A 141987-nucleotide genomic window follows, 5' to 3' on the forward strand; every position below is an offset into this window, starting at 1 on the left:
ATTCCCATGAGTCTTACTAGTTTCTCCATTGTTTTCCCTGGATTTTTAGAAAATAAAACATCAAGTTTTTACCAGTAGTGACAACTTTATTTTTCCCCTTAAATATTTATATATTTTTTCTTGTTAAACTGTATTTTTAAGCCCTCCAGTATATTGTTGAGTAGTGGAAGACACAAAAGGCCTCCTTGTCTTCTTTTCTGACATTAGTAGAAATTTTTCTGATGTTTCACCATTAAATACATTTTTTTCTAACTCTAGTTTTCTAAGAGATTTTATAAGGAATAGAATTTAAATTTCATCAAATGTCTTTTCAGTATCTATCTACTTCCATCTGTTAATAAATAACTTTCTGAATATTGAAGCATCCTTGCAGTCCTGGAATAAACCCTACTATACTGTGACATATTATTTTTCTACATTGCTGTATTTAAAATGCTAATGTTTTTTTTAAAAATTTTTTCATCCATTTACAAATGGGGTGGACATCAATTTCCCTTTATGTGTGTGTGCTCTCTGTGCCAGTTCTTAGGTGACTGTCTCTCAGCTCCAAGCATCCCTCTACACTTTGATTTATGATGCTGGGGCTGGAACCCCTCCAGTCACATCTTCCCTTTTGCCAGCTGGCTTCTCCTTACTCTCTGGCTAACAAAGGAGACCACATGGCTAGAGGAGGAAGAAGGGATTTGCTCCTTCCTGACAGCTTGCTGAGATCTTCCTGTCTGCTTCCTGTTCCTGTGTATGGTATCCTGGCAACGCTTTTTCACCCAGGCAGCAGCAGCTCCTTTCCATAGCAACGGCGGCATCCAGTTTGTGGTTTTTCCAGCAGTTGGAGAACCAGCCTCAGCCTGCTCCGTACTTACCCTCACCCTCCCAGACACCAGCCACTCCTCAGAGATCTGTTTCAGTTCATGGGAAGGACCCTCTTCCAAACTTCTATATTTTAATGAATTCAACTTCTTCGCTTTATTTCTTCATGCCCTGGGGTAGAAGCTTCTTTCTGCAGCTACTCCTATTGTAACTCCTTAGAGCTCTCTTTTGGGGTATCTGGGTAACAACTTTATACCTAGTTAATCAATTATTTCCATTATTTCATCATTTTTCAATAACTGGCAAGGTTTCTGTCTCCTGACAGGACCTTCGCTGGTTTACTGTTTTTGTCTGGCTTTGGTAAGAGGGTCTAACAGCCCCTTCAACTGAGTTAGAAAGCTTTCCATATTTTTTCTTCTTTTCCTTGAAGTTCAATAAAACTCTCCTATAGATACTTCTGGGCCTGGTGCCTTTTAATACATATACTTTGAAATTAATTTTCAATTTATTTTATAAATATATGTCTATTCAATTTTTCTGTATCTTCTTGAGTCAATTTTGATACTCTATATTTTCAAAGAAAGTCATCCATTTCAACTTTATTTTCAAATTTCTTCCTATTAAGTTGTTCACAGTAGTCTCTTTATATTTTATTATCACTCATATTCTAATTTTCCTGGTTATAGAATTTTTAGATTAAAAATCAAATTCTTTCAGGCCTCTGAAAATCTGGCCCACTGTCTTTTAGCATTCTGTTACTTTTGTAGAGAAAGCTTTCCTTTCCCTCTTCCTTTTTCTCCTTTTGTAGAAGTTTTCTAATTATTATTTTAAAAAATTCTTTTAGAGTTAAGAATTTTTACAGGGTAGATTTTGTAGCATTCACTCTGCTCTGGGCCCTTTCAATGTAAGAGCAAGTATCTATCTAGTTCTAGGATTTTTTCTTATTGTTTTAATAATCTTTGATAATTTCCTCTCTGTGTCTGGAAATCTTGTCAGATATTGGACTAACTTCCACATCCACCCAATGATGGAGTAACGGGGGCTGAATTTATGCTCTTGCCTTAAACAACTAAAAACCTGGACTAATTATATTAAACAGTGGTGTTTAGTTATTAGATAATCAGATTTGGGACTATTATCCCTGAGAAAAGTGAAACAAATGAGGTGGACCTCATGATAGCCCAGCTGATCTGCTGGAAGGCCATGTCCAGGCCACGGTGGAGGAAGGATACAGTCAAACAAACAACTTTGCAATCCTGCTGAGTTGAAGAGAAAGAAGTCAGAGCTTGGGAAGGTATCATTGCTCCACTATTAGAATGACAAAAATTAAACATTATGACCACACTTACTGTTGATAAGACTATGGGGAGACAGGCAGCCACATACATGCTGATGGGAATGCAAACTGGTATAACTTCAGGAAGGAAATTTGGCAATATGTTACAGAACTGTATATGTATTTAACTTTTGAACCAGCAATCCCACATTCAGAAATCTACCTTGAAGATACATACACCCTTAACAATAAAAAAATATGCAGACATATATTCATATGGTTATTCATTGCATCATTGTTTACAAGTGTAAAATAATCAACAACCTAAATACTCAAATATATGAGACTGGTTGGCTAAACTATTATGCATCTACACAACGGAGTATTATGCTACTGCAAAAAAAGAATCAAAATACAGAAAATCTCTATGAGCTGATAGCGAGTAGTCTCCAGGATATATTGCCAATCAAAAAAAAGCAAAGTTCAAGAGTGTATACAGTATGCTATCCTTCCTGAAAGAAAGAAGGATATATAAGAAAATATAATTGTACATGTTTCTGCTCATTTGTGCAAAAGAAATGCAAGAAAGATAAACCAGAAACCAATGAGATTATTATATGCAAGTATTGGTGGAAACGAAGGAAAAAGAAAGGAATGAGGGAGTCGGGAGAAGGCGAGCAGTGACACTTCTTTGAATATGTCATTTGGGTAGCTTTGGCTCTTAGAATCATGGTAATATTTCATATGTCGAAACATAATCAGCCAACATCGATTAGGATGAGTATATGCATGGGGTGGGGAAGGGGGGAACCAAAATGGAATACCAACAGTAACGAATGAACCTAGCTGAATGACAGGTAAATAATACAGCCATACTTGCTGCACCCCTGCAAAACCAAATCGAAGTCCAAACCATACAGCAAGAACTCACTGTTCAAGTCTATGGCTGCCTTAGAGCGAGATGCCTAGCTTTGTTCTCATGCTTTTCCTTGCCTGCCCATCTGGAGCCCTCCAATTGTTTTACTGGGTTGCAGTCATTTGTCATTATCCTAAGTGACATCTTTGGTTAGCAGCTGGAGAAGCTGTCAGTTTAGGAAAACATATAATTTCTAGATTTGATTCTTAGTTTTAGAAATATCTTCTCTTGGGCCAAGGACAGTGCCCTGCCAAACAGGGGGCAGAGAATGACAAGAGAATGTCACAGAGTGGGTGGAAAAGGAAATCATTCTTTTGTGAAATACAGTGCACTATATTGGATGAAAAGATTTCATCCACATAGTTTCTTCTACATAACTTCCAAATGCTCTTCATGCTCATTAACACAAATTAATTATAGTTAGCCTTTTCAGTTTAATCAAAATTGGAGAAGTAGGCACTGGTTTTAAAAGCCTGAGTGCTTAAATGACTCGCTGTTGGGGACCTTAAACTCTCAGCTTATCACCATGATGTGTTAAATATAATGTTGAGAAATAATCATTGTATCAGGAAGTAATTTTTCATCTTTAAAAATATTGACCTGCTGATTTCATGTTTAGTGATGTCTCATGAGGAAATCATCAAAGACACATGCAAACATTTATGTACAAAGATACAGCATCACTTTTCAAAGCACAAAAATGGGAAGTACTTACATGTCTACAATAGAGAAACAGCTAAAGGCATTATGTTACAGCTATACTGTGGTATACAATGCATCTATTAAAAATGTTTACCAAAACCAGTTAATGATATAGAGAAATACTCAGAATATTAGAAAATAATACTACAGTGAAGTCTGCCTATATTATGCTGCCTGCTTACAGAAAAATGTTGAGTAGCTATAGCTTAGAGGCATTTTATTTTTATTTTTTAAAATAATTTGTTTGTTTATTTCATTTTTTTATTTTTAGGGGAAAGGAGAAAGAGAGGGAGAGAAACATCACTGTGTGGTTGCCTCTCACTCGCACCCCCAACTGGGGACCTGACATACAACCTAGTAATGTGCCCTGACTGGGAATCGAACCAGTGACACTTGGCTCACAGGCCGACGAGCTTAGAGGCATTTAAATTTTGTTAAGTTTGTTTTTAAAGCAGGATAAACTTGTATTATGTACAACTAAAGCAATATATGTGTGTGTGTATATACATATATTGCCATATATGTGCATTTATATATTTGTGTGCATATTTATACAACACACACAGGAAAAAGCCTAGAACAATTAACAAGGAAGATTTAAAAAATGACTAGATGGAAACATACCAAAATGTTAACAATGCAATAAAATGAATAATCGTTGTTTTCTTATTTACATTTTAGGTATTTTGCAAATATTCTGCATTAAACATGAGTTACTTTTACTAATTCTACTTTCCTTATTGGTCAAGTCAATAATCTTGAAGCCATGTTGACCATACTTGTCTGAAATCCTGTATCCAATCCATCGGCAAACCTATCAACTCTAACTTCACAAAAGTCCAGAATCTATTCACTTCCTTACTACCTCCTCTTATTATAGTACAAGTCCTTATCAGTTGCTTGGATATCTGCCACAGCTTTTGTTCTTGTTCTTTCTGTTTCCATACTTGCCCTTCCATACCCACCCTAGTCTCTAGAAGGACCAGAAGGAGAGGTTAAAGAGAAAATTATGGGGAATAAAACAGAGCCCCATTTAGAGAGCAACCAACTAAAGTCTAAACAGGAGCATTTCCAGTGGGGAACTGAAGGAAATGATACATTTCAAGGACTCCCAAAGTTCGACATTCACATGAAATTGTGTTCCTGTTCATCTCCCATTATCCAGACAAAACACACAAAGAAGATCTTTTATATGCAGTAACCTTGAGTTCATGGTGCTTTGGGTTGTTTGTGGTAAAGCCATTCAGATCTAGCTCAGAGAAGGGAGACAAGATGACAAAGCAGAGAACAGGAAAGAAACTGGAGTAAGCAGTGACCAATGGGAATGCTCAGTAAGCTTAGGTTGGGATGCTAAATTTCCCACAGTACTTGTGATGAAGGCTTGAGCCATTTTATTCCCACATGAAGAGAAAGGGGGACCCCAAAAGTCTTGGGAATATAAGGACATGCACTCAGGTATATGGGTTGGACAGATGCCATTTCCGCATTGTTTTCTAATTGGCTTCATGTGAATATCTCATGAACAGAGGAACAAAATAGGTATAAGAAAACAGTCATAAAATGAGTGAATTAGTGAATTAGGAAGGAAGAAGGGAGGGAGAAAAAATGACTGACTGACTGAATGAATGAACTGGCAGATAACAATAAGAATGGCTAGTGCCTCTGAAGCATTTACATACCAAGTAATGTTTTAAGTGTTTTCATCTATTAACTCATTGACTTGAGATTAGAATTAAATTCTCTGGCTTTATGTACCTTGTATACTTTCATTATCATCTGCACCAGTGACCAGATTTATGGTGCCAAGAAGCTCTCTAATGAGATTAATAAAAGAAGAAAATGTTCTTAATTAAAAATAGGATGCTCATCAAGGGCATTCTTATATAAGTTGTCCAGGTGCTGTTGGCTTATGAAAATACGTATGAGCACCAGAGGCTAGAAACTCTGAGGGGATGTCCTCAATATTTCATTGACAGGCTGACTCAAAGGAAGATAATTATCCTGTTATTTTAGGCTTCCTCAAAAGCCGCTTGTCTTGGCAGCTGTCTTAGTTCACTAATAATAAACATAAAATAAAAATAATAAACTAAAAATAAAACTATATAGATTTATATTTTTTCCTCCAAAGGTCTTTGAGTTCATTCTCTTTCATTTAGTCATTTGATAAGAATTTATTGAGCACCTATTATGTGCCAGGCACCACTCAGAGTGCCTGGAATACAGTGGTAATTCAAAGTCACGGCTCCACAGATGTCACGCAACATCACAATGGAGACAGCAAAATTGTAACCCCCATTTTATAGAACAAGAAGTCGGGGTTCACAAAGCTTAGTGGCTCTGGTTAATGTCAGAGAGATAAGGGCACTAGACACTGCTTTTTGATATTAGAATTTAAAACACTATACCTTGTATAGAGTAATTGTTCTGATGAAATAGTTTTTAGCATTTTGGTTTCTCCTCACACTGTCAAGCACTTTGCCATGTGTCACACACACATTGTGAAGCCTCTTGAACCCCCTGTTCCCTCTGTGGCAGCTGCTTAGAGGGTTCGATGGGGAGATCCCTGGTAGAAAAGTTATGGGCATTGATTTCCCTCTTTCTCTCAAGATCCTCAGCAAATCTTATTCAGAACCTAATAACTTCCCTCGACCTCCACTGCTACCTTCAGTGTGATCTAAACCAGCATCATCTCTTGAATAGATTACTCAACTAAATTTCTGCCTGGTATTGCCATTGTTCACCCCTTCACTTTCCACAACACAACAGCCAGAGGGATCCTTTTAATAGTTGGATTTTGGCACTCCTCTGCCCCAAACCCTAAGTCTCCTCCATTTCACTAAGAGTAAAAGCCAAACAATGTCTTTACAATGACCTAGATGGCCCTGCAGGATCTGGCCCCCGTTTTACCAGACCTCATCTCCTCCATTCTCCTCTTTCACTTTCACCATTCTAATTACCTTGATCTTCTCCCACATCTCAAACCCATAGGGTATGTTTCTACCTCAGGGCCTTTGCACTAGCTCATCTCTCTGCCTCAAAAACTTCATCCCAGGTATCTTCATCTTTAACTTCTTCAAGTCTTTGCTCAAGTATCACCTTTTTAGTGAAGGCCCTGACTACTCTATTTGAACTTGGCATACTCCCAGATACTTCCAGTTCCCCTTACCTCGCTCTATTTATTTTTCTCATCACACTTAAAGCCTTCTAGAAAACTATATAAATTGTTTCTATAGTATGTTGTCTTTCTTCCCCTACAAGGGCAGAAATATCTCTTCTTTTATTTGCTTATATATTCCCAAAAGCTAGAATACCTGGTCTACTGTAGGCACCTGGAAAATATATATTATCATTATTATTTGTGAATGTCAAGGGGTAGAAACTATGAGACCTTTAGAGAAAGAGAGTTTCTTGCCAAGAGACACCAGACTTCAGAGGAAGAGACCAAAGAATTTCATAGTCCAAGATAACTAGATCTTAATCTTTTCTCTGACATTTACTTGAGACCTTTGTAAGTTACTCAGCCTCTGTGAGTCTCAAATCTGTTGAATGTAAGAATGGGAAAAATAATACTTAGCTCACAAAGTTGCAGCACTGATAAAGTGCTGAAATATATAGAAAGGTACGGTACCATCAGAGGACAATTAGTACTAACTCTCAAATTAGTTTTCTTTTAGTTTCACCAGGGAGAAAGAGAGGAAGAAAAACATCATTAATGTGTCAATATGTGGTTGCCTCTTGCATGCCCTCAGCTGGGGACCTGGTCCACAACCCAGGCATGTGCCCTGACTGGGAATCAAATCAGCACCCTTTGGTTCATAGGCTGGCACTCAATCCACTGAGCCACACCAGCCAGGGCTAGTTTTGCCAAATTATTATTGAACTATATGGCCCTGGACACATGATTTCCCCTTTTGGAGGCTCAGTTCACACAGCTATCTCATGAAGGGTTTGTTGAGATGTTCTCTCGCATAGAAGCCCATGACCCCCATGACTTGGAGCATTCCAGGGGGACCGACGGGAACCCTGGGCCTCACAAGACATTGCTTCACCCTTTCCAATGGTGGGTTAGCTAATCTGCCGCAGTGCTGTTCATTACTGAGCTCTTTAAAAGTCAACAGATAATAACAGGAGATAAATAAAACCTTTGTCACTTACTGCTGCCTCAGTTTTATACAAGTTCTGCCAAAATGAGTTGCAACGGGAACCTTTGAACAGAAGCAGTCAAATGGTATGTGCTGATAAACGTTTGTTTAGAATGCAGCTCTTTCTTTTCCCGGAATTTTGCAGTAATTAACCACCAGCACTAAACAAGACCCTTTCAGACAGCTGTTCTGAGTAGTCATTCCCAAACTTCGTCCCACTACATAGGCCCCCATTTTTCCCCTCACAACCTCTCCCACATAAACCCAGATTTCCAAAGTTTTTTTCCACCAAACAAACTGCATGCACTAAGTGATAATTCTGTATTTTTTACATTATTGAACTAATGAGTAGAGTCCAAGACTTAGGCTCATTAGAATGTGCAATCAGTGTGAGCGGACATACTCTCACACTGCCTGCGATCCTTCCAGCCAGAAACAGAGAAACCTGATGTTTTAGATGCTAACCTGAGCAGCCTAATTTGAATTATATTAATTTATTCATTCAACACGTATTTAATGAACCACTTCTTATCTGCCAGATATGGCGCTAGGTACTAGAGATACAGTGGTGGACCAAACACAAAAATTCCTACCTTTGTGAGGTTTGCATGCTAATGAATATAAACAAAGCAAGATAAGTAAAATATATAGACGGAGGAAGTTCTAAGGGAAACAGAAAGCAGGAAGTAAGGGGGAATGTGTGAAACACAGCAGGGACCCAGGGGTGTTTTTTTTTTCAAGAGGGAGGGCAGAGAAGGTCAGACTGAAAAGGGGATATCTGAGCAAAGATCTGGAAAAGGTGATAGAGTGATCCCCTGGGACATTTGGGAGAAAAGGGAGCAAACGAGGGAAAGATAGGCTCTGAGGAAGAAGCATGGCCTTTTTTTTAAGGATCAGCTGGAAGGTCATGGCAGCTGAGACAGAGAATCAAACCAGGGGACACAGTTAGGAGGACAGATGGAAGGGAGTCTTGGAGTTGGAGCTCAGGACCGGCTTTCATTGTTAGTGAGAAGGTAGCCATTGAAGGGTTTTGAAGAAAGGAATTGCATGAGCTTCCATTTTAATGGCATCATTCTAAAAGTTCTGTGAGCCAATCGCATTTTGCCAGTGATATCCTTGAAACATTGAAAACGGCTCATGAAAGTAGTAAAAGTCATCTCAAAAACTCAGGACTTAAGCATTATTTATAACAGCCAGAACGTAGAAACATCCCAAATGTCTATCAACTGATGAACATATAAACAAGATGTGGCATTTCCATACAATGGAATCTATTCAGCCATAAAAAGAGATGAAGTGCTGACAGATACTACATCATGGAAGAACCCTGAAAACATTATGCTAAATGAAAGAAACCAGTTACAAAAGGTCATATCTTATATGATCTCATTTATATGAAATGTTCACAATAGGCCAGTTCCCATAGAGACAGAAAGTTGCTTAGTGGTTTCCAAGAGATGGGGAGGGGGAAATGAGGAGTAACTATTAATGGGTACAGGGTTCTTTTGGGGGTGATAAAAATGTTCCAGATTAGATAGTGATTTTGGTTGGACAGCCTTGTAAATATACTAGACTTATAGTCGTGAGTACGCAAAACAGAGAATTTATTCTCATATTATTAGGTCGGCAGCCGTCCGTCTCGAGAGACGATGGTGTAGCTTCTTAAGAGTCTATCTGCACCGCCGAGAATGGCTGTGCAGTCCGACTCGGGAGTGACACGGTATCTGTCTCCTCCCGTGTTGAATCGACATCTTGCGATGACGCTGGAGTGTCCTCTCCAGTGAAGCTGAAGCTACAGAGCCTGGGCAGGGTGATATGGAGGGTCTGCTGTTGCCCATGCAGCAGACCCCCCCTCTCTTCGCAGCTGAAGGGTCCAAGGGAAAGACGGAGTCAATACAGCTTGGCTTCAGGTGCGCCGCAGGAGTTGCCGGTGTTGACTACAACGTCAAACCGCCTTAGGGACTCCGGCTCCGGATTTTCTGTCGGGGTTTACTCCCTTAGCCTTTCCCCTGAAGAGGTATGCCGCAAGGCAGCGGAGGTTTTTTGGAGTCAGAGTTTTCCTTCTCTGTTCTCATATTATTACTTATCAATTATTGTATTACTTCGTTGCATTACAACTGTAAACCTACTCTTGCCCCACCCTGTACTAAAAACCACTGAACTGTATACTTTAAAAGAGTGTATTTTATGGTATGTGACTTCTATCTCAATTTAAAAAACAGAAGACTTAGGCTTTTAGAAACTAGTGCCAGGAAAATGACTTTTTCCGTCTGCTATTTGCCTTGTCTCTCTCCTGCCCTCAGGTAACAAACACACTGCACTGAGTGATGTTAATTCTGTGAAATAGATCAGTATCAGTGCTCACCCAGATCATAAGATACCACCTCCATCACCCCTATACCCCACATGAGAATCTAAACTGGATTCCTTGAGGCATTTCCCATATCAGAGACAATATTTTCTGGAGAAAAAAAATATCTATCCTTTTAAAGTTATTTACTTATTCATTTTTAATCCTCACCCAAGGATAAGCTTATTGATTACAGAGAGATGGGAAGGGAGGGAGAGAGAAAGGGAAAGAAACATCAATGTGAGAGAGAAACATCAAGAGGTAAGAGATCTGTTGCCTCTCATACGAACCCCACCCAGGGACCAGACCCTCCACCTAGGTATGTGCCCTGACTGGGAATTGAACCCACAACCTTTTGGTTTATGAGACATTGCTCCTACAAACTGAGCCACACCAACAAGAGCAAAAGATCCATCCTTTAACTATGATTTTATGTTGCTTCTGTCTTAAAAAAAGAATTTGGATGCTAAAATGTTAAAAGATGTTGGTTTATGTGGAAAATGAAATAAAATATTTCATATCAGAACTAGCTTGGAAAATTCAGGAGGGATGGTCAATATACCAACTGCTTATTAAATCAAGTTTACAAGCCAATTCCTAGCATTACTCGTTCTGTAGCACTCACTTCTTTTTCACCTTGCTCATTCTATGTCCACTCTGACAGGTAAAGGCCATCTCAGAAATTCTGGTCTCTTCTTTCCTCCACTTCTCTGTAAGACCCAGCCTGGTTCCAGCGCTTACATGAAGTTGTCTGGAGTGCAGTCTGGGCACAACTCCACACCCTCTGGGTGGTTTTAAAGTATAGTTGAGTGGGCATATTTTCCTCCTCGTACACATAAGAATAAATAAGAAGCCCAGCTGTCATAGAACTTATATTGCAGTGGAAAAATAAGCAATAAGCATATTTTTAATTGAGGTAATTTCAGAGATAAAATAGATAAAGCAAATATAGCAATAAGAGCAGCTAAGAAAGTGGGAGCATCAACTTTAATTTTTTTTTTTTTTTATCCTCACCCGAGGACACTTTTTTTTTTTTCCATTGCTTTTAGAGAGCGAGGAAGGGAGAGAGAGAAACATTGATATAAAAGAAACCAACTGGTTGCCTTCCGTATGTTCCTGGACCTGGACCTGGGATTGTACCTGCAACCCAGGTATGCAGCCTGGCCAGGAATTGGACCCTCAAACTTTGGGTTATGGGATGATGCTCCAACCAACTGAGCCACACTGGCCAGGGTAGAGGAGGCAACTTTAAACATTCTGAGGGTTCTCACTTACATGTGAAATCTAAAAGAGTCAAACTCACTGAAGCAAAGAGTAAAATGATGACTACCAAAGGCTAGTGGGAGGAGGGGGGAATAAGCAGGTGTTGACCAGAGGTGCAAAGTTTCAGTTATGCAAGATAAGTAAGTTCTGGAGATCTACTATATAGCATACTGTTTATAGTTAACAATACTGTGTTTTATAGTTAAAATTTGTAAGACATAAAGATCTTATGTTTAGTGTTCTTATCACACAATAATAATACTAATAATAGATTCCAGGGCTATGTTGGACTACTAGGACCTCAAATGCTTCTCTTCAAAAGGAAATCTTATCCTCAAGTATATTATAACTGTGTAAAACCACAAACACTAGACAAAAAAGACCTGAAAGTCATTTGACCCTTTTCCACATTTCTGCTTAGAATGAGAAAAATTCTCATAAAAATCAAGATGGAATTTTAGACCAGAACTCATTTTAAAATGTGTTTCTAAAGAAGAGTACAAAAGAAGTATCTGTGAACTCTAAACTGGAGTTTCAAGTCTACATTATATTGAAATAATCAAGAAAGCATTAAATCATTCTTCTTTATTTTTTTTTTAAACTGGGAAAGATTGAAAGATGATCTTTGAACACAATCTCTAAAACAACTTGAAAACAACCAGCATTCCTAACACATAAAAAACTATTCTGTGAACAAATTTTGTAATTAGTAAAAGCCAAGATGCTTGCTCTTGCTGTGCATAATTATTTGATCTGCAGAGAAATGAGATTCATTTGGTTATATAAATAGCATTATTTTGAAATGGTTCTTTAAGTGATAATATCTAACCAGTCTTTATGGCTATTTATTCACAGTACCTCATAGTATTTTCCATTAAGTTCTCAAGGATGTTAACATTATCTTCCCAGGGTGTTACTCATCATGTTTTATTACATATGACGGTTAGATGGTATATGACTTGGAAGGAAACTATGAACGTACTTTCAAAATGAGTTTATCTATATAATTCTAATATCTTGTAGTCACTACTAGTAATAGTGGGAAAGGTGACAAAGAAATAAATTGGAGAAGTCCATGCCTACCTGATCATGGTGCCACTCCAAGCTGAGGTCCCCCAGTCAGTCTATTACAGTACTGAAGAAGAAAGGCGGGTGGAAAGGACAAGAAGAAAAGAGAAGAATCCGAATGAAGGAAAGAGACAGGGACAATACAGCAGAGAAAAACAAAGGAAGTTAGATGAGTAAGAAAGAGGGGAGATGAGAAAGCCGGACACCTGAGCCGGCGAATAGGCTCCCACAGGGGGCATCTCGGGCAGGGACTACAGAGCTACCACATAATTATTAGGTTCCTTCCACTTGGCACACAGGTCTGCAGCTCATTCTGGGGAACCTTAGCCTCTTTCAGAGCATGGACAACTTTGAGCATATGACAGAAACAACAGAGATACACCTCCATCTCTACGTAAAAGTCAACACATACCCTTACCGTTTACTTCATATTTTCCGAGGTGTTACATGGCCTCCAAACTGAGGCGTCTCATGGTCTCAACTCAAGGTACTTGGGTAGCTACTCCCACCCAGCACTGTCCAGAATAGCAGCGGTTTCACCCAGCTTCAGGATCTGACGATAACCGCCCCTCCTTCCCTGTGACAGCCTCTCCACAGGAAACTCATGGCAAGTTAAAACTTCACCCACAAAAAGCTCAGCCTCCTCTCCCAGTTTAGATGATGGAAGTCAGTTCTGCTCTGCTCCAGGCCCTGGCTAAAAGGTGCTTCCATCTGCCCCCACTGATGAAGGCTGAGGAGGAATGGGAAGCAGACCTACCTGGCAGCAGCAACTCTCAAACAAGTCTGCCACGCTTCTACAAATGCCACCATACTAATGTTAGGCCGAAAGGGTCCAATGTCTCTCCAGTTAGCCGTATGTCTCCTTATCTTACTTACCTCAAGCTTGATTTCAGAATCCAGACATTATGAGTGGATATGTATGCGTGGAGTGATAAAGTTAACTCGTATATCAGGACCCACAAAATGTTGGCTGGCCCAGTGGCCCGGCCCGGCCCACATCGTAAATCTAAACACAAGTCAGCCCGTACTTACTGGAAACACCTGTCAAGGAAATCTAACGTCAAGCGCAAACCAACCACTCAGCCTTATGCAGGTACCTTACCCTTGATAACAGGACCTACTTGCCTCATGAGGAAATCCTGACCTCCTAGCCAATCATGTCCTGTTTCCGAGTTGCCTCTCCTAATATTCTGTAAACTGGGCCTTGCCCAAAACCCGTCAGGAAGAGTGTGCCACTGCTAGTGAGACTCTGTCCCCACCATCCATGGTTTTCCTTTAAATAACTAAAGTGTTTTGGTTGTGTCATTTGACAGGAGACACAGAGACAGAGGAGAGAAGAGAAATAAGAGAGAGAGATACTAGTACCTTGTGCTGTTCCTGTGTGTGACGTATATTAGACCTTTGAACAACACAGGTCTGAATTGTGCAGGTCCACCTTCACACGGGTTTGTTTTTTTTTTCCCAGGAAAGCCGGCTCTTTCTAACCACGGTTTCACATCCACAGATTCAACAAAGAGCGGATTGAAGACAGTATTTTCACATTCCCAGCCATGGATTCCCAACCCAGATGGAAAATACTGTTTTGATCTGTGGTTGGTTGAACCTGAGGATGCAAAGGGCCGAATGTAGTTAAGTTTTGGAGAATCAGAAGTTATACTTCCATTGTGTGTGTGGTCAGCACCCTAATCAATGCATTGTTCAGAGGCCAACTCTACTTCAAATGTAATTTTAAAGAAATGCATTTCAAAGCCACCTTGAAATTGTTTCTCAGGCACACATGTTTTTGCATTATACATTTAACTAACTACTTATTGAATGATAAATACTACAGAAATGGAAAGTCAGGTTAATTTTCCCATTTTCAAGATAAGAATGCTTATAGCAGCCTTATATGTAGTATACTGAGGGAAAGAAGTAGAATTCAAAAGAGAAAATTCTGTATAATTTCATTTATGTAAAGCTTGAAAATAGGCAAACTTAATAAAAATAAGAGAAATAAGAATGGTGGTTACTCTAGGAAGTGGCATGCAGGTGTATGTATACATTGTTTAAAAAAAAATCAATTAATCTGTAAACCTAAGATTTGTGCTTTTTATTGTTTGTAAATTATATCTCAGTAATTCTTTTAAAATGATGTTCTTAAAGAATAAAGACATAGGAATTCATTATATAAGGTTAAGTGCAAGAAACAAGATAGAAAACTAAATATTGCAGTATTATCCCAAATTTCTCAAAAATACTTATGTGCAGAAAAAAGACTGAAGGTATCAGGGTAATTTTTATTCCGTTCATTATATTTTTCTAAAATTTAAAATTTCTACAAGGAGTATATATTACATTTCTTTTTAGAAAAAAAAATTTAAGTTTGCCATAACTTCCCTTTCTTCCTCATTTCCATTGCTTCGGTCCTAGCCTCTGCAACTGACTCCCCAGACTCAAGATTCTTCCTATCTAGCTCAGCCCACTTCTATGGATATTTATTCCTTTTTCTAAAAATAGCATTATATTTGTGTGTCATGCATGCAATATTTTTTCTTCTTTTAGATTAAGGTTTATTCTACTCCTGCATCCTCTGGTTTCCAACAAGCATCTTCCTTCCTGTCTATGTTGAAAAATTTCTAAACTCTAGGCAATCCTTGGCTGTTTATTATTGACATGTAAGAGCAAGACAATTAAAAGCCTACCTAAAACCCTAATTCAAAAGAACTTATGCACCCCTATGTTCATAGCAGCACTGTTTACAATAGCTACATTCTGGAAACAACCTAAGTGCCCATCTGTAGATGAGTGGATCAAAAAACTGTGGTACATTTACACAGTGGAATACTATGCAGCAGAAAGAAAGAAGGAACTCCTGCCATTTGCGACAACATGGATGGAACTAGAGAGAATTATGCTTAGTGAAATAAGCCAGGCAAAGAAAGCAAAATACCATATGATATCACCTAATACAGAAAACTAAAGAACAACACAAACAAATGAACTAAATAGGACAAGGAGCAGAATAGCAGTCAATAGGGGGGAGGGGAGAGGGAGAGAAGGGGGATAAGTAAGGGAAGGGATTAGTCAAGGAATGGGTATAAATGACTCATGGACACGGACAACGGGGAGGGGTATGACTGTGGGAGAAGAGGTGGGTGGGATGAGGGAGAGCAATGGGGAAAAAATGGGACAACTGTAACTGAAAAACCAAAAAATAAGAGGGAAAAAATTAAAAAAATAAAAATTAAAAAGAAAAAGCCTACCTTATACTGAATACATGCCACTCAGAGTTCTGTCATCACCCCTACATGGAAAACTACTCTTGTGAAAATCACCAGTGACCTCCATGCTGCTAAATTCAAGGTCCATTCTCAGTTCCCATCTTGCTTGACCTAGCGGCCTCTTTGACACAACCGATCATGCCCTAACCCTAAACCTAACCCTCCTCCAAGCCATTCATTCTTCACTTGGCCACAGGCTGCCGTTCTGCCTAGGTTCCTTCCTCAGCCTCACCCTCTTCCTACCCCACCCGCTCCGCTCTTCTATCTCTTTTGCTGATTCCTTCCTGATCTATGTTGGAATGCCCCCAGGGCTCAGTCACATTCAAACCTTGATCATCTCATCTGGTCTCATGACTTTAACTACCATCTATATGATGTGATAACTCACAAACGCTCCAGCTCTGCCCTGATCCCAGACTGTATTTCCACTGCCCACCTGATATTGTCACTTAACTATCAACAGGCTAGAAAAACTTGGAAATCAAACATGTTTAAAATTCCTGATTTTTTCCCCCACCAATCCTGATCCTCCCCAGTCTCTGCCACTCAGTAAATGTTCCATCTTTCTTCAGAACAGGTTCAGGGCCTGAGCACTTCAGGAGACTCAGTGTTCTTTCAACACGCCAAGTGTGCTCCCACTTCAGGGTCTTTGTATTATTGTTACACTGTCCTATTCCCGGAACCCTTTGCCCTAATGTGCTCCTGACTTGCTCCCTCACTGCCTTCAGTTCTCTGGTCAAAGTTCACTTTATCCCTAAACACTCAGCACAGCACACCAGCCCCAACATTTTCTTTTTTTAATGTTTATTTATTTATTTATTTTTAGACAGAGGGGAAAGGAGAAAGAGAGGGAGAGAAACATCACTGTGTGGTTGCCTCTCACTCACACCCCCAATTGGGTGCAACCTAGTCATGTGCCCTGACTGGGAATTCAACCAGCGACACTTGGCTCACAGGCCAATGCTCAATCCACTGAGTCACAGCAGCCAGGGCCTGCCCCCACAATTTCTATCCCTCTTACCCTGTTTTATGTTTGTTCGTAGCACTTATTAGCCTCTGACACATTATGTACTGGATTTTCTCAACCTGCTGATTTTTTGTGTCTGCCCTCTGGAATGTAAGCTCCATAAGAGCAGAGACTTATTTCATTCACTTATGTTCTATTCCTAGTGCCTGGACCATTATAGGTGCTCAATCATTGAGGGTTTCATTATAGTTGTTAAATGATTGTAAAATGAATAAATGAAAGGATAGATGAATAAATGATGGAATTTCTATTCCCGTGAGCACGGCTTTGTGAGAGGCCTGCGCAAGAAGCAACCGGGTAGGGATCCACTTACTTTGATGGGAAAACCCCCAAATGTCGATGGCCGTAAGCCTTTCTCCTAATGAGTTACCACCCCTCACCCCCTGAATCTTTGAATCTCTGGCCAAGGGAATATGAGCCTGACTGCCAGTATTTTGGAAGATCAGCCCAGAAGGCAGGTGAAAGTTTTCAGTGTTGAGTATACAAACTTTTAAATTCCCTCTCTTTAGTGGGGTTTGTTCATGCATTCACTTATTTGTTCATTTTATAAATATTTACCAAGTGACTATTAAATTCCAGGCACTGTTCTAGGTACTTGAGATACATCAATGATCAAAGTAGCCTAAAATCTCTAACTTTTGGAGGTTATATTCAGCATTCCCAGGTGTTTTTGAATCCAGAGATCCTGTCCAGAAAATAAACCTTCTGTTTTCCACAAGGTATGGGGAGGGGCATTGCCCTGGCTGGTTTAGCTCAGTGGATTGAGCGTCGGCCTGCGAGCTAAGTGTCGCTGGTTCGATCTTCCAGTCAGGGCACATCAGAGAAGGAAAACTCTGACTCCAAAAAACCTCCGCTGCCTTGCGGCATACCTCTTCAGGGGAAAGGCTAAGGGAGTAAACCCCAACAGAAAATCCGGAGCTGGAGTCCCTAAGGCGGTTTGACGTTGTAGTCAACACCGGCAACTCCTGCGGCGCACCTGAACCCAAGCTGTATCGACTCCGTCTTTCCCTTGGACCCTTCAGCTGCGAAGAGAGGGGGGGTCTGCTGCATGGGCAACAGCAGACCCTCCATAATACCCTGCCCAGGCTCTGTAGCTTCAGCGTCATCGCAAGATGTCGATTCAACACGGGAGGAGACAGATACCGTGTCACTCCCAAGTCGGACTGCACAGCCATTCTCGGCGGTGCAGAAAGACTCTTAAGAAGCTACACCATCGTCTCTCGAGACAGACGGCTGCTGCCGCCGCCGACGACGATGGGGAGGGGCAGTTTCTTAATTGAGCTGCAGGGGGAGAGACCCTGGGGTTATAACTGCTCCTTATGTGCACTTTCAGCAGGGTTGTTACATCTGACAACTCTCTTTCAGCCAGTCCTTATGTTTTCAGCTCCCTTCCTCTATCCTCAGTCTACCCTGTCACTCTGTCCTCCAGAGGCACCTGGCACTGGTGCCTTCAATTCTGTAGCTTCTCCAGGTGCATAACGCAAAACAGTTCCCTTCTTTTCTCACTCGGTTCTGCTGAAGTCAGTTCAGATTGATGTATCCCCATTTAGCTTTCTAAAGGTGATTTGCTATTTTTTCTTTGTCCTAGAAAGTGGATGTGTTCCTATATTCCTTTATTATAACTTTAGAAAGTAGGTATAACTACCTACATCTGATCTGCCATGCTTAACCAGCAATCTGAATGTCATCTCCAGCATGATCTTCCTTAAACACCACATCAGATTTTGAAGACTGTATTCATTGAACACCCATTCTGAGCAGGGCATGTACAGAGCATCTAGACAGAACTTGCATTTCCATACCTGCGGTGCTGGGAAAAAATAAATCCTGTGGCACCTCCCTTTCTTCATGGAGGTGCCAAGAGAATTCAATGAGCTCAGGTCTGGGATACAGTAATGCATGAAACCTAAATAGAAGTTCGGCTTTCCTGGCTCTTCTAATTGGTCCATAAAGTTATTAACTCATTTGAATCAGATCAGATGCTTTTCTATTCTAATGGATTGGTATCTTTGTGATTTCTCCTGGGAAAAATCACAAAGCTCCCTCCCATACAAGATTTGCTCCCTACAACCTAGTTCAGATGTCTCAACATGCCACAGAGCAGTCACATCACTTATAACAATCGGAGTTGGAGGCTATTTCAACATGTCAAGTGAGAGCTCATAAGACCCTGAACCTAGGCTAGAGTAGAGTGGCAGATGTAAGTAGTGCTGACTCGGTAATTCACATGCTCCCCATTAATCCCTAACCACCTCTGAAGTTAGGTTGGGCCTATAAGGCTAGTATAGCAGAAATGACAGTGTCATTTCCAAGTGAGGCAGTGAAAAGCCAGAGTGCCTCTTTTCCCCTCCCCCATTCAGGGTGACATGAAAGGTTATATGTTCCAAATGGTGAACTACAAGATGGGGAGTGGAGAAAAAAATTAATCCTGGATCCTTGAGTGATTGTCTGGAGCAACCCTCCAGTCCACCCAATCCAGCCAATACTCAACTAATAACCCAAAAGAGAAACAAACATTTGCTGTAGTAAGATTTGGGGTTTAATTTATGACCACACTACCTCTGAGGAAATAAGTCAGTTTGAGAGAACTTGTGAAGATAAAATTAGAAGGACTTGACCATCCACTAATGGCAGACTAGGTAATTCAGACCAACATTCACACTAGACAATACATATCTTTTTAATGATGCTCAAAAGTGTTGGAGAGCCAGTATAGTAGTAAAAATGTACATGGCTACCATCTGGCCATCTGGGAGAAGATAAAAATCCAGAGAAGTGAGCTTGACATTTGAGGCTAATTTTCTCCAGGGAGTATGTTAATAATAACAAAGCAAGTGTCTGAGCAGTTTAATGGCCTGGTATGGATACAAAAGTTGTATGCTAGTAGAAACACAGTGGTGTGGGCTGGGACCGTGAAGTGCTGCACTCAGATATATCACATTTGGACATTTCAGACTATTGACCTACATAAGAAAGGTTTTTATAAAAAGATAGAAACAGAATCAATCACATGGTCTCCAGATGGTGGCCCTAATCAGACTTTAAAATAATTAGTTTGCTATGTTTCAGGGAAAGAAATACAGGATTAAAGATGTCAACAGAGAACTAGAAATATTTTTGAAAAGACATAGCAGAATTGAAAAAGAACCAATAACAGTTCTAAAACTGAAAATACAGTAACTAAAATTAAGTACAATGGATTAATTTTTACCAGATTAGAATTTGCTGAAGAGGAAAAAAAGAACTCAAAATCAAATCAGAAGAAGATATTCAGAATGACACAGAAAGAGGAAAAAGGCTGGAAAATACAAAAGCAATAGCGTTTTACACATCATCTAGCATTTAACTGGATTCCTGAAAAGAACATAGAGAGAATGGAGCAAAAGTAATATTGTGAGAGATCGTGGCTAAACGGTTTCCAAAACTGATATAAAACATTGAGCCAAAGATTGAATTACATGGACTTGGCAGGGAAGAGAGAGAGTTACTTTTTTAAAAAAGTCAAAGATGACTTCAAGATTTCTAACTCCAGCCAAAGGGTGATGCAATTTACTGAGATAGAAAAAACAGAAACGGAAGAACAGGTTTATTGAGATCGGAAGGAGGCAGTGTGAAATAGATATAGCAGGTTTCAAGTTTTACCTGTTGAGTTTAACATCCAGGCAGGGATAACAAATGTGCCTTTAGTTCTTGAGTAATTATTCTTTTTCTTGTCATGTTCAGAAGTCTTCAAAACTTTTATTCTTTAAAAAGAACTTGTGAAACATTTCTTGTCTCAAGAATCTAGCACCCTCAGGCCTCCTTCCCTCCTGCTAGAATCCATGGTTTGCCTCCAAGGGCCAATCTGTTGTATAAATGGATATTTGCAGCAAAATGTACAATGACTTGCAGACTACATCTGCCTGGTGCTCAATTATAATTATCTGTCCAAAGCATCCTCCACATACCCATTGTGACAAAATAACGTGCTTTTCAGTTTTTAACACCATGATCCAGGGCTCCATTTTTTTGATACTATAAGAGTCAATTTACAGGTACCCTAAACGTTTTGATTTATCAAAATGTAAAATTTATGCATGTGACACTGACTTCAAATGATAGAGCAAATACAAGTTGGTGTCACAATCGATAGTATTACCTTAAGGATTATCATGAGATTTTTTAATAATTTTTTACTTTATTCACAGAATAAAATAATAAAACACCAGCTACCATAAATTTCCCTCTCTTTTTTTTTCTTTTTTTTGAATTAGAGAACAGCACAACTTTCATAATAAATTCTGTGGCTCATGGATGAAAATAACATAACATGCCCTCTTTTCAACTGAAAGTTCCCTGAAGGTTAAAAGATGAAGAGGAGGATGGCTAATGCTTATTCAGCACTTTCTGCATGCCAGAAACTATTCTAAGGGACTTATGTGAATTCATTCATTAAAGAGATTTATAGATAGATGATAACCTAAGTTATATACCAGTGCTATAAGGAATATTATTTAATGGAGAATAAGGCGATTCTTTTTTAACTCAAAATTATTCTCTTTATAAAATATACTACAACTCTGCTGGTACAATTGGGGACCAGAAATATATGTGGGAGAATTAGGAAAAAAAAAAAACACTTTATAATAATAAACTACATGTAAGTGTATAATTTTTCCACCATATTATATTTTTATTCTGAAAGTAGAAACAAAATTTTCAAAAACAATGAAGAGGAAAATAATTTTATTTTCAAACAACCCTTTACATGCCAACATTAAATTTTTAAATATCATTAAATTTTAAAATATATTTAAAGAGTATCCATATTATTGCCTTATGCAATCAAATATGAATTGTTCCACACTAAATCTAGTTGTCCCAGATGTTTTCATTCTAGTGTTTCCCTATGTAACTACTGCCATATTATTGTTTTCCCTGAATATCATTCCAAATAGTCATTAAGAATACATCAATTATAATTGTGTATAACTTCATCAAACATCCTAATATCACCAGCAGAAATGGCTAATGACATACATTTTTTAAAACAGAAGACTTTTTCAAGAGAATTTTACCTAATAAAATAAATGCATGAGCTGACTTTTAAATATTAAATGTCTTAATGATTTATAAGTAATTTGGGACATTACTTAACAACATTCTTGATATTATAAAAGGTTGAAATCGAATAGCCAAGACTTTACTTCTTCTTGGCCATACTGACCAGAGATTGCTGGAAATATAATCTCTTGCATAGCTTTTTCCTTTTTCTTTCTTTTTAAAAACCTATTTGAATCTCTCCTATAGTCTGTGACCCTTATTATTAAAAAACAAACAAACTAGGAATTCACAGAATCTTTTGACTTTTTGGATCATATAGGAACCTAAGGGTCTTTGAATCCAGTCCCTCAGACAACACGTGAATGTTCTGCCACATCACCCAAAGGTTTCCCACTCCCTGCACCTGCCAAAATACGGAGTTATGCACAAGACAACCCACTGAAATTTGGTCTTCTTTATTAAAAATGTCATTCCTACCCTAAGGTGAAAGCTTCTTCCTCAAAACTGCTTCCTGTTTGGGACCCCACCAATCTCAGCACTGGCCTTGGCAGAGCGACCTTGGGCCAGTCAATCTCCCGATGCCCTAGTATCCTTACTTGTGGTGTGGGGATAAGAAATGCATGTCATTGTGGGTGTGAAGATGAAGTGAGAATGTTGATAAAGCCCTGTCACAACACAGGGCTTCCATGAACAGTAGCCTTTATTAGGAACAGGAATCCCTCCTCTGTGTGGCTGCTCTCGGAAATGTAGTGGCAGCTACTGTTTTCTTTTCTCCTTTTTGTCAGCTTAAAGCAAGCTCCATACATGTGAGTGTCATCACAAGATCATTTTCTCTTTTCTCTATTGCTGATTAAATCTTCTCTCCCCCTTCCCCCACCCCCAGGGTCCCCGTATTTAACCCTCTGGCAAGCTGGGGTATGGGGAAGGAAATAGGTACGGATACTTTCTGGTTGTAAGGTGAGGAGAGGACAGAAGTGTCCCTCAGACATTAGTACGTGTCAGAGAAGCTTCCCTCTTCATTCTGGTAAGATGCCAGATCTTCCTCCTCAAGGGTCACTCCTTGCTGTCCTCGCCATTCCCTCTCCTGGATGTCCCAATTCTGGGTGGTGGCTCCATAGGACATCTTCTTTTTGGGACTTGCAAAACTCTCGTGGTTGAGTTCTGTCTCCTCGGCTAGTTCATCTTGGTCAATGATTCCACACTTCTCCTCAGAGAGGTTCTCAGGGTCAGCCCACTCCTGCTTCTCCCCAGAAGCAAAGACCCCATAGAAGATCACACCACTGTAGTGCACCAGCGCAGCTATGAGGAACACATTCTGCCATTCCTCACGGGTCTAAACAAGGAAACATAGCACAGATGAATATTGAATATTGTAACCGAGAGAGAGAGAGAGAGAGAGAGAGAGAGAGAGAGCGGAACAGTGCATTCTGGGACGAAAGTACCAGTTCACCCCAAAGGCAGTGTTATGCTTCTTGGGAAAACATGGGTCAGAAGCATGCCGAGGACCCAGACTTTGAGTGTTTAAAAGATAAAAGTTAAGGCTACAATAAAAATGTACTTTATTAATCTTCACCCAAAGATATTTTTTATTATTGATTTCAGAGAGAGAGGAAAGGAGAAAGAAAGAAATGTCAGTGTGAGAGAGAAACATTCATCAGTTGCTTTGCAAATGCATCCCAAACAAGGATTGAACGCGCAACCTTCTGTGCACGGGATGACGCTCCAAGCAACAGAGCAACCCGGCCAGGACTGAAAGTGCATTTTTTAATTCATAAAAATACTTTACAAAATAAACATATACAACACATGCAGCACCATTTCACAGCTCTCTAAATATACAAATGAGGTTTCCATTCACCTGGTAGGTTAAATGAAGCCTGCTTTAGGAGCCCACCATTTTAAACATCACAGGTCTCTTTCTTGCTTACTGTTGGCTACGCAAATATTTGAGTCATGAAAATACTGACTTCACTGTCAATAGCTTACTACTTATAATTATATTTTCTGTATATAATACAGCATCAAAAGTAATAGGTATCTGTGTCTAACATTAGGGGAAGATAGTGTCTGAGATTTAATCGTCATGTTACAAATCTTATTACCTCAAGAACAGAAAGGGAAAATGTGGATCCTCTGCCTATAAAAATCCCCAAATCCCATCTTTCTAGTCTATTAAAAAAATAAGAAAAATTGCCTCACACGTTCTTCTCCAAGAAGCTGGAAGGAATCTCTGAAGTCATATTTGTAACAAGCAACCTAACTTTAAAAAAATGTTTGGGTAAAAACTCCATAGTATATAAAAAATAAAAAATGCTTATTCGCAGAAAGCATCCTGAAACTGTTTCAATGAGAGATTAAGAAACCACGTGTCCTGTGCTTGAACTCTGGATGGATCTGAGATCCTCCTCCACCAACCACCCTGGTCTAAATACAGAAAGGCTCAGTCATGACCAGTGTCATACCCTTGTGGGTTCTTAGGAAATGTCATTAATGTCTTGTTTATTTTCTTCATAATAAGGAAGTATAACAGCACTAATATTTTTATGCTGGAACATGTTAAGCAATAGATGAAAATTAGCTATAAATTTTAAACACTTAGAATTAGAAAAAATTTTGAGTAATTTCTTCAGCCTGAGTTGATTGTCTCTGTTTCTTCCTGTCTCTAAACAGTCTTTATGGTGTTTGTCCCCACCACACACACACCTTTTATTTGTCAGGAAAGAAAACATGTAACTAATATTAATCAGTCCTGTTGCCATCAATACACAATAAATTAAAGAAGAAGGACAAGAAGAGGGAGAAAAAAGGATAGGAAGGAAGGAAGGAAGGAAGGAAGGAAGGAAGGAAGGAAGGAAGGAAGGAAGGAAGGAAGGAAGGAAAGGAAAGAAAGGAAAGAAAAACAAAAAAAGTTGAAATAACTCAGGCCAAGGACATACACTTTTACGGGCCGGAGTAAGGCTTTGAAATCTCAAATCTGTGCAGTATTTCAGTCCTCAGACACTCAATAGCCCAAAAGGAGATCATTACCTTATGCTTGGTCATTGCACCAACAATGAGGGGACAGACCATTCCAGAGAGGGTTCCCACTCCATTTGAGATGCCCATGAGGATGCTGGCATAACGGGGGGCAATGTCCAGGTGGTTGACATTAAAACCTACAGTGAAGCCCAAACCTCAAAATCAGAGTCAAGACCAGAATTCCAAATACACTTTAGAAAATATTTAGCTTTCCCCCAACTCTCATCAATCTATGTGGTTTCTTCTAGCATGTGACTACTGTGGACCTCTACAATGAGGGCTGGGTTGACGATGGCCAGACTATGCTGCACATAGCAGAAAAATGTGCTGTGATTGATTAGCAATGTCTGCCATGGAAAATTAGGGCACCTATCCCTTGTAGGGTCCGAGCTCCAAAATAACGGTGTTGTGAGCAATACCAAAAAAGCGGAAAGCCTGGGTTACATTTATTCAGAGTAAACAATGACATTCAGATGATTAGACTCAAACCTTGCCTTATAACATGCTCCCTCCCAGGCCTCCACTTACTCCCAAAAGGCCACCCTAGGTAAGTCTGCCTTGGACAAATGGAAAGGGTACTTTTGAAATAACACAATTGTGAAGACATTGGCAGAATCCTCTGTAATTTACAAAACACTCCCATGTATATACTTGATTTGGAGTCCATAAATTTGGACTTCAATCTTATTTCTACCACTTACATCATTTTTAGGCCTTTGTTTCCCCATCTCTAATATGGGATAATATTACTACTTCAGGCATAAAGATGCTGTACAATGAGACACAGGGGGAGTATGTATGTATGCGAGAGCCCATGGCAAATAACTAAGCTCTACTAACTACCACTACTACCAAAAACTATCACTAACTACCACTATCACCACCATTACCAGTACTACTCCCACTATAACATTGTTGCTAGGCACCTCCCACCTACTGAGGTTTTCTGTCAAAAGATAGTGCTGCAGGGAGGATACAATAATACCTCACTATTCACCTGTTTATCAGGAGAAAAGAATGAGTGGAAAGCATGGGGAGCATGAGACGTGAAGGCAGGGGAAGGGCCAGGCTGTGCATGGGGAGGCTTCAGGCCCTGAGGACCAGCTCTACCAGTATTGCCCAGGGGTGCATTTTAGACTGAGAGAGACCTGCCCCTGGCAGCTTCATTGACATGCAAACCTGGACAAAGGATTTAAACTTTCTGAACCCACTGGCACAATCATACTTATAAAAATAGTGTACAGATCAAGTTAAATAATGCATGTTCATTACACGGTACATACAGGTGAAAACCAGCACGTGTGGTTTTTTCGGTGGTTATCCATCTGTCTTGTTTACCGCTAGCTTCCCTGAACTGGCAAAGTGCCAGCACATAGTAAGCACTCAATAAATCATTGTTTAATTGACTACCAACTTGAGCTATGAAATTACAGTAGGGGGTTGTAACTTCTATTTCTTCATATTTTTGTCTTTCTTTGTTTTGCTTTTTAATTCTCTCTTCTGTGCAAAGAACCTGAAAATAGGATTAAAAAATTTTTTTTTCTAATCTGGCACATTGGCTGGTTGTTTTTGCCTACCTCCATTCAGGAAAAGTTTTGAGAAAACCATTTTATGCAATAAACATGCCATCTCTTTCATAACAAAGTGGCAGACAATCATAATATAAAACAGCTGCAAAATTAATTAAACTTACTGTTAATTTCAATATGATAAACACGTTATTAGAAAAGAACCCAGACACTGGTGGAAAAAAAATAGGACAACTGTAATTGAAAAACCAAAAAATAAAAATATATTAAGAAAAGAAAAGAAAAGAACCCAGAGAAAAGAAGCAATTAATATGATTGTTGAGTATTATGTTCTGATACAACACAAATCCCCGGGCACGTGCATTCAGCTAAAGATAATGTGGGAAAAGCCATTTGGGTTTCTAGCTGCACAATCCTGGTGTTTGGGGGAAGGGGAGGAAATCACTGAGAAACTGAGATATTGACAGATTTTTTTTTGTAGCAGATACAAAAAAAATTTTTTTTATATACAAGCTGGGAGAGTCTGCCTTCTCTATATAGGACATTTCTCAAAACAGGCACCACCCATCCCTTATAGCTTTCAATGTCACCAGCCCCAACTCTCTTGCCGATAATCTGTTCCTAAATTGTGCCAGTCTTCCTTGGCATCCCTATTAACTCCTTATGAAGTTGGCAAATAGCATATCCTGAGGAACTGCTGTCCCCATGGTCATTGTCCCTCCCAGTGTATCACTGTCGGGTCAGACAAACCTATATTCCAGTCCCAGCCACTTAACTTACCTGGGCCAGCTATGTCACCTGTCCAAGCCTCAGGGTCGTCACTGGCTAAGTGGACATAACAATACCCTTCTTGCTGGGTTGCTACAGGGATTGAATGAGACCATGTCCCAAAAAAATGGCTAGCTTGGAGTAAATGCTTAAAAAATGACGACAGTTGCTGTGATTTGGAGTATTGAGTTTCGCTCCTTCTGACTGTGGCTTAATTGGCAATCTGGGAACAGTGTGAACCTAAACATTTCAATTATCTCTGGGAACAGGCTGTGAACCTCTCCTGCATCACAGAGCTATGGGGAAGGTATTCTTCAACATTCTACTGGAAACCAGTCATGATTGCTCTGTTCTTGCTATTCAAAGTGTGGACCACGGAGCAGCAGCAGCAGCAGCTTTGCTGAGAAGCTTATCACAGATGCAGAATCTGAGGCCCCACCCCAGACATGCTGAATCAGAATCTGCATTTTGCAAGACCCTAGGGTGACTTGTGTGTACACTGAAGTGTGAGAAGGGCTGGGTCATAGTGAATAATAACTGAACAATAATAGTGAGTACATATTAATTTCGTTATGCCTCTCACACTGGGCTAAGGGCTCCAATGCTTTATGTCTACCAGAATCTAGACTTTATAAGGACAGAATCTTTGATTTTTTTTCAATGCAATATCCCCAGTGCCAGGAGTAGCACCTGACTCATGGGATGTGTAAGCGAATGCATGAATTATCTCAGTCCATTGAGATTTCCCAACAACCCTATGAGGTTGCCTTTAGATCTCTCCAATCTCTAATAGAAGAAATTAAGGCTTGAGAATTTAATAACTTAGCAATTTTTTTCTTTCATAAATAGTAAGTAGTAATTACAGAGAGGTCTTAAACCCAGGTCTGTATACCTCTAAACCCAAGTTCTTAGCTGCAAGCTACTTTGAAAGCAGACATTTTTTCCTAATTTAACCATTCACTAGATATACTTATTTTTATAAGATCAACCCCTATTTCAGGGTAGTTTAAACCAGAGGTTCCATAGTTTTCTGTTCTGGAATGTTAGTGCTCTTATTTTTCTGGCAGCCTGGAATGATGGGAAGGGTACGGGCCTGGAGCCAGCCAGAACTGCCCTTTAATTCTTCCTTTGCCTGGAGCTGTGTGACAACAGCAGAGTATCCGATTGTCCTGAGTTTCAGGTACCTCGTGAGTGAAAGAGTGATATTACTATTTGCTTCCTGTTGTCATAAGATAGATGCAGTTTATGTCACTGTTCTGTAAGTGATCATTTCTAGTATTACAGTATGTTTTATAGGTAGAAGAACAACTGAATTTTACTGCTTCACCCAGTTTTACACGGGAGCTTCTAAAGTCTGTAAAGCACGGCACCATTACGGCCTCTCACATGCAGCAGAGCGCATTCTGCTCTTGTAAATGGGGACACTGGTACCCCTAGGGTAGCTGTGAGGTTTGCAGAGGTTAATACACATGCAGGGCTTTGAACAGTCCAACACAGAGTGTGTTTGATCATGATTAGCTCTTGCCATCACCATTACTATTCTCGCTACCGAGCCTAACCTGTTCAGAAAGTCACTTCCCCTCCCTGCGCCTGCATTTCCCTGGTTGGAAAATGAAGACCATGGAGTAGACAAATTCTAGAGAAGCTTTCCAGTTTTGAAAATTTCTGATTCCATAACTAGATGTCAACTGAGCTAATATTAGCAATATGAAAGTGCCACTTCAGCCAGGACACAGGCTTGGGCCTCTGCCTATCCCTCAAGGTTGGGGGTCACCGGCACTTTGTGTCTTTCTCCAAAATGGAGAAATTAGGGGCAATTCCATCTTCACTGGGCTCAGAGAACTTACAAAATCATCTCCACTAGATGGAATTCTCTAGCCAGTGACCCCACTCCTTAGGAATAGCCTGCCTACTCCGGGAGGATGATCCAGTATATTTTTTCTTTTTTCCTCCTAAGACTTGCTGGATCTGTAGAAAAAAAAAAAAAAGGAAACCTAGAGGATACTTTACCTGAAATAGCAAAACCACTGAATCCTACAGCAAGCACCAGAAAGGAGATAGCCACCCCTTTGGTATGGGAAAAACCAACCACCAGGAGTAAGGTTGCCTCCATGCCAAAACCTGCAAATGGAAACAGTGAGGGAAAAAAATGTCATGTCATGTCACTCAGCCCAAGTTCATGCATTTTTTAAATAAGAATCTATTAATATTTCCATGAGCCTAATTTTCAGTACACACATTCTGGCATAGTGCTTACAATATTATTCCCTGTGATTCTTGACTACGTGGCCTTATTACTATCACCCAGGTGTTCTGCGAGCCTCTGACATTATCCTGTGCACCTTGAACACCAGGTGGTCCACTAGATTCCAGTAAAGCCCTGGGGTGAGGGGGTTTATTATCATTTGTTTCATGGGTCGTTACCCCTGCCGTTTCTAACACGAAAACTCTCCTTTATATTGTGAATGTGTCCCCTTCGTTTATGTTACGGCCTCTCACACACACAAAAAAAAAAATGACACACTAACATTGATTGCTGAAAGTGACCAGAAAGTTATCGTGAATATCTGAAGCAAAAAGCATAAAGCAACATTCTTCCCTTTCAGAAGTTCACCAAGCTCTCAGGCCTCCGTCTAAAAGCTATGACATATTTGTACAGAAAACGCAGCAGGATAAAAGTACTTTCTGTTCCTTTCATTCGGAATAAGTGACTCCAGCACCACCAAACAGGATGAGGACATTCTAAAGATGCTCCTCTCGCAAACAAAAACAAAACACACACACACACACACACACTCAGCCAAGAGCAGACAGAATGGCCATGTAAGTACCATTTCCAGGTAGAAAGTGCCCTAGCAAATGGAAGACAAGGACGCGTCATTCTGAAGACTGTCTGCCGACTCCAGACATCTCCACATGACTGTACTGTAGGTACTTCAAAGACAACTTGCCCAAACCAAGTCTCTGTTCTCTTATTTGTTCCTCATAAACAAAGTGAACCACCACTACCATGCTCTTTCTTCTTCTCTAAATTAATCTTCTGTCCATCTGTGTTTAGAACCCAAACTTCAGAGTCAGATGGGCTTGGGTTCAGATTCCACCTCAAAATCACTCATTGGGTGACTTTGGACAAGTCACTTCACCTCGAAGATTCCTCATCTCCCAAAATAGAGCTAATAACACAACCTTACAGGGCACTCAAAGATTAAATGAAGTTGGGTATTTAAGGTATTGCGTGCAGTTCCTGGTACATGGGCACAGCTCAACAAATGCTAACCAGAACTCCAACACAGAAACTTCAAACTCTTCCTCTTTCTTAGTGTTTTCACAAGAATCTGGGGGTTCAGCCTCAGAAATATGTCAGAACCAACCTTGCTCTCTCTGCCTCTGCCACAATCCTAGCCCTGGGCCCCCTTACCTCTCACCTGGAACACGTCAATAGTCTCGTTATTGGTCTTCCCAGGTCTTCTTCCTCTGTTCCATTTTCCACATCACTATCTTTCTAAACCACAGATCTAATTCACTGTCCCTTGACTTAAAACTTCTGTCAAGAGCTCCCTATTATTAGTATAATGTTATATAACAAGTCCCTCCTGTGGTTCTTGTTCCCTCTTCTGCCAGCCCTCCCATCCCTGCTCCCCACCTGGCCCACAGAAAGGCCCCCACTGCAGTCACACAGAACTACGAGCTATTTCCTACCCGCAACGCTGTTTAACACCCAGTGTATATTTCCACGGGCTGTTCCTTCACCTGGGGTACTCCTCTCCCGCCACTTATTTCTCTTTTTCTGGAGAAAGCTTACCCTTGAAAGTCCAGTTCAAATATTACCTCCTCTAGGAAGCTTTTCTGACAACCCTGCACTCCCCACCAGTGAAGCTGACATCTCTTTTTTCTGACTTATCTTATAGGACTTTTCAGCATTGCCGTCATTTGTCATTTGTGTTTCTGCCTCTCCCACAAAACTGTGACATTTTCCAGGGAAGGTACTGTGCATACAGTATAGAGCCTGGCTAAGATGTAGTGAACACTCAATAAATGAACTAATACAAAAGAACAAAAAGAAGAATCGAGGCAATTAAGTTGAAATAGAAGCACTCTTTGTAAAGCTTGGTAAGTCACCTACCTTTCTGAGTTCATTTCCTCAAAATTATCATAGAAACAGAGCAAGCATCAATATTTATTTCTGATGGTCCTCTACAAAGGATCAATAAAATCATGGGCCAGAGATGTTTTTTAAATATGGGCTTGATATCATTGCTCCCAAATCATTGCTACTCATTTTGTTTCAGAAACTTAATTTATACATAGGGCAAAACTGCTAACTATACATGTGTTAGAAATGGCCTATCTTAAATAACAAGGCATGTGGATGAAACTTCTTTTATCTCAATGTTCTTAACAAAGGTTGCACCAGAAAGTTAACAAAGACCTTGTGTGAAGAATAAAACTTGCAAGTGATACATTTATTCATCTATAAGAAAAACAAAAAAAGATCTTTGCTAAATAGTAGATTTCCAGAGAAAGAAAAATCATTTAAGAACCTAAATGGTCCCTGTCTATAGTGAAAATGCTAGAAATAGGATGTATGTGTCAGGAGCTGAAGGGTAAAATTTGAACTTCAGGAGCAATAAAGAGATTCTTGAAAGTGAACCTGTTTAGAGTTGACAAGAGAAAAAAATAAGATTTAGATGGCTGACAAATTTTTTCATTTTATATTAGAACAACCTGAAGTCATACAGTCCACTGATTAGCCAGACTCTAATTTTTTACCTTAGTCACACTTAACATGACTACAGTGGGAGGTTCGAGGATGTGACAAGTGTCTTTGAGGATCTTGGAAATGCACCCTGACTCAAACTAGAATAGAGCATCATGTCTGAAAGTGATCTGTTTGCTTTAAATGATTCTGGCAGCAAATATTTCTTGCCCACAGAAAGAGAAGGTGACCAACTCCAAGCATATGTGATCTTTCTCAGATGAAAAATGTCCTCTATATTTCTTCTTAGAAAATATGAAACCAACTAAAATTCTCTAGATGATCACACTAGTGCTTCCTCATACTCATATCAATCTGGTTTATTCAGCAATGGCACAAAACTCTGTCTTCATGTAGTTATCTCTAGTCTCCCATCTCTGAATTTAAGCAAAAAAGGACAGCCATGTTTTGGGTTTTTTTTTAATTTTCTATGTAGAGCTCACTGTATCCGTTATGTCAAAATATAAAATGACATGAAAAGACATGTGAAGACTTTTTTGTTTGTGTGTGTGTGTGTGTGTGTGTGGTTTTTTGTTTGTTTGTTTTTTTAAGATTAAATTGGGGCTGGTGAGATTCCACATATGCCTTCTAGTTTCTGATAAGAAGGAAAAGGAGAAGGAGGATTGGGGGAGGGGCAGGGGGAAGAGGTTTACTCTCAGTGAGCACTTTGGTAGTACTTAACTTTGAGAGTTCTCACCCACAGCAGCAAACACGGACATTTCTGTTCATGGAGAAACAATGGCCATGGTGATTGGAGCAAAATTGAATATGAACAAGACATTCTTATAAAAATAGGTTTAGCATCTAAAGGACATCTATCTTTAAAAGAGGTTATGCAAGTCTAGTTTAATCCAGAATCTTCTTTCAGGTTCCAGGTTTAGAGGAAGCATCGTTTTGGCCATGGGAAATATAATTGAACAGCAGATATTTATTGAACATCTCCTTTGGAAAACTTCTGTTTTGTCGGTGTCTTGAACACAGGAGAAGAAAGGGGGCACTAACATATGTTGGATCCATGCTAGGTGCATATCTATGATGTCATGTTTAACCTTTATAACCATCATCTGAGGTAAATATTATTATTTAGATTTTAGAGAAGAAGAAAGTTAGGCTCAGAGAACTTAGAAATCCATCCACCTCTCTCCACCTCCATTGATAGTACTTCAGTTCAAGTCACCATTTTCTCTTGACAGAAAAACTGAAATAGTTTCTTAGCTGATCCCCTTCTTCTACTTTTGTGTTGTATGTTCAGCTACTCAGATTTGAAAATGTAAATCAGATCCTGTCCCTTTTCCTGCTTGAAACCCTCCATTTGCCGCTCAACTGCACTTCAAATAAAACTCAAGTCCTACCTATGTTTAGAAGGCCTCCCAGGATCCGGCCCTCGCTATCCATTCTGTCAAAATATAAAATGACAGGGGAAAATCTGTTTTTGCCTTTTTCAGGGTTTTCTACTTGATCTGCCACTTGAGCAAGTCACTCTATCATACCCTAGTTTCTTCACTGCAATCGGGTTTCATAATAGCATTTGCTCCACAGAGTGGTTATGAGGAATAAATAAAATAATACGTGTAAAGAACTTAGCTTCATGTCTGGCACAGAAAGCATTTAATAAATGCTCATTTTTAAAGTAAAACCAAAGAGATAATCAGATAATGTAGAGTTTTAATAAGATGAACAGTCAAATACATTGTAAGGATTCATGATTACCTCTATCTGCCTCCTTTGGAAATTCACCCCACTTCCACTTTGTCTTTGCAAAATTAAAACAAAGCAGGAGCTAAATAAAGCAGGAGAGAGGATAGTGTGTGTGCGTGTGCAGTCCATGCACAAGTATATGTTGGGAGGGAAGAAGACTACTCAGAGAAACTGTTTTTATGTTTCTTACTAAAATGTGTGTATATGTAGAAAGGAAAGACAGAGATAAGGGAATAAACTACACAAGAAAAGGACTCTGTATGTGGAAAATGTATGGGAAAGATAAATAATAAACAGATTTCTAACAGGAAATTGCGTTGCTTTAGCTTAATTGCAGATGAAAGAAGCACTCTTGCAGTTGCAAGTGAGTATTGATTTATCAGCTAATCTGTCATATGACAGGTTGCCCAAGTACAGGCTGGGTGACCACTTGGCAAGGGTGTGACGGACACTCAAGTATCTACTAGGGGACAGACTTAGGGGCTTTTCGTCTCCTTTCCCGAGATTAGACATAACCTCCGAAGTATGTTCTGCAGTTCAATTTCATCTCTTTCTGTAAAAGCTGCTTAAACCACCAATGAAATCCACGGTACCTCCACAGTTCATGATTTTTCTGACAGCAGTTGTGGTCAAAATTTGTCTGCTTCTTAAATAATCAGCCAGTTGTCCTCCGATGGGTACAATGATGGTCATAACCATGTGTGGGAGTGCCGACAAGAGACCCACCTGGATGAAAAGAAACAATGAGCTATTTTTGGCCACTTCTGGGAGTTGCACTTCCCTAATTCCCTGCTCCCACCAGCTACACTGCCCAGCACGTCACCACCAAAACCAATCATCTAATGATATGGGATCCAGGTAGGCGCACATTTTGTAATAAACAAACAATGAATAAGTAAATTAAGGGCAGACCTAATTGTCTCCTTCCCCAGATTGGAAGCCCCCTAAGGGCAGAGATGACTTTTATTCATCCCAGAGGCCCCACCACCCTGCAGAAGGCCTGGTACAAGGTAGGTAAGCACTTGGCACAGCGTGAATGTTCATGGATGGAACCCCCATGACTTGACGAAGTCAGCTCTCCCCTGATCACTTTGGACGATGCCTGCAGCTATGCAGACGACTACCTCCACTAGGCTGCTCTTCTTCCCTCGTAGAAGGAGGCTTAATTATTTTATGATAATGGTTTAAGTTTCACATTTCACACCCTTCCTCCCTGAAACAAAGGCAACCTAAAGACAATGGCTGGTGAACATTAAAAGAGGCTCTTGTACAAGGCAGTGGATGGAGACTAGGATGATCTGCAAAATAAGCTTTAAGGTTCTTATTGCTATTCACTGAGTAATTTTTAGAAGAAAAGAACCCCTCTCGCTGTTAAATCTTTTTATCCTGTCTAATATGCCATCCTTCAGTTAGCTTCAAAAACACGTTGAGGTTGTATAGAACATAAATCTTCAAGAAGCAGCTTACCACAGCTCTGATCCTTACTAAGAAGAAATTAAATAATTATGTATACTATGCACAGAATGTATGACTTGTCTGACCTCCAGGATTATAAATTATAATCAGCAATTTATGTTAACATGCAAAGATTTTTCTCAGTAGAAGCAAGAGATTTAAAGTTTGGGAACATTTGAAGCATCCATGTGTTTACCTTACTTATTGCAAATCCAAAGACCTCTTCAAAATAAGCAGGCTGACTTATTAGCAGCAAATAAAAGGTCCAGCTTCTGCAAAAATTTGCCACAATGATTGCATAAACTGGCAATGATGTGAAAAATCTTTTCCATGGTGTGTTAAATTTCTAGGGAATAAAAATACCGTGGGATTTTTAATGAATATATTGACATGTCATTTTTTTTCTTTTATTTGTCAATTACAGTTGATATTCAATGTTATTTCATATTAGTTTCAGGTGCACAGCATAGTGGTTAGACATTTACATAATTTACAAGTGATTTTTCCCCTCAAAGTCTAATGCCCACCTGGCACCACACGTAGTTATTACAATATTATTGACTATATTCCCTACACCGTATTTTTATCCCCATGACTATTTTGTAACTACCAAATTGTATTTCTTAATACCTTCACTTTTTATACCCAGCCCCTCAACCCCCTTCCCATCTGATAACCATCAGTTTACATGTTTTTTTTTTTTAAAGGACAACATAATCACCAAGAGAAATTCTCACAGAGAAGAGAGAGGCAAGTCTTCCTCTATCCTTTGATACTTACACTTAGACTAACCAAGTTGGCTCCTTCTCCTATACTCGTCTCTATATAGGTCCTCTCCTCATCGGATATTGTTGGATGAGCTGCTGGGCACTCATAGGCCTGCAACAGCCAAAACATGTACCAAATAATGCCAAACATACCTGCAGTTAAAAAACAAAAGGCTTGATGATAGGGTCTCATTTTCTTCCATCTCTAAAGTTTTCAATTTTCAAAATATTCTCAAATAGTACTATGTTCAGCTAGGAGGACATATTTTGTTGTTATTAACTGATTTTTTTTTATCCTCATAACCTGCTTTATTTATACAAGGCTTGCAGTCTTTTTCATTTTTAATTTAATTAATTAATTAATTTACTTATTTTTAGAGAGAGGGGAAAGCAGAAAGAGATGGAGAGATGGTTGCGTCTCACTCACACCCCCAACTGGGGACCTGACGTGCAACCTAGTTATGTGCCCTGACTGGGAATCAAACCAGCAACACTTCGTTTGCAGGCCGACGCTCAATCCACTGAGCCACAGCAGCTAGGGTATTAACTGATATTTGAAGAAAGATAATATTCTGCTTATTAAGAAACTCAGCTTTAATATAAATGTTAAATGAATCATAGGTAAACAAGTATTTTTTTCATATGATAAACCTGGGTTAGTACTCTCTATTTTCATAGAGTAAACTCTTAGCTTATCCCATTATACAGTCAAATACCACCTCTATGAGTCACCCATGGGAACTCCTGAAGTCAAATCACTCACCATAAATATAAAAGACAGAGGCCCAGCCAATGTACTGTACCAACACTCCCGCCAGGGGCATGGCAATCACTGCTCCCGCATAGGAACCTAGAACAAGAAAAGATTAAAAGATACTTACCAATCGTCATGGAAGCCCTTCCTACCCATTTGGAGTTCATGTGGTTGGGTCAAATTGGGCAGGAGCCAGAATGCCTCCCTGCAGAGAGACAGGCAGACTCTCAGCATCCCTTAACACAGGGTTTCCAGGAGGAAAAGGTCACCAGAGAGCCCTTGAACTTCATCCAAGTGCCATGGAGGGATTAGACCAAGATTGTTCAGGCACAGCAATTTGAAATTAATGACAGAACGGTATAAAAAGATGAGAAAAACCCAAGAGAAGTCTGAAAAATTCAACCAGGAGCAATATTGCGTGCTAAAGACGGCAAGCAAAGAAACATGGATCTGCCTTTCAGAGCTCACAGTTGAGAAGGATTATCACCTGCATCTTTAAAAAAAGGACTTCAAACTAGTAAAGGATCATGCTTTTAAGAGTTGTGATATTTTAAAATCAGGGAACAGTTTGATGGCAGGATGAACCATCCACCTCCTGAATGAGTACATTTTTAAGTTTATATCTGACTTTGTAAATACTTAACCTGGTACATACCTACCTGTGTGTGGCTGTTTATCTTGTCTAGACAAGATAATGAGGGCACAGGCGGTGGCCTGGCCTCCACTGTCCCCTGCAGCTCCGCAATGACTGCTGCAGAAACATGAGCCCTGCAAACTCCCAATGAATATTAACTGAATTTTTTTTAAAAATAGCTATCTGAAATTCCCTCTGGGCTGTGACTGGAAAAAAGTCTTGCTTCAGAAAAAGTGAGCAGCAAAAGGCAATTTTGTAGCCCAGAATGCAATGTCAAGGAAGACCTTCAGGAAATGGGGGTTTGGGGAATCCCAGAGAAGGAGATTAAATCCCACCTTCCCAAACTGAGCATGACTGGCTACGACAGGCCCAACCTGGAATCCCAAATCTGGGCATCCTGACACCTGGGGAAGTCTCTCAATCTCCTAAACCATCTTCCTCAGGAAGAAGATGGGATGAAACCTCTACGTCACATGACTGACTTGAGGAGCAAATAACCCTTGTATGTGAAGATGTTTTGTAGGCTGTAATGAGTGCTGCTCAAACACCAACTATTGCTGCTACTCTCATGTATAGAATGACAGTGCACTTTTTTTTTTTTAACCTCAGACTTCCTCAAAGCAATAAGGCAAGCATTCCAGAACATTCCAGAAAGAGCTATACCCAATCCATTGTTTATGTGTGGAGAGGCTGGTCTTCTTCCCCAGACTGAACACCCTGGGAGTGAGGGGTGGAAGGCTCCTGTCTAGGCGCTGCAGAGAGATGGCCAGGACAGGGAGGGTCAGGGGATAGCCGGCCACTAAGATGCCCTGAGTGTGTTCTGTGTGCCCAGCACTGTGCTGAGTATCCTGGACCCGTGATTTTATTTAACTGTCTTTTCAACCTGATGACCTTGGTACCAATATCACCCCCATTTTACAAGAAGGAAACCAAGGCTGGAGGCGGGGAGGTAAGTTGCCTGAGGTTACACAGATGTGAGTGACAGCAACCCAGGTCTGCAGGAATCCAAAACATTTAAGCTGAACTATTAAGTTATTCAGGCCTGCCTCACCCACTCAAAAATGCCCTAGAATTCCTCACAGTAAGAAGCATTCTTTCCTGCGGGAAATTTTATGACTTGAAACTGTCCTTCTTCCCTGTCTATTGAACAAATTCTTTCTCCTCCTTCCGGACAACGCTGCATGGAGTCTCTTATCACGCCCACTCACAGCCGCTGAGTGCATCCCAACAAGACACTTTACCCACCTTGACCAGGGGAGCTGACTGTGTCTCGATCCCTCTGTGTGCCCACCACGGAGGGCAGAGGAAGCCCTCGAACGCTTGTTGAATAACGTGGAGAGTGGAGAATGGCTGAATTGGGGGTGGGAGACTTCCCAGTTCTGTCCTCACTTGCTGTGAGAATTTATATCCCCCCCCCCACACACACACACACACACATCGCCCTCCTTTACCTCTATTTAACAATGGCTGGAATTAAATGTTTTCTAAAGTCCTCCTCAACTCCAAATTTTTTTTTTTTTTTTTTTCCAGTATAAGAACCAATTAGCCCCAAGCCTGGGTTTCCTTCTAATGGCATTTTCTCATGACCATTCTTTGAAACCAAGGCCACACCTTAGGGAAATGCAATGAAGCCTGTGACTTCGATCAGGTGCCTTCCCTGGAAAGTCAAACCACTTCTTAAACCAACCCTGTTAGGGCTATAAAGGCACTAAGAATGGGAAGTGGCGTTAGTCATGCTTGTTTTCCTGGTGAATCAGAATGAAAGGCCTTAAATAAACCCTCCAAGGAAATTAAGGTCAAGGCTCTGACAATTCTGAAGATCAACTGGGGCGAAATTCTATATTTTTCTGGAGTTGATACAAGGTCAGTAGTGGGGATGGAGATGCTCTTGAGCTGCAAACAAGAGGACGGATGTGGTTTCTGAAGACAAGAGAAGCTAAAGATGTAAAGACCTCTCAGCTGTGCATCCACCAGCAACCACTCCCCTTTGGATTTCTGTTATGTGAAAAAAATAGGTTCTGTTCAGCAGGCTCTTCACTTGAAGCCTAAGCATTCTCAAATGAAACTTGTTAGGATTCTAATGCGCTTACCACAGAAAGAGGTCGTGGCCAGTCGGCTTCTCTCCAAAGGTGGTGCCCACTTACTCCACATCCCATGGCAGGCTGGGTAGGTCACACCCTGGCAAAATGGTTGAAAATAGAACATTTGATTTGACTCGTTTCTGTTTGTGTTTACAATGTGGATCCTGCATCTTTAACACAGGCTACAATATAAAAGCCCAATTTATAGGCACTCAATAGCACGCTATTTTGACTGGCAGCACAGATGTTGAGATTTGAATGCCACTTCAAAGGTAAGCATGATGGAGAATGGGGGAGAGGGTCTCTCTATTTCATATTAGACAGAACATCACTATAGAAAGGGACTTCTGCAATCAGCTGGCCCACCCTTTCATTTCAAGACATAGAAATCTGAGGTCAGAGCCATTGAGTAGCTAGACTCTAGTCTTCATGACTGCAGTATCATGCTCTTTCCACCATATCAGTGTTTTCAAAAATGTGGTGTATGTCACTCTAGTGAGACTAGAGTTGGATTTGAGGAGCTATAACCACCTACACTTTTTAATGCAATGTGACATATATATTCTACCATGCTTCAGAAAAAAATGTAACTAGCACATCAAACCCATGATCTTAAAGATCGTCATTGTCGTCGGCGGCGGCGGCAGCCGTCCGTCTCGAGAGACGATGGTGTAGCTTCTTAAGAGTCTATCTGCACCGCCGAGAATGGCTGTGCAGTCCGACTCGGGAGTGACATGGTATCTGTCTCCTCCCGTGTTGAATCGACATCTTGCGATGACGCTGGAGTGTCCTCTCCAGTGAAGCTGAAGCTACAGAGCCTGGGCAGGGTGATATGGAGGGTCTGCTGTTGCCCATGCAGCAGACCCCCCCTCTCTTCGCAGCTAAAGGGTCCAAGGGAAAGACGGAGTCAATACAGCTTGGCTTCAGGTGCGCCGCAGGAGTTGCCGGTGTTGACTACAACGTCAAACCGCCTTAGGGACTCCGGCTCCGGATTTTCTGTCGGGGTTTACTCCCTTAGCCTTTCCCCTGAAGAGGTATGCCGCAAGGCAGCGGAGGTTTTTTGGAGTCAGAGTTTTCCTTCTCTGATGTGCCCTGACTGGAAGATCGAACCAGCGACACTTAGCTCGCAGGCCGACGCTCAATCCACTGAGCCAAACCAGCCAGGGTAGATCTTAAAGATATTGTTGCTTATAATGAGGTTCTGTGTTTTTATGGTTTTTGGCACACGGCTACGCCCATCTGTTAGCATACTGTCTCCAACTATTTCTACACTACAGTGGCAGAGCTGGGGGTTGGCAAAGTCCTCTGGCTATAGTATGCTACCACGTTAAATCTCTGTGTAAGACTATACTCTTGAAGAACTATAGATTTATTAATAAATCCACTTAAATTGTTTCAGTGGGAAGAGCCCTTGCCATGTGAAGTGTAGGTCTGGGGCTTTAGTTTCATCATTTATTAAATGAAAAGTGTTGGATTAGACAATCTCCAAGATCATTCTTCACTCAGCTGAAATTCTGAACTCTATGAAATGGTCCTTTGTTGTGTTTAAATTTGGAATTACACAAGGTTTTTAAATTAAAGTATTCATAACTGTAGTCATAACCAAAGAGTTGAGATAGTAATACAAGTTGGAAGATAGGAAAACTGAGTAAAAGGAGTTTCCTTCAGAAGCTGAATATTCTAAAGGACCGTGTTGTCTCCAGTGATATCAAAAACAGTTAAGGAAAGAACCTCCTACCTCCACCAGACCTTGCAAAATCCTTACGCACATGACGCAGCCATAATGCACTCTGGCGGCAGAAGGAATGAACATGTTCAAGGTCGATGTTAGGAAGATGGCGGCTCCAAAGACCCTGAGGGACCAAAATACTATGTTATTGGGCAGACCTGCTCACAGATGTGGCACTTCAGTTAAATATCAGAAATGAACCTAACAGATCATGGAAGATCACTATGGAAATTAATAGAAAGAAAAATAGATGTGTACAGTCAGGTGTGTCTCAAACTAGACTGTTGGGCTGCTTTGATTTCCAAGCTCCAGTCCATGGCACAAGTATGGACATGTTTTGGGCAAATAGGGGCATGTCCTGCCTGGATGAGGTCCTGACACTGGTGATTAACTGGCATGAGGTAAGGTTGCTGGAGACCCATCATTCTGCTTGGTTCTATCCACCTGACGTATTCTGACTATGACCTCGTGACTTGTGCACATTTGGTTTGTGCCCCCTGCTTCACGAATCTGCTCTCACTTTACCAGGAGGAGATACAGACCATCTGGGAAGCATGCTGTGTCCTGGGACCAGCCAAGCACAGGACAGGCTTTGGACCTGTCTCAGCCCCGGGCCTCTTGCCTTCTCCTCCCTGCCTTGACCAGCACATCCTGAGAAAAGAGAGCGGGCAGCATTTTCTTCCTTTCTCATGTGTGTTAATGATGCTTCAGCCCATTTCACAGGCAGGAAATTATGCATGATTTCTTTTTAAGGCAGAAGTGTAAGCAGTAACCCTCAGAGACCACAAGAGCCAATGTTTATCACTTTTTTAAAAAGAATATAATAGGTAAGTAGCAATAAGACAAGACAAATTAAGTAAGAACATAAGTAAATAGAGTCATGCTTATACATATTTAGATCTTGTGGTAGTGCCATTCAAACTTTTTTACCTTGACCCATAAAAGAAAACACATTTTATATTGCAGCTCAATACATACTCATACAAGAAAATGTAACTGAAACAAATTTCAAACACCAAAACTTAAATGTGCAATGAGTTAAGGTATTTTCTATTCTATTTTATTCTATTTAATTATCTTCTATTTATCTCTTTCTTTTAGAAAATGCTCACTGGTAAATAATTGTATTGAGTTTATTACCATCTAAAGAGTTGTGTTTTAGAATTTGAAAAACACTGCCTTAGCCCTGGCCAATGTGGTTCAGTTGGCTGGGCACCATCCCGCAAAGCAAAAAGTTGCAGGTTCAATTTCTGATCAGGGCACATGCCTGGGTTGCAGGTTCAGCCCACAATGGGCACATAAGAGACAACTGATGGATGCTTCTCTCTCACATTGATGTTTCTCTCCTGCTCTTTCTCCCTCCCTTCCCCTCCCTCTAAAAATAAATAAATAAAATCTTTTTTAAAAAAAACACTGCTTTGTAAAATGCATACTTTACAAAATCCATGCATGTAAAGTCACACAGAACACACAACTGGAAGGCAAATATTTAGCGCTCTCCTTTCTGGTACCTAGACACCCTGCCTCCCCTCCGAGTGGCCATCCTCTTTTGCTTGAATACCTTGAATAACAGAACTCACTGCTTCTTGTGGCACCTCATTCTGTCCTGGCTACTTTTAATTGCCCAAACACCTAACTGTGGAATCTCAAGGACATTAAAGACAACTTGCAATCGAGAGGCCAGTCCCTACCACACGGATGACAAAACCTGTAAGGTACTGGATGATATTTACATAAGATCACAGAATGCTACTGGTCAAAGGGGCTCAGCCACAATCTAATCCATGCTTTATTTCACAGGTGTGGAAACTGAGGACCAGAGAAGGAAGGAAGGTGACTCAGTAGAGGTCACCAAGTGAGTTAATTAGGGTCCAGAAACTATTTCTCCTGACTCAGAGTCAATTGTTCTTTTTGCTGCTTTATCATTTTAAAAAGTGCAAGATAAATTAGATTAAATAAAAAGAGACTCAAGAACAGGATCACATGGTATTGATATCTGTGAATCACATCTATTGGCATGGATCCTATCTTTCATTCTGTACCCCAAATTGAGAGCCAGCTCTGCAGACTTGGTACAAGTACAAAGCTATGTTATGGTCCATGCAGCACTCATGTTACATAGGTGTATCTTACCTGTTAGCAGCAAACTTGTTTGAAATGAAACCACCTGGAATCTGTGTCACAATATAACCCCAGAAAAAAGATCCGTGGATAAAGCCCACTGTCTCTGGATCCCAGTTAAACTGTGCTCTCTGAAAACAAGAAATCAGATACAGTTGTGTTTGTCAGAAAACACTTGGCCACCATTTTTAACTGATGCTCCTATGTGATAACCCCACAAGTTCCTTCTTTCCTTCCTTTATTCAACAATTATTTATGGAGGGCCTCTTGTGTGCTTGGGATATAGCAGTGAACACAACAGAATACCTACTCTAAAAGAGCTCACCTTGTGGTAAGAAAATGTGCTCAAATTTAAATATATGTATATGTTCAAATATAAATATATACAATATATACTATATATCAGAAGGAAATGATACATATATATGGTATATATATACACCAAACAGATGTATCTATATGCAGATATATGAGGTCTGTCCAGAAAGAGTCTAACCATTGTTAATATAACGAGAACAGTTTGTACAACATCGATGTAACCTGGCAGCCAGGAAGAGTGGACTGGAATGCGCATGTATGAACAATGATGACTGTACTAGTCAGAGTGAGCATGTGTACTGTGTGGCTGTCATATTTTAAAATGATTGATTGAGTAGAGCAATGAATCTACATCAAATTTTGTGTTAAGCTTGAACATCCCTCTGTGGAAACTATTCAGATGATACAGAAGGCCGCAGCTATGGGCAACTGGCGACTGGCAGCTTCATCAGGACAACGTTCCCACTCATGTATCACGTCTTGTGCAGAGTTTTTTTGTAAAACATCAACTCTCCCAGGTGGCTCAGCCCCCCTACAGCCAAAATTTGGTGCCCTGTGACTTCTGGTTTTTTCCAAAACTAAAATCTCCTTTGAAAGGGAAGAGATTTCAGACCATCAGTGAGATTCAGGGAAATATGACGGGGCAGCTGATGGTGACTGGGAGAACTGTGTGAGGTCCCAACGTGCCTACTTTGAAAGGGCCTGAGGCATCATTGTCCTATGTACAATGTTTCTTGTATTTTGCATCTTCTTCAATAAATGTCTTTATTTTTTCTTATTCCATGGCTGGGTACTTTATGGACAGACTTCATATATACCAAATAATGATGAGGCCACGAAGAAAGTAAAGCAGCTTGTGAAGAAAACAGAAAATAAGTTCTAAGCTTACTCGGTTATTTACTGGGTTATTCAAAAGCCAGTTTAGAGAGAAGACAAAAGGAAGGAGAGTCTTAAGTCCCTCACTTCTTAGAAAAGGTAATAAAACTCATTCTACCTACCCATACCCGCAAGATGTACGGAGAGAAATGGCACCAATATTTCCAGTAGGTTATTCATCTGCTTAGAGATTTGGCATTTAACACACTTAACACTGTAATGCAATGTGGACTCAATAAATGTCAGCAGTTGTTGCGGTGACAATGACAACAGCAATAAAACGCCCTTCCACAGGCTTGGGCCACGGAAAATGCCGTTGTCTGAGGCAGGGGTCCATTTCCTCACTGTCTTCCCCAGGCCCAGTAACTCATTTTCTTCGGACTCTCTGCAAATGTCCTTTCCTCTGAGGAGGCTCCCCAACTCCCCGAACTGATGGGGTCACTTTTTCCTGTGCTTGTTCCACAGACCTCTGGTCGTACAGCCAGGGCACCCACCCCTACTATGCTGTCCTAAAACTAGCCACTCACGCGTGTGTCTGCTTCCCACACTGGGTGGCATGCAACTCTAAGGTAGCAGCCTTGTCCTTTTGACTTTACAGCCTCAGGACCTAAAACAAATACCTGGAACATAGAAGGTGCAGGTAAATAGTTGCCAAATGAACAAATGAATGGCTTTGTAAAGGACTGATATCACAACGCGAGGCATTCCTATTATGGAGTAAGAGTTCTTAATTACCAATATACTATATCTTATCAACTTTCATGACAGTTTACTTTCCTGTCACAAATTGTTACTTAGTTATTTGCTTATTTATTCAACATTCACCTAGTGCTTCCTGGGTGCTGGGTCAGGTGCCAGACGGTGTAAATAAAAACTCAAAGAAGAATTGCCTTTGCCTTCTAGGAGATAACAGTACAGGTAACATTGGCCTGCTCTGTATTGTAGTTTCCATTTTGCCGATTGAGACATTAAAGCTCAAGAGTAACGATCATTAATTCAAATCACCTCACCAAGTTTTTATTTTTATGCTACTATGTGCCACGCATTGTTCTAGGCACTGGGGACACGGCAGTGACGAACAGCAGTGATTGCTGTCTTCGTGGAGATGCCAGCAGGGATGGCAGATAGTAAACAAGTATAGTGTGTTAGATAGTGACCAGCGATGAGAGGACGAGAAGAAAAAAGAAAGCAGGGAAGGGGCTAGAACATATTAGGTAGGAGTGAGATCGCATGCGATTTTAGGTAGAGGGGCCAGGACAGACTTCACTGAGATAACTTGTGAGTAAAGCCCTTAAAGAAAGGAAGGGACTGAGTCATGCATTCATTATTTGAGAGGAGAACTTTTCAGACAGAGAAACAGCAAGTGCAAAGGCCCTGAGGTAGGGATGTGTCTTGTATATTAGAGGAACAGCAGGGTGTCAGTAAAGCTAGAGGGTAATGAGTGAGGGAAAGGAGAGCAGGAGTTGAAATAAGAGAGGCTCAAACGATGAATGCCCTTTAAGTCATTATAAGGACCTGGACTTTTGCTCAAAGAAAGCTGGAAACCATTGGAAGATTCAAGCAGAAGAGAAACATGATTTTGTTAAGGCATTTTCCATATATTTCCTTCTTTAACCTTTATAACAACTAAAGGTAATTATTATTAGCTCCTTTTTTCTTTTCTTTTTTTTGTTTTTGTTTTTGTTTTTGTAGATGAGTAAATTCAAATTTAGGGGGAGTAACTTACTTGCCCAACGTCATACTAGTTACAAGTTATTGGTTACAACTAGCTACAAAGAAGGCCAAGATTGAGACCTCTTACCTGCCTGACCCCAAACACTATGTTCTTCCCTCTGCTTTTATGGAAGTAGAGACTAGACTTCTTTGCCTTGAGTCACAGAATAACCCAGGTTCCAAGCAGGGGGAATCCACTTCATCCAGTGGCTGAGTGCCAACCACACTGTCCCCTGCTCATGCCTTTAACTCTGAGGAGATGGTGTTTCTGCCCATTCTCTGAAGGAGCTGACACATGAAGAGGAGCAAAGAGGAGCACTTGGCCCTGCTGAGAACTAGCTTTCATCACCACTTGAGCCCCATTAGAATCAAAACGACCCAAGTATGAATCATTAGTGTAAGCCAAGCACTGTGTCTGGCACTGTGTTAGGCTGTGAAAATGACCCTCAAAAGATATACACACAAAATCCCTGGAACCCATGAACGCTGCCTTAAATGGGAAAAGGGTTTTGCTGATGTAGTAAAGTCAAGGATCTTGGGATAAGTTAGCTTGGATTATAGAGCTGGGCCTTAGATCCTATGACATGTGTCTTTATGAGAGAAAGGCACAGGGATATTTGAGACAGATAGGAAAAGGCCATCTGAAGACACAGAAGAGATTGGAGTGATGCCACCACAAGCCAAGGAATGCCTGGAACCACCAGCAGCTGCAAGAGGCCAGGAAGGATCCTCCCCTAGAGCCTTCGGAGGGAGCACCATCCTACTGACACCTTGATTTTGGACTCTAATGTCCACAACTGTAAGATAATAGACTTCTCTTGTTTTAAACTGCCCTGTTTGTGGCCATTGTTATGGCAGCCTTAGGAAACGAATATAGGTACTTAATATTATCAGTACCAAATTATCTCATTTGATCTACAAACCAGGCCTTCTATTCCCATTTCACGACAAGGGCAATGAGAGTTAGCAAAGAATTGTTAGAAATGCCGATTCCTGTCTCCCTGCTCACATTTCCTTCTAAAAGGATCCGCCCCCTCCCCTCAGTACCATGGGCCTCTCCTCTGCTGAGTGGACATCTCACTAGAGGGAGGTGCTGCCAGACTCAGCCAGGCAGCCTCTGTCTCTCCTCCTCCTTCTGCCCCTCTCTCGCCAGTCTGAACCCCGAGATTCTAGTTAAACAGTACAGAACTGAAACAAGCCCCACTGCAGTCAGGGACAAGTAAGTCACCTCCTTGGCAAGGCAAAGGCTCAAGGAACTTCGGCTTTGGAGAGCAGTGAGTAACCACGGAAAAGGAAAGAAAACAGTCCCTGGAGAGACCCAGAGAATGGAGCAGACTCAGAGAGGAGCAGAGGACAGACCCTGAGGAGCGAGCACCCTGGAGACCTTAGTAAGGATTTCCTAGTCCCCATGAGGTCCAGCTCTGCTCTGGCCTTCCTGGCAGGGCCTCTGTTCATGCCTTGGAAACAATTACATACAGACTCCTTTTCTGCCTCACGGCGGAGAACAGTCTGGATTTCAGTCCCAGCTCAGGCTGGGCCCCCCCAGTCCAGGGCACAGAGCATACAAACTTACGCAGCAGATCTGCACTCTGCCCTTCACTTTCATGAGATCCCCTATAGCCCTGCCGTTATTCCCTTTTTAACTTGAACTAGTTTTATGGAATTTCTATTCTTTTGTAACCAGCAATCCCTTACCAGGACACAAAGGCAATTTGCTCAAGGTCTCAGACCTAATAAACAAGAGTCAAGTTTGAAACCAGGTCTGGCCAGTTCCAAAGTCCATCCCCTTAACCTTACAGGGCTCATGATTCATGGGAAGGAGTCTGGACTTTTCCTAAGGGTAAGGAGAAATAACTGCGGTTTCTCAAACTTCAGGCATTTACTTCTTGCTTACCATATGCTAGAGTCACATCTTTTAAAACTCATAATTATTAAACTACAAATGATTATTCACACATCAGCTAAAACTATCTTTTATACCAGTAGCAATAAAATATATGCCACATATTCGTAAGACCTGTCTATTCATACTGCTTAATTCTTGCACTCTTTTGAAAATGAGGATTTAAAATTATCTCAGTGCAAAATATCTCAATTTCCCCCCACAAAATAAAAAAGCAAACAAACAAAATTACCAGCCATCCAGAGCCTTTCTTAATGCAATTAGTGAAATATCTTTGTCATCAGGCTGAACACACTTAGCTGAGATTTAAGTTTTGTTCTATTTGAATAAAAGGGAAACAGCCTACTATCAATCAGAGTTGTGTTACAACTTCCAAAATGCTTCTCAACTTCTCCTTTTGAAGCCAACAAAAATGACAACATAAAGTATATTTTAGATCTTAATCCATTTCTCAAAGGCTCCAGAGGGCAAAACCATAGAAACTAGAAAGCGCACACCAGCATTGTTCCTCCTGTTTATCAAAATCTTTTTCCGTATGCCTCAGAGCAGACTCTATTGACCTAGGCCTCTTTTTCAGGCAACAAACAAAGGCAAACGAGCATCTTGTTTTGATCTGGGCCTCAGCAGACAAGTTTTAATTAGCTGGCCTTGCTCACAAAAGGCTGGGAGAATGCATGTGATACACATCGGAAGCCTCGCTAATATGCACCACTCTTTATTTAAAAATGCATGCCATGTTCCCCACACCTTGACTGCCCTCCCTCCCCTAACTCCCCCCAAAATCTAGGATATCCCTTAGTACAGATTCAGCTCTGACATCAAAAAGAGACTAGTGAGAAGAATCTCCATAGAGTTCTTTTCTTTTAGCAGAACAATCTCTTAGATTAAAAACACAAACCAAAAACAAAAACAAACAAAAAAAACCCGACAGGTCAGCTAAGGACTTCTTTTTAATGGATTGAAATTGAATTTTCCCAAATCGGTGGTTGGCAGCAACTGGTCCAGGTAACGACAATAGAGGTGGCAAAGGAAAGCATTCTGCAATCAAGTCCAGGAAGTACAGAGCATCCCACGGCTGCTCTCGGAGTTCCTCACGGAACACAGCACAGTGAGGGCTCCCATTTCACAGGACGCCTTCTTCATAGACAGCAATTTGGGGAACTCTGGTCTACACGTTTTTCCAGTTGTGGGCGGGGACCAGACCAGACAACTATTAGAGGCCTCTCTTCCAATGGAGGGATTTCCACATGAGTCATTCCAGGGCTTGTGTTTAGTACAATGAAACATGTATTTATTGCATATCTACTGGGCATATATTTTCATCTTTTTCAATGATTCTAGGCCTATCATTTAAGAAGCAAACCAGATTTCTATCTTTCCAGTGATTCATAAAAACAGTACCACTTAAGTCACATCAGGCAGAGTATGCTCACTTATGACTACAACAGCCCCTGAACTGGGGCCTCCTGTGTCCACTCACATCAATCCCGACCCATTGGGAGGTCACTGGCTGAATAGTGACCATTCCAGAGCACAGATTGTGTGGTATTATCTCTCCTTGAAGCCTATCCGTGACTCCCCACGTGGCTTACCAGGCTTTACGTGATCTGACCCCTTTTCACCTCGCTGCCTGCATCTTCTGATGCTCACCCCCACACTCTACCCTTTCAGGGTCCTTAACCTCGACTCTGTGAATAAAATCCTGTGGACCTGTGAACTTAAATTTTTAAAAATCGGCATCTTAATTTCTACTCATTACTAACTGAAATTTAGCATTTTCTGCGATTACGAATGTAGACAACAGTCACCGCCATGCTATCAGTCCCTATAACTCTATGACTACCTCAAACTATTGTTTATAGTTTAAAATTTAAAATTATACTGATGTTTAGACCCATGGCTAGATTTGGTCATATAATGTACTCAGACAGAAGCTCATACGTTTCTATATTGCAAATTTTATTTTTTAATACTTTGATATCTGTATTTTAATATGTTTCCCTTATAATCCCATGTACTTAATTTTAAGAATTTAAAATATCACTTGGACGAAGGGTTCATAAGTCTTCACCAGGCTGCCAAAAGAAGGCGACAACACAGGAAAAACGAACTACTGTCTCAGTTCTAACCTCACCATTCCCTCTCTCACTTCTTCCCTTCCTCCCTCCTCCCTCCCTCTCTCCCTCTCTTCTTTCCACCCCACCAAAACCCTCTTTGTCAAATTCCTCCTCGTCCTTCAGGTCCAGCCATTTCTCTGGAAATTCTTCCACAATATCAAACTCTGTATTAGGCCCTCTCTCCTATATGATCCTGAGCATTCTGAACACCCCAACACAGCACCTAGAACCCCAAATTCTCAACACTTGCTTATATGTCTCTGTGAGGACAAGGGCCAGCCTGTGTCGTCCAGCACCTATCCCCATCACCTTGCACAGCGCCCGTCACAGGGACGCCCCTCTACATTGTCACCCCCATGAATGAGGTGCAGTGCTTTCTTTCACAAAGTTTTGGCACAGCTACGGCCAAAGGTGCTCCCGCTGGAGACTGACACTGACCTGAATTTCCGGTTTTCCATCAACATAGACTGTGTTGTTGTTGACCATTTCCACGATGGCGACTCCAAGATTGCAGCGAATCCCGAAGGAAATGCAGAAGCCCAGCCCACTCATGATGGCGATGATGTAACGCTTGGGAGCACCGCAGCACTGGCAGCCGCCGCGCGTGGGGCTCTGCCTGGGCGTCGGCACCGGCCTTCCGTCTTCGTTCAGCTCAATGTTAGTTTCTTCCTCGTTGGTCCCATCGATTTTTCTACAGTGCAAGAAGCATGGGCGGAGAAGAAAGATCAGAACTCGGAAAGAAAACGTGTACCAAGAAAGAAAAGAGACACACGAAGTAGGATGCAGCCTGCATTTCTAAATGTCATTACTGTCACCATCATAATTATTCCTACTGAAATAAATGGTAACGGCTAAAATGTTGGATATACTGGATATCGTGTTGCACTTTGATAGGTGCTAAGTCATTTCAATGTCAAAACAGCTCCATGAGGTAGATAGTGATTTTAGCTCGCCATTTTATAGATGAAGAAGCTAAGTCCTCTGAAGTGGGAGGCAGCCCAAGACCAAGAGGCTGGGTCTTCAACAAGGTGCTTCACTCAGCTTCCTCCTGAAGGTTATCAATGAACTTCATCCCCATTGCATGACCCAGCTCACTGTTAGGTTTGACCTTAAGATTGATGTCACTGAAGCTTGCTAAAAAGGTATACAGTGGAAAATTAATTCATTTGCAGATTCTTTTCTTTTCCTTTGTTTCTTAGTCTTAATGAAATGCTACGTGGAGGTGGAGAGGTACGTTTCCCATCACAGTGCAGCCAGCTGGCTGCGTCTCTTTTCCTCCTCAAGTGGTTCTTCTAAGGAGGTGATACTCTGTGGCATCTTTTAAGCAGATGATAGGATTTTTCACTGACTTCTATAGGTTCAGATTATAGTCTGTCCATTATAGTGAGTTTACGCTCTTCTTAAAAACAAGTGGGCAAACTGAACACCATCTGTCAAATGTAAAAGGGACTGTTTGCATGCTCTCACATGTTATAATCCTTCTGGCTTATTTTGAAAAATCTGAAGGTCTGGAATTATGAAGCTCACATTCCGTCATGGCTACAAGTGGCTCTCCTGTTTACTAAAGTCCCCACTGCCCCATTGTCACTCCAACACTGAACTCAGTTGCCATTTAACATTACACTTGCACTGTTGCTTTTCTTACCGTTAAAATGAAGAGAAAAGAAAAATATGTTTTGTACATATATCTCTATGAGAACTAGAGGAAACAAGATTAGAGTAGGAATAAACAGACAATACATAGTCAACCACCATTCAGATACCCAATATCTTAACTGCCCCTTGCCATTTTGAGTCTTGCCTTACCAGCAGAGAAAATTCTTCTTCTGTGCTCTCGTGCAGCTGTGACGTTGATACATGATGACGTGATGTGTGTGAATCGGTAGCACCCAAGTGGGATTTAGATGGTAAAAGGAGCAACAGGAGGAGAGTGTGGCGAGCAAGGGAAACGGGGACACAAAGGTTGGCAGGTGGAAGGCTGATCCCGCTGTGACGGCTGTGGCAGAACCCCTGGACCAAATCTTAATTCGTACATAGAGACAAGCATGGGCGGTATGATACAACAGGTCCTCTCCTGCCTTTTCCTGGAAGTGGAGCGTCCAGACTTGGTCCCCCCAAAGGGTCTGAGAGCTTCCTAACATGCTTTACTAAACTGCGTTCTGCTTAAGCAACTAAGAACTTTGAATGATATCACACGTTTCCGCATCAAAGTAGGGACTACGTCTGTGTTAATATGTCAAGTGTGTCTTTGTTAAAAAAAGAAAAAAGGTCCTGTTTCACTCTGTAGGCATTGAGGGTATGGTCCTTGCACTAAACTTTAAGACGCACATAGAGGATTTGGTTATTGTAAAGGTATTTGGGAAACACTGAAAAAAAGAAAGAAAATAAACCCCAGACGAGAATATATACTGCTGGATTAGGAGAAGATAAGAGATGGTTGGAAGAGAGAAGGCTGAGAGCCCAAAAGCAGAGGGGCCCTGTTCCCTGCCTTCTGGGCAGAGCCTCTGAGGTGGGGCATCCCTAGGAGACAGTTGTAGGAAGCAGACTCGCAGAACAAGATCTTGGAGTTTGGTTTCTCACCAGCTGGCCGGCAATGAGGACCCCGCCACTGGTGGCAGGTGGGGTGTTGACAGTTCCTGGCGTGTGGCACCAGTGCGAATGCTAAGACTTTCCCCTGTGGCGAACTGAGATGGAATGCAGGTGGAAGGGGGTACTCTGCTCCATGCAATAGCTCTGGCGATTGGGGAGGTGTGGAGAAACAATAATTTCTCCATGGAGTTCAGCGGCTATTGTTAAATGCCTCTGATACTTTGAAAAGAGAAAATAACAGGATCCTGGATGATCAATCACTAATTTAAAGGAAAGTGCAAGAGTCGGTTGCTTCCTTGTCACCATTTAAAGAGACCCTTCTCTCCTGCAATTGGAGGGCAAACAGAATTGAAGTTTAGGCACAAGACTTTTTTGTAAAAATGGCAGAATCCTCTCGGAGAGTGGGCTGGACTCAGTGACTTGCTTCCAAAGAATAGCGTATGGAAAGCAGAGAAACCTGGCGAACATTCCTTAAGCAGGCAATCAAGGTTAGCATGGGATGAGAAAGGCATGTCGCCTCTGTAGTATCCTTCCTACAAAAATAAAAAATCACAATCCTAGTCTAATCATAAGAAAAATATCAGAGACACCTAAACTGAGGGGCTTCCTACAAAATAGCCAGTCAGTATTCTTCAAAACAGTCCAAATCATGAAAAGCAAGAAAGGCTGAGAGACAGTCACAGATCAGAGGAGACTAAGGAGACACGACGATTAAGTGCAATGTGGTATCTGGTTCGGATCCTGGAACAGGAAAAATGACATCAGTGGAAAATGTAATGAAATTTTAATAAAGTGGGACATTTAATTAGTAACTCATCAATGTTGGTGTCTTAGTTTTGACCAATGTACCACAGTAATGTCAGATGTTAACATCAGTTGAAACCAAGGAAGGAGTACACGTATAGAAAATCTCTGTTCTATCTCTGCAACTTTTCCATAAGTCTAAAATTTTTCCAAAACGAAAGCTTAGTTTTAAAAAACCAGCAGAACCCCAGAGAAGGTTGAATTCTGAGCTTAGGTAGGTCTCTTACACCAAAGCTGAGATCCTGATATGAAATGGGATCCTGAAAACTTGCGATGAGAGGACACCTGAGACTTGGATCAGGGGACACCTGCACTCAAACATCTTATACCCTAAATTCCTCGGAATCCTCTGGACCTACAGAGTGGCCACTTCCCCTTGTTGGAAGATAGGTATATATGTCCCTTCTCCCCTTACTTGAAAATTAGGCAAAGCCTCAAATGCAGCAGGTGACTTATAAGACAACATTGATGCTCTTCAGAATCTGTTCCTACCTCCCTTCTTGGCCACCAGACCAACAACTAGAACCAAACCCCACATTGAGCACGTACTGGGCCTGGCCACGGAAGAGGGGGCTATACACCAGAGAAGCAGGATCTGACTAACATTTACCAGCAGGAGGCAGGAAAGTGTGCCTGGGAATGGATCCTAAATGTGCTGGAGAGAGATGGAGGGATAATAAAGTTGAATAAGAATAGAGTCTTGGAAACAAGGAGTGGAAGTACCGTCATGCCCAGTAACCCACTTGAGGAACATCTCATGCCTTCAACTTCAGATTCTATGGGTTTGGAAGTCCTGATTCCCAAGGAAGAATTCTTGCACTTTGAAATACCATGGAAATTCCACTGAATATACAGCTATGATTGTTGCCAGTCATTTTGGGGTTCTTATGCCAAGACTAAAAGGCAAGGCCAGGGGGCACCAGAGTGGCAAGAGTAATTGATCCTGATCTTTGGGAAAGGTTAGGACTGATGCTTCATCGTGGGAGCAGGAAGACATACGGTTTGACCTCGGGTGACACTGCGGGGCATCTCCTGATACTACTTTGTTTAGTTTACTCCAACACAGCAACCATGATGCGGTGAGGACATGCTAACCAGGGGTTCAGACCCCTCAGGGAAGCTAGCAGCAGTGGAGCCATGGGAGTTGAAGTGCATCCCATCAGTCTTCTCTGGAAGGCTCCTCAGGAATGATCACCACAGTGTCTTAGAGAAGCTGTACCCAGATGGAGCGAACCTAATTTTGAGTATGAGTGGGCTGCCACAGACACTCATGCACTCCCTGGGTCCCTTTCCGCAGACCAGCGCACTTCCAGAGCCGTCAGCAGCTCTCAACTGCATCCTTCGCCCACCGCTAAGTGGTTTCCATTATAAACCCCCATCTCTGCTGGGGTGGCCCACACTCAATGATTGACTGATACAGAGACATACCAGGCTGGCCCCTTTGCTCAGCGCCAGTAATGCCCCAGAGCTTCCCACTGGGATCCAAATCCAAGTCTCAGGCTCTGCTTTTACAAAACTCTCCCTATAAAGAGAGGTGGAGTAAAACAAAGTAGCAAAAACCATGGCAATTAGGTGGGAGCCAGAGGCAAGGTCAGATTTATTTTTAAATAGGATGGTCAGGAAAGTCCTCCCCGGGAAGGCGACCTCTGAGAAGAGACCTGAAGAAAGTGAGGGAGAGAGCCAGCAGGCTATTTGGAAGAAAAGCTTCCAGGGTACAAAAGCTGATGCAGGACTGGGTCCAGGGAATTCCAGGAAGACAGTGGAGTGTGGCTGGAGTGGGGTGAGAGGAAGAGATGTCAGGGATGAGTCGGTGAGACTCCTCAAGGCTCTCCAGGTCAGGCAGGGCCCCAAACCAAGCCCATGGAAGGGGCACCAGCTTTAACTCTGACTGAGGTGGGGCACCATGGGAGGTTTTGAGCAGGGAAGAGACAAGTGCTGACTTTGCTTTCATAGAGTCACCCTGGCGGTAAGGGCAGAAAGCAAGGTGCCTGGGGCTGTGCTGGCAGAAAGTGCCCCACGTCTCGGCAATGGGAACCCAAGCTCACCTGATCTCAGAGCCCACTCTCACATACCTGCCTTTGTCCACAGAGCAGACAGGGTACAGAGTTTCAATACACAGTCACTCAGTGCTGAGGCTGGGCACCACCTAGGGATTGGTTCCACCTCTTTAAAGGGAAAATATAAATACTTAAAAGAAGACCAGTCTTCAGTACTACAATTGACTAGGAGGAAAGCTCGTACTTGCCTTAAGATCCAGAGGTTGCTGGCTACATTAAAGCCCAAATAACTACCTAAACCTACATGAGTGGTTACATTTCAAGACAGCACGTGGGAAGAGCAAAGGCAGTTGATTAGAGAGGTAACATAGTGTAATGACTGAGAAAGGTGGGCAGAGAATGTATGGTCTGTAACCTGGCTCTGCCACTTACACGCTGTGTGACCTTGGGCAACTTCCTTAACCTCCCTGTGCCTCAGCATCCTCATCTGTAAAATGGTGATTATGATCAGCCCCACCTCATAGAGTTGTTAAAATTAAATCAGTTCACAGTACCTGGACCATAGTGTTTGTTACAATCACTTATTTAAGTTGGATAAATCTGTATATCAATTTCTGGACATTCATTTCCAAAGTTAATGCCTTCAATGCCATCTGTTCCAATACCGGATGATAAGTGAGTGCAGTCTTTCTTCCTACACTTCTAAAATATTATTGTACCTTTAGATGATAAAATGGTTCAGCTGCTTCTTATCAATGACTGTTCTCAAGGAAGCCTAACAACACCTGACTGTAATCAGCGTCAAGTGCCAACTTCAAACGCTTCCCTGTGCGTTTGCCACTCCTCTAACCAAGAGGAACACTCCATGATTAAAAAGCACCTCGAGAATTCCACATAGATGGTGGTTCCAGTCTCAGACACGAGGGGCCATCTACAATTCACCCTGCGCGCTAAGTTACAAGTCAGTGTTTCTAACTCCCAAATGTGCTTGTCCTTGTCCCTTACAGAACAGAAAACAGTGCTTTGTGATTTTATTTTTTTACATTGGATACTGTCAACTGGTTTAACGGGAAAAATCAACAAGGGAGGGAATGTCCATTACTAGATCCCAGACACTTGATATGGAATCTCAAGTGTGTGGTGGAGCTGGGGTTGCTGGAGGAACCCTAATTATGGAGCCCTATCGAAGAGCCTTAGAGCAGTGGATCGGCTTAGATGGCTGGTCAAGGCATGCCTTTGGTTCTTGCTGTGGCCAACAATTTCCCTGTAGGGACTGAGTTTGAAAGAAGGGGTTCGAATCTGGCTTTCTGTTTGCCAGAGTCATTCTACAACTGGGACGACAAAAACGCTAACATCTAGCCTTCTCAAGGCAGTCACCCCTTTGTCTATTGTTTTGTCTATTGTTCTGCAATTCAGTTCTGAGGAAAGTGTTCAGAGTCCTACACACAGAGCTCAGTTTTGGGCAGAGGTCACACAACTTGGAAATCACCGATTTTGTTCTATCCCTAAGTAAACCAACTGGTAAACAAAAGGATCTTCAACTGGATTGTCTAATCAAACAAAGCAATACCAGCTCTCAGGAGAAATCTCCTACTGAAAAAAAAAAAAAAAAAAAAAAGCAATTAAATTTCCAAAAAGCAACTAAACCTAATGCTGGAAAAGAAAATCCATAAGTACTCTTCGTCAAGTATTTTATAAATGAAGACACAGAGTTTGATGATTATAATGGTGGCAATGGTGCCAAGTCATGGTTTTTATTCCTGACTTTGTCAAGATTCCTTTGTCGTCACCTGAATATGCCAGGGAAACCACTGCATCTCACCTCCCTTCTGCATTTGTCATCAAAGGAACAGCACCATGATGAGGCATTACCTGGGGAGAGCTCAACAAAGGATAAACACTCGTAAAAGAACAGGTCGTTTTAATCATGCCCTGTATTTGGCAGGTCTATCCTGCTTTCACTGACCTAGGTTTTCATCTGTACATGATAATTCATGTCTGACTGAAACCCTTTTGCTTTTAACCACTATATTAATCAAGTGTCCAACCCAGTTCTTTGACTGTGAAAGCTCATCAAGGAAATTTAACAGTGACAGGAGCCCGTGTGTCATAAAGCGTAAGAAATGGAATGAATCTCAGTGTGCCTAGAAGTAGTCCTTTATGTTTTAAAATTTAAGAGATAACATAGAAAAGTAAAAGAAGATACCAGGTGACATTTTCACTCATCATGACTAGAAATAATCATTTAAACACATAAAAATCCTAGTAAGGATATTTTTCATATTTATTTCTATCAGAGAGATGAAGGGAGTCATTTTACCTATATATGAGGAACTCTTATTCATTCATCAATAAAACCTAGAAAGGCATTTACTATGTCTATTTTAAAAAATCACAAATTAAAATGTCACATCAGTTCATTCATTTATGGCAAACTTTCCTTGCAATAATATATTTTACTTTTTTAAAAATTTATATTCTTGTTTGGACAAAAACATTCAATTCAAGGATAGTACTTTACATTTTCCCACTGTAATCCTGTAAGATTTTCTGCTTTAAAGAATATTAATTTTTTGTTACCTTCTTTAAATTATTGGTGTAACTACACTTCTCTTTGAAAATTACACAATCAAGAACCACTTTATATAGTTTATATAACAAGCTAAACGATTTGCAAACATCTTATTTTCCTTTATAGTAAAAAATGAATAAATTCTTAAAAATTATTTCAGCTCAAAGCATAACCGTATTTGTCATTCCTATAGGATTAATATGAAATATTATTTTCCTGAGGCTTTTCTAATTCAATGCCAAACACATACCATATAATATCAGCATGTCTAGTAAGTGCTAATCCTGCTATATAAGCAGAAAGCATGTCTTGGCATTTTCCTAATTCAACATTATAATTCTGATGCATCTTTTTCTTCCTAGGTATAGTGTTGGAGCTGCAGGGGGCTCCAGAAGCCACCTCATCTGACCCACCTTCTCCTTATTAAAATATGGCTTTAGAAACATTAAGCAAAATCTCTCAAGCACTGGCAACGTGAAGCTGCTCAGAAATAAACTGAAGTTTGCATTGAAACTTTACCTTTGTAAAATCCCCAACGAATCTCCCACGACATTCTTCACTCCTTCCTTTCCAGGTTTCAGAATTTTCTCTTTGAAGGTATCAAATGCTTTAAAAGGCATTTTGAATGGGGGGACACACCTACAGCCGAGCCGCTAACAGTCAGTCTCAGAATCTGTCATCCTTTCTCATTTCCAGCGTGGGGACCACTTTGCTTTCCTTGAGGAACACTTCGAAGTCAGTTTTCACGCAGGTAAACTACTTAAAATCAAAGAGATGAAATCCAGCCGAGATCTTTCAAGTTGAGACACCTCCCACCCCACCCTCAAAAAAAAAAAAAAAGAGGCCGAGGGAGGACTGGCTGGGAATTCAGCCCCTTGCAAATCTCCAAGCTCAGCAGCAGCGCGTGGTGCTGCCGCAGGCTGAGCGCAGCCTCGCTCCTTCCCTGGGCAGCAGCTGGAGAAGCTGAAGTGGGCTCCAGCCCACAAGGTGTTCTGAGACCAGCGAGGCCGGCGACAGCATGTGCGCCCGTCTCCAGCCCCTCCTGCTGCTTCTGACCACATCCCCCTCCGGCCTCATTCAGCTTGGCTGTGATCACTGAGTGATCCTTTCCAAGGTGATGCTATAGTAACCAGCACAATACCTGCCCCTCAGCCGCTGGGACTTAATGGGCTCTCAGCCAGAGCAGGCACCCAGGATGGAGTGTAGGAAACAGTTACAAGTCCTCTGCTTCCCTGAGATCTGGCCCTGCTGACAGTCTCTCAGCCACCACATGTGCCTCTGAGGCTCCTCGTGGGAGCCACGAACAGTTGCTAAGCCAGACATGAGGGTGGATGTGGTCCTTGGAGGAACACTTGCTCTTGAGGAGGCTAAACACAAAACACAGGCCACAGACATCTAGGAGGGCATTTATTTGCTCCCGATCAACACAGCAGGGTCCCTCAAGCTGATACATAGGTGCCCCTAAGACCATCTAACTGAACATGAGCTGGTCTTGAACCTGCTTGGGACTCTTCACTGGCCCTTATTGTCCTCAAGATAAATCCAAGTTATCACAGAACACAAAGCCCTCCATGAAGGACCCCAGCCTTGACTGTCACTCAGTTCTTCATATAAGCACTTCACTGAATTCAGCAAGCTCGCTGTGGGCCCTGGCGTTTGCTCACACTGTCCCTCTGCCTGGTAGCTCTCCCCGCCCTTCATCTGGGGAACTTCAAGGGATTCTTAAGTCTCATAGACAAAGTTAGGCATCTGTCCTCCGTGCCTCCTGATCACCTGTGCCCTGCCCCACAGGCTCGGGCATTGTTGGACTGGGGTGGAAATATCACAAGTTGCCCCCACATTTTTGGGCAGCAGGGTGATCACTCCATAGATGTTGCTGCCATCTTTCCATGCGCTTCTTACGCATTTGTAAATCTTTTTTGGATGAAATTACTATTAAAATATTTTGCCCATTTTAAATGTCTTATTCTTGAAGTATATGAGTATATAGTCTCAGTGTAAACCCTTTATCAGATTTGCCAATATTTTTCTCAGTCTGCTGTTTGTCTTAAATTTCTTCATGATGTATTTTGAAGAGCAAAATTTTTTAATTTTGATGAGGTCCAACTTATCTTTTTTCTTTTGGAAACAGTGCTTTTGTTCATATATCTAAGAAATTGTTGCCTAACCTGAGGTCTTAAAGATTTTCTTTTTTTTTTCTTCTAAAAGTTTTATTTTTGCCCTTACCTTTAAGCCTATGGCCCATTTTGAGTTCATTTTTATAGAGAGCGTGTTCATCTGTTTCCATGTGGATATCCAGTTGTTTCTGTGCAATTTGGTACAGACTACCCTTTCTCCAATGGAATGCCCTGGCACTTTTGTCAAACATCAATTGAACATTAAACACAAAGATTATTTCTGCCCTCTCAATTCTGTTCTATTGATCTTCATGTCTGTCCTTATGCCAGTATCACAATGTCTGCAGCTGTACAGTAAGTTTTGAAACTGGAAAATGAAAGTCTTCCAAGTTGGTTCTTTTATTTAAATTTTGTTTTACTATTCCAAGTCTTTTGCACTTTCATATAAATGTTAGGATCAGCTTGTCATTGTCTACTAAAATAAATAAATAAATAAAATAAACAAAAAAACACCCGTCTAGCCTGTGCTTTTAAAAGCAGAGTTTCTGGCCCCCAACCTTGCCACCCACAAACCCTCAAGGCTGAGAATGCTAAGGCCCCAGGATCTCACACATCTACTCACTTCACTAAGTCCTTACCTGTCTCCAAAAAGCTCGCTCATTCACTAAAAGCAAATGTAATCAAAATATGATAAACATACTCTCTTGCTACAGAAAACACCCACCGGTGGAGCTTCTAACCCTTTCCTTAATTTCCAGATACCCTTAGGTTACTATCTTCTAAAGCAAATAATGGAAGCCCTATTGGCAAAGACGACATGAATCTCTCTCAAGGGTCAATGGTTGCTAAGAGCACTAACTGTCCCTGCAGAAGGTATTGCTCATGAAACACACCTGAACCGACAGAAGTTTTTGGTGGTGATTTAGATGGTTGATGGTAATAATAACTAACATTTGTGGAACATTTTCTAGGTGCCAAGCTTAAGCACGTAAGTTATTTAATCCCCACAGTGATCCTCTGAGGGAAGTACTATTCTTATACCATCTGTAGATAGGGAAACTGAGGCACAGAGCGTTTAAGTAAACTTGCCCAAGTTCACACAGATAGGAAACTAAGCAGAGACAGCATACAGACCCAAGTAGCCTAGCACTAGCGCCTGTACTCAACCTCTACACTACAGCTGCTGATAGAAGAAACAATGTAAAGCCAGACTTTGTGGAACTGGGGCTCGCCTCATTCATTTATTCATCCATACCTTCTCTTGAGGGCCTCCTATGTGGCAGGGCCTTTGGAGGCACCGGTGGTAATGGCTGACTGTGAGAGTCCCCTTGACGAAGCCAACCAACCAGGAAACGAATGAGTCCATCACAGTGTAGAGTGCCACACGTTGGGTAGAGGGAGCACAGGCAAGGACCCCGACTTAGCCTGCTGGAAGGAGTTGGAGGGCGTCTCCTGGGTGAGGGCATGGTCATGTAAACTTTCAGGGATAAGAAAAAGTGAGGCAAACAGAAGGAAAAAAAATGTGAGAGCAAAGACTTGCATGAGAGAGCATGGCGCCTGGGAGAAGCGTGCGCAGTTTCAGAGAGGTAGGTGCTCTGCCAGGTGGTAGAACGCGAGGCGGAGCAATGGTCCTGAGCATTATACGATTCTTTAAAACGTGCTGTGACCTCAAAATATCAAATGTAACAAAGACAGAGGACAGTACATGTGCGACAGAGCCCACTAAGGCTATGAAACAAAAGCTTTGTCTATGCTAGAAATGTGTAGACTGAGCATACCAAAAAATTCCAGCCACTGACATATATTTGATGATTTCTCATCATTCTACACACACACGCGCGCGCGCGCGCGCGCACACACACACACACACACACACACACGCACACACACATGCCTCTTCCCTTAGAGGAAAATAATATTAACTAAGACACCATTAGGGGTGCTCGCCCAGATCGTGGCAAGTCCTCATCCTCAGGGAGTTTCCAGGGTCCCTCCTCTCTGTTGCAGTGACGGGCTCCACAGTCTCATATATAACGTTTCCCGTCTCACTGATGGACCAGTGGTGGGCACCTGCACCAAGCTAAACCAGTCATATGCCAGATCGTTCCAGTAATTCAACACTGGAATTGAAAGACTGCTAGTGAGTTTCGCAGGCCCCTGGAACTGGAACTGTGGTGTGGCTACAACTCACTTTATTTACTGGAGATGCAGAGAACACTGGTCTGGCAAAGAGTGAGAGGAAGGAAACTACGAAGATAAGGGTGTTTGTGTGTCTAACAACCTGCCTGTTCCCGTCTCTCTAGACCCTGCTGCCCAACCCTTGGGTTTCATGAAATACCTGCATCCTTGTAACAGATTGCCCTCTTTCAATTTACTCTACTCCTCAAAGACAAAGACTTTGGACTATTGCAATAATTTCAAAGCCAGATCATGTAATACCAAGACTGCCTCTACCTAACACACCACAGGCAAGCCTGACCATTCAATGGGAGGTAGAACTCCCGTCTCCAATAGTGAAAAAGTGGAGTTCACAGGCTGGTTGTGAGCCAAGTCATTCCAATCTGCTACCTAGACAAAAAGAAAAAGAAAAAAAAAACAAAAAACCCAAACCACCTGAAGATAATATATATACAAGAAAATACTTTGATCTAATCCAATCAAAGTGTTAGGTGGAAAATTTTAACCTAGTTTAGAGCTAATGACCAAACTAGTTACCTTTTTCTTTTTATAAGAAATTTCATAAGGAGACAAAAGTTTCCTTCTCTCATGAATTCGAATTCTGTGGCAGCTTTTCCAGGCAACTACGTGGTTTCTAAACCCAGCTCCACACTCCTACCCACCCCCCAGGACATACTGAGACCAACATAAAAGTTTCTATTTTATCTAAGACTTCTCTCAAGCCTTTCAAATTTTTAAAAAATAATTTATTTGTTTAGAGAGAGGGAAAAGAGAAAGAGAGGGAGAGAAACATCACTGTGCGGTTGCCTCTCACTCACACCCCCAACTGGGGACCTGACGTGTAACCTAGTCATGTGCCCTGACTGGGAATCGAACCAGCGACACTTGGTTTGCAGGCCGATGCTCAATCCACTAAGCCACACCAGCCAGGAAGTCTTTCAAATTTGAATATTGTTGATAACTATCATTAGTACTAGTTGGAATCCATATAAAACTTGATTCTTTTCATTGCACTTCTCCTATATTTAATATTCATTTTTATTAATAGTCAAACCTGGACACGAAGCACTTTCAAATATTTAATTTGATTCTTACAACAACCCTGTGAAACAAAATAAGCAGATATTATGGCTCAATTTTGTCCAAGGTAACCTGTGGAGATGTGGGACTAGATCCTTAAACGCACTTCCCAAGCGTGTATCATCATGGTACCCACTGCATTGTAATCCCATGAGCCCACTGTGGACACTAAAGACTGCCTTACTATAACTCAGGAAACATGTACTCAGAATCCTTGCACCTTTAAAAAAGTCATTGAGCACCTAACTGTAGGTGAGCTTGTGCTAGCTACTGTGGAAATTTTAGAAATAAATACAACTGAGTTGTTTTTTAAGATTACACACTAATCTGTTTGCTTTCACTAAAAAGTATCTCCAAAAGCCCTGGCTGGTGTGGCTCAGTGGATTGAGCACCAGCCCGCGAACCAAAGGGTTGCTGGTTCGATTCCCAGTCAGGGCACATGCCTGGGTTGCTGGCCAGATCCTCAGATGTGGGCGCGTGGGAGGCAACTACACATTGATGTTTCTCTCCCTTTCTTTCTCTCTCCCTTCTCCTCTCCCTAAAAAACAAAAACACACTAAAATATTTTTTTAAAAAAGTTTCTCCAAAAAGTAGGGCAAACCAATAGTAAAATATGTATTGGGGCCAGATGGGTACTTGAAATATCGGGGAGGCGGAAACCACTCTCTAAAGTACATGACTGTCTAACCACTATGCTGTACATCTGAAACTAATATAGAATAATATTGAATATAAAATGTAATTGAAAAAAGGGAGAGATTAACATAAACACCAATGCAGTAGACTCTGGGTTAAGATTGCCACCATCCACCCAAGTCTGATAAGATGCACCAATTCAAAAGAACCTATGCACCCCTATGTTCATAGCAGCACTGTTTACAATAGCCAAGTGCTGGAAACAGCCTAAGTGCCCATCTGTAGATGATGGATTTAAAAACTGTGGTATATTTACACACTGGAATACTATGCAGCAGAGAGAAAGAATTCCTACTGTTTGCGATAGCATGGTTGGAACTGGGGACTATTATGCTAAGTGAAATAAGCCAGTCGGTGAAAGACAAATAGCATATGATCTCACTTATTAGAGGAATCTAATGAACAAAATTAACTAAAGGGCAAAACAGAACCAGAGACATGGAAACATGGACCAGACAGACAGCTGCCAGAAGGGAGGGGAGGAGGGAGAGAGGGGGATAATGGGGGAAAGAAGGGGTTGGGACTAGTCAAAGAACATGGATGAGTGACCCATGGGCACGGACAACAGGGTGGGAACTGACTGTGTGAGCAGGGAGTGGGACGGGCAGAGGAGGGCAAAGGGGAAGAAGTTAGGACAACTGTAATAGAATAACAATAATAAAAAATAATAAATAAGATAAAAGCATCTAACAGCTTTTTTAGAGAAATTACATAAGCAATGCACTTAAATAAAAAATAAAAGGCACCCTTTCTAAGGGGAGGTGAATGCGAACACTTGTCCCATTCTGTGGTAACTGCTGTCTTATCTGTCCTTCTGACTTGAATTTCCTATCTCATTTCATTCTCATAAAGCAGGATGAAAAAATAGACGTGACAAGTAGAATGATCAAATAGATATCATCATTTCACATCTCAGAAAACTGAGGCTCCAACTCAAGAACTTGTCCAAAGTTACATAGTTTTTGGTGCAGCCATAGTCTTTGGTGGAGCCAGGATTTAAAACCACCTGATTGTTATACCATACTCCTTCCAGTCCACAATAAAGCATTGTTAGTCCCATTATATTTCAGCTCACTGTGAGTGTGGTAGTGGAATTTAATTTGGCTCTATGTTCCTAGATTATAGAAACATAATTTTACACTATTTTAAATAAATAAAACATCTTTGTAATACTTTACAACCACATGGTTGCATACATGGACACCCTAGAAACATATGTCAAGTTCTATTTCCAGTCCATCACTGTCATTAGATGTCATTTTTTTCCCATTAATAAAAATTTAAAAGTCAAATAATCAAAATACAAAAATACAGAATGCCTTTACACAGCATGGAATAATTTCTAAATATTTTATATTTTTCATAGAAGAATTTACTTAGAACATGAATTCCTTATGAGTCACTTTAACTTCATTTTTCATTGCTTCTTTGGACCTTATAACTACCTAGAGAACTAGATTGGGCACTTTAGGCATGGTGCGATGGATGGACTTAGTTCTTTTGAGAAATTGGGCAGAGCTGGACTAGAAATCATACCCTCCTCTGCTGACTGTCACTGGCGGCCTTTAACGAATTACGTATCATCTCATCTTGGAGAATCCCCTTCCCCAGAGCCCCCAACGTAAGACATCCAAATATCTATTCTTTTAGTTTGTCCTCTGGCTGTAAAAACATAGAACTTTTCCTTTAACACATATTACTGCGTGGTCACCCAGTACATATTGGTTCAAACTTAGCCCAAAGTCCCTGTTTGTGAGTAACGGGAAATACCGGTTAGTCGCGCTGAGAATTCCTACAGCAGGGAAACGCCTTCCCATACCATGAAGGGTGGCTTGAAAAAAAGATGCAAGGATATCTTAGGTTGTGTCCAAGGCCAAAATATCCTAGACAATCTAATAATTTAGTAAATACAGTTGCGTCATAATGCAACCTAAAAATGTGGGACGTCAAGATCAGAGCCTATTTTGGAGAATTTCTCAATACCGTTACATTTCTTGAAAGTGCAGGTGGAACTCAAGAGTGTCCAGATAATTTCAATATACAAAGCCGTGAACAGTTCATATTTAGGGCATCAATAATTAAGTTGGAACAAACCTACACACATTTGACAAGTACTTCTGGTGAGGTCCTATCCTTCTCATAGTTTAAATACTAAAAACCACATATTCTTATCACTCTATCACAGTCCATCAATGTTCAAAAAATGTACCTGGGGTGGGGGTGGGGTAGATATAAATGGACCATTACTTAGGAAACAGTGACATCTTCTGGTAGTTTATACACTAAACTCATTCATGCCAGGCATTTCCCAACCACCAACCAGAACAGACTGATCTTATTCAGCATAAGTTTATTGAGCCTGTAAAGGTGGATTCCTAAATTTCTGAACTGTTCAGTGAAGCATCTATCATTAGCTACAAAATAACACTCTACTCTCTCATTTTGCTCCTTGCCTTGCTGTCATCCCTGGTTTAATCAAATAGGAAGACTTTTAAGCAGCCAAGGGTTTTGACCAGAATTGTCTTCATTCAAACACTTTCACATAATCCCAGAATTCAAAAGGAACTTGGCAGTTACCTGCTCTAATCCCCTCACCAGTGTGTCCAATTTAATTTGGGGAAAACGTGATTCCTAAATAATCATTTGACAGCATCAAAAACCATTTTAAAAAGGCTCCTGGTGAGGCAGAGCTCAGGCCCCAAGTCCCCTGAGAAAGTCTTCCCAAGGTTACTAGTTTAGGTTAGGCCTCTCTCCTCTGTAGATTGGTCACAGAATGTATCACGCTGTCCTGTAACTGTCTGCTTACTCCGCTACCTTTATAGCCACAGTGCAGATTCCTTGAGGTTAAGGCTTGTATCTTTATTACCATTTGTCCCAACAATCTCACAGTGCCAAGCCTAAAATCTATTTTTTCAATTTTTTTTTTTTTTTTAACAATAAAGGTATTCAAATAATGCTAGGTATGGTATCTGTTCTTCAAGCAGGTTTTATTTTAGAGGTGCAGGTCCCTCATAAGGAAGGTGGGGACATGTACTGGGCACCCACCATGTGCCAGGAGCCTCACAATTTTTACTTCATTTACTCCTAATAAGAGTGATCCTCATTTTATAGCTGGAAAAACTTAACTTGGTCAGTTAGTGAAAGAGACACGATTTAAACTCACTCCCTCCATACATTTATTCCTACTCTACCTCACTCTAAATTGAGAATTTCTAAGAACATGATACTAAATTTGGAAAAAGAAAACAAAAGGAAGTCAGAGTAAAGGAGACATAAGAATTTTAAAAATCAGATAAAGCCAGAGGGTAAGTACTGAACAGTGCATATTTTTAACGTCCTATAAATTTGCTACAGGTAGCCTGCAAACATGCCTGAACCTCCCAACTGTCAGTATGTGATGTTACATTACTTAGAAACTTTAAAGGGGCAAACCAGTTGCTTTAAAGCACATTTACTCCTGAACTGAAACCTGAAACTTCTCCTGAGCCCTCAAAGAAGCTATTGCATGTCAAGAGTGAACCAGCGTCAGGATGACGTACATTTCACAATACAGTCCAAAGTTAAGTGTGGTAAAGGATCTGGATGCATAACCCAAGCAAGGCAACCAGGCACAAAGGTCTCCACCGTAGGCTTCATTTCAAGAGAAATGGATGGATTATTCAAGTTTTGGTTTCCACCATAAACATTTCTCAAAAATGAGATTTTGAACACTGGGCAATAGAGAGTGAAAGGTGGTTTTCTGACAAGTACGCGGGGTACAGGTATTTGACTGAGGGCAGGTCCATGTCATCCTTGGAGCTGGGGGTAGAGATGGTATCCCCTTCTGAAACTGAGCCCGTCCAAAGAGGATACCGCCTTCAGCAGAGCCCTTCCCAACTCTTCACAAAAGTGATCTTAAGAGTACCCATTGTAGAGACAAGATTTTCTTAAAAACAATTTTGGATCTGTACCAACACATGAATAATTGCTTCAAGCATCCTGCCCCACCTCCGTATTGTATGAGTGCAATAATTTTCTCCTGATTTAAAAACAAAAACAAAAACCTTAACAAAACCCAGCTTTATCTGGCTCCAGTCTATGGACTCTGTATGCTGCTAGTGTACCCGTGGAAAGGCCACATCTGGCTTCCATTTGACCACTGAATGGAGAGAGACTGCCAGGCTTTCGAGGACACAGGCTGGGAAGAGACCTGCATAAATGCTGATTCACTACATTCAAAATTCTAGACATTAAAGTCTTGATCTCATTTACTTTTATCTTCTTTTTAAAGACTTTATTTATTTACTTTGGGGGGGGGAGGAGGGAGAAAGAGGGAGAGAAACATCCATGTGCGAGAGATATACCCATCGGTTGCCTCTCACACGTCCTTAGCCGGGGACCTGGCCCGCAACCCAGGCATGTGCCCTGACTGGGAATCAAACCAGCGACCCTTTGGTTTGCAGTCCAGCACCCAATCCACCACTGAGCCACACCAACCAGGGCTCATTTACTTTTATATGAAAGTCAAACACTTGGCTTTCCTAACAATCTAGGCCACTACACAAAGGAATATATTCAAAAAGTATAAAAGAAAAAAAAAAAAGATAAAAATTTGAACTGCATCATTTAGGTATAAAGTAGCTAAACCATATTTCTACTACAGGCACATTTCAAAAGAACTCCTAAGAAAGAAAAGTTTTTAATACAGGCTAGGTATGTATGTATAGTTCCATGTGGCCTTTGCTAGCAGCCTAAGTATATACCATTAGCCTTAGTTTAAAATAGCTTAGTAAATTCAGGAGGATATCAGAGGGTGAGGTCAGGAGACAGAAACCATGCTAGATATTTGAAACAGAAAAAAAATTTAATAACTGTTAACTTGCAGGTGATTATTTAAAAGGGTAAAACCGGACTCTAAGGTGTCCAGGAGTAACAGCTGCAAAAGCAGCATCTACTATCTCTGAAAGTAAGACAAAACAAAACAAAACACCGGGGGTGGAAGTGGGGACTAGGAGAGGCTTTCTCAGCAGTCCCCCAGGCTGCCAGCCAGACTTCATTGGAGAGGACGTGGCGGCCACAGAAAACTCAGCCTGCCAGTACTGCTGAAGGGACTTGTCAGCGGGACAGGCCAGAGTGGGGAGACAGCTGCCTGAGGAAATGGCCAAGTGGCCATGGAAGTAGCTCATGGGAGCTGCTCTGAAGGGGCAGCAGGGTTGGCAGCGTGGCCTGAGGCACAGCTGGCTGGACAGAGCTCCTTTGCAGGGGCCCCTGGGCTCCTACAAATGGAAATGGGGACCCAAACCCAGAGTGAAGTGTCTTTTAGCTGCTATCCCTCTACAGCGCTACCTCAGGGCCTTCTATGAAGCCTCCCACTCTGTCAAGCTGGTGGCAGACAAGTTCATAGGGTCCCTCTCCAGTGTTACAAAGCAGGACCGGGAGGGATGAATTCGGAGCTGGGAGACCGTAAATTGCCATAGTTCACTCTTTGGCTACTCTGTTTCCGTGTTCACCTACACTACCTACTACAGTAGCCACTAGTCACATTGGCTACTAAGTATCTAAAATGTGGACTAGCCTGAATTGAGGTGTGCAAAGTGCAAAACATACTAGATCTCAAAGACCAGGTATACAAAAGAATGTAAAATACCTCATTAAATTTTGTATCAATTCCACATTAAAGTGGTATTTTGGCTCTATTTGGTCTAATAAAATATATTAGAATTCATTTTGCCTATTTATTTTTAATGTGGTTACTAGGAAATTTAAAATTACATTTGTGGCTTACACCCCAGGTAGTCAAATCCTGAGTAGCTGGAGCAACCTGGCTGCTTTAGACAAAGCTTCTAGGATCCAACAAACCCTGTTTTGGTGAAATAGCTTTTTGCCCTGCATGTCCTCCTCCGAGAGGTTCTGTGCTTCAGTTCTGCTCCAACCGCAAGCACTGCTAACTCGGCCCCCCAGCCCTCTGCTCCGACCCACTAAGCACGTTCTGTCATCTCCCTCTGCCTCTTCCATTTTTCCAATGTAAACATACTTAGGGTATCCTGTAAGCATTGAACACACACTTGCTACATAAGACAGTTTCTACAAAAACAACTCTAGAAGAATTCAGTACAATAAAGGACACAAAGGATACAACATGGTAGTAAGGATGGGACTGCAGATTAGAAAACAATCTAGTTTCTCTTCCTGGCTCTGACCAACTTGGGAAAGGCCATGTAAATCCCCGGCCCTCTGTTTCTACATATGCTTGGAGAAACACAGGGCTTAATTTATTCAAACTACAACATGAAATCCTTTTAGAGACTATAACCAGTTTGTTTGCTTTTTAAATAAATAGTACAGAATAAAAAAATTCGAGATGTTTTCTGAAATTTTTGTTTCAGTATGTATTTTATATACTGGTTTGCATTATAAGATCTATTTCTTAGCAGGGTTGGGGGTGGGGGTGGGCAGGGCAATGAAGAGCAATGGGGGGAAAATTGTAATAGAATAAAAAGATTTTTTTAATTTTAAAAAGAATGTATTTCTTAGTGACTGTCACAGGTACAAGTTTGCCATCATTGACATAATCTTTTAAATTCCTATACAGTCGTTTGAATTCTTATAGATTTGTTTTGCTCTAAAATTATTTCAAAACCAGTAAATCATGAAGCATGAAAGCACAACTAAATATGGAAAGTTTTATCAAAGCTAAAATTTATTTGGTGCTTACTCTGTGCCTGCTATCAGGTACCTTCACATATAATTTTCCTTTGATATGTAAAAGCAACCATGTGAGGTATTTCACAGGTTAAAAAAAATAAACAACATAATGAAAAACTACTTCCTTATTCAGGTGAAAAGGGTCATAAGCACTCTGAAATATAAACAAAAACAAATCAAGTACACGGTCAATTTCCCTTCTGGGTCATACATCCTCTACATATATCACACACTTTAGCTTTAGAAGAGCCAATTCCAATAAAAGGGGATCTTTTGTGTAATTTTTGTCTACAGGTGCTTTTTAACCTACCAATTTTCTAAGCACAAAGAACTTAAATGCTGTCAATATCTAAAATAACTGTTTAGGTGATCTAGTATTCTGAAAATTCTGTTCACATAGAAATACAAGCCTAAAAATAGAACTATATTCCAGAGGCCATTTCTCAACAGAAAGAGGCAATGGTAACAATTCAATTGTTGAAAATTGATTTAAATAAAGTACCTTTGAGAAAATAAAAAAGTGTAGGGAAAATTTTTCTAAAAGCGTAGCACCATTACTTCAATAGGTGAGCAAATTTCAAGATATGAAAATTACCTAAGAATTACATATTTTTTCAAATAACCTATTTTTATACTTAGAAGTTCAAAGCATATGTTATTACATTAAGCTTTCCTTCTAACTAAAAGTTCAACATACTGACAGCAAAGTATTTTACAAAATAAAAAGCAGTTTCCTACTAAACAGTGACTACTGAATTGTTACAAAGAAAAACTCTTTTAACATTAAGCAGTTTTATTCCATATGTAAACTTTTCTCAAGATAAATATAATTATTGTGTTACAAACAAGACATAATCTGGTCAAGGTGTGAATGCGTTGATGAACCATCGATCTCCCCAGTGCTTTTCAACTCTTGGCTGTTTCTTCAGCATTCCCGCAAGTCCTGTCTTGAAAACCACGTGACTAAGTTCACAGCTCGTACAGAAACCAGATGGAAAGCTGACTTTTCATTTTTTAAAGGATGCTCTCACTAAATGCTGCCAGCAATATTAGCATCAAATTACACTTTACAGTCAAGTTCTGTGTGGTCAATAATATATTTAGTGTGTGTATACATAAAGATTCCAATGAATAAACTTAGTATCAGCATACTAAACTGCATATAATTTCAAATAATTGCTGGTTTCAGATTTAAAAAAACCACAGACTCTACGGCTGCAACTATAATACATATATATTTCTCTGAAAGATCATTTTAAAGTTACCATGTAATGATGGAATATAATTTAACAAAACACAAATCACATTTATAGCATAAGGCTCCATCTGAGATTGAATGAATAATCAGTAAACCAAAGAAAAATATTACTAGAAAAGAAGTAAACATCAGTTGTGAGGTCAGACTTTATCCTGGTAAGCTCAAAATTAATCTCTTGGTAGCCAGAAGATACAACTGATCATTTTTATAGAAGTAAAGTTTATTACATTTGAAACAATACAGCAGAAATCTCAAAAGTTTACTCATTAAATATAGTTTAATTCTTACAAATCTCCTATTGAAAATTCAATTCATGAATAATGCAACCTCAGAATCTGGAATTCAGAAGAAATATGAAGGCAGTAGTCAGGGAAATCACATCGGAGGACTTTGTCAAATATCTGTACAAATCTGTCTGTGATACCGTAGGAAAAAGTGACTCTAAATATAACCAAGTAAATGCAAAAAAAAAAAAAAAAATTATTATTTGAGGGCAGACCATGCTAAAATATAATTTACAATGATTTTCATTTAAGATGGTTAATAACGCCTTTAGTTTGAATCAATGAAATCAACATTATGTTAAATTTTGCAGTATTTGCTCAGTCTTTTATACTAAACATCAGTTCATCTGAGAAGTAAATAAGATTGGAAAAAGCAAGTGACCTGATCCCTTCCTCCCTTTGCTTATTATTTCCTCACTCAGTCATACTAAATGCAAACAAATTAATGCAGCATCAAGATTTTTCACATATTATAACGAAGACTAATAACTTGTGAAGGCAGACTGTGTACCATGTAGCATTTAATAGATAAAACTTGCAATTACCATCAACTTGATTTTTAAAATAATACCAAGATTTACAAGCAAAATAAACAGTTGATTTAAAAATTCTGCTACTCAAGATACTCAGGTGTGTTTTTTCTCTCTTTGAGATAGGTACAGGTTGGATCTTTTAAAAACCTGAAGAGAATATGGTAAGAAGGAAAAAAAATCCTCAATGCTTTAAAAACGGTTAGAGGAGTCCACACAACTATTACGCTGGCATGGAAACAGGTGTTTTCTGTCTTAGACTCATTCATTTTCCCGTAGAAGTAGTTCCTCCAAGCAAACTATAAAGATGTAAATCAGTTCACCCATGATTAAAATTGAAATACTTCAAAAATAGAAGCAATACACCTCACCCAAAAAGATCTTTCAAATCGTTGCTAGCTGAACTGCTATTGGTCATAGTAGTTGGTGGTTGTGCAAAGTTCTGTGGGTTAAAGAAAGGATTAGCCTGCACACCAAAGGCAGATTGTCCTAGCATGTTCATCTGTGTTCCCATTACTGAACTGCCCACACCTGGAGACCCTTGAGAAGGTGCAAACTGATTAAGCCACTGACTTGGCTTCTGCTGTGATAACTGGTTCATGCTAACTTTGGGTTTCTGAGGGCCAAAGAGATCATTAAGAGCAGACATATCTGTAGGTCTTTGTTGAGTCTGCTTTCCACCAGCAGGAGAAGCCCCCACAGCACTGAAGTTTGGCAAAGTAGAAGGTGTTCCCATTGTCATTGTGGTCACTCCAGGTGTGCTTGGACTACTGAAGAAGTTCTGGTTTGTATTAACCGCCATGTTGAATCCTGAAGTCTGAAAGCCCATATTAGCATTTAGGCCATTTGTCAAATTTCTCTTTGTATTATCAATTGGTGTAGAAAACATCATGCCACGGCCCATGGAAGGAACAGAAGTGAAGGTACTCGAAGCAGAACTTTTAGGGATACTAACAGACAGGCTGGTCAAAGATGACATATTATCCATCAATGTGTCTGTCAAGTCCTTAGTCTGAAAAATATGAGGGAATTACTTCACCTCCAAGAATTCCAGATTACTTTATAATTAATAAATATCTGATAGAATATACTATAAAGGACAAGTTAAAATTAAGCTCAATAGTCTACACCAAGTTGGCCAGCCATGGCCCACAGGCCAAATCCAACCTGCCGGTATATATTTCTGTATGTTTTTTACAAATGAACATTTGTAAACAATTTGCAGCTAGGAAACACTAATTTTAAACTCAAATGAAATATTGTCTCCCCCACTTTCCCCCCAACAGAATTGTATTCTTCTCATTAGTAAATCTGTATTACAAAAAAGGATACTTCATTATTTTTATATTTTTAACTTTATCAACATTTTGAGAAAATTTTTCTCTATTCTTATATAAGTAACTTCAAAGTATTCTGGATTTTGCCTCACAGCGCACAAAAATGTTTTTCTCAGAATTTTAGTGAGTAAAAGGTAACAAAATAATTTCAAGAGTGCTTTGAAGAAGAAGTTATTTCTGAAACCAGGAAGAATGTAAACTCCTACAAGCAGGGACTTCAATCACTGTCACAGTACCGGCACCTGTAACACTGCCTAGAACACAGTAGGAGGTAAACATTGGACAGGACATACAAAAAATATTCCTAATCAAGTTACAGACTCGATTATAATGAAAAGCCAAAATTTGACTTATTTTTTGTTTAAAAATACATAAATGCATGAATATTATATTCCTGATCATTTCAAAGTGATTAATGATGAATTAATACCATGACATCTAATATTTAAAAGAAACAAAAACAAAAAACAAAAAAAATGCTCCTGGTTCATCTAGTTTCCTCCTTATTCATAACAATTACTATCACGGAACATTATACACCAAGCAAGCTATTGAGGAGTGGCTGGAAAATCCTTTCTGCCCACACTTCGTAGAAATTGCATATTAAACTATTCTTTAAATTTTTATACAAACCCCAATAAGTAGATTAAGTTCTATACTACCTTACTCCTTAAGAATGGTATGCTTTAAAAAAAGAAAGAAAGAAAGAAATGAACTCTGACCTGTTTGACCGGAGCAACAGGTGTGTGCACTTGGGGTTTAAGAGGCTGCTGGCTTTTCAACTTCTGTGCCTGCTCCTGTTCTTTTGCTAATTTTTGTTTTTCTTCAAGTGTAAGTGATGCCTTAAAAAACAAAACAAAAATTTAACTGGCAACATCATAATTCTATTTGAAAAACAGCAGATTTCTTATTGTGTAAAATATTTCTTGGTATGTTGATTGCCATAGGTAAGTTATATTTCAAATTAACTTTAATCGAACTGCAAGAAATGATTAACTTTGGGTAGAAACTCACAGAATTTGTGCTAAAATATTTCCAATACAAAACATTTATTATTTTAAAACCATTCATTAGAATCTTTATTCTAGACAATGAGAATATGATTAGATTATTTTATATTATAAAAGTAGGAGATTCTTGTTCAACTCTAGTCTATGAGGGGTGACCCAAAAAAACTTGGCCTTTATTTATCAAAAAATTGTGTATTTATCCTTACATGTTTCAACTTCAGTCACCTTCAAAGTATTCTCCATTTGATGCACTATACCTATCAAAACTTTTTTCCCACTGATCAAAACAGTTTTTGAACTCGTCGATTTTGATGCGTTTAGAGCTTCTGCCACTTTTTTGTTTCACTTGTTCCTCATCAGCAAACGTCTCCCTTAGAGGACTTTTTTCATCCAGAGAAACAAAAAAAGGTGCCTCAGGGTGAGATAGGATGAATATGAAGGGTAGGGCATGGGGATTATGCTGTTTTTGGTCAAAAACTGCTGACCATTCAGTGGAGTGTGGGCAGGTGTGCATGTAAATCACCCATCATGAAATGGGCAAACGCACTGAGTCTTTAAAAAAAAATTCACTGAAGCCAAATGCAGCCTCTCACAACAATGCCAGCTGGTGCACTGATGCAGATGGGTCCCTAGGAACACCCGCATAGCAGAGGAAGCTTGTATTACTAGCGGCCTGCCCTCTGGAAGATAATTCCAGTTTTGGGGGGGTTCCCTCATATCTCACTCTCAAATTATTTAAGGAACCCAACAAAAAAGCCAGAGAAATAAACAGCTTCTTTTACAATGGCTGTATCAAATTTGATGTTTGTCTTTTTCTTTTATCAACCTTGCTACACTATAAACTCACAGTATGTTCTTTTATAGTTTTGTAAATCACAATGTCCAGTACCTCCATGGCCTTACCCACACAGGCACTCTAATTTGTTGAATGAAAAGAAGAAAATGGCCCTCAGCAGAAATTCAAAATTGAAATATTTTTTTATATTGGATGCTAACCAATATTTCAATTGGAAAGTATAATTTTATAGTTTATTATTACTCAAAGTCAGAAGCAGAAAAGAAGTACAGAAATTACCAAGGGATATGACTGGCAAAGTACAGCAGAGTCAGGCAATCTAGAAATTTACCATGTGGGAGGCTGTGTAATAAAGAAACTAAAAATCTTAAGTATGTTTACTCTCAACATGGGTCAGCTCATGTTCCACTGATAACTTTTAAATTTCATAAAACTAATTAAAGAATATTTCTTGTTAAGATGCTAAACATTATTTCCCAATAAAACTCTGTGGTTTACAATGAGTCCACACACACACACACACACACGTATATACACATATGAGTAATACAAAGAACTGTAGTAAAGAAACGTACTCTTTTATGTTTATTCTGTAACACATCCTCTTTATTTTCTGATTGACCACCGGTCAGAAAGTCTGCTCCAATATTGTTAAAGACTTTGTCAAACTGATGAAATAGAAAAAAGTAAACTGCTTAAGGGACATAAAAAAAAAATTTGTGATTTTATTTCTTAAAGGGCAAAGCCCCCCCCCAAATGAAGCACACTGTCAAGCACCTTTTACAAAAAGTTAATCTAAGTATCTTCTTACCTGAGATCCAACATTTGTAACTTTTGTCTCTTCAGAAGCATTCATTTGATTTCCTATGTCCAAAGATCTGCAGGAAAATTGAGAATTACGACAAAGCAATCAAAGGAAATGCATATTTTTAAAATATTCATACTAAAAATAGTTCATCTGCATTTAATTATTGGAATCTAAACAAACTGCAACTTCATTATTCATTCTATAAATCTTTTTTCACTATTTACTAGTAGTAATATCTGCTTGCCCCCAAAATTAACATTTGTATATAAGTTTTTCTTTCTTAACTCAACACTTGAGATTTACTAGAAAATTTACTCAGGATGTCATAAAAGCAGACAAGCAAGGTTCTTACTGTCAGTTTATACACTGAGAGAAAAGATATAATATGGGGAAAAGTTTAGAATCTGTGCCTCTTAACAATAAATGCTACAATCATTGTGATGTGGACCCAATTCATGCCTTGAAAAAAAAAAAAAGGATTTAGATTGGAAGAAGGAAAAGAGAAGGTTCATTTATACCACCAGTATCGATACTAGATATTAAAAATTTTGTTACAATATTTTTAAAATTATTTTTCAGAGTTTCTATGTTTATATAGTCTACCCATCAAACATCGTAAATATCAATATATACATCACAGAATACTTAAAACATACAAAGGCTATTTCACATCATTGTACAACACACCTTTTGTATTTACTTCCATAAGCCTTCATTTACATGGGAGTGGAAGCTAAAAAGTTTCTTTTTGGTAACCTTGTTCATGATTGATATCAATTTTACTGATTTTCAGCTGTCTTTGGGCTGGAGTTAGCCTTTACCAGGTATACTCAAGCTGTTTGTTCCCTCCCACCCCCCAGGGCAAAGAATATAGTGAAGATTTGATGTTAATAAACTGGCATTCTCCCATGAATAATTTTCACCTTTTCCTTCTTCCTTTGAATATAAAATGAATGCTCTATAAATGTTTCTGGGGTTACAGAAAAGAAAAAGGGAGAAATCAAAACACGAGGATTTTACAGATTTGAAAACTATTTAGAAGTTGTGCTCTTAATGACCAGTACCCTGTGCTTACAATGCCTGTGGCTAATGCTGACAAGGGATTTTCTCAGAAATAGAATTTTCTCTACACAGAAAAATGTTAAGATTATATCATATTATATACTTTTGTACACAGAAATGACATTAGATTTTCAACAATGGTCTATTTTAACTCAGTTCAATTTAATATGCTGGAAAATATTTTGTCAAGCTGAAAGCCATCGATTTTTCTAGTCCATATTCCAGAAAACTAATGAGATAATTTTAATCTTACGCCTAGACCATGTGCAATTCACATGCAACCTACTTACTTCTGCTGTTCTTGCATTATATGAAGTTGCTCCAGTTTAGTCTTATGTTCAGACTCCAATCTATTAAGCATCTCTTTAATGACGGAAATGAAAGAATTGAACTGGTATAACAAGAAATAGATTATGGTTATGTTTCAAGTTAGCAATAAATATTAACTAGTAAGATAATTCAGCAAGTTAATCATAATAGTCCCTATTGTTAAGAATATGACCCACTCATACCACTGATGTCACAAAAAAGTGTATTTAAACTCAATGTATCACAGCAAGCTTTTACAGTATCTGAGTATGATGGTGATATAGTTAATGACCCTTTAAGTTCCAAAAAGCATGTCTTAATTTTGTATCTTGACTAACAGCTATTATTCAGGGGTTTTATATAAATTCATTCCCAGCAGTTATTTCTTATTGATTTTCCTAGAATAATCCAAAATTGACCATCTAAATTTGTGCATATCCAGAAACAATATGCTTAATAATGGATAAAAAATTACTGTGTATTCAGATTGTTACAAAAATGTTTAGCCAAAATGAACTTTGTTTTCTGAAAAGTCAGACACACTAAATGTATATAATCTAATAATTAAAGTTCATAAAGTAAATCTAACACTATGTCTTAACACAGTGGTTAAACTTTGCTTAAGAAATTCTTACAGTGCCCTTCAGGATCATCATAAAAATTTATTTGAATAATACCATGTATTACAGAAAAAGAAAATCTAGAAACTGCTTTCTTCCCCTCCCCAAATCTCATAACTACACCTTTGTACTGGGTGCTTATACATACACTATTTCATTAACCTCACAACTCTTCAAAGTTGGCTTATTAATATTTCTATTGTATAAATGAGGAAATTCTGGCTCAGCAAGAAAGTACCTCAGAGATATTAAGTAACTTACATGGCAGAAGTAGAATTCATCCTGTCTCCAAAGCTTTGCTCTTTTCTCCTACACATTCCATTGTCTCTCACCATGCTCTACCATCCACTTATCCTTCGTCTTACCATGACAGTCACAAAAGGCATGTTCCCTTACAATGACCACCTCTCTGCTGATTCATTTTTAAAACTTTTTAATGAAGAATAACATACTAACAGAAAAGTACACATACTAAGTGCACATCTCAAAAAATTCACTAACTGAATTTAATCTTATGAATTTAGCCTTATGAAGAAATAGAACATTAGCAACACCCCAGAAGCTTCCTTCTGACCTCTTCCAGTCATTGACCACCCTCTCCCACTATGAGTAAACACTAGTCTGACTTCTAGCACGTAGTTTTGACTGTTTTTGTACTTTATATCAGTGGAATCATTCAGTACATCCTCTTTTGTGTCTGCCTTCATTTGTTCACCATTATGTTTGTGAAATCCATTCATATCGTTACATGTATCATAGTTGGTGCAGAGTTAATGTAGGCCTGAACTGCTCTCCTTGGGAAGGCTTGTTTATAAGTAAGGTTGGCTCTTGGCTGGTATCCAGGAACTCAGAGGGTTCCCACCATTAACCCATGATAGTGGCTAACTGCATAAACTGTACAAAGAATATGTTTTATGCTGAATACCTGCTTTCCTTCTGAGAGTCTGGAATTTGAGTACAAGACAGACAGAGGGTGCTACTTGATTAGCTCCCAGTAAAAACTCCAGGCAATGAGTCTCTAATGAGCTCCTCTAGCTGACATTTCACACATATTGTCACAAGTCATTACGGGGGAAACTAAGCACGCTCTTTATGGCTTTAGCAGGAGATAACTCCAGAAGCTTGAGCCTGCCCTCCGGTCCCCACTTTGCCCTACGAGCCTTCTCCCTTTGCTGATTTTGTTTTATATTCTTTTACCATAAGAAATCACCCATGAATACAACTACATGCTGAAGCCTGTGAATCCTCTCTAGTAAATCACTGAATCTGGAGGTGATCTTAGAAGCCCTCCCTGAACATAAGTTGTGTTTGTGTTTTGATTGTTGCATGGAATTCACCACTTTTTAATCAAATGCTAAAAATATATTTTCCTTAATTATCTCATCTTTTTCACATAATGCATAATACACTTAGATTATTTTCAATCAAAACCGACGGAAGAGGGTAGTCTTGAATTAGGAACCCTGTCCATAAAATGAATAGGAAAACAGACCACTCTAAGTTAGACCATGCTAACTATTCTTAAATACCAGAAGATAGGAATCAAAGTATTTCTGTTGATGAAAACAGGCCCCTAAAAAAATCAATCATCAGGCTGAATAAAACACACCACATTTCAAACAAACTTATGTATCCTAAAATAGGCATTTGAGGATATTTTAAATACCCTAAATCATAAACAGAACTAAGAACAGAAACAACCCAAAGGTGAAGGCTATCTTGAACATATGATCATCCTATTCTTTCTTCCACAATAGTCACTGCACCCCTTTTTGCCAACCATAACATCAACCATGCCATCCAAGACATGAAGAAACTATCAAGCCAAAAACTAAAATCTAAGAACACAAACTTTCAGAGGCTTACCCTACCACTTCAAAGAAATTTTGGATCTGATTCATGTCACAATTTCTCTAATTTGAAAACTCCATTAACTCAGTACTCTCCCGTATGCCCAAAGCTCTCTTCACTCCCAGCTTTGTTCTAACTCACTTTCAGTCCTTAACTCCAAATCTTGCCGGCCTCCCATTTCTGACACTCAGTTTAACAGTAACCCTTCCCAGTCCTTTCCATTATACTTCATTAAACACCAGTTCTCTGGTGAACAAAGTGTGTCATTACTCTGTATCTCAAATTTTCTCCCAATAAATTGTTTCATTTCTGGCACTGCACTAACTGCTGGGGATATAATGAAGAATAAGCTATAATAACCAGCCTTCCGGGAGAGTCGGGCACATAAATACATAGCTGTGATAACTACAGTGATAGAGCGATGCAGAGAGACAATCCTACAATAATTTTTGAACGTATTACCCCTTTACTCAAGCAGTTCAAATATCAAAATCACATAGGCATTTAAAATCCACCTATTTTAGTCTCAATTTATCCTTCTCCCACTACTCTCCTATTATATTATAGGGATCGGTCAGCCTGGATTCTTCATTCCCAATGGCAAATAGACTAGAATGATGCCCAATTAACCCCTCATTCTGCTACTCATGCCTCTGAGTAATCCCCTATCTTTGAGCACAAGCAGGATCTGTGATGTGCTCGTAACCAATAGAATATGGCAAAGGTAATGGGATATCATTTCCTTGATTACATTTATAAGACTGTAACTTCCATCTTTCTAGCATAGTCTCTCTTTTTCTGGCTTTGATAAAACAAGTTGTCAGGTTGTAGAAACCCATGAAGCAAGGAATTGACAGTGGCATCCAGCTAAGAGAGAGCTAGGACTGAGGCCCCCAGTCCAACAGCCCAAAAGGATTCCTGCCAATAACCAGGGACTGAGCTTAGAAGCAGACCCTTACACCAGATAAGCCTTCAGATGAGACACAGTCTTTGACTGCAGAAGCAAGAGAAAGTGAGGAGAACATATGCTTTGGCTTGGCTGATCCACAGAAATTGTGAGATATGTACTTGTTGTTTTAAAGCATCAAGGTTGGGGTGATTTGCTATGTAGCAATAATGAATACACACCCCAGACACATTACATTAATATTTCTTTGTTCATGTATACTTCTCAGCCCCAAATGTGAAGTAGCGTCAAATCCTACACACCTTTCAACATTCTGCTTATACACTATCTCCCACTGAAGCCTCCAATAATCCATCATTCCACCTCACATACTCCTTACTTTGAAGCCACAAACTTTCACTTCTCTATGACATATTTTCCTTGTTTTACCAATATTTATATGTAATATATTTCTCTATTTTTAAAAAGATTTTATTTATTTATTTTTAGAGAGAGGGGGAGGGAGGAAGGAAGAGAGGAAGAAAGGGAGAGAAACATCAGTGTGTGGTTGCCTCTCGCCCACCCCCTACTGGGGACCTGGCCCGCAACCCTAGCACGTGCCCTGACTGGGAATCGAACCACAACCCTTGGGTTCACAGGCCAGTGCTCAGTCCATGGAGCCACACCAGCTAGGGCATATATTTCTATATTTAATGCCAAGAAACAGAATAAATTAAATAAAGCATTAAACTACTCCTACCTGATTGAGATTAAGATTATTTTCTATACTCAGAGGAATAAGATGAGGCAATACTTTGCCAGCCAGCTGCTCTTTGGTGATTCCCAACTTCTTATGAGTAAAAGTACATTTGTAAATGCCTGATAGAAAAAAATGAAAAAATTGTATAATTTAATACCACAAATTAATAAAAATTAGGAAAACATTCATCTACATGAAATCTCTTGATAATCAGTATAGTTACAAATTTTTCCTTATCAGTGCCGAGAATATGGATCAGAATGATTTCAGCTTCATCATCAGTTTAGATTTAAACACCAAGACATATTTACCCTGTATTCTTTTAGTTTAAGAGCACATTTAATAATAGTATAACATTAAAAACCCATCAGAACAGACTTCTGGCCAAGACGGAGGCTTAGATGGACACACTCGGTCTCCTTCTACAACTAGAGAGGAATACAACTACTTCAAAACAAAAGATAACTAGAAATTCCAGAAAATAAAGCTACACGGAAGCCCAACATATGAAGTTATAAACCAGCGACACCCTTTGGGCAGGTAAGAAGAGTGAAAGGGGGTGGTGCTGTTTGCGGTAGCACCAGGGACAGCGGCAGGGAGAGCAATCTCAGCTGCAGTCTAACCCCAGCAGCTCACGACCCCAACGCTGGGAAAAGCAGCCACCGCATCACCCCGAACAGTGAGGCCCAGAGGGCGGGAGGACGGATCCCGGTCTCCTAGCAGAATAACTGCAGGAATCCATCTTGGACCCCCGCCCCCACACAAAGCGCCACAGCGCTGCGAAATAGGTTGCGGATTGCCACTGGTCGCTGGGCAGTGACGACAAAGCACCCCGGCGCGGCAAGAAAGGTTGCTGGTCCGCCGCCGGTCACTGGGTTGTGACGACAAAGGGCCACAGCGCGGCGAAAAAGGTTGCGGATCACTGCCGGTCGCTGGGTTGTGACGAGTACACAGGCACTGCCCCCTATAGCCGGCCCAAGAAAGCAAAACGCATCTGTCAAAATGAGGCAGACAACTACAGAAATCCCGGTGGCGCAGCTCACCAGGCAACAGATGAAGAACATGACAGATGAACAAATAAGAAACCTGTCAGAGGCTCAGTTCAGGGCCATTGTTATCAGGTGGCTTACAGAATTAACAAAAAATCTGGAAAAAGATGAGAAAGAATTGAAAAACACTCACACTAAAAGGAACAAAAGCACATACGAGACAGATGGTGAGGAAATAAAATCCAGAGTTCAAATCAACAAACCAGAACATAGAGAAGGAACAAACAGTCAACCAGTGCAGAGAGAGGAAACGGGAAGCAAGGATGAGAGGATCAGAAACCTCTGGGACAGCTATAAGAGATCCAACATACGGATGATCGGATCGCCAGAGGGCGAAGAAGAAGAACTAGAAATTGAAAAATTAAGTGAAAATATAATAAAGCAGAACTTCCCAAACTTGGGGAAGGAAATAGACTTACAGGTCCAGGAAGCACAGAGAGTTCCAAAACAACTAGACCCAGGGAGAACCACTCCAAGACACATTATAATCAAAATGTCAAAAGTTAAAGATAAAGAGAGAATCTTAAAAGCAGCAAGAGAGAAGAAAAGAATCATGTACAAAGGGGTCCCAATTAGACTATCAGCTGACTTCTCAAGGGAGACCCTGCAGGCAAGAAGGGACTGCCAAGAAATATTCAAAGTAATGAAAATCCAAAACCTACAACAACGAATACTTTATCCAGCGAAGCTGTCATTCAGAATAGAAGGGCAGAGAAAGTGCTTCCAGGACAAAGTAAAACTGAAAAAGTTCATTAGATTCAAACCACTGTTATATGAGATGTTAAAGGGGCTGGTTTAGAAGAAGGAGGATCAAAACTATGAACACTAAAATGAAAACTGGATCACAAGAAACAACAACAGAAGCAGGGAATTGAAACAAAGGCAAACTAAACAGGCAACGAGAGTGGGAAAAGAACTATAGGTATGGGGAGCATATTGGGTGGAGGTCAGCAGGGAGGGGGAAGGGGGAGAGGGAGGGAGATGGTACAGGAATTAAGAAACATCGTAGGAGGGAGTGGAGTAGACAGAGAGGTTGAGAAGAACTATATGCACAACCAATAGACATGGACTAAAGGGGGGGACAAGGGGAGGGAGGGGGACCACCGGGTGGAGGGGAGCAGAGGGAAGGGAAATTGGAACAAATGTAACACTGTAATCAATAAAACACATTAAAAAAAAAAAAACCATCAGAACAAAGTACAGTTCTTACAGTGCAGCAGTATGGTTACAGAATGCCCTCTACTCTGGAAACATTTAAGTATACATTTCAGACCTCTCACTCAGCTGGAGACATCTATTTCAAAGTTTGTAAGTTTAGGTCCTACACATTTATTCACATCTTTAACCAGTGAGACTCAACGTATTTGAATCTTAGTAATTTAATTCAACTCCACACAATCCCCCCCTACTGTCTCGCTTATTCACTGGACCTTCAAGACTCTGCTGGTCACACCTATTCCACAAAGCCTTCATTTGGTCAACTGAGCACATTTACTCCTCATTCTCTAAATGTTTTTGTACTGTAAGCATTTTGTATATTAATTCAAGGCTTTAGAGCCCACCATCACTTATTATTCTCCTATTAATGTACACTTCACTTACTCGTAAATACTTAAAGAATAACTTTACTGAGAACTTACTGAATGCTTATTTGCTAGGCACTATGCTAATTACTTCCTCTTCAGTTGTCTCACTGAATTCTCACAAGACTATTTATAATGAGGTTATTTTTATTCTTATTTGATAAATGAAGACATGGATTGGGGCTAGGGCTCTTTCCACTATGCCAAACTTCTTCTCAAGAAGACTAATTTCTTTGAGCCCAAAAGTTACATACCACATCCCAAAGTTCTATATCTTTAGAGGTCCACAATAAATCACTTGCTGGCCATTCCTGTGAATATTTACTGAGGACTTTCTACAGACCAGACATCATAATAAGTGTTAAAAATACCTATATTTTGGCTGAATTTTTCTTCAGAACTAACAAAGGACTTCAAATTTAGTAGAAGTGAATTTTTTATTGATTTTGTGATGCATTAGTTATGTCTGCTTCTATTAGTATAGCAGAACTCCAGCATTTCCAGTTGGACTCTCATAGCTCTAACTACTTACAAACGCTTTCAGCGTTCCTTGATATAGTAACCTATAATTATGCTGATAGAATAAAATGTGCAGTAAGGCTAATATGCTTCATCAGCACGTCATCACTTAGTGGTTAATATTTAAACATATCTAAATTAAAAACCAGCTCTATCACTTATCAATTGTGTAATCATCACTTCTGAGCCTCAGTTTGCTACTGTACAACAGAAATAACAGTACCTACTTCACAGGATCTTGGAGAAAACAAAATAAGATAACGCAGAGAAAATACTTAGCATAGTGCCCCTTACAAATTGGGTATCAAATGAACACTAGGTATTGCTATTAAGACTAGTATCAGTATTTCAAGTAGCTTTGTTTACCTCTCTTTTTTGGTACCATTTTACAGGGAAAACTACATGCTATCATGGTATTTGTGAAGTAAGAATTCCCAAATGTCTTATTCTTTTGCAGATGTCAAGGTTCCACTGCTCTTGCTAAAATTAACACAAAGAAAATTTATATCATGGCATTTATCCCATCATTCTTCAATTACTGAATGTTATATACAATACTTGAAAAACTTATTTGCATGATTGTAAAACGATTAATTAGTATCAAATGACATTAAGTTTTCAGCTACCTAAAATCCCCATGAGGACTGCGGGTTCCTTGGATGGAATCTGTTGCAAGAAGGGCAGGATATCATCAAGTACAAACCACTTATCCAAGTATTCCAAAATCTTTCCTAAGCACACTAATGAGTTTACACGGACCTATCAAAAGAGGTAAATTGCATTAGTCATTTAATATCTTTATGATCTCAAACAAAATATTTAAGTGTAAATTTAATCTTCATATAGATATATGTTAAAAATAACCCAAGAATGAAAGTAAGTTTAAAAGCTCTCATCCCCTTATTGATATAGGAAAATCACATAATTACAAATTCCCCTGACTTGTTTCAGAAAGCATTTACAATTGCTTTACCATGACACAAGTTAGGTAACAGTAGAAATGACTTCAATTTTGTATTATTTTAAATAAAGTGATTACGATCTAAGAAGATTTTCTCTATGTGTTTATTAAGAACATTTCTTTGGGGACATCTGAATCATAAAGAGGACTACATTCTCCCACCAAGTAATCAATTTTACTGGGCTTCCACTATTTTTCTATAGCTCAGGTTCAATTCATTCCTTTTTTACAATGTTTAAATTTTTATTGTTTATTCTATTACCGTTGTTCCAATTTTTTCCCCTTTTGCCCCCTCCACCCCTCTCATCCCTCTCACCCACAGGCAATCCCCTCTCCATTGTCCATGTCCATGGGTCATTCATTCATGTTCTTTGACTAGTCCCTTCCCCTTACTTCCACCATTTTCTCTCTACCCTCTTCCTCTTTCTCTCCTACAGCTGTCAATCTGTTCCATGTTTCCATATCTCTAGTTCTGTTCTTCTCGTTAGGTCATTTTGTTCATTAGATTCCAGTTATAAGTGAAATCATATAGTGTTTGTCTTTCTCTGACTGGCTTATTTCACTTAGCATAATAGTCTCCAGTTCCATCCTCAGGTTCAAATCATTTTAAACTAAATATTTTAACAACACATAAAAAGAATCTATTATTTGTCCCACATAAAGTTTTCTATTTCTAAATATATCTTTAATACAGTTATTAAAACCTATTTAGGAGCTCTTATCAAAATTCTATCATTCATTTTATTATTTTGATAAATATTTCACACACTATTGTTTCAGCTGGAATTTGTTAAGATAGAATACTCAGCCAGGAGCATATCAATAAAACTCCACTTTTCAAAAAAAGTAAACTAAGCAAAGCAGAAAACAATTTAGTTTAAAAAGCACTGTATTTCTGCAAGACGAATTTTTTTTCTGAAAAATAATGTACATTTTCTGAAATTCAAACACAAGGGATATTATAAATTCAAAATGATGTATAAAAATTAAACTTACTCTTAGTTTTACAAAAGGAATCACTGCCTTCTTTATATATGTGTGTGTGCCTATGTGTATACACAACATACACAGAGAAAATGGAAAAAACATTTTACTTTTATGATGTATAAAATATTAATCATGTAAGTCATAAATAAACAGGGCTCTTGGAGCATTTTCCCTAATTTTGCATAAAATTCATTGCTTTCTTTATTTTCAGGGAACTGTATTAAAATGTAATGCTAACTCATGATTCATGTTCCAGGAATTTCCTAGTTAAAATATTTAAACCTTACAGGTCTATACCTATGAATGCAATTCAGGAACTCACATTTGCCACTCCAAAGGTAAAAGCACTAAAGGTAATATATAAAATGCAAATCCACTTCAGTTACAGTTCTAAATCCATTCATTGTAAGTCTTTATAAACAACAAGCCTTTAAGGGCTTGGTTGGCATCTTAAAAAAGAATATAAACATCCCAGAGCATTACAGATCATTTAAATATCAATGTTTCCCATCTCACTCTGCACACAGAACTGAACTACAACACCTGCTTTACTAAACATATGCTGCCATGAAATCTAGTGGGGCTTATCTGACTTTTTAAAGGGCATTTTGAAAATTGAATGTTAAGCTATATATTATTACCACCTAGTTTGAAAGTTACTATTAAAATTAGAAAATGTCTAATGTTGATAAAGAAAGATGCTCAGAGAGGTAGAGTGACCTGCCCAAGGGCTCAGGAATAATGAGCAGCAGAGTCAGAATAAAAACTCAGGTTTTTTTTTTAACTTCATTTCATACATGTTCATTTCAGTAAACAATGACTTTTTTGTACTTTGCTGTTGTTTTCCAGTCGAGCCTTTCTACCAAAAAAATAAAAACCCTAAAACAACAACAACAACAACAAACCATGAACTAAAATGGATTAGATGTCTGTAAAGTCAAGTCATGTCATTTAAATCCCTTTGGCCTATAAATCTTTTAAATTACAAATACTTATTTTTATTGAAATTCACATTTCACACACACACAAAAAAGTGGATGAACTCTCCAAAGAACTATCTTTACCAAATGCAAATTTAATAATATGCCCATTATCAAACATCAATATAAAGACTGATCAGTTGAAGGAAGGACCTTCCTCCATTTTTTCTAAAGCTGCCATTTGAAGAGAGCATTCAGTGCTACTTCTATAAAGAAATATCAATGAGATAATTCTTATGATTTACAGTTAGAGAAAAGGTGGGGGACAGTTATTGCCCCCAATGTGAGATGTTGTTTATTCTACCTCCCTGACTACGAAGTACCGTATTTTTCACTCCATAAGACACAAAAGTGGGGGGAAATGTCTGTGCATCTCATGGAGCAAATATTGCATCACAGACCGTGATGTGTGTTACCTGACCTGTCAGCAGTGGTGAGCGCTGTTAGAAGAGGAAGCTGTGGGCCCAGGCGAAAACCCTAGGGACGCTTAAATGTCCCACTTTACTGCTGAATCTCAGGGCGTCTGGTAAGTTGCTGTCCGCCTCTACCCAACACCCGGGACCTGGGAGAGTGCAGAGCACTGCCCGACACTCCCAGCTACAACCACTGACCTGTCCAATCAGCTGAGGCTAATAAGGGGTATGAGACACAGTGCCAATTGCCAATTGTCTTTGACACTGGGTGGGGTCTGTGTCAGAAGAACTGCCTCCAATCACCAGTCGCTGTGTCTTAAGCTCTGCCAATCATGAGGCAGATGGGTGGAGCTGAAGTAACATGTTCTGGGCTGGCTACTGGCTCCGTTAGATGCTACAGCTGTCTCGTCTACCCCCATACTGTTTCCAGTGCTCACTAGATTTGTGTGAGGGGGCCAGCAGTAACTGGGTGAGCAGCCATAAATGCTGAAGTTTGTGGTATATGAAGGGAGCTATGGTGGGGTCACTATTCCAGTAGTAACACAGGCACTGAGGGGATTAAGGGGTCTCACTAGCCGTAACAGGCACTGGGGGAGTCCGCCAGAACCTGTAACTAGGATAGTGATACTCTCAGTGACTGTTACAACTAGTGATACCTCTTAACTCCCTCACTGCCTGTTATTAAAGGCCCCCATAAATTCTGACACTAGCGATGATGAGTTCTTGGGGTTCCCAGAAAACTAGAGGAGTACTTGAACCTTAAAGTCTCTCCTCATTTGTTAATGACACTGATGATGGTTCTTAATACCGCTGTTGACTGCTCTTCACTTTACATGACTGAATTATTATTCTGTTATATTTTATTAAATATTTTGGTATACCATTTGGTTCAGAATATTTTTTTTTTCTTGTTTTCCTCCTCTAAACCTAGGTGCGTCTTATGGTCAGGTGCATCTTATAGTGCGAAAAATACGGTAACTTATTATTAAAATTCTGTTTTCAAAGGAGGCAACTACTGTTATCCTAGATTTTTAAGTACAACTATTTCCCCCACATGTGCTCTCTTATTAACTTCTTGTTTATTGTACTCTTTACTTTTTTTTGAATGTAGGCAAGTAAGTGAAGGATAAAAAAAATTTAGAGTAGATGACTAAAAATAAAGGCAACTTATAAAATGGAGTCATTCAAAAAGTTTTTAGGCTTATACATCAACTTAAACTCTCATGATTACTTTAAAACTACCAAGAAATAAATTGTGAGTTACAGCAGAAAAGGATTAAGAAAAACAAATTACTCAAATTTTCTACTGAAACACTCAGGAGGGAATAAGATCAGAGATGAACTACTGTAAAACTATATATCAGGAAAAACTATAGCTATTGCTTACTTTTATAGTACTATATAGGTTACTGAAAGCCACAACAAAATACATGAACAAACTATAAAGGAGTTATTAAACAATAATAAAAGTTAAACCAATGAGAAATTTAAAAAAATACAAAAATTAATATGCAATTACTTACAGCAAGGGAAGATGTTTGTAGACATGCATTTTTAATTCTTGGTATCAAGGCATTTTTCATGGATGGGTAGTCTATAAGATTTGCAAAGGTTGGAATGATGTTTAGACAGAGTTCCTATTAAGAAAATTAATTGGATCAATCTTAGGGACTCACCTTTTCTCTCACATATTTGTATTTCTATAGCTAATTTGTCACATGGTTTAAAATAAACTTTTATGTATATCATTTGCTCCTTTCAACAACTATTTAAAAGAATAATTTTTTTCAGTTTTCAATTTTACAGATGAGGAAACAGGCACCAAAGACCTTACTCAAAATCACACTAGATCATAAAACTAGCATATGGTACCAAAAGTCCCTGGTCTCATTCTAATTTCTTTCCCTGATAACACAATTTTTAATTTATTTTTGAAAACAGAAACTTCAGAACACCTAAGTTTTGCTAGCTTTCACAAAGAGGAAAAATTAAAAACAAAGTCATGTAAAACAATTTTACTTAAGGAATATCTTAGCTCTTACATATATCCATATGATACAATACAAACATTTTAAAATATATATTTTTAAAAGACTGTTTAATAATATTGGGGAGAAAATGCAACAAGACACTATTATATGTAGACTAAATGTATGTAGATGTGTCTGTCTACAGACTTAGAAAAGAAGTCTAGAAAAATACACCTAGAAATGTGAACTGGGTATCTGAGAGGATTTTAATTTTCTTTATATTTTTAATACTTCCAAATTCTAACTTAAGCAAGTATGACTCATAAAAACAGGAAAAAGTTATTTAAAACATTCTTGTTAACTAATGCCATGCCATAGTGTAAATAATTGACACTGGGAATTCTGAATGGGGATAACAGGAAAAAGGAATATGACTTAGGATAAATGGATTAAATGAAATAAGGAAAAGAACAAAAACAGGCTCAGAACTAACTGGCTGAAGAACATCAGATACCTTGTAAGGGGAAGAATGATCTTTGTAGTGAACCATATGAGAAGGGATCACTTAAGAAAAATGGAAGTATAAATTTCTATCAGAGAAGTAGTTATTAACAATATTTGGTGAACTTAAAAGACATTCATTTGTAGTTAGCAGACAAAAATGAGTTAACCACTAAGACTGTTATCAAAACACTGGTAAGCCTTTTATTTAATGTATACCCAGATTTTCAAAAGGTAGATATAAGGGTTATATGTTTATATCCACTCAGAACTATAATAATTAAGTGGGTGGCATCACCGAGGTTAAGAAATACAAGCTACATTTAAGAAACCATTTTCCACAGATGGGAGAGAATGAACAAGGGTGAGCAGTCAGGGAGATACCATGCTCCTGTTACCAGAGGATACCACCTTAAGAATGATCAGTCTTTAAGTGATTGGGGGAGGCTAGAAGGGGACAGAGAGAACTATGATGTCTAACCTAGCAGTAGGTTACAAAGAGGCAAAACTTGAATTAAGAATAAATCACTTAGCAGAAGGAGGGGAGAGCTCTCTCCATGGGAGACGGCAGACTGAAAAACCTAAGAACAGGAGATTGAAACTGAATTTCAGAAGTTACTTTCTAGCCATGTATCTTCATGAACCTTGAGGAAAAGATATTTTTTTAAAGCATATGTTTTGATTATGTTGTTACAGCTGTCCAAATTTCTTTTCCCTTTGCTCCCCTCTGCCCAGTATCCCCCTTCCCTCCAGCAATCCCACCCCCTTTAGTTCATGTCCATAGGTCGTGCATATAAGTCCTTTGGCTTCACCCTTTCCTATATTATTCTTACCTTTCCCCTGTCTATTTTGTACCAACCAATTATGCTTCTTAATCCCTGCACCACTTCCCCATTTCTCCCCCTTCCCCCTCCCAGTTGATAACCCTCCAAATGATCCCCATACCTATGATTCTGTTCCTATTCTGGTTTGCTTGGTTTTTGTTTTTATTTTTTTAGATTTCGTGGTTGATAGTTGTGAGGGAAAAGTTTTGTTTCTTGCTCTTGCTCTAGGACTCACCCAAAGGTTAGACTGGCTTTAATTTTATCAGACTCTTTACCAAGCAAGGTGGATTCTAGTTAATTGGACTGGTGACTAAAAGCTTATATTAAATAATGTCATAAATGTTGGTTTAACTATCAATAAAATACTGGCTGATACCTGTTAGCAAAATTAACTTCCTTATAAAGAAAAAAGACCTTTTTTATGTCCTTTAACCTTCTCTCTCCTTGCTAACCTCACTGAATGTAAAACCAGGTTGGCTACACAGGGCCTGTGCGACATTACAAGAAGCTGTAACTGACAACTCCTTTGGAAAGGGCAAAAAGTATAAGTACACCATCCCCAATCATCCCACGTCATTTGGACAAAGGCAACTTCTCCTCACCTTTAAAGAAAAAACATTTTAACCTCAACTTCACAACTTTGAATAAGCAGAAGACTTAGTAGACAAAGATTGAAATGAGTCAAAAAAAAAAAAGTGACTTTATACATGTGGTATCAGGCTCACATTAAAAAAAAAAAAACTCTGGTCAATAACTTCCGAAAATTAAAATTCTATGTTTTTCTTTACTATAAACTATAGAATTTCTATAGTAGCAAAACCATTTTTATAGTGGGATGTTCTTTTTTCTTTAATAAATCATTTATTTGTTTGTTGGTTTTATTTTTAGAGAGAGGGGAAAGGAGAAGAAGAGGGAGAGAAACATCACTGTGTGGTTGCCTCTCACTCACGCCCCCAACTGGGGACCTGACATGCAACCTTGTCATGTGCCCTTACTGGGAATCGAACCCGTGACACTTGGCTCGCAGGCCTATGCTATAGTGGGATGTTCTTAACCCAAGTATTTATTTTCCAATGTAAAGAAAAAAATGCAAAAATAAATTACACTTTTAATATAATTCAAATTTTTTTTCCAGATAGCCCTATAACTAAAATTTTAGTAGCAACGCTACAAAACTAAGTTTGGCAAGGTACATGAAGTTTTAACATCACCTTTGTGACACAAAAACATGACTATAAGTGAATTAGGAATGATTACACTAAATGACTGTTTGCTTTTCTATCTTCCCACTATACATACTAGTTTCAATACAGACAGAACATTTCTGAATAGAAGGTTACGTCACCAAGCATGAAAGAAAATTATGAGTATGAGAAAAACCTATTCAATGTTTATAAGAAAAAGGCACATATATATTTAACATTTTCATTCATGTTAATTACTTTAAGGAAGAAAGTATATCATAATCTAAACTACAATCAATCAAACCTTCCAGAATAGTACATTTCTAATAAATAAAAGCAATGAATCATTTTACTTTGTTAATACAGGTACTTACTTGTCAATTGTTTCTTTAAGTTAGAGATCCCTTCCATCCTGTGAGAACACAGCAAGATGTGGGCAGTCTGCAACCCAGAAGAGGGCCTTCACTAAAACCTGGCCATGCTGGGACCCTAATCTTGGACATCCAGTCTCCAGAACTTTTAAGAAGTAAATTTCTATCGTTCATAAGCCACCTGGTCTGTGGTATTTTGTTAAAGCAGCCCAAACTAAAGCAACCATGTTTGTCCCTCTGGAATTAAATCACGACCTGGGTCAGGAGACCTGGGCTCATCTACTAACATGGCCCCTCCCTCCTGGTCCTCAACTCCCCACCTCTACAGGAAGGAGAGAACCATGTGACTTCCAAAGGACCCTATTCCTGCGACATCCTCTGGATTCAGTGGCTCTACTTGGTGACTTCTAAAAAAAGCTGCGATTTTGACTGAAGTTGAAAGGCGGATGAGCAGGAGATGCACACCTGTGGGCCGCACCTTTGAAGGTGCCAGCCAGTAAGGGGAGGGGAGGGAGCCTGGGGTAATCAAGCAATGATGAAGCTATGGGCAGACGACAATTGTGCAGAAACAAGAGATCTAAGTCAGACACTGGTTGTGAGTATCGCCCCCACAATGACACAATCTAGTCCCTTATCTGAGCCTTCATTTCCCCCTTGGTCCATGGGTGAGCAAGCAATGTGCCTGCTGCTCTGGGTTTTGAATGCTGAGGAGCTAATGGAACAAGAAGCCACCACTGGGCTCTGAGATGGTGTCACCTTCATCAGTGGAGGGGCCAGTGAGGGGAGCCCCTCCCACCCATCTCCCACCCTTGCTGCTCCTGACCCAGCAGAGCAAAAGATGCTGATATCTCTAAACCCAACTCCCCACCATTTTCCGTCTATCAGACTAAAGAAAGAAACTCAGACTAGATGAGAGCCATTGTGTTAAAATTTTATGTGAAATTCTAAAAATGTAGAGTGGCCAGAGGTCAGCAGCCCCCAAGGCCGGGCCTGTCCGGGTACCACTGCTCAGCACTTGATGTAGATGGCTGCACTGCCCTGCTCCTCAAACTCTGCCTTGCTCACCCAGAACTGCTGGAAGGTCTGCAGGGATGCCAGGATGGAGCCACCAGTCCACACAGAAGTCTTCCTCTCGGGTGCAGCAGCCACAGTGGGGCTGTCCCTGGGGCAGAGGAGGCTCAGCTCCCTCTGGAAGCGCTCAGGGAAGCCGTCCAGCATGGTGCAGCCGCCACACAGCAGCACGTTGGCAACCATCTCCTCCTTGAAGCCTGCTTCCTGGCAGTGGCCCAGGCACGTGGCTGTGAGCGCAGGGAGGCCGGGCTGGTCGCTGCCCACCAGGCTGGGCTTGAAGAGCATCTCGGCGCACTGGACGCGCTCACGGCCAATGGTGATGAGCTTGCCGTCGGGGAGCTCGTAGTCCACGCGCAGCTCCTCCAGGCCCAGGCCAAGCTCCTCCTCGGGCAGGAAAGCCGAGTAGCAGCACGTCTTCTTGATGTGCTCCACGATGTGCAGGTGGTCGTCAGTGAGCCCGTGGCCACCGTCATTGAGCAGCTGCCGCAGGTAGTTGGTGAGGTCCCTTCCAGCATAGTTGGCGCAGACCGTGAGACCTGGCAGCACGTTGCCCTCTGAGATGGGGACCACGTGCGACACGCCGTGCCCGCTCTCCACCACCAGCCCCGTGGTCTTGCCGTAGGAGTAGACGGACAGCAGCGACTGGGATGTCACGTGCATGGCGGGGAAGCCGAAGGTCTCGAACATGAGCTCTGCATACCTCTCCCGGTTACTGCTGGGGCTGAGCGGGGGGTCAGAGACCAGCACAGCGTACTCCTCAGGGGGGATCTTCATAGCCGTGTGGAAGGTGTACTCCCAGATGCTCTGGACGCAGTCCCAGTCCACCACAACGCCGGACTTCAGAGGGTTAACCAGCTTCAGAGGTGCCTCCCTGTTGAGTAGCTCGTGGCCCACATAGGTTTCCTTGTGGGTGTCGCCCACCTCAGCCGCCTCGGAGTAGCACTTGCCCACTGTGGAGGAGATGAAGTAGGTGGGCCTCGGCTCTCCGGCATAGCCACACTTACAGTACTGCGAGCCCAGGTCGATGATGAGAGCCTTGATCTTACGCACAGCCTTGGGCTTCATCTTCAGCTGAGTGGCTGCACCTGAATCCCAGATGCCAGCATCAAGAGCTGACCGTGTTCCTGCCTCTCCAGGGTCACCCAGAACTGTGCCCATGGGCATGGGGCTCAGGCTGCTTCTCATCTCCATCTGCCTCCCTTGCTCGTCTTTCTCACATCCACATCCTAGAGCTCCGTGGAGAGAAATGAGGGTCACCTCCAGCAGTGCCCTGGCAACCACTCAGGATTGTGATGTCACTGGGGACTGGTCCATTCCAGCAGCCAAGGGGCCTGGCCTTGGCAGGCCCGTGGTGATCTGTCACCCCTAACCCCATCCACTTAACTTGACTTTGCTCAGAACAGAGCAGGTGGCCAGCACAGTTTTAAAAACTCAAGCACACCGGAGTCTCAGAGTTTTCTGCTCCTGGCCCCTTATATCCCAGTTCCTAATCCTCTGTTCACTTATAGACACCCTTTCCATCTGCTTCTTGGCTGGGATAGTGATACATATTTGAGCCCTTACAGTAAGTCAGGCACTGTAACAGAAACCTCATGTTACTAGAGAGAATCCCATGGATAGGTAGAGCTGAGGAAACTGAGGCTCATAATTCCAGTGACTTGCCCACAAGCAGACAGCTCTTAGAGGGCTTGTAGTTTAACCCAAGTTCATCCAACTCCAATGCACCAGGACTGCCCTAAAGAGTGTGAGGGCCCCAACAGTACTTTCATTCCTTTAACATTTACTGAGGTTTGTGGCCAGCCTAGCCCAGTACAGCCTGCCAGCGATAGATAGAAACTCAGCCACAACCAGAGCCCAGTCTAGGTGCGAAGAAGATTGAATGGATGCAGAGGAGTTTGCGAACAAAAGTCTACTGGGAGAACAGAAGTGCACAAAAAAGGGAGCACTAATTGGAGAGAGGGAGTCAAAAGGTTCCCAAGAGAGAGGTGATGCTTAAGTTGAGTTCTGAAAGATATGTGGGTATTTGTCAGGTAGTTAAGAGGAGGGAGAAGCATCCCCAGCAGAGAGCACAGCCTGAGCAAAGGCTCAGAGAGGGGCACAGTGGGGAACTGCCTGAGTTAAGGTGTTTGGAAAAATGGATGAAGCTAGAGGGGTCATGGGGCCAACCAGGGAGTGCCTCAAACACAAGGAGTAGGAGCTTGAATTGGATTGTGGACAGCGGGAAAACCATGAAGACTAAGCAGGGGAGTGGTCAGATTTGACTTCTAAAAATGTTTTAGAAAGATCTGTGTTTAGTTGTATATAAAGACCTAAAAGTAGAACTGAAGAAATTCTTGTAAGACTCGAAGGCAGCCTACACTGGGGCTGCGAGAGTGTTGAACAGAGCAAAGGAACAGGTTCTAGAAGTCGGGAAGGTTGGTTCCCCAACTGTACTCAGTTCAATCCAGGCTCCTGCTCTGGAGTTGGAGGCCTTCTCTTGTTGGCCATCTCTAGCCTCAAACATTGCATTTACACTAGACGATTGGATTAGATGTGGAAAATGAGGGAGAAACATGAATCTCTTATCTCTGCCCAAAGAAAGAAAGATGGTCTGTTATCAGAATGGACAAATTCATTAGATTCCCATAGGGCCCTCCATCCAAAACTGCCCTGGACCTCACCAAAAAACAAACATATTAGGGTTTTGATGATAAAGAAATGAGAAAAAAGGGAAGAGAAACAACTGAAGTTAAAGAAGTTTTCAGAGAGAATTAAGAAAAGCAGGAGTAGCTGAGGGATTAGGTGACATGGACAGGAAAGAAAAGGGATTTTTAAGACAATACTGCTATCAAGCATGTAAGAATGTTAATGAAAAACTCAGGGGAATTTTTATTTGCTGAATTGTTTCTGGGAACATGGCTCTATGAAACTGGATTACGTGGGGAACAATGTTATAAGGATTAGTTATGAGCATCAGCAAGGTCCATTGGTGGTATCACGAATTACAGAACCTGAGGACTGGACACCTGATCTGGCATGAATAGCTGAATCATAAACTCCCTCACATTGGACTAACATATGTACCTCTCTGAAGAAGCCATTAATTGGTCTTGGGTCTATTTTTGAGATTGTACAGGGCAAGCTAATTCTTCCATGTGACAACTCTTATGCTATTTAAAGGCAATGCTTATGGAAAAATAAATAAGCTACAAGTGGGTACATTTTACTAACAGTGTAAAATGCAATTCAATGGGTTAATATATACTACTGAGTTTTTTATAAAAGATTTTATGACTCAAACCCAAAATGTTTTTTTTTTTTTTTTTTTTTGCTTTAAGAATCAAAATCATCACTGAAGAAAAAAAAAAATCAAATATTACCTGGATCTGAATGGAAGGAGCCTCTAGTGCTCTGTAAACCATTGGTAGGACACTGTTCTTGATCTCATCAGGAGGAGTTTTGGTTAGTAGCAAATCCATCTTTTGTAAGAAAATTAGCAAAATCTGGGTATAAAAAGGGAACAATGTATTAAAGTCCAGAATCTTTACATGATTTTACATATGTCAAAATTTAAAGCATCTTCTAAAGAATAAGTTATATATTTTGACACTCACCATGTTGCTAGCCTGAGTGCATGGAAGACAAAAACATACAAATCAAGTCTCTTACATTTCTGGAAGCAAAATATTTAACACGTGCTCTCAGTTTTAGACATTTAAATAGAAACCAGTTTCCTGACTCTCACATATCTTCGGTAGTATATCACGCACCCACAAGAACTAACTATCTGGAAAGCAACTGGGTAAGAAAAGCCTGAGGACAGCAAAATCGCAAGGCCCCAGAAAGTAGATTCTATCACTGAGTTCTGGGACGCTCAAGAGAAGAAGAAAAGGTACAATAATAAAAAAGGACTGTCAGGAAAAATTCTAGAAATAAATATTTCAATTCATTTTTCCACCTAGCTGCCACCATGTACCTAAATTATAAGAAACAAACTGCCCCTTCTGTTCTTGAAGAACACTTAGTCTTGCCAAGGTTCAGTTAAAATTTTTCAGAAGGAATTTTTAGCAGGACTAGTAAGGGGGGGGGGGCAAGGAGAGTATCAAAGAATGGAGTCGAATAGGAATTCGGATGGTAGGCTCCGTAGGGTACTACCTTGACTGATGCATAGCTGAGTGAACATGTGGCTCCACTACCTTCTCTCCTGACACCTTAACAGCATTTGTGTAATTCTGCTTTGAAGCCTACAGTTCCGTCACCTGCCCTTTTCTTAGCCGCGGGAACTCCTGCCTCACTACCACAGACTTCTGTCTGTTCCCTTCCTTTCAAGGGAAGGACTGCAAACAGCCTGCTGCAAAACCATTAAATCAGGGTCAAAGAAGGATTTAACGGCCGGCACACCAGGCGCACGCTCTGGGCCCCGACTTCTGAAGGGCCCTGCAAAACCCCAACTTTACACTTTTTTCTAATGACACTAAGTTTGGTTTCATTACTATGCTGCACAAAATATGGTTAACATGCATTTTTATTTCCCCTGTCTCTCTCTTTTTTTTAAGGGTCCCAATATTTTCTTCTGTGCCGGGAGCCTCAACAGACCTTAATCCGCCTCTGCGGGTACTTGATAGTTTACTAATAAGCTACTGCCGTGTAGTGGCAGGAGGATATAATAGTATTTACTATGTGCCAGAAAATTTCATTTCCTCTCAACAACCTCTTTCATTTTGAAAATGCACAAAACAGAAGCTTTCAGAGAGTAATGACTTGCTCTAGTAAGGAGATAAAGGAGGACAGTTCCAACCCAGGTGTATGACCCTACTGCTCTTAAATCCAAGACAACCTTGAATCTGGCACATAAATATTGTAATAGAGACATCAGAGACTGTTTGCCACTTACAATACACACATATGTCACTCTTGGGTACTGTAAACATTTCCTCTTTTCTGATGAAACTATTCATAACAGTAAGATAAAGAAAAAAATACTGGCATAAGCCATCTTTAAGTCAAAGCTCCTGAATAACAAAACAAAAGAAAAAGAAGAAAAAAAACAAGAATACTCAGAAGTACGGGAGAAATATAAGTACTTCTTTTTCTAAACCTGTAACTTTCAATAAGGCCAATGGGAACAGTATAGCACATGCAAAATCTCATTACAATTTTCTGAGATGGTAATTTATTAAGAGCTGCAGACATTTACGTGAAGAGTTCAATTATAATTTTAGGAATGGTTTACTTCAAAGATGCAAAACAGCAGACTAATGAAGAAGAAGTCTCTTATACTGAGCCTCAATTTTAAAAATGTCACATATACCTATATACATACCTGTATTGGCTCTTGCTGTTTAAAGACAGGACCAAGTTCAGGTAGAATTAATTTGATATATTCTTCTTTGGTGCATTCTTCAGCAATCAGTAGAACATTGGGCAAAACAAAAGGTACCATGTCAGGGTTTACAAATTCTGAAGTCAAACAGGGCAAAATTCTCTGCACAATGACACGCTGAAAGGCAAAAATGTTTTCATAAAAATAATTTATTTCAGGTCTTTAGTATTAACATTGAAATTAGTTTAAAATTTCCAATCCCTTTGGATAAGGTGACTATATAATTTATGGTTGGAAGTGGGGCACTTTTAAGTGTAAAATGGGGTGCTATTGCTAATTATGCCAGGACAAAGGCATCACTTGGCAATGTCACAGAAAAAAAGGGACATATAATCACGCTTCCTTTAGGAAGCCTTCCCTAAATAGTCTTCACAAATATGTTTTTCCTCTTAATTGCTTCATTACTTATGGGTCATACCACACAATTTAAACACTATCCTATATTGTTAATTGTTGTTTCATGCATGGTAACCCTATTTACACTTACTGTTAGGGCCTTGAAGCAAGAACAATTTTTGTTTCCTCTTTATTCTCCATAGCATCTCAGTAAAGGGCTAGACAAGCAGTTACATAATCAATAAATATCTGATAGATGAAATACTGGAGATAATTTTGTAACCAGAAATTAATATTTTCCAACCAGTAGTTTCTTTAGCATTCACAATGTTTAGACTATATTACACTCATGATTTAATAAGCCAGAGAGGGTTTTTAGAGGAATTGGAGAGGATAGTCAATACAAAAGTATCCCCGTAATTGCTGGTGAGACAATGATCTCCATAATGATAAATTATGGTCTTCTGACATTTATCCTTCTAATTTTTTAATGCTATTTAATTATTTTTGAACAATGCAAAAAGAAGGTCCACTGCCCTGGCTGGGTGGTTCAATTGGCTGGAGCATCAGCCCATACACCAAAAGGCTGGCAGTTCAATTCTCAGCCAGGGCACATTACAGTTTGTGGGTTCGATCCCCAGTCAGGGTGCATACAGTAGGCAACTAATCCACGTTTCTCTCCTACATCAATGTCTGTCTGTCTGTCTGTCTCTCTCTCTCTCCCTTCTTCTCTTTCTAAAATCAATAAAAGCATATCCTTAGGTGAGGATTAAAAAGAAAAAATAAAGGTCCACCAAACTTTTGGCTTCAGTTTGCAGTCTCTTATAGTCATAAGTTACATTTATTTCATTGGAAGTCAAAGTAAACTTTAAATTCTAAAGTCCTGCCTATAATAAGAAACTGATCCATAACAAACCTTGGGCAGTTTTGGTAGAACCTTTGGCAATCCTTTGAAAAACTGTGATTTCTGAAGATTATCTCTTTGGAATAAGGTATCAAAATACTGCAGTGTTACTGCACCAACATCATCAAAAAAGGGAATCTAAAAACAGGAAAATAATATTATCTTAATAAATATTAAAGTACTTCTCATACCTGAAATTACCACAGTTTGGTGAAAAAATATATTCAGAACATTTAGCAAAACACTAAAGATCAGTTCATAAAAATTCTAATGATAAAAATCAGAATAAGAAAGTAATAAGTTAGTTTTCTTTTCAAATTCAAATTTTCAGCATCAGAACCTTTGAGTTGGCTGGAGTAACATTTTCTTTACATAACTAGTAAAATATTGAAAGATTAAGTAAAATACCTTGAGGGTATAAAGAATATCACTTATCTACTAAAATTCATAGTTATGTGAGTGAATTAGAGGGCTATAAATTCTTGGGGTGTCCAAAACTTCTGCATATTTAATTGTGACTATTAGGACTCTTTGCTTATTTGAAATCCTAATTTTATATCACAGCAATTATATACATAAATTATTTAAATGTTCAACAATAAAAGAAGCTAAATGTTTTAATACATTCAAGAATAGAGGTATTATCTGGGAACTATATCTGACTAAATCTTGTTTTAGAAGCAGTTAATCTGACTTTTTTGTCCCTCCATTGAAGGCAGGAATTCATGTGGACTCACCTTTGTCATTTGATCTGCATCTGGTCTTACAGTTGGAGTTACATTTAACAGTAGTTTTACATGTTCACGGACTTCCTCAGGTATACTTGTAAGTGAACTAGATCCTAAACGACTCAACTATTCAAAAGAGTGATAATATTAAATATGAATATAAAATACTCAGAGATATGCATTTATACTGTCAAGTCCACTTATGAAACTTAAAATCTACCCAAAAATATTTTTTAGATGAAAACAAATTGCTAATTCTAGTATTCCATAATATTTAAAACTTATTTTTATTACCTGAAATTGTTTCTATTCCTAAAACAAAATGCCCAGCATTTTTTTAACATATTTCAATATTCAGTCTAGTAAATGTAAGTCATGATTACTGTTATAGTAACAAACTTTAATCCTCATTAGTTACAGAATTATTTTTTAGGTTGACTTTATGCAAACTTAAAATATAAGATACTCATTTCAGAGAATTTTCTGAATAATTTCAGAAAAAAAGTCAAAGAAGCACTTAATACATTTTTAATACAAGTAAATATTTAAAGGCAAATACCTGATCCAACTGCCTACTGAAACTCTTGTAAATATCTTGCTTGTTAATTTCAAATACAGGTTTCCCTTTGTTAAATACCGCATATATGACAGTTCCTAAAGAGTACATGTCACTGGCTGCTTCACAGCTCACAGAAAGTATGTATTCAGGAGCCAAATATTCAGGATTTGGAAGACACAGTGATGGTAAATTTGGGTCCCATTCTTTACAAGGAAACTTGGGCTATAATAAGACAGAAAGAAATTTCCTAGCTTAAATATTTCAAATTAAAGCAAGCCTCTATCAAGCAGTAACAATCTAATTTTAAATTCATATTCAGTCATGCAAGTAAAAACTGTCACCCCCACCTTAAATCCTAAAATTCCTAAATTCCTAAATTCCCAAATCTGGAAGGTGCGTGGACCAAAGTAAGAGATAAAAAGAACTGTTTTAACTTTTGAGATTATAGGAGCTCTCTTTCAGAGGACTATTATCACTATATCATACAGTACGAATATGGAAAGGTCTGGCATATATATATGTTACACAGGCTTCAAGTTTTATGGGCTCATATAGATTATTGAGACCTTGTTCTTTCACTAACTACATATGTACCTTAATTAATAAGTTCAAAAGTTGGTTGTAAGATTAAATAAATGTAGGAAAAACAGACCTAGGACAGTGCTTCACCCACAGTACATCATCAATACAAATTATTTCTGTTTCAGGATAAATCAAGGTCCCTTTAACAACTACATATATTGCAGTATTTTCCAAGTATAAATAGATTTTCCAAGTATAAATAGGCAGGTATCATAACAACCAAGTAACAGGAGTTCTGGAACCAGAATGGCTGGATTCAAACCCTTGCTCTACCATACACCAGACCAGCTGCCAAAACTTGGGCAGGTCATTCTATTCTATGAACCTAACTTCCTTGTCTGTATTTTTCCTATTGTTGTGAGAATTAAATAAGGAAATACATAAAAAGTGCTGCAGTAAATGTTATCACTGCTACTGTCGTTATCATGCTCCATAAAGACGATTTATGGTCCACTAAGTTGGGGAAATACTGCTAGAGGTTCATAATGTTTGTTAGTGTATTTGACATTCTGAAGGAAAACAACCTTAACCCAACAGTTCTCAAATTAATTTGATTCTTAACATCTTTTTCTCAAGTAACATTAACCACTATGGAATTAATTAGCTGAAGAATACTCTTAGGTACAATGAACTCTAGAAATTTTCTATACATTTAAATATACCATTGTAACATGTAGCCTATATCTACACATTTATCAGGCTTATATATAAATTCTCTAGTCCACTTCAGATGCAATCACAAATTTCCATAGCTTTAAAAAATTAGTAGACTGAAACCTTCATTACCTCTTGTTCTGAAGGATTGGTCGATGATACACAAAAATCAAAGCCCATTATTTTCCAGGCTCCACTTTTATTCAAAATTATATTTTCAGGTGTAATATTTCCATGAACCATTTTCACACTGCTATGCAAAAATGACAATCCTTCAGAAACCTGCAAATGGAAAATAACCAGACATTTTTACATTACATGAAACTCCTTCTAATTACAATTATAAAATGTCTCATAACACATAATTGCTGCGTCTCCGAGTAAAAGACTTTTTTACATGTCAGGTACCAATTAAATTTCATCATAAATGCAAAAGTGTAGATATTCTCAATTGCCAGGATAAATGAAGCAACAGCAAGGAAAACAAAGTTATAAAACCAGAGTACAACTATTTATTAAGTTCTTTTCTATATGCACATGAGCAAAATAAAAGATAATACAAAAGCACTTTGCTATCCAAATTTACTTAGCTCTTGATTTTGAAAAGTGAGGAAACCCTTGATTCCTGATTTATAGATGGTAAATATGAAGAGATACCTTTTTCATTTAGATTCTAATTCTTAGTATTTATATATACTTTCACTTCATATTGAAATTCAGTTTCTCTGAATAGCATTGTGCTCAGTTTCCAAATATTAACTAATGTTCTCTCATTCTCACACTGGGTTAGTATTTGTAAATTAGTATAGTAAGTCACTATGGGATTTGTTAACGAAAAATTGAAGACAGACTAAATTTTGTTTCCAAAAACAAAGTTTTGGCAAACTAATGCCCTCTGACTTCCAACTCCATTGGTAAATGCTTTTCGGTTTATTTTACTGATCCTTCTTCATCACTTCAACCTCCTGGACTCAATCTTTCAACCTCTAAAGTTTCCATTTTCTCTTTCTCAGTGTTCTCATAGCTTGAGAGGAATCACCATCTATAAGGTGATTCCTCTCAAATACTCTCCAATTACTCTAAACTCCAGACTTGATTAGCTGACTGCCTTCTTGACTTCTCTCTCGTTCAATTTTTAAGCATCTCAATCTTAGAACAATCCAAAACTGAGCTTCCCCACAATTCAAATCTCTCCTCTTGCAGTCTTTCCATATCAGTTAATGGCCACTTCATTTTTCCAGTTGTTTGGGACAAAAACCTTTGAGTTATACTATACTTTTCCTTACATAGCACATCCACCTGCAAATCTCAGTAACTTCATCATCAAAATATACGTACTTAGAAATAGATTGTCTCTTACCACCTTCCCCACCTGAAACATCATCATCTCTGGCTGTATCACTACAGCAGGCAACCTACCTCAGCTCTTCGCTCCTACTGTTACTTTACTACAGCAGTTTTCAACTGGTGTGCTGCAAGAATTTTTAAAATACATAATACCTGACTTTTTAGTCCGGGGCACTGACCTCTGTCCCCTTAGACTGTCAAATAAAAAAACAAGAGCAGCCAACACAACAATAGCCATCCAGTGTGAATGAATCAGCAAAATTTAGAATTTTAGTAATCAGTTTATGTGTGCCATGAAATGGAAAAAGTTAAAAATCACTGCTCTGTTACATAGTTTAATTGTCAGTACAGCAGCTAGAGTAATTCTGTTAAGACATAACCCAGACCATGTCACTTTCCTGCTCAAACCTCCTGAAGACCTTTCCTCTCTCTCAGTAAACTCCAAATTATTTCTCTGGCTTTCAGGATCTATAAAGGTCTAACCACTCATTAATTCTCTGCCTTATCTGCTGCTACTCATGATCTTCCTTACTGCCCCGCACCACTCCAGGCACTGCACTGTTCCTTGAACATGTCATGCAGATTCTGTCTCAGGGACTTTGCACTTGGCTGTTCTCTCTGCCTACATCATTCTTCCCCCTGGTATCTGTATGGTTTGCTTCTTTGCTTTTTTCCAGGTCTTTACTCAAATGTCCCCCTTTCAGTGATGGATTGCTTGACTACTCCATTCAAAAGTGCAACTCCCCTTTCCTCCCCATCCAAACTATCCCTCCTTCCTCCTTCGTTGTTTTTTTTTTTTCCTCCACAAATGCTTATCATTATAATCTAATATACTATATATTATTGTCTTTCTTCCCTGAGAATGTAAATTCCAAAAGGCAGGAATCTGTGTCTATTTTGTTCACTGACATACTTTCAGCACTCAAAGCAACGCCAAACATATAGGTGACCAGTAAACATTTGCTTAATAAACAAACGTAAGGATGAATTCTCTAAAATCTCCCTCATAGCCTTCAATATGAAGGCAAGTCAACAGTAAAGAGTACCATTTTAAAAGATATCTGGATTCCTGTCCTCACTTCATCACTTACTAGTCTTGCAACTCTGAGCAAGGCACTGAACCTGTGTAGGTCCCAGTTGGTGCATTATTTCCAATGATGGTATAGAAACCAACTTCTTAATAAATGCAGGAAATCGTATTATACTCCACACCACTCCCAACGTACATCCCCACAGGAAGTCATCAGGGCCCATTCTTTCTCGGCATAACTTCACTCTGTATCTCTAGCCCTTCCTATGATGTTTGCCCAACTTTCTTTTTCTTAACGCTCACTCATTATTTTTTGCATGCAAGCACTATGCTAAGCACATTTGATTCTGAAAAATAACACTATGGAACAGGGATGATTCCCCATGTTTTCCCACCCCAAAATTCCACTCCTCTAGAATGATATCTCTAAAATGTACATTAGATCAAGTCATTTACCTGCTTAAAGTCCTCTCGTGTTCCCCATCACCAATAAGACCTTTTTCTTTTTCTATCTTTTCAGTTTCATTTTTCACCACTCCTGAAATATAACCTGCTACTTCTAACTACCTGAATATTTACCCTCAGTGACTAATACAATAAGCAATTAGGAGCTTAATAACATTCTTCAAATGAATCTTCTCCAGTTCTAACATATTTGAAACCATGACCTTCATATAAGATTTAATTTTTAAAAATATATAATCCTCAAATATAATTTATAAAACATGTAAAGTTTTCCATGCCTAGAAAAGTTTTTCTAACTTTGTAAGAGAAAAAAAAAACACCTTACTGTATGCTTATTGTATATTTCAGGCACTAATCTGGTAGGTTGCCCTGGCTGGTTTGGCTCAGTGGATTGAGCGTCGGCCTGCGAGCTAAGTGTCGCTGGTTCGATCTTCCAGTCAGGGTACATCAGAGAAGGAAAACTCTGACTCCAAAAAACCTCCGCTGCCTTGCGGCATACCTCTTCAGGGGAAAGGCTAAGGGAGTAAACCCCGACAGAAAATCCGGAGCCGGAGTCCCTAAGGCGGTTTGACGTTGTGGTCAACACCGGCAACTCCTGCGGCGCACCTGAAGCCAAGCTGTATTGACTCCGTCTTTCCCTTGGACCCTTCAGCTGCGAAGAGAGGGGGGGTCTGCTGCATGGGCAACGGCGGACCCTCCATATCACCCTGCCCAGGCTCTGTAGCTTCAGCGTCATCGCAAGATGTCGATTCAACACGGGAGGAGACAGATGCCGTGTCACTACCGAGTCGGACTGCACAGCCATTCTCGGCGGTGCAGATGGACTCTTAAGAAGCTACACCATCGTCTCTCGAGACGGACGGCTGCCGACGAATCTGGTAGGTGCTTTTACATGAGTATCTCAGTTAATCTCCTCAACCACTTTGTGGTTCGTGGGAAAAAGTTCAGATGTTTACTACAAAGCTACAGTGTGGTACTGGCATAAAGACAAATATATAAACCAATAGGACAGAATAGGAAAGCCAGAAATAAACTCTAGTACATATGCTCAAATGATTTTCAACAAAGGTACTAAGACCATTAAATAGGGAAAGAACAGAAATTTCAACAAAAGGTGCTGGGAAAATTAAGTATCCACATGTAAAAGAATGAAGTGAAATATGTTAAACCATACAGGGTAGGGCAAAAGTACGTTTACAGTTGTGAGTATGTGCAACACAGAGGTCATATTATTTATTACTGTATTATTTTTCATATGAAAACTGTAAATGTAATTTTTTCCTACCCTGTATATAAAAAGTAATGCAAAACATAACGAAGACCTAAACATAAGCCCAAATACTACGAACTCTTAGATGAAAACAAAGGGGAAAGCTTCATGACACTGGATTTTGCAATATCTCAGATATGACACCAAATGCACAGGCAACAACAACAAAATAACAAATTAAATACATCAAAATAAAATACTTCTGTGCATCAAAAGGACAAAACCAACAAAATGGAAGAAAATATTTGTAAATTATGTACCTGATAATAGGTTAATATCTATAATATAAAAGACTCCTACAACTCAACAACAAAAAGACAAACCACCTGATTTAAAAATGGGCAGAAAATTTGAATAGACATTTCACCCAAGAGCTTATACAAATAGCCAACAAGCACAAGAAAAGATGCTCAAATTCACTAACCACTAAGGAAATGCAGATCAAAACCACAATGAGATACTATCTCACTCCCACTAGGATGGCTACTATCAAAAACTAGAAAATAACAAATGGAGATATTAGAACCTTTGTGCATTATTGACAGAACTGTAAAATGGTGCAGCTGCTATGGAAAACAATATGGTTTCTCAAAAAAAAGAAAAGAAAAAACAGATGAATATTACAACATGATGAACCTTGAGTGAAATAAACCAGTCGCAAAAGGAAAAATACTATAGGAGTTCACTTATATGAGGCACCTAAAGCAGTCAGATTCACAGACACGAAGTAGAACGGTGGTTGCCAGGGACTGGGGGTGGACAGGGGCGTGTGGCAGTTAGTGTGCAGTGGGTACAGCTTCAGTTTTGCAAGACAAAAGAGGCCTGGGGATGGATGGTGGTGACGGCTGCCCACAATGTGAATGTGCTTTATGCCACTGAACTGCACACTTAAAAATGGTTAAGACAGTAAAATTTATGTTATATGCATTTTATCACAACTAAAAAATATACACTGTTAAAGAGAATAAAATAAGCCACAGACTGGAAAACATATCTGTAAATCAGGTATAAGAAAAAGGACTTGTGACCACAATACATAAAGAACTCTCAGAACTCAGTAACCGAAAACAACCCATTCAAAAAATGGGCAAAAGATCTTAACAGACTTTCACCAAAAAAGATATTCAGATTCCAAAGAAGCATATTCATCAAAGAAATACAAATTAAAACTACAACAAGATACCACTGCATACCTATTAGAATGGCTAAAATTAAAAGAACCAACCATACCATATTTTGGCAAAGATGTGAAAAAAATGAACTCATACACTGCACTGGCCAAAAATGGCACTACCACTTCAGAAAACAGTTTGTCAGTTTCTTAAAAAATGAAATATAAATACAACATTAATCTAGCCATTCCAATCCTAGATATTTAAGCAAAAGAAAAGAGCATATGTCCATATAAAAACTTGTACATGAATGTTCATAGCAGTTTTATTTGCAATAATCAAAAATGTAAACAACCCGAATGACCATCAACAGATGAACGCATAAACAAATTGTGGTATATTCATACAATGGACTACTACTCAACGATAAAACAGTATTGATACGTACAAAAATATGGATGAATCTCAAGACAATTAGCCAGGCCAAAAAAGACAGTACATACTGTATAATACCATTTATAAAATTCTATAAATACAAAACCAATTCAAGGTGACAGAAAGCAGTTCAGTGCGAAAGAGAGGAAGATTAAGAAAGAGCAGGGGATCCTGCCCCCTTTGTCAAATATTAATAGGCCATAGAGGCCTGGGTTTATTTCTGGGCTCTCTATTCTGTTCCATTGATCTATACGTCTGTTCTTATGCCAGTACCACACTGTTTTGAGTACACTAGCCTTGTAGTACAGTTTGATATCAGGTATTGTGATCCCTCCTACTTTGTTCTTCTTTCTCAAGATTGCTGAGGCTATTCGGGATTGTTTATGGTCCCATATAAATTTTTGAAATATTTGTTCTATATTTGTGAAATACGTCATTGATATTTTAATAGGGATTGCATTGAATCTATAGATTGCTTTGGGTAGTATGGACATTTTACTGTTGTCAATTCGTCCAATCCATGAACATGGTATACACCAATTCAAAAGAACCTACGCACCCCAATGTTCATAGCAGTGTTATTTACAACAGCCAGGTGCTAGAAACAGCCTAATTGGCAATCAGTAAATGAGTGGATCAAAAAACTGGTACATTCATACAATGGAATACTATGCAGCAGAAAGCAAGACAGAACTCCTACCCTTCGCGACAGCATGGATGGAAATGGAGATTATCATGCTAAGTGAAATAAGCCATGTGGCAGAAGACAAATACCGTATAATCTCACCTATAAGTGGAATAATGAACAAAACAAATATATGAGCAAAACAGAACCAGAGACATGGAAATAAGGAACAAACTGACAGCAACAGGGGGGCGGGGGGGGGCAGATAACAGCGGAAAGAAGGGGAAAGGTCTAGTCAAGGAACAAGTATAAAGGACCCATGGACATGGGCAACAGAGTGGGGATTGACTGTGGCGGGGGAGGGGCAGGGGGAGGGCAGGGAAGAGCACAGGGGGTACTGGGACAACTGTAATTAAACAATAAAATTAAATTAAAAAAGAAAAGCACAAGGGTGAGGGATTATAAGGGGTATGAAGAAACTTTGAGGGGGTAATGGATATATGCATTATTATTTTGATTGTGGTGATAGTTTATAAATTTATAAAACTGTGTATTTCAAGTATGTAAAATTTTTTTATATGCCAATTAAGTACACCTTAATAAAGCTGTTAAAAGTAATATATAGAATGATCTCTGTCCCCAAGGAACTAACAATCTGCTGCATAAATATATTCTATAGAGCTAAAGATATTTTGCTAAGCAGGGAAAATTTTTTAAATGTAGATATGTATGAAGTGACTAACTATATATCCTGATAGCTATTAAATAATTTCTTTAAAGATATAATTTATTTTTATTAAATACTTTATTATTTCAATTTAATATTTTTGAAATACATGCATAAAGTTTAAAACTCAAAAAAAATCAAAAGGGAACTGCCCCATCTACCAGTTAATGAGTGTCTTTCTTCAAAGGTTACCAATGTCATGTTTCAACCAATTAAAATATAATTTAAGCCTAGAAATAAACTATAGAATATTCTAGAATGAAGAAATAATTTTTAAATTACTGAAAAGATACAAATGTTTACTAAAGTAGTTTATATGACTAATAAGTTTGAAATAGTCAAAAACAATGTTGAAGGAAAAAATTCTGTTCACATGATGAATAAAAATACGTACCTGAAGCAAACCATATTTGGTTTCTACATCATAAAGTTTATAATCCTTAATGTCTGGAGACACAGGGGAAGGCAGATTTTCCCAGTTACCTAGGACATTGGCTAAACTGGCAAAAACTGGTTCCGCACAAAATGCCAAGCAATCTCTGTTTTAAAAAAGAAAAAGGGTTATTCACTATTCATTTTTTCCATATTATTAAAATCAAATATACATAAAATATCAGTGGTCCTATTAAACTATCAACAAGAGGGCAAACTATTTTAGATACACTTTCAGCATTAACACATCAACTTAAACCAATAGAACAAAGTCAGGAAGCTTTGTATATGAATTATACTGGATAAATCATTCAACAATCTCTTAAACTAAGTCTTATAATAGTTGTCGTACATTTTTTAAAACTTAAAAAGTCAGGAAATAAAACATTATTTTAACTGTGCTTTTTGAATGACTGATATTCATTATGGAAAACCAATAAACTAATTTAAAATTTTGTTACCTTATACCTATGATATTATCCTTATTTCCTAGGCTGTAATTTTCAGAATATGCTCAAAGGAACATACAGATTTCCCAGAGATGCCTCTGGAGCAAGAGGAATCACAAAGAGGGACAGGGAATGGATCCAGGTCCCCTATAACCAGTTGGAGCAGCTTTGCTTTTACCTATTTTATATATTACTTTGAAAAGTATCAGAATTTACTACTCTTTGATGTATAAGAATATTTAGAAGTTAAAATGTTAAGATATTAACATTCAATAACAACCTTTCACTAACCAAATGTAATGGAGATCTCAGTCCTTATTTTCTTTTTATTCAATGGTCCCCACTGTTAGTGAGTTCTTCCTTCCCTCCTTTGCGTTCCATGACAAACTGCCAATTTTTCTCATGCCACGTGACAATGATCCCTCCAGCTTCCTTTCCTGGCTCTTCTTTCCCCCTCAACATTTCACGTTCTGTAATCGGTACTCTGCTCTTTTTACTCATGTTCTTGAAAATTTGTATTTTTCTTGGTTTTAATTAGTGCCTCAATGTTACCCAGCCCCATACACACCCACCAACTCTGACTTTGATCTGGATTTATTTTCCCATAGCATATTACTTTTGGATAATTCCAGTATCAACTCCACATTACTAATTCATTGAAAACTGAAAGCTATTTTTCCTTCCCTGAAGTGTTCCCATTTCTATAAATGCTACTGCAATTTTTACAACTTAACAATAAAAATGTGTTAAAAAATAATCTTTAAATTGTTTTCCTTTATAACTGCCAATAAATCTCTAGTCAATAATATTAAAATCACTATAACAAAGGCTGCAAGGACAGAGAAAAACATAAAACATTCATCCTTCTTTCCTCAAGAAACTTAAAATATGATGGTGAAATATATGTTAATATAAGTTAAAATAACAAAAACAGGTAGCATTCTGATAAGTGACACAATAAGTGACAATACAGACCCTGAGAGTAAACAATCCAGAGAAAATGGCACAAACAAATATGGAGTCAGGCAAGCTCAGGACAAGTGTGGCAAACAAAACTCAGTTCGCTTTGGGATAGAAGGATCACAACAGTGAGTACTAGATAAGAGACAACAACTACAGTCTTCTAGGTTTATTCATAAAAATAAGGGCAATAAAATAGTATTATGTTAAGAGACATATGAGCATTTTATGGTAAGGCACACATTGTACAGTGGGAAAAAACATATGGGTTCAGAATCTGGGTGCCATAATTATGTGGCTTAAGTAATGTCCCTGTTCCTCAGTTCTTCTATATAATTGTGAGCACAAACAAATGTAAAGCTTTCAGCACACTTTTTCACTGATACATATGAGGATATTTTTCTCTTAGGTTGAAAGAAAAGATCTTGTACCTTGGTGGGGAGAAGTGACAGTGGGTTATTGAATTATGCAGAAATCCCACATACGAAATAGATTAAAGCAAGACTATCTGTTTGAAAAGAGAAGGGAGGTCTGGAACCTGCCAGCTGTGTTTCTCTGCCTACTGTTCCACCCCTATCCTTAAAATCCAAGGGTCCACAAACACATCTGGCAAACCATTTCGTTAAGACCTTCTGAATTGAATACAGTCTGCTAAGTAGGAAGAATGAAAGGAATAAACTAGGGGTTTTGAGTTTATATAGCTAGGGTATCTACAGAATATTAAAAGCACCACAGGCTTGACAATCCAGTTAAGTTGACACAACACAAATTTCATTCTCCTGTCATTCTCAGCAACAGTTCCCAAGCACGTTCTTGAGAAAACTAGAAGGTAGAGTAACTGAGGGCTACAGACTAACACGCTGGGCACAGTAGAAGGTTAAAGAGCTAGGACAGTAGCTGGAATACACATTAAAATAGCTCCCAAAGAGTGAATCAATGAAGAGAGAACAAGAAATTCTAGCAAATTATTCTATACTTGTCTTGCATCTTCTCCTTTGACTATTGTAGTGCTGAGCATAGAATAAAAAAATACTCATTGCAAATGTAAAGAAAGTTTCAGTTAATATTTCAAAAACAGATGTATACATTGAATATGCAAATGAATGCCAGGGAAATAACTAATCCTTAAGAATTCAAAACTCAGTTTATAAAAATTTTTCTCTGACAGTATACTGTATAGACAGATTTCATAAATGAAATTATTTTCAACTATTTGTTCAGAAAATCCCTTATATAGGTTTTTATAAAAATTTACCTGGATTCTTCTAAAGGATGCTGGACAGTAAGAAGTCGAGGGTGTCGTAGTCGAGTTAACTGTTGGACTCCTCGTTTTAGAGAATCGATGATTTGATCCTTTTCAAATTTTTGGTATTTGTCAATCAGCTTTTTATCAAAGACAAAAACAGCCACTTCCTAATAAAAGAATTGTGTAACTAATTTCAATCAAGAATATATAAAAGTAATAAAATTTTATTTAAGTGTCACGATAGTCTACAAAAACTAGAAATCAATGCCATAAAAATTTTAGCGCCATTGTACTTTTCTGATATCTAAAAGTTGGTTTCTCCATGAATAGTAAATCTAAATATTTTTAAAGGTATGAGACCCAGAGTCCTCATCTAGGGAGAACACAGGAAAATCTTCCTATCTGAACTCTGGAATCAGAGGTACACATAAACTATGTAATATATATTGTCCCATTTAGAATCTCTTATATAACCAGAATTCATATAAAAGTTAAAATGTTTAAAAATTCAAAATACCATTCATAATGAAAACCCTGGAGTATAGTACAAAATTTTGAAATGCTTCTTGAAAGAAAAAAATTTGTACATGTCAGGGAGTGATTGTTTATACAAAAACCAATTTATAAGCATCTTTTGAATATGAATACCTATAATTTCCCTCTCTCCTTCCTCCCTATCCTGATCTTATTACGGGTAGTAATGGGAATGGTTACCAGTACAGGAAGATGCTTCCCTCATCGCCTCTCTTTGAGATCATTCACAGCTTATTTTTTTCTACTAAAATCACACATTTTCCTTGGCTGTCATCTGCTTTCATTCTCTCTCAGTTACCCAAGGAAAAATAGTTCTCATCCAGTTAACCAATCTTAACAAATCAGTCAAAAAATAGCCTTATTGATAGCTGATATATTACCAATGCTGGAACTCCATCATAAATGCAAAGAAATCTGATAAAGCTGGTAGCAAAAATAGGAAGAATGAACGTAGCCTTCCAAAATTCTGTGAAAGATGTTTTTCTTATTTTTATTGAATTTATTAAGGTGATACTGGTTAACAAGATTATACAGGTTTCGGGTGCACAACTCTACATCATATCATCTGTACACTATACTGTGTGTTACCACCCCAAGTCAAGTCTCCATCTCTCACCACTTATTCCCCCTTTGGTCTCCTTCACACACACACACTGCCCTCTCCACCCCGTGAAAGATTTTTAATGGCCCTTCCAGAATTTCTATATAAGTCTCTTTCAAAAACTTATTAAATCTACTACTTAACTATCAATATCCAAGACAGCATCTTTTCACTTTATTGCTGTTCTCATCTAATTATTTTTTGCCACATTATGATTATTGTTTTCACAACTTAGTCTAGCAATCTAATCACATCAGATATCCACTGCAGAACTCCAAACCAATAAATTTCTCAAATACAATTTGTTTTAAGTTGGAAGCTCCTTTTATACACACACACACACAGATGAGTTAAGGATATTAGAGAACTGAATCTCTGAAACGTGATAACATATATGGACTATTTATTTAGGTACTAAATTATACGTCCCATTCTCCAAGCATATGTGTACTTTTTAGGAATTACTCCATTCCAGAAAGCAAACCTATGAGACAAGTTATTCTCCTCAACTCACAGATGAGGGGACTGTGAAGAAGATAAATGTATTATCTAAGATTTCACAACTGGTAAGATGAGGAATCAAGATTCGAACCTAATCACTCTAACCCTAGAGCCCACGTTCTTAGCCAAAACACCATTCTGTCTCCCCAGAAATAACACATGGTCAATAATATATAAAGCCCCCCAATAAAACATGACATATGCCTTCAGGAAAACTATCATTTGAATGAGAGCTTTAAATAGCACTCATATATAAATACATTATCTTACCATTATGAGACACAAGACCATCAGCCACTAAAGAGTATTATGTACTATTAACTTGAACTAAAAACAAATGAAGTTCAGGTTCCTATTTCACTACTTATATGCACAATCTTATTTTAGTAAGTGCTCTGCTATAACACATTTTGTAAATGCATCTAATTTAAATCTGTTTATTTTTTCAAGGTGTTTTAGATCTTTGAAAGATCATGTGAAAAAAGGCTCTTGAGCTCTTGTAGTTTCACCACTTTCAAGGAGGAACACTACATACAGTTCATAAAGAAGAAACAACACATAATTCTCTCTCAGACATTCGTCTGTTTTAGGTCAAAGATGAAAGATTCCTACATAGGTCAGAACAGGTTATCAACTACCTTAAAAACATTTCCTTTGTTCCAATCAGTTAATTAAAATAAACCAATTTCAACAAAGTTGTTATTAATTAACTAACCCGTCAGGCCTCATACCCACATCCTAAGAGAAAATTCTTAGCCTGCACCTCAAAACCTTTCATCAGAATAGATTTTTCTAATTGTACTCAATAAAAACTTACCTGTTTTGTTGATTTTTTGGTGCCATTAAAAATCTTCCAAGCTAGCCCATTGCCACCACTGGCAATATGTCGACCAACATCAAATTCCCTAGTGACAGGATTTCCCATTACAGCACTAGTGACATCAGCTGTTACTTTCGTGACAGTACTCTTCAACTTATTAAGCATGGACTCCATGGCTGCAGTACTGAATAATGATAGTTACCTAGAAACACCGGGGGGATAAGGAACTCTGATCATTTGTTTTTACCAGTTTAAGCACTTAACATTCATTATTTAGTTTGAAAAGCGTAATATACCCATACAGCGAGTAAAACAATCCTATGGAGATAAAAGCCACATGTTGTTTTGGTCTTCTGAGAAACCAAACTAGCATGCAAATTTAAGTCTAGGAGCCAAACTGCTCCCTCAATCTCAGTTGTCACAGACCAGGAAGAAAAAGACACATTCACCCAACACTGATACTAATGTTGCTCGGCTATATAGCTTGGACCCTTTTAGACACACAGCTCCTTCATACTAAAAATATATATATATATATATATATATATATATATATAACTTAAAAAAGATCTAATGCTATATACTAAGCAATAAATTTGTATTTTATAAAAGTTTGGTTCATTAAAATAATTACTATTGAACTGTGAAATCATTTGAGAATATATTCTAAAAGAAAAGTATTGATGACAAAAGGACAATAAAACCTCACAAGCAATAGATCAAAAAAGATATTTAAAATTTTTACACGCTTCTGGCCCTGATAGAGAAAGAATGAATTTACCCTCACCTTAAACAACTAGAAACTACACAAAATATATAAAACAAACATTTTCAGACACTGAACAGGCAGCAGATACCTGATCCCAGCGAAAGGCAAAATAACAAGGTGAACCCTAGGACTGCCCCAGTTTGCCGCCTAGAGGCACAACACAAGCCAAACAGCAAAGAGCAGAATTCCAAGAAGCAGGCTAGCTGAGTTAAAAAGTTGAAGAGGAAAACTGAGATTCAAGAATGCTGAGGTAGACAAGAGTTGTGGAATAGAATTTCAGAGAGAAAGGGGAAAATATTTTTGAGAGAGAGAGGGAATAAAAACTACTCTGCTGAAATAGAGCTCCAGAAATTCGCATAGGGGTCTCCTCGATGCTTTGTTATTAGTAAGCTGCATTTGCATAGTGTGAAACTCCACCAGGTCAGGTCAGACAAGGACCAACTAGACAGCTGTGGGCTGAATAGTTCCAGAGTTCAGAGAGGGCTGCAAATCATTTAATTTCTCACTAGCTTGAGTGGAGAGTCCTTGTTGATCATTAAAGGCATTCAGCAGAAATCCCAAAAGGACCATACCTCAGTAGTAAGACAGACTATTCTTAAAAGCTACTCTAAACCTGCCCTAACAAACTAAAAGCGATCCTCAAATGGTCAAACTAATCACAAATTACTTAACTGCCTACCAGAATAAACCCCATACTCATTAAAGGAAAACAAACAAAAAAATTTAGATACTAAAACAATATGACATTCACAACGTTCGGCATGCATCAATAATTATTGGACATGCCAAGAAGCTAGAAAAAAATGATCGTTAATCAAGACCTAAATCAGTCACTAAAAACAAACTCAAAAATGATAGAGACTACAGAATTAACAAAGACGTTAAAAAGCTGTATGTCCAAATATATAACGGAAAGCATAAACATAATGACAGAAAATGGGATATTTTTTAAAAACCCAAATGAAAATTCTAGAGATTAATTTAGAGGATATAATTAACAGATTAGACAGTGTAGGGAAAAAAGATTAGTGAAAACTGAAAGTAGAATAAAAGGATGAAAAAAAAGTCTCAATGACAATGGCTAACATATACAACTGAATCCCAACACAGACCAGGGGAGAGGAAAATAATATTTGAAAAAATAATGGCCAAGACTTTTCCAAATTCAATGAAAACAGCAAGAAATCCAATGAACCATGAACAGGGTAAACATTAAGAACACCATGCCTAGACAGGTCATATCAAATAGCTGAAAATCAGTGGTTAAGAGAAAAATCTTAAAAGTACCCAGAAAAACAGGCAAATTATATATAGAAGAACAAAGAAAAAAAATTTCTCCAGACTTCTCATCAGAAACTATGCAAGCCAGAAAACAACTAAATGAGTACTAAAAGAAACTTGTCAACTTTGAATTGTATAAGTCATGGGAAAAACACTTTCAAAAATAAATGTAAAATAAAGACTTTTACAGGAAAAGTGTCTGAATCTGTTGCCAAGTGATATTCACAATAAGATATATTAAAGAAAGTTCTTCAGACAGAAGAAAAAACATAAGCAGATGGAAATCCGAACCTACAACAGGAATGAAGGACACTGGAAATAAAAATTACAGGGGTATATTTTAAAAACACTCATTCCCTTTAAAATAACAGACCACTGAAAGCAAAAAAAAAAAAAATAGTATATTGTGGTTAAGTAAAAAATATGACAAAATAAACCAAGGACAGGAGAGGGCAAATGGAAGTACATTTTTTAAAAATTCTTACATTATATGTGAGGTAGTACAACATCATTTGAAGGTAGATTGTGGCAAGTTAAAGACATTTAAATCCTAGAGTAATAACTAAAATAATAAAGATATAGCTAGAAAGCCAATAGTGGAAATAAAATAGAATCCTACAGAAAAAAAAAATAGGAAGAGTAAGAAAGGAACAAAGAACAAATGTGACAAACAGAAAACATAACAAAATAGATGTAAATCCAACCATATAAATAATTACAGTAAGCGTAAATAATTTTAAATTCCAATTAAAAGGCACAGACTGTCAAATTAGATTTACAAAGCAATACTGGACTAAATGCTGTTTACAAGAAACACACTTTAAAACCACTTTACAAGATGATATAAAAGAAAAAGAACATAGTCACAAGGTATTGTGTCTACATAAATAACAGACAGAATAGGCTTCAAGACAAAGGGAGACATTGATAAAGTTGTTAATTCATCAAGAGGACACAACAAACCTAAATGTGTACACACTCAGTAATAGAACTTCAAAATAAATACAATATTCCCTCACTTATGGCGGGTATTACATTCTAGATGCCCCCGTGATAGGTGAAAATCCGCGAAGTAGGAACCTTACATTTATTTTAGTATTTATATATATATTAAGGCTTTATAAACCCTTCCCACACACGTATAAACTGTTCCCAGTCCCTTATTAACCTTTCCCACTCCCTTATTAACTTTTCCCACACTTTTTATAAACACTACTTATGTTCTTAAACATATTCTACACTCTTAAAGCTACGTAACTTTAACAACATACGTATAGAGTACCACAAAATCCCGCGATATAGCAAAAAATCTGCGATAAACATAATATTTTTATAAATCCCACAGTACAGTGAGGCCAGGATAAGTGAATCGTGATATAGAGAAGGACCACTGTACAGCAAAAAGTGACAGAACTGAAAGAATAAAGAGAAAAATCCACAATTATAGCTGAAGACTTCAAGGGTCCTCTCTCAGTAACAGATGGACAGATAACCAAGTAGACAGAAAATCAGTAAGAATATAGACCTGAACAACACTATCAAACAATCTGACCTAAAACACTCTACAATAGCAGAATACGTTTTCTTTTCATGTACACATGGATATATAGGTAAATTATATGCTGGGCCATAATACATATCTCAACAATTAAAACTACTGAAATACTATATATTCTTCAATTACAATGAAATTAGAACTTCCAGCCAAGATGGAGGCCTAGACAGACACGCTGCGTCTCCCTCCACAACCAAGAAGAAATACAACTACCTCAAAACTAGAGACAACCAGAAGTTCCAGAAAATTACGCTGCATGAAAGTCCAACAAATGAAGGCATAAAGAAGAAACACTCATCCAGACAGGTAGGAGGGGAGGAGTCAGGGCGGAAAGGATGTGGTGTGGTGGCGGCAGCAGTGGTAGCAGAAGGGGAAAGCCCAGTCACACATTTTAAGAAGTCAGGAAGACACCTGGGGAGCATTCCCAGCACCAGACCAAACTGCACAGCTCACGGTCCCAGCACCGGGGAAAATCAAGCCTCATTGCTTCTGACTGTGAAGACCAGTGGTGGCTGGGGTGGAGGAAGAAACTGCTGGTGTCTCAGTAGAGTCCACTTGTTTAAAGGGCCCCCATGGTCCTGGAGCACTTGCAGACCCATCCACTCTGGGAACGACAGCCAGGGCAACAGCTAGCGGGGCACCAGTCCCATACGGAAGTGGGAGAGGTGCCTGGAAAAGGAGCAGTGCTGATCAAGCGGCATTGTTCCCTCTCAGACCCCTCCCCCACATACAGCACCACAATGTGGTGAAGCTGGTCACCCTGTACTGACAAATATCTAAGGCTCCTCCCCTTACAATGTACCAGGTGCAACAATTCTACCTAAGAAACGGAGGCAAACAAACATAGGAGCCTGTCAAGTTGAGGAGGCAGAGAACTATGGCCCAAAAGAGGGAGCAGATCAAGGCTCCAGTGGGAGAACTAAGTAATGAAGAGAGAGCCAACCTAACAAATGCTGAGTTCAAGACACTGGTGATAACAACGCTCACAGACTTGACAGATGATTGAGTACGGAAACACATAAGGGAAGAAGTGAAGGCTATTCTGAGTGAAATGAAAAAAAATCCACACGAAACCAATGGTGAAGGGAAGGAAGCAGGGGTTCAGATCAACGATTTGGAACATAAGGAAGAAATAAATGGTCAACTAGTACAGAATAAGGGAACAAGAAATGAAAAAAATGCAGGGCTTCGGAAGCTCTGGGACAACTTTAAATGTATCAAATCTGAATCACAGGGATGCCAGAAGAAGAAGAGGAAGAACACGAAACTGCAAACTTATGTGAAAAAACAGTGAAGGAAAACTTCCCCAATTTGGCGAAGGAAATAGACATACAAGTCTAGGAAGCACAGAGTCCCAAACAAGCTAGAACCAAAGAGGACCGCACCAAGACACATCATCATTAAAATGCCAAAGGTTAAAGATAAAGAATCTTAAAAAACAGCAAAAGAAAAGTTACCTACAAAGGAGTTCCTATAAGACTGTCAGCTGATTTCTAAAAAAAAAAAAAAAAAAAAAAAATTTGCAGGCAAGAAGGGACTGGCAAGTATTCAAAGTAATGAAAAGCAAGGACCTACAACCAAGATTACTCTATCCAACAAAGCTATCATTTAGAATGGAAGGGCAGATAAAGTGCTTTCCAGACAAGGTAAAGATAAAGCAGTCCATCATCACCAAGCCTTTATTACATGAAATGTTAAAGGGACTTATTTAGGAACAAGAAGATCCAAACCAGGAACAAAGAAAAACAAGCTAAGCAAATAACTAGAACATGAAAAGAACCAGATATATGGAGATCATATGGAGGGTTGTCAGTGGGGAGGGGAATGGAAAGAATGGGGGGAAAGGTACAGGGATTAAGAAGCATAATTGGTTGGTACAAAATAAACAGGGGGACTTTAAGAAAAGTATAGGAAATGAAGAAGCCAAAGAACTTACATGCATGACCCATGGACATGAACTAAGATGGGGTGGGGGCATTGCTGTAGGGAAGGGAGGTTTTGGGCAGAGGAGGGCATAGGGGAACAAACTGGGACAACTGTAATAGCATAATCAATATAACATATTTTAAAAATAAAGCAGTTCAGATAAAAGCTGGAATATAAGAAGAAAGTATGGAAAAGACTTAGAAAAGTCAAATCACCAAGGGTATAAAGTGGTAAGAAATCAAGCTATAATAAGCCAAACCAGGATTTCAGGCATGAGGTAATGTGATAATCCAATAAGCAGAGTGAATGCATACTAGTGGTGAAAGTATGGAATATGGCAAGACTAAAGAGAACATCAACATGTAGTTCAGGGAATATGGGGGTGTGTGTGCGCGCGTGTGCAGAAAATAGAGGAAAAACACTTGGCAGTAGGGGCAAAGAAGATAGGGAAGAGATGGTGAGTTTAGGGGGTGTTTCAAAAGTGCTATTTACATGGATATTTATTTTATAATTATATATTGAACTTCATTAAGCACTTTTATATATTACATATCAAAATAGGGAGAGGTTGCTGAATTAAGGAAATAGCACTAAGGAAGAGAAGAAAGGAAAAAATAAAAACGAGTATGAGAACTTACTGACCAATTAGATAAAGGTAAGGGACAAATCTAGGAATCCCAATCAGTCTCTAATTTCAGAGTCTAGGTATAGAGTGAAACGATTTACCAAGGCAGGACTTAAGAAGACAATTGTTTCTTTTATGGGAGGAAGAACTCAATTTTGGACATGCTGAACTTGAGTTGCCTTAATTACATTCATATGGAGATATATCTAGTAGGTTTTTAGATATGCGGGCCAAAAACTTAAAGAAAACTTGACTGAAGATCAAAATTGGGTACCATGAGCTTACAAGCATACCCACAAAGGAATTCCAATAAGACTATCAGCTGATTTCTCAAAAGAAACTTTGCAGGCAAGAAAGGACTGTCAAGAACTATTCAAAGTGATTAACAGCAAAAACCTACAAGGTAGATTACTCTATCCAGCAAAGCCATCATTTGGAATGGAAGGGCAGATAAAGTGCTTCCCAGACAAGGTAAAGATAAGCAGTACATCACCACCAAGCCATCATTACATGAAATGAATGTAGAAAGAGAAGATCAAAACTATGAACAGTAAAATGACAACAAACTCAAAACTATCAATAACTGAATCCAAAAAATAAAAACAAAAACTAAGCAAACAACCAGAACAGGAATAGAATCACAGGTATGGGGATCATTTGGAGGGTTATCAGCTGGACAGGGAAGAGGGAAAATGGGGGAGATGGTGTGGGATCAAGAAGCATAATTGGCAGGAACAAAATAGACAGGGGAATGGTAAGAATGGTATAGGAAAGGGAGAAGCCAAAGAACTTACATGCACTACCCATGGGCATGAACTAAGGTGGGAGGGACTGCTGTAGGGAAGTGGGGTCCTGGGCAAAGGGGGACAGAGGGAAAAAGAAATTGGGACAACTGTAACAACGTAATAAAATATACATGAAAAATTTTTTAAATATATTTGAGACAGCTTCAGTATAATTCCAAGATTATACCCTTCTACCATCTGGCTCAGCCATCACTTGGCTTTTAGTAGAATCAGTAGGTGAATCTGTTGTATAACTAGATTTTACATGCACCTGGCAGAAGACGGATTGAGTATTATAGCACCTGATGGCAGGTTGTTGAAAGGAATGGGGAATTCTTTCAGTTCTGCCTACTCATAAACTGTAGACATAGCAAGAATATAGTAACTAAAATTATATTTATGCTAAAAAGAAATTTCAAGTAACACAAGTACAAAAAGAGTCCCTTAATTTGCCAAGGAGAAAAATACTGAAAAGTAGAATTATCTTGTATTTTATTGGAAATATTACAATGCAAATAAAAAATTACTGTAATTACATCTGGTAATGAAATTATGTTTAGTAACTGTTAGTTTCATGGCACCTAGCAGAGACTAGACTTTCAATAAGCACAAAATATTATTACATATTGACTACAAAGAAGAATAACACAAATTAATACAAATAAACTCAAAATAGTTTGTTTTATTACTTAAAGAGGCACCAGGGTCTAAGATTTCTTTCTATGTAAATGCCTGAAAATAAAAGAATATCACTTATATAATCATTTAAATAGTTAAGCATTCATAAAATGAAATTCTGTAATTTGAAGAATTACATTAACATGACATAAATACCTTTGATAAACTGCTTCATAAAACTTGGGAAAATTTCTTATACTTATACTCCTATAGGCAGTGCTTTATATATAAAGAAAGATGATCCTGAGATATAGTCTCTTGAAATACATATTTTCTTTTTCCTGTGGGAGTACTCAGAGATCAGAAGTTATAAAATGATATATATTTTTAAAATGCCATTCTTTTGCCTATAGAGAAGTCATGTTTAATCTTACTCAGAAAACAAAGATCATACCAGCTGAGTACAATCATTCTCTTTATAACCTCAGAAAGTATCTAATTCTTATCAGTTGAGCTACAACAGATGACTTACAGAGGACAAACCTGATTTTAAGAAACAAACATAAAACACGGAAGAGACTTAGCTATGTACTGTGAAGTACACAACCATTCAACAAATTACTGGGTGCCTACTAAGTAGAAGGCACCATGTTAGACACAGAGGGAGAAACAAGAAGAAAAACATTCAATTTCCATCACTGCTTACAAACTTGAGACCATTGTACAATAAGATTTAAAAAGCAATATGAAAGATTATGAAGAAACATGTGCTTAAATATCAAATTAGAAATTTGAACAATAAGTAATATCTGAGGAGAGATTGTATCCAACTCTACTGAAGACAATTCCAGCACATGTACCTGGTGTAGTTTTTATTACAGGAAGTCAGTCAGATTTTTGAAATTACTGTGATTAAGAAAAAAAAAAAGTAGCAGCACTGTGGTGGCAGAGTCTTACTATTCAGCTCCTCCAGCTAGAAAAGGGGGAAATGGAAAAACTGGGCAGGAAGTCTGACTAAATGATCGATAAGGTCACTTCTTAGGCCCACAGTTCTTTCTTGATTTAAGAACATATAAACTCTGAACTACATTGTGAAAGCTGCCACTCATAAAGTACTGAAGCACTGTCTAAGACAATGGTTTTCATACCCTAGTGAATATCTGATAACATCTAATGACTGATACCTTGTTCAACCATATAGATGCTTATGTACTATTGCAAACCTTTGGAATCAGAATCTACAATATAAAAGTGCAGTCAGGGCTTTTGTACTTGGAGCAAGCCCCCCAGGTGATTCTGATGTACAGTGTGAGAATGAAGTGATATATGATTAAGCATACAACCTTCAGTGGCAAGGAAACCTGGCTTCATATGCAGCTCTAATACTTAATACTCCCTAACACTATTTTTGACCTTTAAAAAAGAGAAAATGCCACCATTTCTCAAGTGATTCCTATGAGGATTAAAGGTGATAAGGCATATAAAATGTTTAATACAATTACCAAAACATTTAGTAAGCACTGAATTAATTCATTCACTTAACAAACATTAAGCACTTACACAGTATTAGAAGATGAACATCTCATTAAATTATTTAGTATTAATAAATATGCCAACTCTGTAATGGTCTTAAGAGAACACATAATTAGGGGAATCTATGCTAATCAGGAAAGTCTTCCTGAAGTGAGCTGAATGATGAGTAGGCATTAACTGGATGTAAAGGAAAGGAAATGCACTACCATGCAGAGAAAGCTTCCTAACCAAAAGCCATGTACCTGAAGCAGAACAGTGACTAGGGGAGAAAGGAATGCCAGAAAGCACGGGGGAGATGAGGTTGCAAAGGCAATCAGGGGACCCGAACAGGCTGTAAAGGATTTTCGTGTCTCTTAAAAACAATGAAAGCCACTGAAGGGTCTTAAACATGGAGACAATATGATTAGATCTGCATGTTTAAATGTCACTGTCTGGTGTGGAAACGTGGGGGAGGGGGCAGTAAATGCAGGTAGACCATAATTAGGAGGCAGTGACACTTCAGATGAAGAGATGATGGTGGCTGGAATTGGATTACAAGTGGCGAAGACACAGACAGACAAGATATTCAAGAGGCGAAATCAACAGGACTTAATGAGAAACTGATAATGAGGCACAAGAGAGAGGAAGCTGTCACACTTCTACTTCTAGAGAAAAGGACAGATGATGAAGCTAGTCACTTAAGTTAAACACAATAGGAGGACCTATTTTTCTTGGGGAATAAATCATATGAGCATGAGTAGCTATTCCTGATTATAGTGTCGATTTGTACAGAAATATTCCAAGTATGGAAGTACAATGTGCCTGTATTTATTTTGTTGGTTGTTCGTGGGTCTTAAGAGACAAAAGAACAGGATTCTACATGTGTGTAAAGTAGATCTGAACAGAACGAAGATCCTATCTTCCGTTAGGCTTCTTTTATTTTTTACATAATCCCCTGCTGATAAATCATTTTTAAGCCTTTTTAAAATTTATGTTTAAAGAATAAGACAGGAAGCGGAACAAGAAGAGCCTGCAAAGTTCCAAAGGTAGCTTCAAGCACCAGACCACGATGGAGTTTCAGTGACAGGCAGTAAAACTGTTAATTTTCCAGAATGGAGAGCCTCTTAGAAAACTTCTGACTCACAGAACCCAACTTGGAAAACAAATCATCATACATATAATTCCTGAATTTGATCTACAAAAAAGAGCTTGTAACTTACAAAAAATAGCTTGCAATTTACAACTGCAAGTCACTAATGATATAGCGCTTTAAAGTCGCTTGAGTGTGGAGACTCACGAAGAGTTGTAGGGGCTGACTTGACAATATTGGTCTTCTTCATTACTCATCAAAGGTATGTATTCAGTCGGATCCCAGGAAGTTTTTGCAAAAGCTTTCTCGGTCTAAACCCTCCTCCATCCTTTCCCTCCCGCTCCGAAAAACGCGAGTGCAGAAGCCGCCGACGGGTTTTTAGTCTTAACAAAACAGCTGCCCCACCCACCTCAAACACAATACCCTTCCGTTCCAGAACTATAGGGACTGTCAGAAAAGGATGCCGGTCGGTAACCCAGGTTATCTACCAGAGGCGGACCTCAGAGCGAGGGGAGATGTCTCACCCAGTCCCGGAGGAGCGTCCAATTTCCCAAAGGGGAACCAAGAGCTCCACAACGGAAACCCGAGCTCCTGCGCTCCTGAGCTCCCGAGCCGGACCGAGGGGCTGTCCCTGCAGCAGACGGCTCTGGCCCTTATTCTCCCGTCACTTCCAGGCCTCTTCTGGAAACTCGGGCCTCTCGGATCCGCTCGCCGAGCTTGCCTTCACGGGGGCGCCCACAGCCCCGCCAGCCCGGCTCTCAACCCGCAGGTCCGTCACCTAGCAACAGTCGCCAGCACCGGGGGGTCTTGGGAGGCCTACCCCCGGCGCGGGTCCTTCCCCATTCTCTCCTCGCCGGCCTTGGCAGCCCAGGCAAGAGCGAGGCCGATGAGGAGGTCACTCGGTGCCCGCGGACGGTCACTCACCTCTTCCCCTCTTCTCCCGGGAAGGGCAGCGCTGAGGCTTGTTTCCCCTGCACAGGCAAACGCCACCAGGTTGCTCCTGCTCAGCTTCAGCGTCCGGCGGAAGCTGCTGCTTACTCCATAGCCTTCTCCACCCGCGCGCCCTCACAGGCTGGAGCCGGAGGAGGGAAGCGGGAGGGGAGGGGGAGGGACTGGGGAGGAAGAGTGAGGGAGAAGGAAAAAGACCGAAAGACCGGCCGGCCAGGGTATTACGTCACTTCCTGCTGGTTCGGAAGGGGCGGGGCTAGGACTTCCTCGGCCTCCCCGCCGCTGCCCCTCCCACAAGTCGCAGAATCAGCTAGGGGCGGGGTTAGTGGCCGGGGGAGGAGCCGGCGCGCGAGCATCTGGTGGTTCTCTTGACTGCGCTTCCAGAACCTTGGCAGCCAGAGCAAGCTTCCTTACCCAGGGCGGACGGAGCAGGGTCAGATTTGGAGAGTCCTAGTGTCTGCTTCTGCCGGAAAAAGAGAACAGATAGCCAAATAGATTCTAACCCAAATGTGTGCTTTTGGGGACCAGGACCAATAAAATGACATTGGTCCGATCAAGATAGCATAAAGTATATAAAACAAAGTGTAGTCATTCGTGTCAACTATAATGGCTTTCAGTAAGCCATGACACTATGGTTCAAGAGAAAAACTGCTTAAAGACACATCTGGCAATGGGACTCACTTAAGATCTACTCATGTGGTCAGAACAGACACACGTCTGCCAAGAAGACACAGCTAAGATATCTGCCCATGTGAACAGAATGACCCTGTCTGCAGAGAGGAACCACCCACAGATACGCTCCCTGGGGAAATTACACTCTTGCTAGCAGGAGTGTCAAGCAAAACAGCCATGTACCATCCATAGGTGCTTGGGCAAATTCCACACTTGGCATCAGGAGTGCCAAGACATTTATGGAAAAGACCCAGAAGGGTGGAGTACACCACTTTTCAGGTATAACTGAGGCAGGATCCAGACCACAGCTGAGACAGCCAAGCTCCACACACCAGGTGCTGCTTCATGCCACACTGATCTCCCTTGGCACCCGCCGCTGAAGGCTCTGCCCTGCTGAACTGAGGACTTCACCTGCCCTGCTGCCCATCTGGTTCTAGAGATCCTTCCTTGCAAGATGCGGACAACTCCTCTGCCCGCTGTGCTGTCTCCTGGACCTGCAGACTGAGATTCTGGGACTCGGGTTCGTTATCCCCCATTGATTGCTGTGGGTTTGTGTATTATAACTCTCTTAAACTGTTAACGTGTGAGTAGGATATTAATGCATGTTGACTTTCTACTTTGAGTGAACCTGCATTCAATAAAAGCTGAGTGACTAGCATAGTTACTGTGCGTGATTCTTCTCTATTCCTTCTTCTCGCACGGCTCGGCACGCAGGTAGCCGAGCAGCTGCTTGGCTGACTTAGAGGAAAGACTATATCACTGACACACGCTGGTGACAATGCTGAAGGGGAAGGCCACTGAGGGGAGCAGATGGTTTGGACTATTAGCCTCAGGCTTCTGAGGTCCACCCCTTTCCTGGACCTGTCCCTTCTCCAACGCACCTGCACTCCCTGGTCATGGACTCAGAACTGGGAGGTGGGCTTATTTGAACTCCTGTCTTGGAAAGTCAAGGAAAGCAGTGCTTCTCAAACTTTAATATGCACATCAGTCATTTGGGGATTTTGTTAAAATGCAGTTTGGATTCAGGAGGAGTCTGATGTTCTGTGTTTCTCATAAATGCCCAGATGATGCCAGCCAGCGCTGTTGGTCCACAGGCTACACTGAGAACTACAAGGGGTTGAAGTACTAGGTGCCACGTTCCTCAAGCAGGACCATTTCTTCTAGCCTACTTGCTTAATAAAGGTTAAAGTCACAGGGCCCATGGAGAATACTCTTGTCCCCACCACTCATAGTCTCCTAGCCTTTTCCACCCCACCCAGCCCTACCCTGTCCCTACCCCATCCGTCACTCCCCCGTTCCCTAAGCCCTTTTCACCGCTCACCTTCCACATCCCACTCCTATCTCCGCACTGTCTAGAGTGTCTTGAGTGAATAATTAAAAGGATAGACAGGCTAACAGCTTGTTACCAAGGCATTTGAAGGTGATGGAGTTTTATTTCTGTCATTTTGTCATAAACATGAGACTATGATGTAAAATTGGTCATCCTGTTTCCAGTTATTTATAGACAAAGAAGGGGAGAGCTTAAATTTTTGAACTTCAATTTAAAAAATCTAGGAACAACATTCTAGATGTTTCAACTTATTCCCTTATCATTCTTTTTTTTTTTTTTTATTTAAAAAGTTACTGGGGTAGAGGGGATAAGGAGCCACTGCTAACTGTATGGGTTTCTTTTTGAAGTGATGAAAATGGTTTGTGATTATAACAGTGACGGTTGTACAACTTTATGGCTACACAAAAAAAACATTGAATTGTACACTTTTTTTTCCTTTTATTTATTTTTATTTTTTATTTTTTTATTTTTGGTTTTTCAATTACAGTTGTCCCATTTTTCCCCCATTTTTCTCCCGCACCCAGCCCTCCCCCTCTCCCGCAATCATATCCCTCCCCGTTGTCCGTATCCATGAGTCATTTATACACGTTCTTTGACTAAACCCTTCCCTTACTTATTTACACCTTTTTAAAAGCGAATTATGTAGTATATCAGTTATATCAATAAAAATTTTACTGTCTCCAATTAATTGAAAAATTTACATATGTACATTTTAAAATTTGGAAATATATAGAATAAAAACTGAACATCCTTGCTGGGGGAGGGGTGGTGCTGGGCGGAGGGGAGCAAGGGGGAAAAGATTGGAACTATTGTAACAATATAATCAATAAAATATACTTTAAAAAAAACCTGAACATCCTCTTTTATTACAATCCTACTTCCCAAGGATCAATATCCTCCCACACCTTCCTTTCTATTTATTTACATATATTTGTGTGTAGTTTGGGAATTCATTTTTACATAACTAGGATGATAGTATACAAATTTTTCTCAACTTGTGAAGTTTTTGTTTTTGTTTTGTTCTTCTTATTTAATGATATCCTTTCATGCTATAAACCTCATTCTTCCTAATGGCTGCTTACCATAATTTATTTAATGATTTTCCAGGTGATGGACATTTTTATTGTTTTCAGGTCTTCATTATTACTCACAATTTTTTTTTCAACAAGAATAGCTGGCAGATAAATAGATTAGTTTTATTGAGCTCCTTGCCCTATATCTCTCTCATGAAGAGTTTGTACCATGTCCTGAAATAATATCCTTCAAGATTAAGTATGCCTAGTAGTTAATCATGTAACATTTAAGGGTTTATAAATTCACATAATACATTTCACATCAGTAAAGTAAGTTACTAGGTTTTCTCTCTTATTATTGGCAGATAAACATAGTGCAATCTTAGTAAATATATTACGATTTATGTAAGATGAGAGGAGTAGAAACAAGAAAGACAGTGGCAGTAGATATGCCGTTAAGAACGTACAAAGACTGTTTTACTGGTTCTGATGACGTTGATGTGGTATTAAGTCATCTTATTCAAAATATGTCTCATCTTAAAGGAATTAGTCTTTGCCAAGTTCTAATGAACCATCAAGTATTTGAATCAGGAATGAAGCTATTCAAAGATGAGAAGGAATTGGAATTTAAAGATTCAAACAATAGCCACTACAGGTTTCTAGGCAATAGATCATCTTATTTTTTGTGTGTGTGAAAGAAAAAAGGATGCTGAGAATGGGTTAACAGATAAAATAAATGCGAAGGAATCTTTAAGGATAGTGTTGAGGTACTGTAATGCATTGTGTTTAGATGCTGGCAGAACAGTGATTGTTGAGTTAGACTTGAATGTATGCGTTCAGTTTTTTTCAGAAGTCAATTAAAAAATAGCCTTGTAAAAATTAACCAATTTCAACTGACGGCTCTCTCTCTTGTATTTAATGCCTTAAAAAAGTTCACTTTTTTGGAAATTACATTTTTATACTAAAAGTTTTGGGGGGGGAAGTATATTAGGAAGTTTCTGTGCTCTAGCAACTCAGGCATGAATGAAGGTTGCTGTTAGCCACTGAAATTGATTCTTCTGTGATCCTCAAGCACAGAAACAAACCCACCAGAGATATGAATGGATATAAAATTAGGAATAAAACAATATAGGCACTATCTAGTTTTATAACATTAAATAAGTAGTGGGCCAACAAGAAAATTTAAGCCATGTTTTGTTTGGAAAAATATGGCTGATTAAAGGTATGTAATTGGCAATACACCCCTACAAAATTCAGCTAAAAAAAGAAGCCATTTCTTCTATTTTTGAAAAAGGCCATTTCTTAGTTCCCAAATAAGTGAGAAACCTACTTTGCCTAAATTGAATTGAGCACTCTGCCAGCGGCGGGAAAGCGGTGCAATTACAGGACCGCAGGCTTTGTTACAAAATTGCATTGCTCAACAAGAAGAGTTAAGGTGAACCACCCTTGTTGAGATTTAATCTTTTCATAGTTGTTTGTTTCTTACTGATAATATCATGATTAATATTTCAAAAATACGTGTGTTTTTGTTTTAGAAATGCTACGGTTTCTAAAGATGCAGCGTACAACCTTTCTCTCACCTCTGTAGGGTGGGTTTTAGGGGAATGCCTGATATCAGCTAGAGCATTCCTGCTAGTGATCTGTTTTGCTTCACTTCCAGAGGAATATGTTTGTATAAAGGTTTCTTCAGCTGAAACAAAGATTGAATCCTACTGAACATACTATATTTCTCCTATCAAAACATTTATGCTCTTGATGAAATAGCCTGTTTACTTGTGTTGATTTCCCCCTAGTGTGTGAAGTACTAAGGAACAGTCCTGATCTTGTTCACCATTATACCCTCACTGAATGGCACAGCACCTAGTTGTTGGTTGCTGTGTAAACATTTAGTGTATAAATGACTCAAGTACAGCCTCCTCATTTTATAAATATTTTCTTTTTATATATACGTGCTGTTCATATACATATGTACACATATATGCGTATATATGTGTGTGTATGCTCTCCGTACTGCACGAATTGCACAGTCTTCACATGGAGAGTCTATCCCCTTTGTGATTCACTCAGTCCAATGATCATTGAATATGAAATGTTTCATAAACATGACCGTAGTGATAGTATGTGTTACCACAATCTCTCTCTTGAGTGTAATTTTCCTGCGCAGAGCTAGGTATTCTGTTTATCATCTCTGTCTTTGACTGTTATGTTCCAGACAGTACATTTCTCTGCTCCTTCTCCTTCAGTTCTTTGCTCAAATATTATCCTCCCAATGACAGTTCCCACACATCTTATTTAAAATTGCAACATTACCCTCTAGTGCTACTTCTCTCTTTTTCTGCTTAATTTCTCTCCATAGAACTTACCACTAATTGACACACTGCATATTTACTTTTTGTTTGTTTGTTTATTACCTGCCTCCCTATCCCCACTAGACTATAAGCTTCATGAAGGCCAGGACTTTTTCCCGTTTTACTGACTATATCCCTGGCACCTAGAACAGTGCCTACCACAAAATAGGTCTCAATAAATATATGTTGAATAAATGAGTGTTCTGTCTTGATGCACTTGCAGAATCGTTTGTTTTTTATTTCATTTTTTGACTAATTCATAATATATAATGTATACTTCTTGGTGACTTGATAAAATTTGCCTTCACCCACTTCATATGTGGCGATTTTTGCTTTCTTATTTAGGATGTGGCTGCTGAAGTTCCATGAATTTTTTGCAGCACCTGGTTCAGTGCTGTGCCCAAAGGTTGGTACTTACAAATGTGGACTGACTGATTAGAGGCTATTTATGATCTCAAGTCTTTATTAAAAGATTGTTAATTCAATTTATTTTTGGCCAGTAGCTCACAGGTAGCAAATGCAGGTGAGTTTAAGAGCCAGGCAGATCAGAGCCAGTGAGTACTTAATTATTAAACATACAGGAAAAATATGTGCTGTTGTTTTGCATGAAATATATGGCCCACTGAGGATCACACTTTGAACAGAGATATAAATACAGGGAAATTGATTTGTACAGTAGCAAAACCAACAGGACAAACCATGAAAATGATAGCGGACACTCAACTTCACTGGGATATAATGGGGAATGGTGGGGTTTGTGGTGAACTGGAAATGGCATGCAGATGCAAAGGGGGTACCCACTGATTTATCTCAGCTAAATTGGATCAAGCGTTAATTCAAGTCAGAGCTGTTCAATGCTTATGCAGAAAGCTATCTCTTAGATAAGAGTGACCGAGGCAAATGAAAATACATGCGTGTGGAGGCAAGGATCCTGGCTACGGTCACCCTGACATGACAGGGGCTCTCAAACATGCCTCCTGTTTTCCTGTTATTAGATTTTTCCTATGCAGTCTACTTTTGTCTGGAACATTTTTCTCCCAAATCTTATGGCTCACTCCTTCATGTGTTCAGGCTTGTGCTTACAATGTTCCTCTCTCAGACGAAAGGCCATCTCAAATAAGACGGCTATCTACCTTCCTCACATAGCCTATTACGGTCCTGTATGCTTTTTTAATGGCACTATCACTACTCGAAATCATAGTATGTATTTGCTGATTCTGCAAAACTGTCTTTCTCTTCTGTGAGAACATAAGTCCTAAGAGTTAAGAAATTTGTTCTGTTTATCACCTAGAACGGTGCCTGGAACAAAGCAATCACTCATTACTTTTTTATTGAATGACAGAATGAATTAATGGGGACAGCTTCATGACTTGAAATTGGCAAGAGTATAAAAGCTAATATACAGGTAGCCTGGTGTCCAGGATGAAGGAGGTATGTAGACATGAGTGAGGTTCAGCATTGGTAGATGCAGGAGAGCCCTCTGTAACAGTATTAGCTGAGGGATTATTTCCCCCAGACATGTTATAATCTGGGGCTACCTTTGTGTAACCAAAACTGGAAAAGAAGCATTTATCTATTTTAAGAAAATAATGTTTTAATGTATTTTAGAGCTACTATTTACATATTGACCACATAATTACAATGTAAGATTATGTAGGTCAGTGCTATTATGCAACCACAAATAATTTTTTATAGGTGAACATTAGACTAATGACTGGTTAGCCAAGTGTCAGGTACAGTTCACACATGAAAGGAGAAAATGGAATTATAAGAATTGTAAAAAAATTTCAAGTATTCATGTCTTTTAAAACCAGCGGCCTTCCACTACCCACCCTCTCTCCCCAGCTGGAATCCTCTTCTACTACTCATTGGCAAAAAATATTAAATTTTTTTCTATGTTAGGTTCTGGGCTAGAAAAATTTCATATTAACTATTTGAAAATACCTGTTTTTATGTAGACACCGGTTACTTTATTGGACCTGGTTAATAAGAAATTGAAGATGCTTCTACGTGAAGAATATTCAGATGCCATTTCAGACCTGTTCCTTCTTTATCAGTAACTGTTATAGCCAAGTTAAGTTGGATGGAAGCCAAGGGTGAGGATATAATAAATATATTATGTTTTGAAAGGCAGTTACATTGAGGCTATTTTTACTATCTCCAGAGAAAGTTCTTCTCTCGTTCTTTTTGGAATCCTTTGTTTGACTGGCTTTGTTCTAAAAAGGTGAGCACTTTCTAGCGCATTGCTGCTCCCGAGTCTCACCTCCGCTTCAACATGTTCCCCATCTGCTGCTGCCTTGCTCCCACACTCTGTTGTCTCTTTTCCTGACTTTCTCAGAGTCTTCCTATTGTTTTCCACTCTCTCTCCCCTTATCTCCTCTCTTTTAAGAAATGACCGAGTTTTATAGAGGAGGAGCTTGACCCGCAGTTGAACAGACTTCACAAGCTTTTTCACTCAGTGTCTTATGGCAATTGATCTGATTCCTTAATTTAGGATTTCCTTAAACTATAAAATAGTTTCAATACAAATTTAACCTCTTGATGCCTCAGTTTTCTCCCCCACAAAATAGGAATAATAATAATAGCAACTACCTCATAGGGAAGTTGTTAAATATTTAAGAGTTATGTTAATACTGTTATAAATATCATAAATATTTAAATTATATTATCATTTAAATATTCAATATTATTAATGTTTAATATTACTTGATACTAATATTCAGCCTACTATGTGTCAGACACTGTGCTGAGCACTAACATGAATTCATGAAATTTTTTATTCTATATAATAATCCACTAAGTAAGTATTATTACTATCCCATGTTATATGTAAGGTAACTGAAGCTTAGAGATTAAGTAACTTGGCCAACTAGAAAAGTAGATAACATTTTTTTTCCTTTAAAAAAAGATTTCTAAGGCATTCATAGAGTAGGACATATGTTTATCTGCCTGAATTACTTGGAATTTCTCAGCTAATATATGCTATTTTCTCTCATGCCCTTCTTTGAACACAGGGCATACGGCAACGACATGCATCCTGTTTGATGCAATTAAACAATGATACTAAGTATTCTGAACCTAGTATCAGGAATCTTTTTGGAGTAATTTGATCCGATTTAACCTTGAAACAAATTTTATTTGGCTGCCTTTACTATGTTAGCTTTTCACATTCAATTTTTCATTACTTTTTGCTTTTGAGGAAAATGGAGGGATTGTAGGCATTTTAATATATATTTTTATCCAACGTTTATTCAACAATATGCTTTAAAGGGAGATAATGGATGTAGGTGCTTTGCACAGTGCCATGTGCTACAAGCACTTGGAAAGTGAAGAGTTACCTGAAATTTTTCCCTAAATAGCTTAACTATTTTGTCTCTTCTTGAAGTTTATCCCTCATTCAGTAAAATTGTCACACTATGTCGATATACAACTTAATGAATTTTTAAATAATCTGTATTGTTTTGATGTATGCACTTTCCCCACACTTGAATGATCAAGTAATCGATTAACTGAAATTCATGTGTTCATGTAAAATGCTCCTGATATCAAATATTCATCCATTCAATTATTCCCCAAATATTTTCTGAATATTTACTATGTGTCAGACTTTGTATAAGCACCAAAGAATACTGTGATATATAAGATAATGCCTCTGCTTGCAATAAGGTCATGTTCCAATGTTCAAAGTGACTGGCACATAGATGTTTAATAGATATTTTTTGAATAAATTAAGTCAGTGAAAGAACTGATGTGTAAGGAATATGCTCAAGCCAGAGGCGGTTATCGAAAACTGGAGGACAATTACCTGATCTCATTTGAGGGGATCAGGCCAGGCTTGTGGAAGAGACAATGCTTAACAGGGGTCTTGAAGAATTAGTAAAGGTTAGCTAAACCAAGAAGTAGTGAAGGGAAGGATATTCTGGACACAAAGAACATTGTGAGCAAAAATAGGTAAGTGCTAGAAACTGCAGCCAAGGGGTTGCCAGGAACTGAAACTAGAGAAATAGATGTCAAATCATGAAGGGCCTTATTCAACAACCGAAGATTCATGAGGCAATTGGGAAACATTGAATGTTATTTTTAAGAAAGTGATATGGCTAGGTTTATATTTTAGGCAGAGCCTGCTTAGCCACAGTTTAGAGAAAAGATGGCCCAGTGGACCTGGAGGCAGAGTTCTTCATCAGGAGACTACTCCAATGATCCAAGTGAGAAATGATGCAGGCCTGTACTGCGGCAGAGGCAAGAGGAATGAAGAGGAGGGAACAGGTTTGAGAGATATTTAGGAAGTAATTGGCAACATTTGATTGTATCTGGGTGTCAAGGGAGAAAGGTGCCTCAAAGATGACTCTCAAGTTTCCAGGGGGGTGGGTGGGTGGGTGGCTGCCACCAATTCAGATACAGGAAAAGGACATGTTTAAGTTGATGATTGCATCTGTTTTGGCCTGTTGATATGTGTGGGACATCCCAGTCAAGATTTTCAGCAAGGAAGTTGGGTGTGCAAGTTTGAAGCTCAGGGGAGAAATATGAGCTAAAACTAAATACCTGGGAGCATGTGAAAATTGAGGCTATTTAGAGTATGTTGAGTAAAATAAGAGGTCCAAGGATAAAACATTAAGGGGCACTAATCGTCAATGATTAGGTAAATAGGAAACTATGAATGAGACAAAAATGACATGTTAGGAGGGAAATTAGGTGATGGTGTGCCCATAAAGCGAAGGAAATATATCATTTTAAGAAGCAGAATCCCATGTGGCAGGAAATTAGGACTGCCACTGACTATCAGGAGCCAGTTAGTGAGAGCTGATTTAGTAGTTTGAGAGGCAGAAGCCAGGCTGCAGTGGGATGGGAAAGAATGAATGGATAAATAGTGGGTACAGTATTCCCTCACTTATCGCGGGTATTACATTCTAGACCCCCCTGCTAAGTAGGAACCTTACATTTATTCTACATTCTTAAACCTACGTAACTTTAACAACATACGTATACAGTACCGCAAAATCCCGCGACATAGCAAAAAATCCGCGATAAGTAATTAAATATAACATTTTTTAAAGCCCCACGATACAGTGAGGCCGCAATAAGTGAACTGCCATATAGAGAGGGACTACTGTATATAATAAGAAGGGGGAAAGAGAAACTGAGCAATTACTGGGGCAATACTAAGTCAAGCCAGAGATTTGAGCACACTGATCCACTAAGAAGACAGCAGAAGATAGAGGATATTGAAGGGGGGAAAAAAAAAAGATGCCTGATAGAGCCAGGTCCTGGAGGAGACAGGGGAAAATGTGTTCGAGGGCACAGGACCAAGGGTTTGCCTGGGACAGGAGGAGGGGTATTGGAGTAAAGGTGACCATGTGTGTGGATGTAAATAAATGTGTAGGTGCAAAGTAGTTAGGTTGAGGGGGACCATTAATTGATGAATCAACTTTCCTTGACAAAGTAGGAGGAGACCATGTTGTCTGAGGAGTTGTGTGTGGTGGTGGGGGGAGCATTGAATAGATGACTTGGTAGAAGAGAATAGTCTGAAATAAATAGTTGGGGAATGGGAAAAGCTGTTGAGAAAGGACAAGAAAGTAGACTGACGAGCACCCAGATAAAGATTATACATTTGAGTGATACCAATTTGGACAGCATGATTTTTCTCAGGAGCACTTATTTTCTTTAATGTTGCAGGGGGAAAAAAGGTGAATTCAAGCATTGATTAAGAGCTGGGATTTTGCTTTGTTGGGCGTTGCAGGAAGACAGAGGCATGCAAGAGAATTCAGGACACACATTAGTGAGAGTGGTTCTAGAGTTCAGATATGTGTTTGACTCTGGATGTGAAAGAAGAGACGAACAAAGAAAAGTGACGTATCAGGGTGCGATGTTCTGAGCCTGACAGGCGTTGTGACAGAAGGCAGGATGGAATGGTGGTAACGACCCCAAGCTCTGGAATTACAGTCCTGGGTTCAGATCCTAGCTCAGCCACTTGCTAACCATAGATGGTACAAGCTTTTGTTTCTTCATCAGTAAGGTAGGACTGATCATAAAACCCACACACCTATACCTTAGGATACTGAAGATTTAATGAGAGAAAATACAAAAAGTGTGGCAGATGGTAAGCAATGATTACAAGCTATTATTTTATTATTATTTGAGGGATTGTATATTCTGAAAAGGGTGTTGGCTGCTGGAGGTTTTTTCAGAGGCAGAGTAATGCCAGGGCATCACCATAGGTGTGTTTAACTGAAGGTCATTGTGGTGAAGATAGGTGAAACCCTCAGAGTAATAGGCTAGGATTTCAGAGGTCACTTTGACTGAGAATTGCATCGGTGTGGGTAGAGGCTAAGGTGTCTTCATCTATAGATGAGCATAGGGGAAGGCTTGGTCGAGTGTACACGCTAAGACAGCTCCCTGAGCAGTGAAAAAAACACTGTTCCTGTTCATGAAATTCTTTGATCATGTTTTAAACATGCCTCTGATGGGATTCAGAACACACTGCCACAAAATATAGCACTTGGCATACTGAATATCTTAAGCTGAAGAACTTAAGAGAAAATGGCAGGAGCAGCCAGGTCACACTGACGTCCCCTTGTCCTTGCCTGGAATAGGCCCGCATATGGGAGATGCTCTCCCTATACTCAGATGAAAGGAACACCCTTATTTCCCAAGATAAAGGGACTCCCAGGGGTCCCAAGAAGAAACCAAATGAACAGGCCTTGCTGAGTTTGCCCCACTTTATTACAACTACCTCATACTCCTTAACCTCTCATATTCCTTCCTGACTGCACTCATCAAACCCAGCATAAAAATACACAGGTCTAACCGTTCCCCTGGGTCTTCCTTTCCTCATGAAAGCTCCCAGGTCACATAAAACTTATATTTTTAAATAAATTTATATCCTTTTCTGCTAATTTGTCTTTGTCAGATTACTTTTCAGATCCAGCCAGGGACCCAAAGAGGGTCACGGAAACTTCTTTTCTTACCCTACACTTGTCACTTAAATTCCTTGTGTATTCCTCTTGAAACTGGGGTAGTAGTTCTCTGCTTCTCTTATTTCATGAGTCTATTTTCAAGATCAAGTAAAATAATGTATGTAAAATAAGATAGTGTTTTGCTAAGTATAGAGCACTTATAAACAGTATTATTACTCTGAAGCAAAGAAAACATGAGTATAATAAGTACAATTACCATATTTTGGGGGGTGGGGGGACAAGTCTAGCATAAAGTCAGTTTGTATAAGTACATTTTGGGAGTTTTTTTGTTTGTTTTTTGGTAAGTTGCTTTTTCTATTGTATTTTCTAAGACTTCACATTTTGCCAACACTTGACATACAAGGAATTTAAAGAACATAAGGAAAGGATGATTCAATATATTCATCAGCTGGCTCTTGAGATTAACAGTAACCTCAGCATCTCTTTGGAAACAAAGAAAGAAAGGAAGGAATTTCGAAAACACCATCCAGGAGCTTTGCACTAACATTTCTGTGACAGAACACTACAATTTGTAAATGTAAACAGCTCTCTGGTGCTTTTCTCCAACTACCATACTAACACTTCAGAGGCAGGTTAGCCTCCAAGCATCGTAAGTGTAATCATGCTTAAAATGTTGAGGAAGGCGGGCAAGAGTACAAACTGACGGTTATAAATTAGTCCTTGGGCTGTAATGTGCAGCATGCCAACTATAGTTAATACTGCCATACTATGTATTTGGAAGTTGCAAAGAGAAGTCTCTTAAAAATGCTAAGCAAGTTTTTAACTTTAAAAGGAAATAGAAGTTAAATTTATGTATGCTGGTATACTTCATTATTATGCTTCTGAAGTCATGTGCTGTTAAATGTGCTATTAGGGATCTGGTAATTTAATATCTTTAGATTTTTTTTTTTTTCACAGAAAAGGAACATTTTATACATGAGTTCTCTAGAGAAAACATGCACTTCCCTTAGCATATATTATTAAGCTACTCCTCTAGGCTACTATAACTTAAACACTGTGAGTCATCCAAATAGGGTAAGATTTAGAAAGTAGATTTTAAAAGCCACAAATTTAAAATTCATGAATATCTAAAACCATGATTTTAAAAGCCTTCTCTAATTCTTCTTTAATTCATATTTTATGGCTTTCTTCTTTCCTCCCTCCTCCTCCTCTCTTCTCTCAATTGGAGGTATGTGGGGGAAAGTCTCATTAGGAAAATTTCTATTTTAATGTTACGTCTAAGTTGGGTGGGGAATCTCTCCTGATGACTATCAATGGCTCACTTTGAGAAGTGCATTAAGTATATTACCATGTCCCTGGATTTGATGACTAGAAGATTATATATAACCTTAAGTAAATATCTTCCCTCTGAGCCTCAGTTTTGTTTTTAATTTCTAGAATAAAAATATACATGCATAGGTTTGTATTTGTAAGACTGGACCAGGAATATCAAAGGTACAAGGGAAAGCGCATAGTATGGTAGACAATAAGGTAATGGGCTGTGGAGTCAGAGACCTGGATGTACTAGTGATCCATTTGGGTTCAGAAGGGAAAATGTTAGCAAGTGAGTACCCTAGATTAAGGTAAAATCCAATTTAGAAGTAGTAGAATTATTAGAAATTAAGGTTGTTCAGCAATGCTTGAAATGATTTATTTAAATTGAATGACATTTCCTAATGAAGCTTATGTTCATCAACAAATACCACTATTTGATTAAACTTCTTTACAAAGGAAAAAATGTCTTTTACTGAACGGTTTTTGAAGGTTGAGGCATTAATTCCTAAAAAGAAATTCCTGAGAAGTGCCACTCCACCTAGTGACAGCTCCATAAATTACAGTTCTTAGGCTTAAATAGAATTCTCAAGGGTATTGTCATTCAATTTTAGGCTAAACCTTTTGAGGGACTTACTATGTGCTGAGTATTTTTTCCCAGTATAAATAAAATCCAGCTCCAATCACTGCATAGCTTACCTTCTGATATGATATTTAATAAATTTCTCTGAGAATTAACAGCCTGATTCATCGTGCTTAAGACTGCTTAAATTCCTAGATTATTCATTCTCAGGTGCTATCCAGGTAAACAAAAGATTTTCTAACTCATAGACATAAGTGCTGAGACACAACCCTTCTCTCATCTAATTTATATAC

General features: G+C 39.3%; 3 protein-coding genes across 3 annotated transcripts; all 3 read right to left on the minus strand.

Moving 5' to 3' along the window:
* Positions 1-21559: 21559 nt before the first annotated feature.
* Positions 21560-58749, minus strand: SLC17A8 (solute carrier family 17 member 8). Its single transcript, XM_090275367.1, has 12 exons — positions 58576-58749; positions 50533-50785; positions 43180-43298; positions 41056-41170; positions 39327-39414; positions 36612-36698; positions 35862-36001; positions 35278-35427; positions 34220-34352; positions 29183-29293; positions 24885-25012; positions 21560-23190 (listed from the first exon to the last, which is right to left on the minus strand). Exons 1-12 carry the CDS (start codon positions 58674-58676, stop codon positions 22846-22848), a joined length of 1770 nt encoding a protein of 589 aa, XP_090131493.1. The 5' UTR covers positions 58677-58749; the 3' UTR covers positions 21560-22845.
* A 12039-nt stretch (positions 58750-70788) lies between these two features.
* SCYL2 (SCY1 like pseudokinase 2) lies at positions 70789-116612 on the minus strand. The gene is made up of 17 exons (XM_090272639.1): positions 116412-116612; positions 113968-114125; positions 111266-111410; positions 103993-104142; positions 102625-102846; positions 102075-102191; positions 101350-101475; positions 100038-100214; positions 98095-98217; positions 90338-90451; positions 86100-86232; positions 82323-82441; positions 78187-78287; positions 76838-76904; positions 76602-76694; positions 74943-75062; positions 70789-73895 (listed from the first exon to the last, which is right to left on the minus strand). The coding sequence occupies exons 1-17, from the start codon at positions 116586-116588 to the stop codon at positions 73251-73253; spliced, it is 2787 nt and encodes a 928-aa protein (XP_090128765.1). The 5' UTR covers positions 116589-116612; the 3' UTR covers positions 70789-73250.
* Positions 94655-98140, minus strand: LOC150011191 (actin-like protein 7B). The gene is made up of 2 exons (XM_090272638.1): positions 98095-98140; positions 94655-95961 (listed from the first exon to the last, which is right to left on the minus strand). Exon 2 carries the CDS (start codon positions 95924-95926, stop codon positions 94673-94675), a length of 1254 nt encoding a protein of 417 aa, XP_090128764.1. The 5' UTR covers positions 95927-95961; positions 98095-98140; the 3' UTR covers positions 94655-94672.
* Positions 116613-141987: the final 25375 nt, after the last annotated feature.

This window comes from Furipterus horrens, unplaced genomic scaffold, assembly GCF_987537825.1.
Source record: "Furipterus horrens unplaced genomic scaffold, mFurHor1.1.pri manual_scaffold_4, whole genome shotgun sequence".
In the NCBI taxonomy this organism is placed as follows: Eukaryota; Metazoa; Chordata; class Mammalia; order Chiroptera; family Furipteridae; genus Furipterus; species Furipterus horrens.

Bases quoted from the DNA above. Each gene is read 5' to 3' on its own strand.
- SLC17A8 (XM_090275367.1), bottom strand. From the start codon at position 58,676: ATGCCTTTTAAAGCATTTGATACCTTCAAAGAGAAAATTCTGAAACCT. The intron at 41,171-43,179 runs GTAAGATACACC...TTGGTCCCTCAG, and splicing joins AACAAGTTTGCTGCTAACAG to GGTCTTTGGAGCCGCCATCT. The intron at 25,013-29,182 runs GTAAAGTATCCT...GCTTCACTGTAG, and splicing joins CAGTGGTTTTGCTATTTCAG to GTTTTAATGTCAACCACCTG.
- LOC150011191 (XM_090272638.1), bottom strand. From the start codon at position 95,926: ATGGAGATGAGAAGCAGCCTGAGCCCCATGCCCATGGGCACAGTTCTG.
- SCYL2 (XM_090272639.1), bottom strand. From the start codon at position 116,588: ATGGAGTCCATGCTTAATAAGTTGAAGAGTACTGTCACGAAAGTAACA. The intron at 102,192-102,624 runs GTATTTGCCTTT...TCTTTTGAATAG, and splicing joins TCAGTAGGCAGTTGGATCAG to TTGAGTCGTTTAGGATCTAG. The intron at 100,215-101,349 runs GTTTGTTATGGA...TTTGCCTTTCAG, and splicing joins TTCTACCAAAACTGCCCAAG to CGTGTCATTGTGCAGAGAAT.